Source organism: Aquarana catesbeiana, linkage group LG13 (genome assembly GCF_042186555.1).
Source record: "Aquarana catesbeiana isolate 2022-GZ linkage group LG13, ASM4218655v1, whole genome shotgun sequence".
NCBI lineage: Eukaryota > Metazoa > Chordata > Amphibia > Anura > Ranidae > Aquarana > Aquarana catesbeiana.
Window position 1 is genome coordinate 159,548,966 of NC_133336.1, and position 144,179 is coordinate 159,693,144.

The 144,179-nt window shown below is 43.6% G+C and overlaps 2 protein-coding genes across 2 annotated transcripts; one reads left to right on the forward strand and one right to left on the reverse strand.

The window, feature by feature from the left end:
• Positions 1-2,206: 2,206 nt before the first annotated feature.
• Positions 2,207-54,129, reverse strand: EIF2S1 (eukaryotic translation initiation factor 2 subunit alpha). Its single transcript, XM_073609354.1, has 8 exons — positions 53,994-54,129; positions 38,926-39,167; positions 33,962-34,041; positions 22,618-22,769; positions 22,372-22,478; positions 10,548-10,645; positions 3,595-3,738; positions 2,207-2,476 (listed from the first exon to the last, which is right to left on the reverse strand). The coding sequence occupies exons 2-8, from the start codon at positions 39,164-39,166 to the stop codon at positions 2,351-2,353; spliced, it is 948 nt and encodes a 315-aa protein (XP_073465455.1). The 5' UTR covers position 39,167; positions 53,994-54,129; the 3' UTR covers positions 2,207-2,350.
• A 322-nt stretch (positions 54,130-54,451) lies between these two features.
• On the forward strand, positions 54,452-110,531 carry ATP6V1D (ATPase H+ transporting V1 subunit D). Its single transcript, XM_073609355.1, has 9 exons — positions 54,452-54,618; positions 75,490-75,607; positions 77,027-77,106; positions 79,417-79,484; positions 81,842-81,886; positions 81,984-82,087; positions 95,037-95,103; positions 96,405-96,483; positions 110,138-110,531. The coding sequence occupies exons 1-9, from the start codon at positions 54,578-54,580 to the stop codon at positions 110,277-110,279; spliced, it is 744 nt and encodes a 247-aa protein (XP_073465456.1). The 5' UTR covers positions 54,452-54,577; the 3' UTR covers positions 110,280-110,531.
• Positions 110,532-144,179: the final 33,648 nt, after the last annotated feature.

Genomic DNA, 144,179 nt, shown 5'->3' on the forward strand with positions numbered 1-144,179 from the left:
TACAAAATATCTGATATGTATTCTAGATTGTAATAAATCATGTACTATACTTTCATTTTTATGCTGTCATTTTCTCTTAATATGGCGTACCCTCATTTAAAGTCCCACAAAACTCCTCCTTTCTATCTACCAGATTAGGGATGGAGGCCGCCATGTGTTTCATATAGTGTGTGTCAGGTCACGTCCATTCACTGCATCAGCCGATTGATAATGAAAGCCAATCCTATTCAGGATAACTATGAACCTGGTCTGGCAAAGAGCCATTTCTTCACAACAACAAAAAAGGTAGGAATCTGCAACAAAGTTTGTTAAAATTCTTGCAATGTTCATAGATCACCCAGGGATGATTTATTCCCCCCCCCCCCCCTAAACAAAAGAGGGGTTATTCTTCAAGTCCAACTGAAGTCTTGTACATTTTTTTCCTTTATAGTACCTGGAACACTGCTTTTCACATAGAAACTTTTTCCCCCTTTCAGGAAATGCAATTCCTGCTCTCTCACTCCAGTAGTCTATATTGGCAGAGATGAGAATTGGTTACAGCTCTCATCATGAGCATTCCCACCGATGAGGGTTACGAAAAGTCATTAAAAAGCAGGGAGTTTGTAGGGCTGGGTCAGTTAGGTAGCAGCATGGTCAAACTCTGGTGTCTTGGACAGCAGTTAAATTGAGACACATTACACAAATTATTTGACAGGAAAGTGAAGGCAAGACATTAAATATGGAAGCTATTAGCACGATATTTGACAGAGTATAGGTTTCTGTGACTTAAAGAGGAACTGCAGTCTGCTCAAATTTGTAATTAAAAACATCTTTACCATTCGGAAGCTTACCTCCAACCACTTTGCATATTTTATATATTCTATGATTCTGTACTTGCCAAATATGCTGCGGATATTCTCCCTCTACCGAGTTGGCTGCAGCCATTTTTCAGAATTCGACCCTTCCTGGCTAATGACACCACAAAGCAACTTATTCACTCCTTGATTATTTCCCACCTTGACTACTGCAACTCTCTCCTTAATGGCCTACCCTTAAGCAGGCTATCCCCCCTTCAGTCTATTATGAATTCTGCTGCTAGACTAATACACCTCACTAACCAATCCATGAATGCTGCTCCTCTCTGCCAATCCCTTCACTGGCTTCCCCTACCCCACCACGTAAAATTCAAAATGCTAACAATAACCTACAAGGCCATTCAAAACATCGCCCCCATCTACATCACCAACCTTATCTGCAGATATCGCCCAAATCGTCCCCTCGGCTCCTCCCAGGACCTCCTGCTCTCTAGCTCCCTTATTACCACCTCCCATGCTCGCCTTCAGGACTTCTCCAGAGCCTTTCCCATCCTCTGGAACTCCCTTGCCCCAGTATGTCCGGTCAGTTCCTACCCTGTCCACCTTTAGGAGATCCCTGAAAACTCATTTATTCAGGGAAGCCTATCCCACACCCACCTAACAACTATCCCCGAGCCACCCCCATGAAATCATTCTCTGCAGCTATTACCTTTTGTACCATCACCCCCCTCCCTTAGAATGTAAGCTCTACGAGCAGGGCCCTCCAGTACCTTTTGTATTGAACTGTACTGTAGTTGTGTAGTCCCCCCTATACATTGTAAAGCGCTGAGTAAGCTGTTGGCGCTATATAAGTCGTGAATAATAATAGTCATCATTTTAACTGTGGGCAGCTGAAGCTGCTGCTTGTTCACTTCCTGGATTTACACAGACACTACAGCTCTCATTGGTCCTCTTATGACTCACCCCCCTCCCTTTCTGGCAAACTCTCACGAGAGTGAGAGCTGTGCATGATGTCATAAGCCTAGGCTTTTTAACAGACAAGAAACAGGAAGTGGGCTGTATAAAAGGTATTTACTGGCAGAAAAAAAAAATCTTTTACTATTCAAAGTTAAAACAAGGGCAGAAGATTTAATAGATGGAAAGTTGGAAAGTTGAAAAAATGACTGAAGGTCTGCTTTAAGTGAAAGCTTTTAACAAGCAATCCTTACCCATTGCAAAAGGTTTTTGCAGTAAATAGCGTTTCCACTTGAGGAACTACATTTTGATTTCACACAAAACTCCAATGGAGATGCAAAAAATTGCACATGGGCTATGAGTTTATTAAGCAGCCTTCTCCTACCAGTTCCCAAAGCCCTCCAAGGCCAATAAAAATGTATCAAAATACAAAAATGGTTTTATGAGTCTACACAGGCTGTGTTCAATAGATATGTATTTTGCATACAGAAGGAAGTTACAACTGAAATTGTTTTGAATAAAATTTTGGGCAAAATATATATAAATGGTTAACGCCAGTATGCTTTTGATGTGTTCAGATTTTCTGTAGTTTAAGGTTTATGTTAATCTTCTGCTTTTGCTTCCATTTCATCTGCATCATCATCTCCATCCACTTCTGCATTTTCCTTTTCAAGCCGCTCCAACTGTCTAGCAAGCTCTGTTTCATCTGTGTCTGTGACAACCTTGGGCTGAAAATGAAAGCTTTGTTTCAGTATTACACACCACTATAAATGTACTAAATGTTTAGTTAATTAGCATTTTATTATACATTCATTAAAAGAGTACAAGGGAAACAATGCTAGCTCCCTGGGGCTGAAGCTTTGGCTTTAATGCTTTCTGGGCTGCTGATCCAGGACAAAACAGAAATAAAGCATTCTGAAAATAATTTACAACATATGTCTGTTTTTGGGTCTGTGAATCAAGTTACAGACAGGCATCTAGCATTTTCTTTAGGAGTGCAGCAATGGCAGCCTCCATACTTTCCTTGTGGGAGTGTTCACCGAAACTCACGAGTGCTATATAAAACACTTCATTTGAGAACCAGGGAAAAAAAAAAAATCAGTTTATTCTCATTCACTATTTTCAGCCAAAATCCACAATGCATTTTAAAGTTTCAAAGCTCTGTTTATGTCAAAGCACTTTTGTATGTTCTATGCGCAACACCTAGTGTAGAATTTCAAAAAGTCTGAAACTAGAGATAAGCGACTTGTTCAGCCAAATACGAATCAACATGAACTGAGATTACTTCAAGTCAATAGAGCGATGCGATTAAACCCTTATCTGAAATCTCTCTCAAATCACCAGCTGGCAAAAGAGCAAGAGTGTGATTACAACCTCTCAATGTGGAAAGTTTCAACAAGGTCTAAGGTTGGTAAGTACATTACACAAAGCCTGGTGGCCAACAAGTTCAATTTTGTCTCATTATACTAGCTAACCATCTTCCAGCTACCTTCAGAGTCTCCCAGGTGTCTTACAATTTGCAGGAGACATACACGTCTTTTGCCAATCGCACACAAAACTGCAACTGGTCAAATACTTAGGCAACAGCTGTTGTATACATAGTCTCTGCAATCTCTGTCATTGATGCCTGTAAACGCCATCAGAGTGGTCTCTTGAAAGCCTGTCTCCCTTGTCTCCTGCTTGCACGATCACATGAAAATGTCCAAGTGGGTGAATATTTTCTATTAAAAAACACTACATTTCTTTCTATATATTTTTAAACTGCTAGTATGGAAAAGTTTGGTATTAATCCAATGCTCCTATTTTTACAAAATGTATGCATCATTAAGTTTACAGCACATCATACCTCCATCTGGACATTAAATACACCCCTTTTCTCCTCGATTCTCTCTTTGATTACTGACATTGCTTGATTGAGCACAGAAAGACCTTCAGTCCTTTCCAAAGTTGTTGTAGTCATCACATACCGAGGAGGAGCAATCAAATTTATCTAAACAGGGCAAAAAAAAAAAAAAAAAAAAAAAAATTAAAACAAAAGTATAATTATATATGTATACACATACATACACACTATCACAGCATCGGAAGAGTCTGATTACCTTATTAGAATACACTACAGCTTAAAATTTAAAGTTAAAAAGGATTTCTGCCTGGCAGCACCAGAGTAAGTGGTTCAAACGGCAAGCCATGGCGCTACCTGCCTCAAGTTTGTATATTCTCCCCGTGCTTGTGTGGGTTTCCTCCCACACTCCAAAAGCAATCAGTGTGTGTTAAAAAAAAAAAAAAAAATTAAAATATATATATATATATATATATATATATATATATATATATATATATATATATATATATATATATATATATATATATATATATATATATATATATATATATATATATATATATATATATATATATATAAAAAATAAATAAATCCTGATCACCTCCGCAGAGTGTTACTATACTGTATTGCTCTGGTCACTAAGAAAAAAAAAATTCTCTCTATTTACATACTGTCACCAGTCAGTTTTCCCGATCAATGCTATACCAGTTCTATTACTATGCTGTACTGCATGTGGGATGGTATGTAAAAGAAATGAAAAAAATAAAAATAGGATTTTTTTCGTCATACTTACCTGTAAAGTCCTTTTCTTTTTCATACATCATGGGACACAGAGTTAGGCCAATATTCATTACCTGCTGGGTTATACTTCATCTCCAGGTGAATGGACACTGGTAGACCAAAGGTCTTTAGACAGGAAGTGATCCCTTATATAACCCCTTCCATACAGGAAGTACTACAGTTTTGTAGTAAGCACTGAATCTTCAAAAAGAGGGGAGGGACCCGTGTCCCATGATGTACTCAAAGAAAAAAAGTTTTACGGGTAAGTATGATGAAAAAAATCCTATTTTCTTTTTCATACATCATGGGACACAGAGTTAGGCTAATATTCATTACCTGCTGGGATGTCCCAGACCAGGCAGCAGCCTTACAAATCTGAGCCATAGATACCTGATGGAGAAAAGCCCAGGAGGTTCCTACACCCCTGGTAGAATGAGCTCTCACCCTAAAGGGAGGAACTTTACGTTTTAGACCATAGGCCTGAATCACCAATTGATGGCCCCAACTGGCAATGGAAGCTTTGGAAGCTGCCTGCCCCTTCTTGGGTCCATTTGGTAAAACAAAAAAAAGAGTCTGATCCTCGGATCTCCGCAGATCTAGACAAATACATCTTGACTGCCCAGACAACGTCCAAAGAATGCAGTCGTCTCTCTTCCACCGAACTAGGCTGAGAGGAAAAAAGGAAGGCAAAATAATGTCCTGATTTAAATGAGAGGCCGACACTACTTTTGGCAAAAAGGATGGAACAGATCATAACACAATCCTGTCATGGTGAAGGATTAAGTATGGTTCGCAGCACGAAAGGGCCGCCAACTCTGACACCCTTCTAGCCGAGGTGATGGCCATCAGGAAGGCTAGCTTGCGTTACAGCAAGTCTAATGGAATTGCCAGCACCAACTTCAAGTCCTAAGGAGACATAGGTGACCCAATGGGGGAAGCAAGCGAGTTGCCCCCTGCATAAAGGTTCGGACCAGTGAATGGGAGGCTAAAGGCCTTTATAAGAATACGGATAGGGCCGAAACTTGACCTCTGATTGTACACGAAGCCAATTTGATTTCCACAGCTGACTAGAAAAGAGAGAATTCTCCCAATCACATATTTCCAAGGATGCCATTTTCTGGCTTCACACCAAGCAATACAAGTCTTCCAGACCTTATGATAAATCTTCCTAGTGACAGCTTTTCTAGCATTCACAAAAGTGGACACCACTGGTCCCAAGATGTCACAGTCCTCTAACACCCTGGCTTCAATAGCCATGCCCTCAAATTTGGAGACTGTAAATTGGGGTGGAATATAGGACCTTGAGACAGTAGATCGGGGCGACGTGGAAGCGTCCATCGCCCGTTTATTGTCAGTCTCACAATCTCCAGAAACCAGGGCCTTCTGGGCCAAGCTGGTGCCACCAGAATGACTGGAACACCCCCTCTCCAAATCCTACACAATAAATGTGGAAGGAGAGGGATCGGAGGGAAAGCATAAACCAGGGAGTAATGACATCTGCTCCAATTGCCAGAAGATTTCTTGTTCGAGACACAAACTACTGTAGCTTGTTGTTGAACCTGCATGCCAGTAGGTCGACCTCTGATCATCCTCAACATTGGCAAATTTCCTGGAACATCCCTGGGTGTTGGGACCATTCCCCCGGGCAGATCTGCTGGCGGCTGAGATACTCTGCCTTCCAGTTCTATACTCTTGTGATCTGGACTGCCGATAGAATCGGCCCATGTCCCTCTTCCCAGGCTAGTATGTGGTTCACCTCCTTCAGAGCTGAACTCCTGGTATTGCCTTGGTGGTTTATATAGGCCTCTGCAGTGGCATTGTCGGACTGAATCCCGATAGGGCAGTCCTGAAACTCCACCGTCCAGGACCATAGGGCCAGTCGTACTGTCTGTAATTCCAGGACGTTGATGGGCAGGATTTGTTCTGTTTTTGACCATTTTCCCAGAGCTGTGAGCCCTTCTACGGTCGCTCCCCAGCCTGAAAGACTGGCATCTGTAGTCACCTGGCAGATACCATATGCTGCAACAGTTGGCTGAATAGTTGAACTGGCCAAAAAAAAAGGAAGCCTTTAAAAGTGACTCCAATTTCTTGTCAACAGGGTCTTTCAAGCCCTGTGCTTTATCTACCGGACAAGTCAAGTTCTTGTTTAAGGAAGAGACTGCTGCATCTATGGCTGGCATGCTACACTTCTTAAACTTTTCATCCATGGGATATAAAAGGGAAAAACCTCTTGGGAGGGACACAATTCCTGTCAGCATGTTCCCAATCAGCATACACCGCCTGTTCCAACAGAGGGTGTAAGGGGAAAGCCTGTGTGGCCTGAAGAGGCCTCAGGGATCCCAAAGAGGACCAGGGAGGTTCAGTAACCTCTGCAAGAGGCAACTTAGAGGCAGAGCGAACCATTCTGTGTCCAACAGCTGCCTTCTGGAAGCCCCGCATGCTTGGCATATACAGCTTAAATAAGCTGGCTGTGCGCCAAAACGTTCTGTGCGTGCACATGTGCGCGGTCCCAGGGAACAAGCGTGCTGTATTTGCATACAACGTGAAACGTTGTGCACCCAGATAAAGGCTACCGCACATGTGCAGTGAAGCCACGGGCACCATGGCTGCCAAAACAAACTGCTGAGCCCAGCAGCACTTTTGCGAATGGCCGAACACACGTGCGTCATAACGAACCAAGGCAAAATGGCGCAGCGTTGTGCGCCATCATACAGGTAAAAAACAGCCAGACACGTCAAAAAAAAAAAAAAGTGTACACTCTGCAAACACCCACAGCTAGCCCAAAAAAAAACCCATATGGTCTCCACACACAGGTGTCCAAGCCCCTAGATAGCTTGACTGATTGTTACAATCACTGGAACACCCCACAATATTAAATAAAAGGGGTTTTACTTACCTGTCCAGGCACAGGGCAGCTTAGAAACTAAAAGCTCAATCTTCACCCATCACGGCGGATTTCTGTCACTTGAGGACCTTCAAGGACTGGGTACCCTTTTCATGTTTAGGGTCCACTCCCTTGGACCTGTACAGCACCTTGCAGGAATGCCTTAGCACTGTGGTGTCCAGGATTCCACTTGGCAGGGTCCAGTGCTTGGAGGCTGCATTACAGGCAAAACCTTGCAGGATCTTGAGTCTTCTTTGCAAGGCTTGAGTACCATTTATTTAAGCATATAAAGCCTGTGTCAAATGGATCTGATCGATCAATCCCTTGATTCATTTAAGAACAGTTTGTGGTACTTGAGACCTGGAGCTCCGAGAGCTCAAACAACCGTGCCATCCACCTGGAAGACACTGGTAAAAAAAAAAAAGTGAAGTACTTCCTGTATGGGAGAGGTTATATAGGGGATCACTTCCTGTCTAAAGACCTTTGGTCTACCGGTGTCCATTCACCTGGAGATGAAGTATAACCCAGCAGGTAATGAATATTAGCCCAACTCTATGTCCCATGATGTATGAAAAAGAAAAACATTTTTTTTTTTTTTGGAAAACGAAATTAAAAAAACAAAAACACACACACAACTCGCCGTGCTCCTTACTAAACACATCGGACTGCCTACTTTCCAGAAATGGGTCATTTGGGGGATATCTGTGCTGTTCTTGCATTTTCAAGCCTCAAGAAATGACAGTACATCAGAACTGATCAATTTTCAGATCTACAGTATCTCACGAGTACATCTCTCACATTTTTTTTAAATTTTATATCTTTTCATTGACAACACTGAAGAAATTACACTTTGCTACAATGTAAAGTAGTGAGTGCTCAGCTTGTATAACAGTGTCAATTTGCTGTCCCCTCAAAATAACTCGGCCATTAATGTCTAAACCGCTGGCAACAAAAAGTGAGCACACCCCTAAGTGAAAATGTCCAAATTGGGCACAATTTGCCAGCACTGCCTTAACCCTCTTGGGCATGGAGTTCACCAGAGCTTCACAGGTTGCCACTGGAGTCCTCTTTCACTTCTTCATGACGACATCACTGAGCTGGTGGATGTTAAGAGACCTTGCGCTCCTCCACCTTTCGTTTGAGGATGCCCCACAAGATGCTCAATAGGGTTTAGGTCTGGAGACATGCTTGGCCAGTCTATCACCTTTACCCTCAGCTTTTTTAGCAAGGCACTGGTCGTCTTGGAGGTGTGTTTGGGGTCATTATGTTGGAATACTGCCTTGCGGCCCAGTCTCTGAAGGGAGAGCATCATGCTCTGCTTCAGTATGTCACAGTACATGTTGGCATTCATGGTCCCCTCAATGACCTGTAGCTCCCCAGTGGCTGCAGCACTCATGCAGCCCCAGACTATGACACTCCCACCACCTTGCTTGAGTGTAGGCAAGACACTTGTCTTTGTACTCCTCACCTGGTTGCCGCTACACACGCTTGACACCATCTGAACCAAATACGTTTATCTTGGTCACATCAGACTACAGGACATGGTTCCAATAATCCATGTCCTTAGTCTGCTTGTCTTCAGCAAACTGTTTGTGGGCTTTTTGCATCATCTTCAGAACAGGCTTCCTTCTGGGATGACAGCCATGCAGACCAATTTGATGCAGTGTGTGACGTATGGTCTGAGCACTGACAGGCTGACCCCCCCACCCCTTCAACCTCTGCAGCACTCATATGTCTATCTCCCAAAGACAACCTCTGGATATGACGCTGAGCACATGCACTCAACTTCTTTGGTTGACCATGGCGAGGCCTGTTCTGAATGGAACCTGTCCTGTTAAACTGCTGTATGGTCTTGGCCACCGTGCTGCAGCTCAGTTTCAGGGTCTTGGCAATCTTCTTATAGCCTAGGCCATCTTTATGTAGAGTAACAATTCTTTTGTTCAGATCCTCAGAGTTATTTGCCATGAGGTGCCATGTTGAACTACAAGTGTAAGAGTGTGAGAGCGGTAACACCAATTTTAACACACCTGCTCCCCATTCAGACCTTGTAACACTGAGTCACATGACAACGGGGGGAAAAATGGCTAATTGGGCCCAATGTGGACATTTTCACTTAGGGGTGTACTCACTTTTGTTGCCAGCGGTTTAGACATTATTGGCTGTGTGTGAAGTTTTTTTGAGGGGACAGCAAATTTACACTGTTATACAAGCTGTACACTCACTACTTTACATTGTAGCAAGTGTAGTTTCTAAAGTGTTGTCACATGAAAAGATATAATAAAAATACAAAAAATGTGAGCTCACTGTATCTCACTTTTGTGAGATACTGTATATAAACCAGTTTGTGGACTCTTAACTTTCCTAAAGAATGATTTGGGTTATTTTCACCAAAGAAATGTAGCAGTATACAGTTTGGCCCAAATTTATGATGGAAGATTCCATTCTACAAATAAAGAAAAAGACGTTTTTTTTTTAAATTTTCGGTCTTATATAGCAAAAAATAAAACAGCAGTGATTAAATACCATTCGAAGGAAAGTTTTAATTTGTGTGAAAAAAAAAAAAAAGATAAAAATTTCATATGGGTACAGTGCTGCAGGACCGCACAATTATTCTTCAAAATGTGACAGCGCTGCAAGCTAAAAATTGGCCTGGGCAGGAAGGTGGTAAAAGTGTCCAGTATTAAACTGGTTAAATTGGCCCTAGTATGTGTATGCATGAATGTGAGTTAGGGAGATTGTAAGATTCTTGAGGGCAGGGACTAACATGAAGGTAAAATATATATGTAAAGCTTGGCATAAATTGTCGGTGCTATAAAAATGGCAATAATAAAATAATGATAAAGAGAATATTGGTTCAGCACTATATGTAAACCAATCTATGAAGACAATGTGCTTCAGGTTTTGAGATTATGGGTAATTGCCAAGATGCTCGATTTCACCATTTAACCTGTTCAAAAAAACATGACAGCTGCAATTTTTTGACTGACTGTTGTGGGGGCGGGGGGGGGCAAAAAAAACAAAAATACAAAAAACAAAAACACAAGCATTATTCCTTTTGTAAAAATAGAAGATGAGCATCAGCTTGTTTCCAACAGTACCGGAAGAGGAGAAATTCTATGTAAAATAGCCAATTGTGTAAACAAAATGCAAAGTCGGTGTTTAAAACCACAAAGCATTCTACGAAAAAAAAACAACAGAACAAAGCCTTTTTTTTTTTTGATACAAGCTAAATAGTAAACATACAATTACATGACAACAGAAATATGTGACGAATTGCAATGAAACACCATACCTTTATTGGCATATTTTCTGTTGAACAGCTAAGTCCCGCTCTTAATGCATCTTTCACTGCATCAATGCCTTCATATCCATAACAAGCCACTTCAATATCTGAAACACAAAAAAAAAAAAATTAAGGCTCTGGCCCAGGTAAACCAAGATGGGCAGTTGTTGAGGAATGTGAATTGTCGCACTAGTTTTGTCAAACTATAATTTTGCAGTGCGTATAGTTTATCTGGCACATTGTAGACAAACCTATTTTGCACCATCATCCTCCTAAGTGTACTACTGCAGTCTATTGTTCCAAACATTGACAAACTTTTCAAATTTCTGTACCATTATTTATTTTGAGTTGATTGTGATTATTTTTGTGTGTGAAGTCTCACTATGATATTTTTTGTGAGCCCTTGTGCCAAGTCGTGTCTATATTCCTATCGCACACATTCCTGTATCACAGGTTCTTCTGTAGTGGGTGCAGTAGCGATTACCATCTGGGACACTGAATATACCACAGATCAATACACATTCGCCAGCACACCATGGATCTTCATGGATTGCAGTCAAAAAAAATTTTATTACAGAGAGATCAAATCACAAAAGAATAAGCGCAATGGTTTGGAGCCACGCAGGACCCCTTCATCAGGCATGTGACGCCACGCGACGACATACCACATGCCTGATGTAGGGGTCCTGCGTGGCTCCAAACCATTGCACTTATTCTTTTGTGATGTGATCTCTAGGCAATAAAAATTTTGGACTGCAATTGAAAATTCATGGTGTGCTGGCGAATGTGTATTGATTGACACGAGCCAAGTGGCACTTGGGATTTTTTGAGCGACTGTTGTGAGAAGAGTTGCACTTGGATGTTTTTTTTTTTTTTTTTACCACTGACACCTTTAAAAAAAAAAGCTGGTTTCTATGCACCAACAATAGTTTATCTGTCCCTTTCTATCAATATACCGTAATCTTTTCTAGTTATATTAAATAAAAATGTTGCGCTAGAAAATGTGACCACCTATCACCTAGACAGTGATAGAAAATAAAAAATTAAGTCCATAAAAATCAGAGTAATCAAATATCGATCCGTGATAGGAATCAAAAGTGCAATGACAGTTTCCAATGGAGAAAATGCTTTGTCCAGACCTCCACCCAGTGATCAAACACAAGGCTTAACAGACAAAACTGACCATCCACTACAGATAGGTCAATTATGCATAGTAACGAAATCTTTTAATCCTCAATGATGGTAGACCATCATGGGCAATACCACTGCACACCCCGGTAACTGGTTTCTGCGCAATGTATATAATTAGAGATAAACAAAGAGACCTCACATAGCGCAACTCTGCATATATGTAGTTTATTGAATAAAAACGAATAGCACCTCACATAGCCTTCAAGTAAAAAGCACTTTTCACATTTAAATTCCGTGGGTACACACCGTGCGATTTTAAATGTGAAAAGCACTTTTTACTTGGAGGATATGTGAGTGCTATTCCTTTTTATTCAATAAACTATGTATATACAGAGTTACGCTATGCGAGGTCTCTCTGTTCATCTGTTATATACACCTCGGAGCAACTAGTTACCGGGGTGTGCAGTGGTATTGCCCATGATGGTCTACCAGAGGATTAAAGGATATCGTTACAATGCATAATTGACCTATCTGTAGTAGATGGTCAATTTTGGCGATATGTGGTGATCTTAGACAGGGACCGTTAGTGTGTTGATAAAAGTCAAGTTCACTTTTTACATAGCTGTTCACCTTTTAAACCCATGCAGTCAAAGGGGGTTATTTACTACTCTGTCCTCCCCCGCTGTCTTCTGGGAGACAGAAGACAGCAGGGACCAGTGAGAACGCACAGCGCGATTCACACATGCACAGTGGGGAACCAGGAAGTGAAGCCACACGGCTTCAGTTCCCGATTACCCTACAGAGGATGGCGGCGGCAGCAGCCGAGAGCCGACGAACAGATCAGCTTCGGCTGCCGACATCGCGGGCTCCCTGGACAGGTAAGTGTCCATATATTAAAAGTCAGCAGCTGCAGTATTTGTAGCTGCTGGCTTTTAATATTTTTTGTTTCGGTGGACCTCCGCTTTAAGGAATACAGGGTTACGAAAAGCTGGCCACAGACTGATCTACATTCAGCAGGGACCAGACAAATTTTAATCCATCTATGGCTGTTCCGGTTTGGGAGGTATAGACCTTTTATTTTCCATAGCAAAAAAGGAATTATTGCCCTTCAAACCTTATATTAACTCATAATATACAGTGAGGGGAAAAAACTATTTGACCCCCTGCCGATTTTGTACGTCTGCCCACTGACAAAGAAATGATCAGTCTAATTTTAATGGTAGGTTTATTTTAACAGTGAGACAGAACAAAAATCCAGAAAAAAACGCATTTCAAAAAAGTTATAGATTTGCATTTTAATGAGTGAAATAAGTATTTGAGCCCTTCACAAAACATGACTTAGCACTTGGTGGCAAAACCTTTGTTGTCAATCACAGAGGTCAGACATTTCTTGTAGTTGGCCACCAGGTTTGCACACATCAGGAGGGATTTTGTTCCACTCCTCTTTGCAGATGCTCACGTTTGGTAACTCGAACCTTCAGCTCCCTTCACATATTTTCAATGGGATTAAGGTCTGGAGACGGGCTAGGCCACTAAAGGACCTTAATATGCTTCTTCTTGAGTCACTCCTTTGTTGCCTTGGCCGTGTGTTTTGGGTCATTGTCATGCAGAAATACCCATCCACGACCCATTTTCAATGCCCTGGCTGAGGGAAGGAGGTTCTCACGCAAGATTTGATGGTACATGGTCCCGTCCATCATCCCTTTGATGTGGTGAAGTTGTTCTGTCCCCTTAGCAGAAAAACAGCCCCAAGGCATAATGTTTCCACCTCCATGTTTGACGGTGAGGATGGTGTTCTTGGGGTCATAGGCAGCATTCTTCCTCCTCCAAAAACGGCGAGTTGTGTTGATGCCAAAGAGCTCGATTTTGGTCTCATCTGACCACAAGACTTTCACCCAGTTCTCCTCTGAATCATTCAGGTGCTCATTAGCAAACTTCAGACGGGCCTGTACATGTGCTTTCTTGAGCAAGTGGACCTTGTGGGCGCTGCAGGATTTCAGTCCTTCACAGTGTAGTGTGTTACCAATTGTTTTCTTAGTGACTATGGTCCCAGCTGCCTTGAGATCATTGACAAGATTCTCCCGTGTAGTTCTGGGCTAATTCCCCACCGTTCCCATGATCATTGAAACTCCACAAGGCGAGATCTTTTATGGAGGGCCAGATCGAGGGATAGTGTCAGTTTTTGTGTGTTCTTTTCAATTTGCGAATAATCGCACCAACTGTTGTCACCCTCTCATCAAGCCGTTTGGCAATGTTTTGTAGCCCATTTCATCCATGTGTAGGTCTACAATCTTGTCCCCGACAAACTTGCACAGCTCTTAGATCTTGGCCATGGTGGAGAGATTGGAATCTGAATGATTGCTTCTGTGGACAGGTGTCTTTTATACAGGCGACAAGCTGAGATTAGGAGCACTCCCTTTAAAAGAAATTAATCTCGGCTCGACACCTGTATAAAAAGACACCTGGGAGCCAGAAATCTTGCTGACAGATAGGGGATCAAATACTTATTTCACTCATTAAAATACAATTTCTCACTAATGATAGTGACCAGTGACATGGTCCTCGGGCAAAAATGTCATTCTAAGGACAGGAACACTTGCAAGAGGGTGAGGTTTACACTCCCTTCTGTGTCCTGAAAAAGCTATCCAACGTCTGGCAAGTTCTCACCAGTGAAAGTATTCACTAGTGTTACATGCGAAAAGGTTTTTTTAGGTGGAGACACTAGGTTTGAAGTACATTCAAATCCTACTAGCATGGGGGCGTGTCCGAATGGCGAGGTGAATGGACGCACTGCAGAGGAGCTCTGTCTAGCCCTCTGCAATCCACTGCCATCCGGCATCCACAAACATCAAAAACTGCCCCAAAGCCTATCTAATAACCACTGGGCACTAGGAGAGCCTTTTACTGAGGACATTGGAGCAGATTAGCCGGCGGACTACTTTGTTTTCAGGCCGCGGCCGGCCTTCTACAATCTACAGCCATCCGGCATCCACAAACATCAAAAACTGCCCCAAAGCCTATCTAATAACCACTGGGCACTAGGTGAGCCTTTTACTGAGGACATTGGAGCAGATTAGCCGGCGGACTACTTTGTTTTCAGGCCGCGGCCGGCCTTCTACAATCTACAGCCATCCGGCCTCCACAGACATCAAAAGCTGCCCCAAAGCCTATCTAATAACCACTGGGCACTAGGAGAGCCTTTTACTGAGGACATTGGAGCAGATTAGCCGGCGGACTACTTTGTTTTCAGGCCGCGGCCGGCCTTCTACAATCTACAGCCATCCGGCCTCCACAGACATCAAAAGCTGCCCCAAAGCCTACCTGGTAGCCACTGGGCACTGGAGGAGTCCTTCCCTGAGAATATTTAAGTAGATTGGCTGACGGATTGCTTGTTTTCGGGCCGCGGCCGGCCTCACTCCACAGACGCCGGCCGCCATCTTGCGGCCTACGAGACACACAGAATCCCCGGTCTCGGGTGCCGCGGAGGGCGATCGGGGGCCCTGGGGCCGGGAGGGCTGTATCCGGAGCGGAGGGGACACCAGACAAGGCAGAGAAAGCAGGCACTGGATGCTTGCGGCAGGCCCGAGGCCTGTGAGGCCCCCAGCATCACCGCATCTTGGCGCCACGACCGGAGGTAAGGGGGTCATATAATTCACCCTCACTTAAAGTGGCCCCCCCTGGGCATATCTGACAAGTTTATAGCCAGCTCAGACCCATCGCTGACCCCGGTAACACTAGAGACTTCCAGTGACGGCCGCCATCTTACCATCTTGCGGCCTAGCTTACAAGACGGGCCCGCACTATCAGAAACTGTGCCCTGGCTGGACGGTGCTCTCCCCCTTGAACCCATACGGTGTCCCAGCCTTGCGCCCATGTTAATAGGGTGACACCGCTGCTCCCGCAGGCCTGGTCACCCTCCCCAGTCCCCCTCATCTCCGTGGAAGATAGGTTTTGATGGAGAGAGACTAACTATGGATGGCTGAAGACCCGCACCCCTGAGTCCCGTGCTATCCCGACAGCTACAGGCTATTTACATAGCATAGCACACCCACATAATACATGGCGGCAGCTAGCTCACACTCCACGGAGCTTACCGACCCCCAACAAGGCACCATACAGAGGTATCTACTTAGAACTACGCCGATTGATCCCCGAACTCCCAAAGACAAGATGGCACCCGGCCGCAACCCGGGGAAGACCAAGCCTCCCGCCTCAGCAGCAGCTCACACGGCAGAGGACAATAATGAGAGACTTCAGAATTCTACGGGAGAGCCCTCAGCCTCCTCCACAAGGTCAGTCTCATCGTCCGACACAGGCACCGGGGAATCCCAGTCTGCTACGCATCCCCTATCAGGAGAACCCATTAGATCGGAAGCTGCTGCCCTCCTCTCTGCCTTCAGAATGGATTTCGAATCCTGGGCAAGCAAAATGGAAGATTCCCTCCACGTGGAGCTGAACGCCCTGAGGCAACAAGTCACAGCTAACGAGGAAGCAGTATCGGTCTTAACCACGGCTCAGGATGACCACGAGGCACGTATAACAGCCCTTGAATCCTCATCCGCGACACATCTTAGGCGCATACGTCACCAGCAACTCCGCATAGAAGACAGCGAAAATCGCAGTCGCAGAAATAACATTAGACTGCAAGGCATACCGGAGGCAACATCTGGAGCAGAATTGAAACCCACTGTCATAACTATCCTCAATAAAGCACTGGGAAGAGAGGCAACATCACCAATTGAACTGGATCGTGTTCACAGAGTAGGAGGACCAGGGGGGGCCCGAGATGGTCGCCCCCGCGATGTTCTATGTCGGGTCCACTATTACACTTTAAAAGAAGAGATCATGCGAAAGGCATGGAACTTGGGTCCTGTTGACTTCTTTGGTGCCCCTATTCACCTATACCCTGACTTATCTCGCAATACGCTGTATATGCGTAGAGTGGTGCGCCCTCTACTTGACCTTATACGGCAAGCTGGAGCTACCTATACATGGGGTCACCCCTTCAGCATCAAGGTGACACGGGGCGGCAACAGGTTTACGCTCTCTGATCCAGACCAACTGCCCGACTTTTTCTTCTTTATCGAACAAGATCCAGTGGAAGTTTTGAACTGGTTAGACCCTCCAGAGGATAGATCAGGCCAGGTGGGACTTGGTCCACTTCCACAGCGCCGCAGACGTCCTAGGTCCAGATCAGTTTCCTCTGGCCCAGGGATAAGAAGACCTACTTCCCCAGAAGATTAACTCAACAGTTAATTAGAGACTGATGGCTTGTTTTGTCTCCACTGGTTCTTTCCCTGCTCTTTGCCAATTTACAATTTGGCTGGGGTTCGGGTGAGAACATAGATTGGAGTCAATCTTATGCCTCTCATTATGAAGAGCGTCAGGTAATGCGAATGTCTACCAATGCTATGTTTTTGTGTTTTTCTTTTTTCCTTTTTATCTGACGTTTTTCTAAAGATGTTTTGCATTGTCTCAGATTGATTCCTCTCACCTTCCCATGATGATATATGCAGTGGGGGAGGTGTAGCGGGAGTGGGGGGATACCTTCCTCGGAGGGGGGTTTGGTACCCGGTTTTACTCGGTCTCTGCTACAGAAAATATAGGGTTTAAAGGACGTTACACATGGAGCAGAGGATTGCCCCATGGAGGGATCCCCCACTCTCCCTGCCCTCCATATACCCACCCAATTGTCTTGGCGCAATAACTTTCTTTATATACATGAGACAATGCAATAGTTTTATATATACCTCAGGGTTACTTATTTAAATCCAATGCACACACTTGGTTGATTGTTATCATTTGTTGTGGTTAAGCTGCCTTATGCCCCACACTCGTTTTAAATATCAAGTGTGCCACACATACTACTTGCATGCCTGATATGCTGTCGGGAACACGGCTCAGACCCATTCATCTCGACTTTTCCCCCACAATAGGACAGGCACGGTTTGTGCCTAAAACGTGAATTTTCACGCAGTGTTCTGCGTTCGCGGACACATTAGTTTTCCAGACACATCTTTTTAGGTGTCTTTTCATTTATATCGTATTTCTTCCATTATCCTCACGCTCCTTTCATTTTTCTTCCTCCCCTCCCTCTCTTCCCCTCCTTTGTCTGTTTATCTTTTTCTTCATCTCTTCTTTCTTTTTCTTTCCTGCTCCCTATACCTTTCCTCCATATCTTAATACTTTCTCCCTTTTACAGCTTTTGGCACTCCAGCATGGCTCACACGGTGACTTTGCGCCCACACCTGAAACTTTGTTCGTATAATGTAAACGGACTTAACATAGCGTCGAAACGTGGGCAAATTCTATATCAGATGCACAAAAGACAGGTCAGCATACTCTTGCTGCAGGAGACCCACTTCCATTCTGACTCCACTCCTTCCTGCTCCAATAGATATTTCAATAGATGGATACACAGTACCAACCCGACACAAAAATCTAAAGGAGTATCTATTGCGTTTCATAAAACACTCCCTATTGAGCTGCTTGATCAGGTGACGGACCCCCAAGGCAGGTATGTCTTTGTAAAAATTTTATTATGGGGGACTAAATTTACAATTGCCAACGTATACTTGCCTAACACACACCAAGTCCCATCAGCCTTGCAATACCTAAAGATTTTGGCGGGTTTCACGGAGGGCAAGCTCATACTCGGAGGGGACTTCAATACTCCCCTGGATCCACTTTTGGATTCATCGACATCCCGTTCGTCTATATCCTTTCCAAAAATACGGGCCCTAAAACGTACCATCTACAATATGCATCTCATAGACGTATGGCGAATACTGTACCCGGACTCACGAAACTACACACACTTCTCAACATCCACCAATCATACAGTCGTATAGATTATTTTTTAGTCGAGCACGGCTGCTTAGATTGGTCCCCCAATTGTGAAATAGACCCTATGGTTTGGTCCGACCACTCACCCATATTCCTGACGCTTACAATCCCCTCTACACCAATAAAAGAATGGACATGGAGGTTAAATGACTCTCTCTTGACTGAACCAGGGTTTGAAACACAGATAGCAGAGACGATATCAAACTTTTTCACAGATCACACATCTGATGACACCTCACCACCCATGAAATGGGAAGCATTGAAGGCGGTATTACGGGGTAGGTTTATTCAGATGGGTGCTCGCATGAAAAAAGAACGTTCAACTGCGATAGTTACGGCAGTACATAAGCTAAGGACACTAGAAACTACTCATAAACGCTCCCCGACGGTTGAACTGCTTACGGAGGTTTCTTCTGCTCGCACCCAGCTTAGAGAGAGTTATATGAGGCATCAGCCCGCACGTTTGCGAACAAACTAGCTTTTCATCAATATAAATTTAGAGATAAATGTGGTAGATCCCTGGCTCGCACCCTCCACACCAAACAACCTAACTCCTTTATACCTCATATACGGGACAGCTCTGGGAAAACTGTCTCATCACCTTCCGAGATGGGACAGGTGTTCCGGGACTTTTATCAATCCCTATATAATATACCTGCAGCGAGCTCCACTGATCCTCCCCTCACTACAGCGGAAACACAAGCCTTATACATCGAGCAAACTGCATTACCCACTCTAGATGGCGAGACGATAGAGGACCTTGAGGCCCCGATTTCGGAAGACGAGGTTGCCCGCGCCATTACTTCTACCCCATCTGGTAAAAGCCCGGGTCCTGATGGCTTTACTCCGAAATTCTATAAACAATTTGCTACCCTTCTTACTCCCTTCTTGACAAAAGTATTTAACTCCATCTCTGAACGATCAGTGTTCCCACCACAAACCTTAGAGGCACATATTACCCTCATCCCCAAACCAGACAAAGACCTGAATGTTTGCGCTAATTACCGACCTATTTCGCTAATAGGAGTAGATCTAAAGGTGTACGCAAAAATTTTAGCTAATAGGTTGCAACCATTGTTACCCCGTTTAATACACCTAGATCAGGTTGGCTTTGTGAGTGGAAGGGAGGCGCGTGACAACACCCTAAAAACACTCCTCATTGCTGATTATGCTCGGGCCCACAATATCCCATTGTGCCTTCTCACAGTCGATGCGGAAAAAGCCTTCGACCGTGTCGACTGGCAATTTCTCCGCTTATCATTACAACAACTAGGTCTAGGCCAAAACATGATCTCCAGAATAATGTCCCTCTACACATCTCCTTCCGCTAGGATTAGACTAAACGGCTCCCTATCCCCTAAGTTTACTATACACAACGGAACGCGGCAGGGGTGCCCCTTGTCCCCCATTCTTTATGTAATTGTCATGGAACACCTAGCCATTGCCCTTAGAAACAATCCGGCCATACATGGCGTTAGAGTAGGCCCACTACACACTAAAATTGCCCTATTTGCTGATGATCTACTCATATTTGTAACCCAACCACAAATTTCTCTACCCTCCATTATGCAGGAGTTTCAGAGGTATGGAGAGGTTAGTAATTTTAAAGTTAATCTAAATAAGTCAGAAATCCTCAACATTTCACTCCCAACAGCGGTTCTACAACAGCTTACGACTTCCTTCCCTTTTAAGACAAGCTCCACATCTATCCGCTATCTAGGAATCCATATTCCAACAGTCTCATCCCAACTATTCTCCAGCAACTTCACCCCTTTACTTACCAGAACTCAAGCGGATCTGACCACATATGCCTCTAAACAGCTCTCCTGGCTGGGTAGGGTGAATGTCTTGAAGATGGATGTTCTCCCTCGATTCTTATACCTTTTCCAGACCATTCCTATCTATATCCCCACCTCGTTCTTCAAAAGGCTCCGTCAGATCTTCTCTAAATTTATATGGCAGGGACGTCGCCCCAGGATAAAACATGACACAATGATTCTCCCGAAAGTCAGGGGGGGTGCGGGGGTCCCAGATGCCTCTATATACCATAAGGCAGCGGTACTCGTGCGTATAGTGGATTGGTTCCACCACTCTTCCTCCAAACTTTGGGTTCAACTAGAGAAATATCTTAATGAGGCTGATCTTTGCGCCCTGCCATGGACCCCTATGGCTGGGCGTGGGGACGGCTTATTCTCCACTGCTCTTACTCGCCAAACTCTCCAGATTTGGGACCGCATGATCTCAGCGAGTAAATTGTCTAAAATCCAGGGCCCAATGACCCCTCTCTTCGGGACTCCGGCTTTCCCCCCAGCAGCGAACAAGTTAAGATTTGGACCCTGGAGTAGGGATAGCCATAGACGTTTAGCACAGGTCTTACGCGCTGACCCATCCTTGAGAACGGACATACCCTCTCGGACGGAATTAGGGACCTCAACAATGTGGTTACAAAGGGGTCAAATAACGTCATACATACGCACTTTCTCATCCATCTCAGAGATACTGGCCGACCCATCAGACTTTGACGAACTGCTTTTACAACCAGACCCACCAATACATGTAGTATCACTGTTGTATTCCCTACTACTGAACGAATATGCCCCTGACCTTCCAACATATACACAGAAATGGGAAGCGGAGCTGCAACACTCCATCTCCCCCACTGATTGGCAAAAAAGCTTTATCCTAACGCATAGGATTTCCCTGGCAACCAAGAACCAAGAAAAAGGGTTTAAATTATTAACGAGGTGGTACAGATGCCCAGTAGATATTAAAAAGTTTAACCCCTCTTTGACAGACGTGTGTTGGAGATGCCTGTCCTCTAGCGGGACAATGCTTCACATCTGGTGGGCTTGCCCTCCAATCTGGAAACTATGGCAAAAGGTCTTTGATCTTTACAGCAGGCTGATGGCGACATCAATCAAACCCACACCAGAGATAGCCCTATTATCTATACTCCCAGGCCCCCTCAAGTCGATTAAAAAAGATGTACTGCGCCACTTTCTGGCAGCAGTTAGGACAGTGATCCCCCGACATTGGAAAACGACAGATGTGCCTTCCTTGGGAGAATGGGTGGTTGAAGTGGACCAGATAAGAGATCTGGAGCGCCTGTTGGCGGAGGAAGTGGGAAAGGAGGAGCAGTTTACCGCCACCTGGACCTCATGGTCCATGTTTCGCTATTCTGATGAGTTTTCCCTTTGGGTCAGAGATACCCCACCCTTACCCGCCGATTAGCCATGCTGGAGTGCCTGGTGCCTCAGGTACCATCCCACACTTCTACTCACGTTCTTATTTCTGACTTTTTCTGTCTCCTCTTTGTTAAGTACTGAACCGACCACTCACATATATAGTTAAAGATCATATCTTTGGACTAGCTAAATGACTTGATTATCTATAATAGGTGAATAAAAGACTTCTACAGCAGTCTAATTCGTTGAGAGGGAACCCTCAGATAACACCAACCCGCGAAACTACAAGGTTCATTATATGTTGGCCCCCACCCGTATATTATTCCTCTCTTAGAATAAAGATTTCAATATACAATATGATATACCAGTAGTTCACCGAAAGCTGTATGTTAAAATGATCACTCCTGTTTATACATGGGTAAAGTACACCTCACTATTCTATGTATACTATATGTGTTGCCAAACTGTAAAGAATGGTATTTTTCTGTTATATTCTTTGTGTTCTTACTTTTGAAAATAAACTAAGATTGAAAACAAATCCTACTAGCATACAGAAAATCTCTTTAGCTCTTGTGAAACTGGCAACGGAAGAAATAAAAACGCATTAAGCTGAAAGAAACATTCTCTCAGATGTGCAAATTTAGCCGTTATAAGCTTATTACTGTAGTTACCTGCTCTGATTTTCACAGCTTGCGGCGTAAGACGTCGGTTAATATTATCAATGAGGACTCTTCTTTCCTCCTCTATTAAATCTAGTCCATCCAGAACCGATGTATCTCTAAAGAGAGAAAACATGGCATTTTAGAATCAAAGTTGCTTTCAGAAAGTTCTCTCATTTTCAAAGTTTTAAACAATGTAACAATTGTAATAAAAAAAACAAAGTCAGGGTTATTAGGATTCCAAAAAATTGTGCTTACGAGACTGCAAGTTTGAAGGCATCGTAGGCTCCATATCCTGGTCTTTTGTATTTTTCATCAAATACCCAGGCGGTTCTTTGATATAAACTTTCTAGCTGCTCATCCTTTGTGTATTCCAAAACTTCAGCTACATGACGCAGAATACTGTATACCTGTAGTAAAATTCAAACAAACAGTAAATGTATGAGCTGCATAATGCATGCATCTAAAACCCTTGAAATGTCCTGCCCCTTGGTACCATAAAAGGAGGAATTTTGATTCTATTGGAGTACAGTACAGAACACAGGCTGGATATTCATAGAATCTGGGTTAAAGGCTGGTGACTTCAGACGACAGGACATCCTCTTTTAGTGTGATCTGGCCGGCTCTCCTCCAGATTCCTCCCTGTGATCTCTGGGCACTGATGATCAGTGCCCTGATCAGTGTAAATGTCCCGTTACAGGAAAGCCCGATTATTCCTCACACAGTGACAGCGCTGAGGAAAGGAAATGCCGATAACCAGCATTTGTGATCAGCTGTGACTGGAAACAGTTGATCACATGGTAAAGAGCCAACATCATTGTTGACACCATCATTGACTGACAGACACCATCTACTTTTAAGGTAGGCCAAGTTTGTATTTCTACAGTGACATTTTGTTTTCACTCTGCATAGGTATCCCACCCACAGCCCCATTCTTTCCCCCACTCCCCTCCACATTCTGCTGTAATTCAGTGCTACTTTATCAATCAACACCACAATTGTGGGACCCTCCAATGTATGGAAATCTCAAACTTCAATATTACCAGAGTACCACATTTCTGTGATATGCAATGTCACAAATAAACAAACTGAAAATTAGACAAAAAAAAAAAAAACACTTTGCTGGAATGGTGGAAATCCCTCCTATAGATATTTGCCAAACAGATGATTTCGCTTCAACTGCAATAATTCACATTTTAATAGAAACTAAATCATAAAAAAAAAAAAAAAAAAAATCAGTGCAACAGCTGCGTGTCCTCTTCCTGGATTTATACAGACACATAGATCTCCAGCTCTGATTGGCCCTATTATGACTCGTCCCCCCTCCCTTCCTGGCAAACTGACGAGAGTGAGAGCGCTGTGCATGTCCTCATAAGCCTAGGCTTTTTTTACCAGTCAAGAAACAGGAAGTGGGCTGTATAAGGTATTTACTGGCAGAAAAAAAAAAAAAAAAAGTTTTACTATCCAAAGTTAAAACAAGGGCAGAAGATTTAATAGATGGAAAGTTAAAAAAAAAAAAATTACTGAATGTCCACTTTAATCTGTATTTCAAATAAATGTAGGAGGGGTTTCCACCATCAAAGGAGTCTCATTTAGGTCTTATTTTTTGTTAGATGTGTATTGTATGCAACGTTGCATATCACAGAGACCAGTATTGTGGTAATATTGAAGTTTGAGATTTCCATAAATTAGAGGGTTCCACCATTATTGATAAGTTATTGAATTAGTAAGATAGTGCTGCACTTTTCTTTTTTTTTTTTTTAAACATGCCAATGTTTACTTGTGCCACATGCCGATGTAAAGCAGCATGCCCCGGCTCTCGCTTTCTGTGCTGTGGTTAGGGATGTGCTCTCATCAAAGCTGCAGGAGGAGGAATATTTATAATACCGATTTGCAGCAGAATACAGTATGTAAAATATATCCAGCCATGGCCAAAAGTTTTGAGAATTACACAAATTTAAAATTTTCACAGACTGCTGCCTCAGATTTTATGATGGCAATTTGCATATACTTCAGAAGGTTATGAAGAGTGTTCAGATGAATTGCAATTAACTGAAAAGTCCCTCTTTGCCATGAAAATTAACTTTAATTAAAAAAAAAAAAAAAAAAAAAAAAAAAAATTCCACTGCATTTCAGCCCTGCCAGAAAAGGACCAGCTGACATGTCAATGATTCTCTCGTTAACACAGGTGTCAGTGTTGACGAGGACAAGGCTGGAAATTACAAGGCTGGTAATGCTGAAAGAGTTAGAATAACAGACTGGCAGTGTTAAAAGGAGGGTGGTGCTTAAATCATTGTTCTTCCTCTTAACCATGGCTGCCTGCAAGTAAACACATGCAGTAATCATTGATTTGCACAAAAAATGATGATTCACAGGCAAGGATATTGCTGCTACTAAGATTGCACCTAAATCAACCATTTATCCAATCAAGAACTTCAAGATTTAATTGTTGTGAAGAAGGCTTCAGGGGACCGAAGAAAATCCAGCACCAGGACCGCGTCCCCTACAGTTGATTTAGCTGCTGGATTGGAGAACCTGATCAGAGCTTGATCAGGAATGGCAGCAGGCTGGGGAGCGTGCATCGGCGCACACAGTGAGAGGAAGACTTTTGGAGGATGGGCTGGCGTCAAGAAGGACAGCAAAGAAGCCACTTCTCCCCATGAAGAACATCAGGGACAGACGGATATTCTGAAAAAGGTACAGGGATTGGACTGCTGAGGACTGGGGTAAAGTCTTTTTCTCTGATGAATACCCTTTCCGATTGCACCCGGAGGAAAAAAAAAAACAGAGTTAGGTACCTGGTAACTCTTTTTATAAGAAGTCTTCCAGGGCAGCATCCGAGAGATAGGCTCCTCCTCCCTAAAACAGGAAACACATTAGTCCACCATTATAAATTTCACACTCTTACCTGTGTGCCTCAGTTATGTTAAAGCACCGAAGGAATTCCCTGTAAGCTGCAAGCTCCCCCTCTGTACCTGGTTTTTGTTGTTTCAAGGGTGGGAACTAGTGCTGCCCTGGAAGACTTCTTAGAAAAAGAGTTACCAGGTACCTAACTCTGTTTTCTCGAATCGTCTTCCAGGGCAGCATCCGAGAGGATATGTCAAGCAATACTTACTAGGGTGGGGTTAGAGACTGGAGCACTTTACGACCAAATGCTTGGTCTTGGTCAGACAGCTGGTCTATGCGGTAGTGCTTAGCGAAAGTACTGAAGCTCGACCATGTCGCTGCCCTGCAGATCTGCTCCGGAGTTGCCCCTGCTTTCTCTGCGGCCGAGGTTGCCCAGGCTCTAGTTGAGTGCGCTCTGATTTCACTAGGTGGAGTGAGATTCTGTGCCTTATAGGTAATCTGTATGGCCATCCTTATCCATCTGCTGATGGTGCTTTTTGAAGCTTGTTTCCCTCTGTTGATTCCTGCATAGAGGATGAAGAGGGAGGTCGTTCTACGCCATTCTTTTGTTCTTTCGAGATACGCTATGAGCGTGTTCCTTACATCAAGTTTGCTGTAAATGTTTCTTTTCCTACTATCCATGGTTGTTGGAAGTGAGGGTATGACGATGTTTTGGGTTCTGTGAAATGTAGAAGAGACCTTGGGTAGAAAGGCCGGATCTGGAGAGAGAATTATCTTGTCCAGATGTATTAGACAGTATGGTTCTATTGAGGATAGAGCTTGGATCTCACTCACTCTTCTGGCGGATACTAAGGCCAGAAGGAGCGCAGTTTTTAACGTGAGGTTTTTGTCTGAGCTGTCCTTGATAGGTTCAAACGGAGGGGAAAGAAAGCCCTTAAGTACTGTGCCCATGTCCCAGGTGGGAGTTTTGTACAATTTGGCTGGTTTGGATCTTTTAAGAGCTATGAGGAATCGTCTTATCAGCGGGTCTTCCGCTAGTCTAGTATCCATGACCGAGGAAAGTGCTGCAACTTGTACTTTCAGGGTACTTGGTGATATGTTTTTGTCTGCACCATCTTGTAGGAAGTCCAAAACTATTGGAATTATCCCACCGTTGGAGATTGGTCTGTCTTCGTACCAAGAAACAAATTTTTTCCTTATTTTCTCATAGATGGCTCTCGTTACCGGCTTTCTGCTGTTTAAGATGGTGTTGATTACTCTGTCTGACAGGCCTTTGTTCTGGAGTTTTACCCTCTCAGTAACCAAGCCGAGAGCTTCAAGATTTTGTGGTTCGGATGGTTGACTGGGCCTTGTGACAGTAGATCCGGGCGGTCCGTCAGTGTCAGCTGAGGTTGTATGCTGAGATTTTTTAAATGACTGAACCATGCTCTCTGGGGCCAGTGTGGTGCTATTAGTATCACTGTTGTTTTCTCTGCCTTGATTTTTTGGATTACTTTTGGGATTATGGCAGTTGGAGGGAATGCATAGCACAGATGCCATTTCCAGTTTTGGTTGAAAGCATCCACCCCGCTGTTGCCATCTGTAGGGTCCAGGGAGAAAAATATCGGAGATTTTGCGTTCGCCCTGGAAGCAAATAGGTCTACTTCGGGTATTCCCCACTTCTGGGTGATTTGAGTGAAGGTTGTTTGGTTTAGCGACCATTCCGTGTGTTTTATCGTTTTCCGGCTCAGGAAATCTGCCACTGTATTGTCTGTTCCTTTTAGATGAATACAGGATATCGATCTTATGTTCACTTCTGTCCACAGTAGGATAGATTGTGTCAGTCTCATCAGTTTTTGGGATTTTGTGCCCCCTTGTCTGTTTAGGTATGCGACTGTCGTTGCGTTGTCTGATTGTATCTTTACATCCTTCCCCTGTAATGCTGGCTTGAAGGTTTTTAGCGCTTCCCCCACAGCTTTCAGCTCTCTCAAGTTTGAGGAGGCTCGTGCCCATTTGGGTGTCCATTTCCCTTGCGAGAACCGCCCTTCCATGTGGGCTCCCCATCCTAGGGCGCTTGCATCGGTGGTGATGCTGACTGGATTGACTTGAGCCCATCTGCGCCCCTCGATGACCCGAAGTGGGTTGAGCCACCAGTAGAGTGTTTGTTTGACTGTGGCGGGGACGGGAATGGATTTTTCTAGGGATGCTTGCCTGCCATCCCATTGGGACAGAATGTAGTTCTGTAAGGGTCGCATGTGAATTTGTGCCCAGGTGATGGCTGGAATGGAAGACGTCATCAGTCCTAGTACGGACATTCCGTGCCTGATCGTTGTGGAATGGTTCCTTAGCAGGGACGTAATTGCTTGTGTCATTTTTACGTCTTTTTCCTTTGTTAGGAAAATTTTTGACAGTCTGGAGTCCAGCACGTATCCCAGGTACACTACTCTCTGGCTTGGGATCATTTGCGATTTCTCTGCGTTTATTAACCATCCCAGGTTTTGCAGATAGATCATACTCTTGCGCAGGTTGTTTTCTAGGATTGCTGCTGAGTCCGCAAAGAACAGGAGGTCGTCTAAGTATGGTATTATTCCAATACCCTCCTGTCTTAGACCTTTTAGCGCTTCCGCCATTATTTTTGAGAATATTCTTGGAGCTGAGGAGATTCCGAAGGGGAGAGCTGTGTACTGTAGGTGCAGCGTAGCTGCTGGCCCCTGGATTGCGAACCTTAGAAACCTTTGGTGATCCTTCCTTATGGGGACATGTAGGTAGGCATCCTGTAAGTCTAGTGTTGCCATGAATGTCTCCTGCGGTAGGATGTTCCTGATTGAATAGATAGATTCCATTCTGAATCTCTTGTATCTTATTCCTCGGTTGAGTGGTTTGAGGTTTAGTATCAGCCTTAGTTTGCCTGATGGTTTTCTTTTTGCGAAGATGTGTGAGTAGAAGCCCTTCTGTTCCTCCTCTTGGGGAACGTGACAAATCACCTTCTGATCTAATAGTTTCTGTAGGGATTCTAGAAACATCTTTGCTTGATTGCTGTCCTTGGGTAGCATGGTCGCTAAGTATTTGGTTGGGGGGCGGTTGGAGAATTCTATTGCGTTCTGTTATCTCCTCCCATTGGTGGGAGAAAGCCGCCAATCTGCCCCCCACCTGAAGGCAGTCATTGTTTTTTGTTCTTTTGGGTATTAGGCTTGAGGATGAATTCACCTTTGCCTTTCTTGTTTTGTTGACCCCAGTGCTTTTTTGCCCCTGGCTTATTGAATTTCTTGAAATGCCGAAAGGGCGCCTTCCCTTGTCTCTTCTTGGTTTGAGGGAACCCCTTATTTTTTGCTGCAGTCCTATCCAGGACTGTTTCTAGTTCGGGACCAAACAGTAGGTCTCCAGTGAATGGTATGCCACATAAACGGTTCTTGGAAGGTGCATCCCCCCCCCCAGGATTTTAACCACAGGGCTCTGCGGGCCGAGTTTAGTAGTGCCGTGGTCCTAGAGGATATTCTGACAGTTTCTGCTGAAGCATCTGCCAAGAAAGCTGCCGCTCTAGTTAGTGTGGGGATGGTTTTAATTAGTTCCTCCCTGGGTGTGTCGTTCTCCAATAGATCTTGCAGCTGGGTTAGCCAGATTAGCAAGGTTCGGGCTGTGCAGGTGGAAGCAATAGCCGGATTTAGGTTTGCCGCCCCTGCTTCCCATGCCCTTTTCAGGAGAGCTTCTATTTTCTTGTCCATGGGGTCGCTGAGGGTACCTGCGTCATCAAAAGCCAAGTCCGATTTGTTCGTGATTTTTGCCAGAGAGGCATCCACCTTGGGGCATTTAGCCCAGGTTTTGGTGTCTGCTTCCGCAAACGGGTATCTGCGTTTGATTGTGGCGGGGATGAAAAGCTTTTTCTCTGGGTCTTCCCATTCCTTTTTGACTATGTCTTTAAGTGTTTGGTGTACCGGGAACGTTCTTGGCTTCTTGGGCTGGAGCCCTTTGTACATTCTGTCATGCATAGTGAGTTCTGCGGTTTTCTGTTCTTTAATGCCTAGAGTGTCAGTGATGGCTTTGAGAAGACTGTCTGTGTCCTCAGAAGGAAACAGGTTGCAGTCTGTCGTGTCATCTTCCTCCTCTGAGTCTGAACAGATACCGTCTTCTGATTCAGATTGTTCAGATTCATCTGAATCCACCTCTTGTTCTGCCTGTACCTTGTTCTCCCTTGGAATGTGTGTTCCGCTGGTAGATGGGATACTGGCCTGAGCGACACTTGCTGGCGTTTCTAATTTCTCTATAGCTGAGCGTAGTGGTGCCATGGTGCTCTGAATTTCTTTCTTAAAAGAATTGAGCAGGTCTTTCAAAAATCCCTGTGATTCTTTTGCCACCATTTTGTCTAAGCATTTCTGACACAGGGGCTTTTTCCAATCTGGGGAAAGCCTGTGGCTGCATGAGGCACATGTTTTGCCTTTAGCCTTCCTTTCCTCAGGGGTCTTTGCCTGCAAGCGAGCATAGAGAACAAAAAAACCCCGTGAGTTCAGGTGGTCAAAGGAACTGCCTGTAGATAGGCAGTAAAGAGGTTAAGACAGAGATAATTCAAGAATATTCTGGCTTACCTTGGAGCTGTCCTGATTTGCAGGATCTGCAGGGCAGGGTGGGGAAGCGTCAGACATGATCAGCCACCAGGATCCTCTGCTTAGAGGCCTTTTTATCTGCTTCCTGCATAAGCTCCGGCCCCGCCCCCGGCTGACCCCGTGCAGGTTGGTGGACACACCTGCACATGCCGCTGTATTGTAGAGTAACTGTGCTGGTAGTGAAGGGTAGCATTGAACAAATTTGCTATTTGTATTCTGTTTTCTTTCTCTTTTTTTTTTTTTTTTTTTAAACTTCCCGCCCCTAGGTGTCCCTGCTCTATCTCCGTAGTAGATAGACTACGGGAAAATGGCCGCCAACCCGGAAGCGGAACTTCCTCGGCGCCATCTTGGTACACCCCCGACTTCCTGTAGCGGCCTGTGGCGGTGAGGACGCTGCTGCGCCGCCCGGAGAGCGGTGGATTCGTTTGGCGGGACAGCCGCAGCCACCAGGGACCTAATTTAGAAGGTGCAAAACCCTCCCTGCTAGACCCTCTGCTGCTGAGGTTTTCGGCAGCGGCGGCGGGGGGGGGGCGCCCATCTATGCATGTATCCATCCCCCCTGGCGGGCTCCAGATTCTGCGGAAAGCCAGAGGGGGGTGCTTGCGGAAGCATACACAGGCCTAACAGCGGCATGGGGTGGGGATGACAGAGTCCTCCTGCAGCCTGGGGGGATGATTGCAGACCCCTCAGTAGGGGCGAAATCTCAGGCTTTGAGCAATGTTGCCCAGTGCTGCGCCTGCTCGCCCTCCCAAAGCCCCTTGGGCTGTATGGGATGCTGGCAGGGGGTCTCCTGCAACAAGCACAGAGACAGGTGAAAATAAAATAACAAACGTTCTTGCAGCTCCTGTGGGTCCGGAGGAAACACAAACAACTGAGGCACACAGGTAAGAGTGTGAAATTTATAATGGTGGACTAATGTGTTTCCTGTTTTAGGGAGGAGGAGCCTATCTCTCGGATGCTGCCCTGGAAGACGATTCGAGAAAAAAAGAAAAAAAAAAGAGAAAAAAAAAAAAAAAAGGCGAGTGCGACCATCAGTCCTGTGCCATGCCAACGGTAAAGCATCCTGAGACCATTCATGGATGAAGTTGATTCTCAGATAAGGGAGTGGGCTCACTCACAATTTTGTCTAAGAACACAGTCATGAATAACGAATGGTACAACAAACAAAGCAACTTCTCCCAACCATCCAAGAACAGTTTGGTGACAAACAATGCCTTTTCCAGCATTAAGGAGCACCTTGCCATAAGGCAAAAGTGATAAGTGGCTTGGGGAACAAAAACATTGAAATGTTGGGTTCATGGCCAGGAAACTCCTCAGACCTTAATCCCATTGAGAACATGTGGTCTATTCTCAAGAGGCAGGTGAACAAAAGAAACCCCACAAAATTCTGACAAACGCCAAGCATTGATTATGCAAGAATGGGCTGCCATCAGTCAGGATGTGGCCCAGAACTTGATTGACAGCATGCCAGGGCAAATTGCAGAGCTCTTGAAAAAGAAGGGTCAACACTGCAAATATTGACTCTTTGCATAAACTTAATGTAATTGTCAATAAAAGCCTTTGACACTTATGAAATGCTTGTAATTATACTTCAGTATACCACAGTACCATCTTACAAAAAGATCTAAAAAACACTAAATGCAGCAGACTGTGAAAAATATTTTTGTCACTCAAAACTTTTGGCCAGGGCTGTAATTTTGGGCATGTGTTTACAGTATGGTAATGATTAAAGAAAATAAGGGCAACATGTCTAGCTCCGGTTGTGGTTGGATGGGGAGAGATGGCATGTGAAGGTAGCAGCCACATTTAGTAACAGAAAACCTAGGGGAGGGAGAATTCAATATTTAATGTAGACATAAAATGAACTAAACATTTTGCTCTTGCATGCTTTACTTTTCTAAAAAATTGTCACCAATTTGTTCAGGCTTTGAGCTGCAAGATTCTGCACATATACATGAGAACTATTCTGGAGAACTGAGCCATGACCTGGTCTAGGGCAGGGGTCTTAATTTGGTGACCCTCCAACTGTTGCGAACTACAAGTCCCATGAGGCAATGCAAGGCTGACAGTTACAAGCATGACTCCCACAGGCAGAGTTATGCCGGGACTTGTAGTTTCGCAACAGCTGGAGGGCCGCCAGTTTAAGACCCCTGGTCTAGGGCATCAACACAAAAGAGTAAGGCAGAAGGCGGTGTCTGCAAGTGCTCAGTCAAGGCTCGATCCTGGAAGACCAGATCCTGCTGGTTGTTCGTTGTCCCTGTTCCAAATAAGTTGCAGTCTGCCACACAGAATTTGGAGCAGAAGCCGGTTGCAGAGCTGGGTCTGCGAGGTTAAAGAGCCTTTAAAAAGGGTCTCAAATTTTCTGTTAGCAGAATCTTTAAATAAAGGAACGTCTTCTATAGGCACAGCAAGGGGTTTGAGACAAATGGCAGGGTTTACTACCAGAGCAGACCACTTTTTAGTGAACTTTATTTCCACTGAATAGAGTTCGGCAATGACTCTTGGGGTGATGGTGAAAATCTTTTACCCAGTGGTCATAAGTCACCCAGTCTATATGCCCATTCATGGGCAATGTCTTTTTTAACTTAGCAGTGGTACCAAGTTGGGCATCACAAGGCAGAGGAGAATCGAGTGTGATAATGTAAAGGCTTTTGTGCCTAGCACAAGTAAACATATCGACTCTGGCATGCAGGGGGAATAAAAATCTTCTGAAGGCTTCCTCTAACACTGTCTCTGGGTCCTCTTAATTCCCCTCAGTGTACACATCCGTTAAAAAGAGGAGTTTCATTCTACAACTCTAGCAAAGATGATGGGGGTGGAGAAAGAGCTTGGATGTTTTGTGCCCAGAAAAGTGATGGCTATATTAATGCCATAGTTGTCCAAGAAGGTCTGACATAGTTGCAGAAAGCCTGATGATGGAATGCCCAAAAAACATCCACCGATCTGGTGAAGTGAGCACTTAAGATTACTGGAGATGTTATATTCTTTGGAATGGAAGCTCATGAAATTAGTTATTCTATCCACCTGGAAAATAGTGCATTTTGAAGTAGAATATCTGCCTTGGTCAGGTACAGTCCTGCTCCAAATGCAAGGGAAGAGTCATCATTCTGAGCGATTGGAGGAGTATTTCTCAGGCCCTTGTACCTGGTTTACACCATTGCGATCGGTGATGGTATTCCCCTGTGGGACATTCATGAAGCGGCTCTGGATGGTAGAATTTTACTGGCAAGTGTGAAAAGTTTAACAATGCACAAATGAATTAAATTTCACAACTCCTGATTTCCTGATAGTTTTAGATGTAGAACCAATAATATTTAGGAAACCTGTAATAAGACTGGTTACAGGAGCACACCCAGCTTACTTGTCCATTTCACCGATTCATAATCAGAACCCACTCTTCGCCTGTCACGGTGGGCAGACCCCTCAAGGGGTCTTCAGGGTTTCAGTTCATTTGGATGGACTATGGCCTGAGACTTGCACAGCACCCTGCGGCTAAATACACGTCGCATTCAGTACTGCCAAGGTTATTGCCCAAGCAGGATTCAGGTCACCCAAAGCAACATTTCAGGCCGCCTCCACAGCGTGCAGTCAAGCGCTCAATATACCGATCAGAATGTATTTCTTCTATTGTTCAACTAGAAGACAGTAAGGCGTTGGCTAAAGAGTGAATTGAAAAAAAAAAATCAGTGGTAAAATATTACATTAGCGAAGCAAACTATTTCTCCGTAAAGGAGAAGATGGCCATCATCTTAGGAAACTATCAAAAATCTGGGAGGTCTCACAGAGTGGGGTGGGGTTATAGGGAGTATGTCAAGAAGGCATGTCCGGCTATTGAGCCCAAAAAAGAGTAATACTGATAGAAAGAAAAGAGAAAAGAAAGAAAAAAAGAGACAAGAGAAAGAAGAAGAAAAAGAGAAAGAAGAAGAAGAGACAAGAGACAAGAGAGATTACATTCACATTGTATAAAAATAAAATTGCCTGTATGTTTCCTTAAGGGTGCGACCTCTGTGTACCTCCTACAAAATGGCGTTCCGCACACTTCCGGTTGCGGCACGACGTCACCAGCTCTTCCTCCCTGACTTGCATCAAAATCTAACTGCATACATACATATATTTCAGCTTCTATGTATTTACAGGATCACTCATTTAGTGGTTGTAGATTAGGAGTATAGACTTACAGTTTTAGACTTGGTGAATTTATCTTCACATTTTAATGCCTCTTCTGGGGACACTCTTCTTTTGGACAAATCTATATATCCTGCAATTTCAAGCACATTATAAAACAAAACACATTTGTATCACTAAACTCAGGAAGAATATTAGAGTTTTACAAGCATAACAGCTTTCATTCCTAATATTGCCAACAATTAAATATTGCAAGTAAAATGTTATACTTTACAAACTCCATGGTAAAGGTTAGGAGTTGTATCATCTCTTACCAGTCAGAACAGTAAACCATAACATGTATGCAGTTTTTATTAAAAGTATACTAAAAGCCAAAGCCCTGTCTGGAGGTTATTTGTTGGCGTCTGTCACTTCTGAGACAGGCATTTCCCTTCATTTCCTGCTCTGCTTTACGTAGTGGGACCTTTCTACTTCCTGTTTCAGAACCAGCCAAAGTCATGATCCAAATGAATAGTCCCATTTAAAAAGACAAAATAATAAAACAATATTTTGCTGCAAGAGTAGTTATTTTCTATTGGCAGGGGTCCCCACTCAGATGGGCAACAAAATTCAAGGCACTTTCTCTGAGCCTGGGTCATCCTGGACAATTCCCAGCCTGTGATTGGACAGTAAAAAAAGCTCAAGCTTCTCACACAGATCAAAGAATTTTTTCTCAGCTCTAGCAGCAAAAATGTGGGGATCTGACATCACATACACTGTAGAGCAGGGGTAGGCAAACTTGGCCCACCAGCTGTTTTGAAACTAGTCCCATGAGACACTGCAAGACCCTGATAATCAAAGGCATGGCTCCTAGAGGCATGATGGTATTTGTAGTTTCACCACAGCTGGAGAGCCATGGTTGCCTACCTCTGCTGTAGAGCATAGAGTACAGTGTTCCTTGATATCGGACAGCTGATTGGAGGAAAGGGACGAACCCCCCTCTACCCAGGCTTACAGGCTCATAGAAAAATACACAGAGCTAAGGCTATGAATCACATGCTATGTGCTGGAGGTAGGTGGGCATCCCCCAGTAGGCTGTTGTATTGGGAAAAACAGTCAGAAGTGACTCATGCAGAGAGGAGAGATCAGTGTGGAGTCAGACTTGGTGCTTTGGATTTAGGCTAGCACACACTTTTGTGGGATGTGCTTTGTTCATTTTTCATTTCTGGAGGTTTACAACCATTTTAAATGCAAAATGAAAGGGCAAATAAGAGGCTAAACCGCCCTAGCAAAGACCCAGACAGCAATAAAATTCTTTAAAAATGCTCTACATTTCTCTGCTCTATGCCAAAACACATCCGAGGGAGAGGAAGGCTGCCAGAGAGTGCAGAGGAAGTGTCAGATGCGGAAGATTCTAGCAATTTTAACTTTGGACTAGAGTCAACAGATGCTAATGGTATTATCAATTTTCACAAAGCAGTACTTAAAGTGGAGTTCCAGCCACCCATAGAAGAAAATAAAAGTCAGCAACTACAAAAATGGTAGCTGCTGACTTTTAAGAAACAGCCACTCACCTGTCCCATGATCCAGCAGTGTGCTCACCCTAGTCGCTCCCACCCGCTGTCCTCGTTGCCGGCATCTTCACTATGTGCACCTGGCTGTGACAGCTTGCGGCTTCACAGCCAGTTGCCCACTGCACATGCGCGAGCAGCGCTGCGCATCATGAATGGTGGATGCAGCAGGACAGTCGGAAGTGGGTACCTGTCAAAAATAGGGTACCCACTCCTTTGAAGTGCCAATTCTTCAACAGGAACGGGGGAGGAGTCCTTAAAGCGAAACTTCACCTTTTGGGTGGAGCTCCGCTTTAAAATAAATGCTCATTGTCACGATACTGTTTATGGAACCCTGCAGAGTGAGTTAAAAGACACACACCTCCAGCTCTGCAGCTCTCATTCCTCTTATGACTCATTTCCTCTCCCTTCCTGGCAAACTCTCACGAGAGTTAAAGAGAGCTGTGCATGATGTCATAAGCCTAGGCTTTTTAACCAGACAAGAAACAGGAATTATTTACTGGCAGAAAAAAAATAACTATCGAAAGTTAAAACAAGGGCAGAAGATTTAATAGATGAAAAGTTGAAAAAAATTACTGAAGGTCCGCTTTAATCTAGCATTTCCAGGATTCATGTAAAAAGTGCAGAACAGTTCCCTGTAAAAATAATAATAAAAAGCAGCCGGCAATGTTTATCAACATTGCTCAACCTGAATGAAATAAAAAGAAACATTGTATCTTTTTGTACATTTACTGAATTGGTGCGCTGGCAGGAGAAGAAAAGAACTCCTGCAAGCCGCATCTTTGGAGCGGTGTATTCACCGCTCCTAAACCGCTCCTGCCCATTGAAATCAATGGGGCAGCGCGGCTAAACCGCGCTATGCGAGCGGTTTTAACCCTTTTTCGGCCGCCAGCGGGGGTTAAAACCGCACCACTAGCGGCCGAATACAGCCGCAAAAACGACGGTAAAACAGCGCTAAAAATAGCGCTGTTTTACCGCTGACGCCCTCACCGCCCCAGTGTGAAAGGGGCCTTAGAGAATAAAAGGGCAGTCGTTACAATATTTTATGTCACACAGTATTTGTACAGTGGTCTTTCAAGCGCAATGTTTTGGGAAAAATACACTTCGATTAATTTAAAAAGAAAACCTATACAGTAAAGTTAGCCCAATTTTTTTTTTGCATAATGTGAAAGAAGTTACGCAGAGAATCCTGAAATTTATTCTAAGCAAAAAAAAAAGTGATTCTCATTTCATCCAGAATTATGCAGCTCTACTACAGTGCTGCAATAATTTGTGCCTTTCAAATCTGTCAGGAGCTCAAGGTTAGGTTTATATAGGACGATCTTTACAAAACATAGTCAGGTCCATAAATATTGGGACATCGACACAGTTCGAATCTTTTTGGCTCTATACACCACCAAAATGGGTTTGAAATAAAACGAACAAGAAGTGCTTTAACTGCAGACTTTCAGCTTTAATTTGAGGGTATTTACATCCAAATCAGGTGAACGGTGTAGGAATTACAACAGTTTGTATATGTGGCTCCCACTTTTTAAGGGACCAAAAGTAATGGGACAATTGGCTGCTCAGCTGTTCCATGGCCAGGTGTGTGTTATTCCCTCATTATCCCATTTACAAGGAGCAAATAAAAAGGTCCTGAGTTCATTTTAAGTGTGCTATTTGCATTTGGAATCTGTTGCTGTCAACTCTCAATATGAGATCCAAAGAGCTGTCCCTATCAGTGAAGCAAGCCATCATTAGGCTGAAAAAACAAAACAAACCCATCAGAGAGATAGAAAAAACATTAGGTGTGGCCATTAGGTGTGGCCAAATCAACTGTTTGGAACATCCTTAAAAAGAAAAAAACGCACCGGTGAGCACCAAAATACCCAGAAGACCACGGAAAACAACTGTGGTGGATGACCGAAGAATTCTTTTCCTGGTGAAGAAAACACCCTTCACAACAGTTGGCCAGATCAAGAACACTCTCCAGGAGGTAGGTGTATGTGTGTCAAAGTCAACAAACAAGAGAAGACTTCACCAGAGTGAATACAGAGGGTTCACCACAAGATGTAAACCATTGGTGAGCCTCAAAAACAGGAAGGCCAGATTAGAATTTGCCAAACAACATCTAAAAAAGCCTTCACAGTTTTGGAACAACATCCTATGGACAGATGAGACCAAGATCAACTTGTACCAGAGTGATGGGAAGAGAAGAGTATGGAGAAGGAAAGGAACTGCTCATGATCCAAAGCATACCACCTCATCAGTGAAGCATGGTGGTGGTAGTATCAAGGCGTGGACATGTATGGCTGCCAATGGAACTGGTTCTCTTGTATTTATTGATGATGTGACTGCTGACAAAAGCAGCAGGATGAATTCTGAAGTGTTTTGGGCAATATTATCTGCTCATATTCAGAAAAATGCTTCAGAACTCATTGGACGGCTCTTCACAGTGCAGATGGACAATGACCCAAAGTATACTGCGAAAACAACCAAAGAGTTTTTTAAAGGGAAAGAAGTGGAATGGTATGCAATGGCCAAGTCAATCACCTGACCTGAATCCGATTGAGCATGCATTTCACTTGCTGAAGACAAAACTGAAGGTAAAATGCCCCAAGAACAAGCAGGAAATGAAGATAGTTGCAGTAGAGGCCTGGCAGAGCATCACCAGGGATGAAACCCAGCGTCTGGTGATGTCTATGCGTTCCAGACTTTAGGCTGTAATTGACTGCAAAGGATATGCAACCAAGTATTAAAAAGTGAAAGTTTGATGGATGATTGTTAATCTGTCCCATTACTTTTGGCCCCTTAAAAAGTGGGAGCCACATATACAAACTGTTGTAATTCCTACACCGTTCACCTGATTTGGATTTAAATACCCTCAAATTAAAGCTGAAAGTCTGCAGTTATGTTTGTTTCATTTCAAATCCATTGTGGTGGTGTATAGAGCCAAAAAGATTAAAATTGTGTCGATGTCCCAATAGTTATGGGCCTGACTGTACATAAACATTTGCTATTGGGTGCACACCTAAGGATTTTCAGGGCATTTTCGGGTTTAAAAAAAAAAAATTGAAATATAATATATGCAGAAGCTGTTCCTTTTCAGGCACTAGTCACTTCACTTGAAGGGATTGGGAATGAGAGGGATGGGTTTACGGTTTTGACTTATTTATCCTTATTGTGTAAACCCCTTTCCATATACAATCTAGAGATTAACATTTCCTTGCACAATGCTCTGCGACTATTCTAAATAGACAGATCTCCATTAGAAACTATGGAAAAATGTGCTTAGGCAAAAGTGCCTTAATACTGAGTAATGGATTTAGATCACCAAGTTAAAAAATAAACATTTTAATTTAAAATCACTTCCAGGTCTAACAAGCACTTCCATTATAAAGTCACACAATCCAGGTCCAGATTGCCTTTTAGGGGCAGAAATCACCACTAGCTTGCCAAAAGACAAATGCAAAAATCAGTAGACATACCTTTGTCTTTATCCACTCTTATTACTACAACACACTCATTCCTGCCAATGCGGATTAGTTTGTTTATGGATCGGATACGCCTTCTTGAGAGTTCACTAAGGAGGATCATGCCCTCTATGTTGTTATATTCCAAGAGGCTGACATATGCCCCCATCTCTGCAATAGACCGAACATTAACCATGACCACATCATCCACTTCTGGGAACTTGTGCTGGTAAAATCGGCAACTTAAACCAGGCATCCTGCAAAATAAAACAAACATATTGTTATATACAGGTTTGTGTGTTTCGGAAAGGTATGTAATACAGAGCTGATGGTAGAGAATTTAGCACAAAAGATAGTTCGACCAATAGGCAAACCATTAAGATGTGTTAAAACTAGGTATTCAACTGTTATTGAGGGATTTCTAGAGTGCTGTGACTTGAGAGAGGGTGCAATAAAGATCTTTGAACGGTACATACACTTTAGATGGGATAGCAAGTGGAACTGCATATTTTGCTCTAAGAGAAATTAAAGCTTAATTTTGTAAACAAGCAATAGATGCTGGCACCTGGAATATTAGGAGGTTGTATCAAAAAGTTATGTAACATGCCAGTAGATGGCAGCACACCAAGTCACAGGGAGCACCGACCTTCATATGTCAGTGTGCCAAAAAGACATTGTGCTGTGTGCAGAGCTGTGCAACTGGTGCTATTCCGAATTTCCGACCACGTGCGTTATCAAGAGATCCCCAAATTTTTCACTTCATACTAAGTGATTGAACAGTACTGACTGGCATATTCAAGGCTTTGGATATCTTTTTATATCCTTTTCCATCTTTGTAAAGTTCCATTACCTTGTAATGCAGGTCTTTTGACTGTTCTTTTCTACCGCCTCATGGCTCAGTGTCTAGCCTGCTTAGTGTAACCATGTGAGCGCTAAAACTCATTGGACTATACAGACACTAATTTTTTTTTTTTTTTTAAATCACAGACACAAAATGTGGGAAATTAACCTTTGTCATTTTAATCTGTGTGTGCCACCTTCTGGGTCTGTACCAAGACCAGGATAAACTTTTTATCAGGGCTATTTGAGTGGTTTCTGTTATGATTTAAAAAGGATCCAAAAAACTACGCGATAATAAATGGCTTCATGCGATTGCTATTCTTAAATAAAAAGACAGTTTTTTGGCATGATCAGTCATATTTTCAATATTAATACCAACATTTCACAATTTCTGCCAGGGTAATTTTCTAGCAATAAATATTGATTTTAACTTGTAAGCAGCAAGTGTCAGAAAAAAAAGTGGTTAAACTTCCCTCATCTACAGACAGAAGTTCATCCCTTTGATCTAAGAAGGAAATGTTACTTGGTTTATAATTATCCCCAATGTTGTGATAAAACTTGGCAGGCTGCCTGGATTTTATTTTTTTTCAGCCATCAGAGAACTCTCTGCACTTGTCGGAAATGCTGTTTTAAGATGGGGAAGGTAAAAGAATTGCGATTTCAATACTTAACTATTAATCGTGAAGCTCTAGTCAGCAGTATCAAAGGCTAAAGAGAGGTTGAGTAGTATGTGTATGGAGTAGTGGCCATTGGTTTTAGCAGTTAGGTTATTAGCAAGTTTCAGTAGGGCAGTTTCAGTGGAGTGTAGCAAGCGAAAGCCAGACTGTAAGGGGTCAAGAAGGTTGTCAGTGAGGTAGGAGCCAAGAATTTGTAGACTAAGGAGTTGATTTGCTAAAGGCAAATCCACTCTGCACTGCAAGTGCACGTGGAAGTGCAGTCGCTGTAGATCTGAAATGAGAGGAGCTCTGCTGATTTTATCATCCAATCATGTACAAGCAAAAATGTTTTTTTTTAATTTCCTTGCATGCTCCCCTCAGATCTACAGTGACTGCACTTCCAAGTGCACTTACAGTGCACAGTGGATTTGCCTCTAATATATAAACCCCTAAGCGTTCTAAAAGTTGATACACAAACGGGCGCAAGGAGATGAGTCTTAAGTTGTTCAGGTTGGTGGGGTCCAGTGAGGGTTTTTTAAGTATGGGGGTGATCAGAGCATGTTTTAGAGGGGAGGGGGGAAGGAGCCAGTAGAGAGGGAGAGATTGAAGATGTGAGTGAGGGAGCATAAGTAAGAAGAGGGTGACCATAGTAGATGTAAGGGAACAGGATCCAGGGGACAGATGGTAAGGCTTCTTTAGAGACCTCGTCAGTAGTAGCAAGGTCAAAAGAGGAGTGTTGAGAGTGGATTTGTACAGGGCAAGTTAAGTGGGTTAGATGTCTGTGCAGTCTTTTTTTTTTTTGTTTTGTTTTTTTGCAATTCCTTTATTTTTCACAGAAAGCACATTTTACAGTCAAAGTAACAGAGAAGTACAATAAAATCTGGTAGCATAACGGTCACACAATGAGATCCACATATAAACTGGCCCGGCAATACACAGTATAGATGGCGCAAAGAAATAGCACTGTGTTGAAAACATTTGTCGGTGCATTGAGCCGGAAAGGCATACAACCAACTACATGGAAAGACCCAAAACATATGTTCATAGATGCAAAACTAGACTCTTATGGTATATCGGGAGGCAAGGCATCCCAATGGCCAGCTGAGCTCAGAAATGGGACATTGAGGTAGTGATAATGCAGGGGATATACACTGTATCTGAAAAATACGGCCCATAACTGAACTAGGTATGTGAGGGAGATGGGCAGTCAGAAGGGAAGAGGTTAGGGAGTCAGGTATCTCTAGTGCGAGAGAAGAAACGAGATCAAGAGCAGAGCAAGAAAGGGAGTAGACAGGTAGTGCCTCTCACCCAGGGAGTAAAACTAATCCAGGAGGTCAGCTAGACTGCGAAACCTTCCGGAGGTAGGCATCGGTGTACATAAAGTGGTGCCAGGGTCTCCAGGTCTCACAAAAGGTCTCCTCTTGGTTGTGCAAGGTGGCAGTGAGATCCTCCATATCTCCCAGTTCATTCACTTAAGAAAACCACAGGGATGTTGATGGCGGTTTCTCCAATCTCCAACAGAGAGGGATGCATGCCTTGGCCGCATTCAATAACTGGATTGTGAGGGAGGCCTTGTATTTCTTGACCAGATGCTCTGAAAGATGAAGCAAACAAGCCATGGGGTTCCCCTCCAGGGTAACATTTGTCAGATTTGTTTGATTGTGCAGGTCACCTCGCGCCAAAAAGGCCTGAGTTTGGGACAGTCCCAGATGTGTAGAATCGTTCCCTCTGCATTGCCACACCGCCAACACAGACTTGAGACTTGTGAAAAGAAACGGTGCAGAGTAGTGGGTACCCTATACCATCGGGTCAGGATCTTGTAACAAGAGATTATATATATATATATATATATATATATATATATATTATATACACATACATATACACACACACACATACACACACACATAGTAGGCGAGGTTGGGAAAAAAAAAAAAAAAAAGGAGAGGAGACATCCATCAAGTCCAACCTATGTGTGTGATTATATGTCAGTATTACATTGTATATCCCTATATGTTGCGGTCGTTCAGGTGCTTATCTAATAGTTTTTTGAAACCATCGATGCCCCTCGCTGAGACCACCGCCTGTGGAAGGGAATTCCACATCCTCGGCGCTCTTATGCTAGGTTAGGACAGGATTTTCCCACAACAAACCCGTGGATTTCTTTCCGACGTATGTTGGCTGAAACTTGTCTTGCATACACACAGTCGCACAAATGTTGTCGGAAATTCCGAACATCAAGAACGCGGTGACGTACAACGAGCCGAGAAAGATGAAGTTTAATAGCCAGTGCGGCTCTTCTGCTTGATTCCGAGCATGCGTGGAATTTTTTGCGTCGGAATTGTGTACACACGATGGGAATTTCCGACAACAGTTTTTGTTGTCGGAAAATTTGAGAACCAGCTCTCGAATTTTTGTTGTCGAAGCTTCCAACAACAAATGTCCGATGGAGCCTACACACGGTCGAAATTTCCGACAACAAGCTCACATCGAACATTTGTTGTCGGAAATTCCGATTGTCTGTACGCGGCATTACAGTAAAGAACCCTCTACGTAATATAAGGTTTAACCTCTTTTCTTCTAATTTTAGTGAGTGGCCACGAGTCTTGTTAAACTCCCTTCCGCGAAAAAGTTTTATCCCTTTGTGGGGTCACCAGTATGGTATTTGTAAATTGAAATCATATCCCCTCTCAAGCGCCTCTTCTCCAGAGAGAATAAGTTCAGTGCTCGCAACCTTTCTTCATTTGCCCTTCTTTGTACTCGCTCCATTTCCAGTACATCCTTCCTGGGGACTGGTGCCCAGAACTGGACAGCATACTTCAGGTGCGGCCGGAACAGAGTCTTGTAGAGTGGGAGAAATATCGCTTTATCCCTGGAGTTAATCCTTTTTTAATGCATGATTCGAATCACGAACAGAGTTTTTTTTTTTTTTAAGAAAATCTCCCAGCCCTACATGCCAATATTCTGTTTGCTTTGTTAACAGCAGCTTGGCACTGCATGCCATTGCTGAGCCTATCATCTACTAGGACCCCCAGGTCCTTTTCCATCCTAGATTCCCCAGAGGTTCTCCCCCTAGTGTATAGATTGCATTCATATTTTTGCCACCCAAATGCATTATTTTACATTTTTCTACATTGAGATTGAACTGTTTACCCCAGCCTCCAGGTCGTTTATGAACAAATTAGATGGGACTGGTCCCAGCACAGAACCCTATGGGACCCCACCACCCACCCCTGACCATTCAGAGTATTCCCCATTTATCACCACCCTCTGAACTCGCCTTGTAGCCAGTTTTCAATCCATGTACTCCCCCTATGGTCCATGCCAACGGACCTTTTCTACAGTAAACATTTATGGGGAACTGTGTTAGATGCTTTTGCAAAAAACAGATACACCACGTCTACGGCCCTTCCTTTATCTAGATGGCAACTCACCTCCTCATGGAAGATTAATAGATTGGTTTGGCAAGAACGATTCTACATGAATCCATGCTGATTACTGCTAACGATACCATTTTCATTACTAAAATCTTGTATATAGTCCCTTATCCCCTCCGAGAGCTTGCATACTATCGATGTTAGGCTAAATGATCTGTAATTCCCAGGGATGTATTTTGGGCCCTTTTTGAATATTGGTGCTACATTGGCTTTTCTCCAATCCGCTGGTACCATTCCAGTCAGTAAAAATTAGGAACAATGGTCTGGCAATTACTTGACTGAGTTCCCCAAGTACCCTCGGGCGCAAACCATGCGGTCCTGGTGATTAATGATAAATTTCCCCAAGTCCAATTCGAATTCTGTCCTCTGTTAGCCATGAGGGTGCTTCCTGTGATGTGTTACAAGGATAAAAACTGCAGTTTTGGTTACTGAAGCCCCCAGATTCCCTCGTGAAGATTGAGAATAATAAATTCAATACCTTCACCATCTCCCCATCCTTTGTAACCAGATGTCCTTCCTCATGCTTTATGGGGCCCAATATGGTCTGTCCTCCCTTTTTTTACTATACATAACAAAACAGTGTTGCGCTTCCTAAATAACTACCAATAAATCCTTAAAGAGAATAGATGATTAACTTGCAATAAAGCAAGATATTGAGTGCTCAAATATTTGTGTTCCCTGACTGGGAATAGTGAACAATACACAATAATGAAATATACATGTTCCCTATATGGGAATAATGAACATTAGACAATAAAGATAAAGTCCACACACAAAAAAAAAAAAAAAAAAAAAAATTGAATAAATATAAGAGTACAAATGCACAAAAATAATCCTCAGTCTTCTGCACAAAAATGCACAACACACCACTAGTGCATAAACGTTGAAAATGCAAGTGCTCTCCTCCACCTCAATATCCTAGCCGCTCACCTCACGTTCTGACCCGTTTTATCAGAAAAAGCAGGATCCCTCTCAGGGATATAAACAAATCAGCTGGTCATGGAGCTCCTATTCCATACGTGCTGCCTCCGGCTGATTAGATGGATACCAGCCAGTACAGATTCCCTCAATGGGGTCCGGTGCACATAGGAACAGAAAAGGCAAAATCTAGTGCTCTCTGTATATCAAAACTGTTTATTTCCTCATAATAACATAAAATGTTACTCACAAACGCAGCACTTGAGCAGTGCGGGCTCAGAATGCATAAAAACATCAAGATGCTCGCGGGATGACGTTGCCACTGCGACTTCTTCCCCCTATACGCGTTAAGTCAAATGGGCTACTACACCACCGTGACTTCTCCAGTAAGGGTTCCCTTTTTTTACTGTTTACATACGTAAAGAATTTCTTGGGATTTTTTTTGCTCTCCTCCTTTCGTATTCTATCTTAGCCACCCTAATTGCACCTTTACATTTCTTGATGCATTCTTTCTAAAGTTTGAATGCTAATGATCCCTCAACCTTGTATTTTTTGAAGGCCTTCTCTTTTGCTTTTATATACATTTTTACATTGGCCTTAAGCCATCCGGGACTTTTGTTTGCCTTTTTAAATTTACTACCCAATGGGATGCACTGGCTAATGCCCTTATTTAAAATGCTCTTAAAGCAAACCCATCTCTCCTCCATGTTCTTTGTTCCTAAGATTTTATCCCAATTTATATCTTCTAGCAAAGTTTGTAGTTTAGGGAAGTTGGCTCTTTTGAAATTCAGTGTCTTTGTATTTCCCTTATGTTATCTGTGAGTTTTATACTGAAGCCAATTGAGCTGTGATCGCAAGACATTTAGGAACTGGCGAGCCTTAGACGAATGCATGGTTCCCTCCGCCCAGTCTGTCTGGATAATTAAAACCCCCCATTATAACTCTTCCCATCTTGCTGCTAATCCAAATTGTGATAGGAGGTCTACCTCCCCCTCCTCCCTATGCCTACAGCATACTCCCAGTATTATTTTCCCCTTAGCTTCATCCCTTTGGAGCTCTACCCATAAGGATTCCAACTCCTCCCTAGCTCCCTTGGTTATGTCATCTCCCATATTCACTTGTACATTATTCTTGATATATAGGCATGCTCCTCCCCCTTTTTTACCCTCTCTATCCCTGCGATAAAGGGTATACCCTTGAATGGTTGCAAACCAATCATGAAAGCTGTTGAACCAGGTCTCTGAAATTCCCACAAAATCTAAATCCTCCTCGTTCAACAGTATCTCTAGTTCACCCATCTTATCCGCCTGGTGAACATGCCACGTAGTTTAGAGCGGTCGCATACGGTCCTCTTATTGGGTGTTCCGAGATTGCAACTAGGACTTGTTACTATACTTACCTTGGGTTTATGTGCTTTAGTCAACCTACCACTAATGCCCCCAATACTACCCTCTGGACTATGTTCCGCGCTGACCATTTCTACCTCTGGATCCCCCCCCCCCCCGTCGCCTAGTTTAAAAACCCCCTCTAATGTTTTGGCCATCTTTACTCCCAGCAGATCTGCACTCATTTAGGTGGAGTCCATCCCTTCTATAGAACTCAACCCCCCTCCTTACTACACCAGCTCCTCAGCCACTTGTTTACTTCCCTAATCTCCCTAGGTCTCTTGAACTTTGGTAGCTATGTAGGACTTGAGCAAAATAAAAGGATCTTCTCCTTCTGAGAGTCAGTGAACTGGGTGCCTAGATCCGATTCCCACTTAGAGAGGAACGGGGGAACAAACCCATTCACCGGTCGAGTCAAAGAGGCATAGATTAGATTATCGAGAGACCATGACAAACCGGCTCTCCATGGTGACAAATGTGTTCCAGTTCCGCGAGCTGACATGATATGCCCAGGATCCGCGAACACCTGCAAAGGAAATTGCGCAAATGAAGACCACTCCAGAAGTCTAAGGGGGGATCTGTAGTGGACATCCCGGCATCAGAGGAAAGTTGTAGCTGGCCGCCCTCAGCCAATCGCTGGAGGTGAGGTTTCTGAAGGCCAGGCGCGAATTCTGGAATGCCCAGAACCAGCACCATAAGAGAGGGTAGTGGTGACACTGTGGAATTGCGAAGGGTGTCTCTAGCCACCAAAAGTGTGCTGCCCAAGGTAGGGTGATTAATGAGGTTTTTCGGTAGGGGCAAGGTGATCCATGGCCAGGTCTTAGCCATGTCGTTAGTCTTCCATTTCCATGGACACCCAGTGTTTCACCCGACACAGCAGTGCCAATCCACCAGATTGGTGAGATGAGCCGCTCTGTAGCGGGCTCTCACATCTGGGAGGCCCACCTCTCCCCTATGTTTTGCGAGATAAGGAAGTCGAAGCCTATTGCGTGGCCTGCGATGGGACCAAACAAAATTGCAGAACATGGAGGCCACTGACTTGAAGAAAACTAGGGGAAGGTGGATATGAAGTGCCTGCAGCAGGTACAAAACCCTCAGAAGCATGGTCATCTTGAGGGCGTTGCAGCAACCAAACCACATTAATGTGAGTGAATGCCAATGGAGGAGATCCGCTCTAAAACGGGTGAGTAATGGGGCAAAGTTCGCTGAATACAGGTTAGAAAGATGAGAAGTAATGTCAACTCCCAAGTAATGAATAGAGTCAGTCGCCCAGTGAAGGGGGAACGCTGAATGCAGAAATTTGACCGTGTCCTTGCCCACTGAAATGTTAAGGATGGAAGATTTGGATAGATTGATTTGAAAAAGTGAGAGTGCCATACTCCTGCAGAGACTGGAGAAATTTAGGGAGAGGAGGTAAGTGGTTCCATCAATCTTGTTTTTGAACTGATTGCCAATATCGTGAGCGAGTTACTAGGTGGAGAAAGTAGAGACGACGAGGACTGGATGACAGAGTATTAATGAGGGTGACAAAGTAGGCTTGTTTAGCAGCGTGGAGGGAGGAACTGTATTTTAAGAAGGCAGATTTATATAGGGTGAACACATGCTGGGATTTGGTTTTATGCCACACTCACTCCAGTGCACAGCTATGTCTCTTAGGCTACTTTCACACTGGGGCGGGGCATTAGTGGTAAAGTGCCGCTATAACAATGGTAAAGCACCGCTAATATTAGCAGCGCTTTTTACCAACCGAATAAACTGTTAAAAGTGCGCGCAAAGCGCTGCTGCCAAAGAGCTTTGCAGGCAATTCAGCAGCGGTGCCCATTGATTTTAATGGCATGGGTCGTGTATACACCGCTCCTGCAACGCCCGAAAGATGCTGCTTGCAGAACTTTTTCTAACGTACTGCAAGCGCACTGCCCCAGTGTGAAAGCACTCACACTGGGGCTGCAGGGGAGGCGTTTTTCAGGCCCTATATTTAGCACAAAAGCGGCTGAAAAACACCCCAGTGTGAAAGGGGTACTAAGGTTTCTGGTGTCGGTGGTCTGCCAAAGTTGTAATGGTCGGGGCCTGATATTTTGTTTAATGGAGAGGAGCAAGAGAGCCCAGTGAGGATAAATGTGAACTGTTGCAGATAGAGGTGGCCAGGTCGGGGCAAGAAAGGGGCGAGATTTTGTCATGGGAGGTGGTCAGTTGCAGAGTAGAAGAGAAGGAATAAAGTGGCAAAGGTTTCTGCGGGTAATTGTTTTCTGCTTGGTGGGACAGGTGGTTGGAGACAATCACATTCTGAAAGTGATGAGGTTGTGGTCAGAGAGAGGAAAGGGAGTGTTGGTTAGGTTGTAGGGCAGTGGTTCTCAACTCCTGTCCTCAAGACCCACTAACAGGCCAGACTCTAAGTATTACCCTGGGGAGATGCAGACTAGAATACTTCAATCACTGAGCAGCAAATTATAGCGCCTGTAATGTATTTCAGTTATCTTGCAAACCTGGCCTGTTAGTGGGTCCTGAGAACAGGAGTTGATAACCACTGTTGTAGGGGGTGCAAAGATAGGAAAAAACAAGGTTGAGGTTGAAATAAAAATAAAAGCACTTTCTTGTAAATAGAGCTTGTCTCAAAACCACCTTGTATATTAATCAATGAAAAGTCCATATCAAACAATTCCCTATAAAAACAAATTTGTATCTTTAACAAGAAAGCAATTAGGGGCCGTGTACACAAGGAAACAGATAAAACGCTGGAACCCTTGGCAGAAAAAGGCAGTACAAAAAACGCTCCTATAGAGCATATTGTACATGAGGTTAGGCATAGCTATAAGCTTTTTTTTTTTGCCCCAAAACACTGCACTTACACTGTACACTTAAAAGGGGTTGTAAACCCTCAAGGTTTTTCATCTTATCGCATTCTTTGCATTAAGGTGAAAAACCTCCTGTGATACAGCAGCCCCCCAGAGCCCCCCCTTTTACTTACCTGAACCCGGTCTTTCCAGCGACGGGGACGAGCACATCAGCTCCTACTGGTTTCTCGGATCCTGATTGGATAGATTGATAGCAGTGTAGCCATTGGCTCCCGCTGCCGTCAATCAAATCCAATGACGCGGGAGCCAGGGCCAAGTCCTGCAGTCTGTGTCAATGGATGCAGCAGTGCCCCGAGGGAGAGCAGCTCTCCAACAGGGCACTCGAGAAGAGGAGGAGCCAAAAGCGTCACTGAAGGACCCCAGAAGAGGAGGATCGGGGCCACTCTGTGGAAAACCAACTGCACAGAAGAGGCAAGTATGACATGTTTTAAAAAAAAAAAAAAAAAAAACCTTTACATATCCATTAAATATGCTTGATGCATCCAAACACCATGTTTAGGTGCGTCAAGTGTTCTTTTTTTTTTCTGCCCAAAAGCTCTTCTCAAAAAAATACTTGCGACTGAATTTTTTCTCAGCCTGTATATGCCCAAATGTGCATGAACACATAAAATAACAGAGTTGCTTCTAAGGGCTGAAAGAAAAACACATGTATAATCAGCATATTTTTATGCCTAATGTGCATGAGGCCTTACAGCGAAGTGAATAAGTGATTTTTCACATCAGAAAAAGCCTTGCAAAAACAAATCTAGGGCTATAACTAACGATTATTTTCATAATCTATTAGTTGGCCTATTATCGTTTTGATTAATCGGTTAATAACCTTAAAAAAAAAAAAGTGTGTGGTGTATAATTTAGTTAATATGCAAAGTAAAAAAAAGGTAATGCAGTGGTAAATATAAATAACCAACTATATTGTTAGGGAGCAAAGTATCTAATCCACTCTGAGAATAACTGACAGAAGAGATATACTGTATATACTATTAGAGGAGATATACTATTAGAAGAGATATAGTATATACTATTAGGAGAGATATACTGTACATACTATTAAAGAGTGAATCTGGTAAATATCAGACTCATATCAATTTTTTTTTTTTTTTTTAATTTAAAAAACAATCAAGGTCTTCTTCTTCAAAAAAAATGTCTTTTTAAGAACGTTCGTTTGATTTTCTGATGGTTAGTGGGGTCAAATCGACGTTCATTTTCAACCACAGTGACAGGAAAATTTGAAAATAGAAAACTTCGTGGTCAAAGGAATTTTCAGACAGTATATGTGGTTTTCGTTCAGATATTACATTCATTTTAAAAACAAGTGAAAATTTCAAACAACATTCTTTCATTCAGCGAATGTACAAAGATTTTTCGTCTGAATATTCTCGTCTGAAAATTGATCAGTTAGGCCAGCATAAGGCTCGGTACACATCTATGCAGTTTGCTTTTGATCTGTTTCTGCAGTGCGTTTTGATTTTTGCACACGTGATTTTGCTGCGAGTTGTGTTTTTGCATTTTTTTTGGCCAATTTGTTGTTGAGTAGATTAAAAAAACAAATTGATGCAAAAAACGCATTACATGCTTTTCTGCAGCTTCATCATTGAAATATATTGAACCAAAAAAGCACTGTTTTGCGTTAAAAAAAGTCCCCGACTCTTTCCAAATATGCAGCGACTGAAAAAAAGCACAGATGTGAACGTGTCCCATAGGAAACCATGTAAATGAACTGTAGTGCGTTTCTGCAAAAAGCACCAAAAACACATAGATGTGAACCAAGTCTAAGACGTTTAGTAACATAATGGGGTTAAAAAAAAAAAAAAAAAATTAACCCTTTATAAAACAAAAAAAAGCAGATAATCACTACTGTAAGGGGTCAGTCGTAGCTCTCCGCTTTGCACCCTCCTCACTTATTGGGGCGCTGGGCTGTGGAGGAGGCGGCCGGCCCAGTGGCTTGCTGAGAGGCTGAGCCCGTTGTCAGTCCAGGCACCTGGCGGATCCACTTTATTGTCGTGATGACGCGGAGTATGGACTGACATCCATGACGTCGGCAGAGGGTGGACTTCAGCCCGCTTTCTACTAAAGACGGGTCACAGATGAACCGCATTCCTACAAAACAAGCTTAAGCTGGACTTCTCCTTTAAAGTTTCATGGAAATGGCATTAAAAACACTGCTTTTACAGGAGTCCAGCATATTTTTGTTATGCCTCTAAAGGTCCATTAACACCAGCCAGTGCTCTACAACACCGTGACTGGTGTGAGGTCCAGGCCACTGGGGATCACTGCTCTGTACAGCACTGCGCCCCCCCCCCCCCCCTCTTTTTTTTTTTTCTTAAGAAGTTTACTGAAATGTTACACAGATATTTCATAGAGTTCAATTGGCTGATACATAGTGCCCTCACACTGCGCTGAAAAAGGCTGGTGCATGCACTACTCTTTTTCAGCACACTGTGCCTGCATACCACCACAACACAGTGGTGTGAATCAGACACACAGGAGACAAAGCATCTTACCTTGTCATTTGGTAGAATTGCGCTTGAATAACCGCCCAGCACAGCAGCATTTAGAGACATAAAAAACAGTTCCAATGGCCAAAATAATTGAATCTGGCTAATTGAATGCATTTACGCTCAACGCCATATGTTCATAAACGTGTATACTTGCGCAACATTAGAGGCATTTTTTAATCTAATTTTTGGCAGAAAAAAAATCCAGTATATTTGAAGCATACCTTCCCATACCCATGAAAAATGCGTGGAAAGAAGTTCCTGACCCTTAATTTTAAAATTGTGCCACATGGAACGACATGGTGACATGGCATCTTGTGGCTTAGTATGTACATAAATATGGGCCTTTTGCTGATGTGTAGGGGTGTCATCTTGGCAGCGTGTTTCTCTCACATTCCTGCATTGCAATAATCTGAATCCAGCCTTAGTCTAGGTCCACATTACTGCAGGTCTGGATCACACGTGATTTTTCAGCTGAATGCGCTATTCTTTAGTAGATGTGTGGGGAGGTGCTATAAATTCATAATGGCATTCCCACACATCGGCAAACGGGGGGCATTTTTGCATGCGCCAAACCACGTGACGCTGCCTAACAATGCGGTTCAATGTGGCACGATTTAAAGTTGATCTCCAACACTAGTTTGAGTGCAAACGATTTCCCTTACTAACAGCTGCTGGATGTGCTGTAAAAACTAAATGTAGCAGAGGCTTCATACAGTATATAGCACCGCGTTTCGGGTGTGAGAGGAGACCTTCCTGTCTCATACCCAGAACACAATAGGGTAGGTCTGAGTGGTGCTCAGCCATTTACAGAAAGCTTTGTATTTTATCAATGAATAAAAGCTTCCTCTTATTGGCCGAGTAGGAATGTTGGGCGGAGGATATAACAATCTCTGACTCAGCCTGCACGGCATGAACAATCTAAAGCTGGAGATCAGAGAGAGATAGAGAGAGAGAGATATCTCTCTCTCTCTCATCAATCTCTTTCTGTGCATTTCTTATTGGTAAGGCAGGCCATTGAAATGAATGGGCTCTTCTAACTGCAATGTGCACACGCACAGATGCGAACCAGGCCTTAGGCCTCATGCACACAGGCATATTAGAATACTGCTATGTACATTGGATCTTTCTGCCAGGGGCTCGCACAAAAATCCAGCTGAGAAAATACTTGTGTTGACATGTAATTATGTGCGTTTATGGATGTTTGCAGGCGAGTGGCATTTAGACGTGCATACATGTAAACCTTTGCTGTTGGCTGAAATATTCATTGTATGAACTTCTCATTTTCTATGCCCCTGTTTGCAGCACACAAATACACATATAAATGCCTAGGCACATAAGCTAATATGCAGCTGTGTTTAGCCAGAATCTGGAACAGCTGTGCATGACAACCGATCAGCTTCTAGCCTTTTTTTTTTTTAAAGCTTAAAAGGAGAAGTTCAGCTTGAGCTCATTTGGCTGGGCTTCTCCTACGGGTCACAGGAGTGCAATTTGTTTTGCACTCCTGTGACCCGTTTTCAGCAGAGAGTGGGCTGAAGCCCACTCTCTGCTGATGTCACAGGACAGGAATCAGTCCAGGCACCGCGTCATCACGAAAATAAAGTCTGGATCCGCCGGGTGCCTGGACTGTGACCTGAGACGGCCCATCCACAGCTCAATGCTCCAGTGAGTGCGGGGGGAGCAGAGAGGAGAACTACTGATAGGCAGCAGCTCTCTGCTCGGGGAGCTGTGAGAACCGAGCCATCGGCAATGTTTGATCGCTCGGTTCTCAGTGCAGAGGCACCGGGGGACAGATGTAGCATCGGACCTAGGCAAGTATAAATGTGGGAAAAAAAACAACACAACACACTTCTCTTTTAAATGACCAGAATTATTTTAACCAATGAAATTAGTTAATGCCCAGGCGCTTGACACACCTAAACACATTACACGTGTTTACAAGCATCAATTGTTTTTTTTTTTCTGCCAAAACACCGGTGCCAGGAGGAAAGATGGCTAGGAGAGATTGTGCATGGGGCCTAGAATTAATGGCACCCCCCATGCATCTGCTGAAGTGCAGTGCGTTTCCCTGCGGGTGGGAAGATGTGCACTCTTGCACACTTTCCCCAGCCACACAGATGAAATCTAGCCTAAAAAGGATGTGCACCTACAAAATAGGATGTGCAGGAACAGACACCATTTAGCTGGAGTTCCTGCATCGCACAAGTGTGAATAGAGTCACTTATACAGATCCATGTGAACCTGGCCTACAATGTGCAAACATGCCCAGTCCTCTCAGATTGTTGATATCCAGAGAACATGGGATGTGCAGTCCTCACATTCCCCAGTGTGATCACTGAATGGAACATCACATCCAGCATAAGGCAATGTAGGAGGTCCCACCACAGGCCGAATGCACACCTCTCCTAGGGTGGCTGAGCTCACACACGAGCCTATAGACTGAGGAAACAAACAAGACAAGGACCAGTCCGCTTGCCCTCATAAGAAAACCCATACTCACTTGTTTCCGCTCCCGTGGCTGCTAGGATAAAGTAACCGGGCCGCACGACACTTCCTTCGGCACACGCCGCACTATTTCATCAGCATGCGTTCCGGCAGGAAATCACCGCGCATGCGTCTTCACAAAGCGGAACCATAGAGAATACAGAGAGATAGCGCGCCCACCTCCCATACGACCTAGTTGGCCATCTTTGTCTCTGGCATATAGATTGCCCAATCAAGGTTAGCGGGTGGGGCCATTCAAATAACTGTAGCTAGAAACCGCAGGTGTATAGTACAGGCAAAGCCCCAATTATCCAGAGTAATGTATTCCTCTAGTCAGAAATGTAGTGAAAAAACCAAAGTGAGGAACTCGTCGAAATCTCCAATTACAACCAGTAACCGGAAGTGACGTGTTGGAGATCTCGACGAATTGGCTGGAAAAGAGTTCTCACGAATCGCTGCTTGCGAGGGATTGGGCGACATCATGTGACTGGTCACGAAGCCCCGCCCTTGCCGCTAATGTCACATGACCGCAGTGCTTCTTTCTCCCTGATCGCAGAAATTGGTGACAGTGGAAAGGAAGAACGGAGACTGTGAGGAAAGATGTCGGGCAAGGACAGGATCGAGGTGTTCCCTTCTCGGATGTATGTATGATCTTATCGGGGGGGGGGGGGAGAGAGGACGTGTGTGTTATGTGTATACAGGACCATCTGGTTTATCTTAGTGCAGCCTTCAGGAGCCAAGGCTCCTCACAAATTACTAGAGGCGGCCCCTCTCCTACTGACCTCCATTATAGGGGAGCATTTCACTGACCACTGTGTGCAATCTTAATGCATTTGGCTTTTTGTTATTGTTATTGAAGATCATTATTGTATAATACACAAATCATTGCACATGTCTTATTCTTTTATTTATTCTCTATTTCAACAGATTTGTACAATTATTATTACCTTATTTACATTGTAATGATATTATATATATATATATATACACACACACACACACACACACTTTGGGGAAAAAACAAACATTCACAGCGATGGCTGCAGCTGTTCTCCACCACTCGTGTTCTATCGAGAAATGCCTCCGATGATTCTGCGCATGCGCAGTAACGAACGTCACTCCAGCCAATATGGTGATCAGCTGGGGTGACATCAATACAGCGCATGTGCACATCGTCGGAGGCAGGGCTGGTGCAAGGATTTTTGACACCCTAGGCGAAACTTCATTTTGCCACACCCCCTTGACTCCACCCCCTTTGTCCTGCCCATGCATACCTCACATTTTTAATGAAGCGCCCATCAAATGCAGCCTCACCATCGCCCATCAATATAGCCCACTAGTGCCCATCAATAAATGTTTGCTTGCTTCCATTCATTCGGTAATCGGGACACAGACCCAGTCTCCAGCTGCCACTGCACCTCTGACACTATGTGCGAACCGAGCGGTGGCTGATGCTGAGACTTAGTTGATTGTTGAAGAGAGTAGGAACACCAGTGGCCAGGCGCCCCTAGGCAGCTTCCTAGTGGTAGCACCGGCCCTGATCGGAGGTGTTGTCTGACACTATGCAAACAGCGGAGGGAGAACGTACTTAAGCCTCGCTGGGGCTGGCAGGTTTTGGCTGTATTGAACGGCATGTTTTCTATCTGTTGTACATTCGGGTTTAACGTGATAAACGGCATGTTTTGGCTGTGTCTGAGGGTGGGTTAAAACACGCACACAAAACCCACCCTTCAAGATGCAAACATCCCGTCCCACAATAGCGAGGCAGAATATGACAATTACATTCTCCCTCAGCCTTTAGATCATGGTATACTGTCTCCGATGATCTGCGCATTCGTTATGTTGACGTCACTCCAGCTGATCAACATATCAGCTGGAGTGACCTTGGTTACCACACATGCGCATACCCATTGGAGGCATTTCTCGATAGAATACTGGGCTGTGGAGGAGGGGGAGGGAACGGCTGTCTCAGGCTCTTAGCTAAGCCAGTGGCTGGTCAGGAATCTGGGTTCACAGACACACAAATGCCAGGATTGGACACACAGACTAATGAACTGTGTGCATGAGGTTGATTACACTTACCAGGTAACTTTTATGTTTAATGAAAATGGCCTGTGTGCATGAGACCTCCATCAAACAAACTTGTGGTTATATAGGCTCCTGCAAAGGGGCACCATAAATATCATATTTTTTAGACATTCAGGCATTTAATTATTTATTTTTAAAGATCCGAATGCAGCCCATTGCATTTAATGGGCCTGTATACCCAAACACGCATCGGATTTTGATCAGTAAAAACATGGTAATACAAACACAAATCACATGTCCCCCTATATTATTTAGCATTGTTGGATTTAGAAGCATTTTTACCTGCATAAGCGTGCACACTATGCAGATCATACTCCTCATTTTTTGGCAAACAACCTACTGCCAAGAAGTTCTGACATTCATACATCAGTATCACGTGAATGACATACTCAGCCTCCACCTCGCCCCCTCTTTTTTTTTTTTTTTTTCTCCACAATCTGTTTAATGTATACAGAACATCGTTTATAGTGACAACACGCAGACTGCCAAAGTACAGTTCACTAACTGCTCCGCATTTTGTACCGTTCACATCGCTTTGTCCTGCAAACAACTAAAGAGAGGGGGCTTCTGTTTTTTTTACGTTCCCTTAGAATTCAAAGAGTGGAAATTAACTGGTATTAATGGCATGTTCAAAAAAAAAAAAAAAAAAGTCTGGGCATTGCACTTCAACTTCCTGGAATAGTTTAATGTTTCTTCCCTTTTTTTTGTGACAAAAGGCTGTGCAAATTGTCAGCTGCGGAAGATTCAGATGGTATTAGAAATACTAATGTTAAAAAAAAAAAAAAAAAATTGAACTCCTGTAATTCTTACAAAAGATGAACGTAAGCAATGTTTATTGGCTTTTGTAATCTTATTGAAATAACAATAAGTCTGTATTTCATATTTGAATTAATTATATTTCAATAGCCAGTGAAGCCAACCTATCACTTTTGAGTGGATTTGGCCATTTGAATTGCTCACAGGTTTGTTGTAGCTCCCATACGCTCTGATGGTGGGCTCTCCATACCAAAAATGTGTTTTGAATCCCTAATTATTAATATTTTTTTTTTACAAGATTTATATAGCGCCAACAGTTTGCACAGCACTTTACAACATGGGGGCAAACAGAACAGTTACAATACAGGAGGGATCAGAGGGCCTTGCTCGTTAGAGCTTACAATCTAGAAGGACTTAATGAAGATTAATCCCATCACTTCAAGTTCCTGTGACACTTAACAGGACAGCAAGTTAGGGGAAATCTCCCCAGGTTTTGAGTGGAAGCTGTACTTTCAGTTCTGTCATTCTTTAAAATATCAGATAGTGCAGCGCTAAAATCCAAATAAAACATTAAAAAAATCAGTCCATAGAAGAGATCAATACAACATCTTCAAGTGCGAGCGGACACCCGTAAGCAGAGAAGTGATTCAGGCAGCCCTCCACCAAAGGATAAGATGGCCTCTCACCTGAGGGAATGGACCCTTTAATTACAGAGGGTCAAATATCGCCTTTTAAAAGTGATCACGCAAGGTGCAGCATCTATAGGCATCCGTCAGGGTACAAGTTTCAACACTCCAATGGGACCATAAGGCTCCGGAAACAAACACTTAAGTGCAGCCATGAGAAGTCAAGAGGAAAAGAAGAGATGCAGCTTTCAGACAAACATTGGAAGGTGGAACGACCAGTAAGTTTACCTCCTGACCAGTCGGGCTACATTTTTTATTTTTTTTTTTTATTATTTTTTTTTTTTTTTTACCAAAAATATGTAGAAGAATATATATCGGCCTAAACTGAGGAAAAAATTAGTTTTTTTATATAAATCAATATAAAATAGGTTGGTGCGCTTATCAAACTATCCCCATCTGTTTGGGGTTGATCCTTGAGAAAGTCACGTGATGTGATGATACGCGTGGGGAGAAGGAGTCAGTGACGTCTTCGCATAGTGTTCGTTCGGCAAACACAGCGATAGCTGTATGAGCGGTGAAGCTGTCTGACCATTAGACACTATTTATTGCTTTTTTTTTTTTCCATCTACGTATATCTAGGGATGTGTGTTCCCTTATATGTTTTTTGATGCATTTATTCACTTTATTGATTGATTATTTATTTGCACTTATTCACTTTACTAATTATGATAATAGGGTATTTTTATGGTTTAGGATTTTATATATAAGCACCACTCCAACACATGGGGATAGTTTGACAAGCGCACCAACATATTTTATATTGATTTATAGCAACAGGTGTCACAGCACCTGTTATTTTATAGAGAATCCACATCAGTATTTTAGCTTTCTTTTTTCATAGTTTTTTTTTTTTTTATATATTTTTGGGGGATATTTATTATAGCAAAAAGTTAAAAATGTTGCTTTTTTTTTCAAAATTGTCGCTCTTTTTTTGTTTATAGCGCAAAAAATAAAAACTGCAGAGTGCAGAGGTGATTAAATACCACCAAAAGAAAGCGCTATTTGTGGGAAAAAAAAGAACATCAATTTTGTTTGGGTACAACGTTGCACAACTGCTCAATTGTCAGTTAAAGCGACGCAGTGCCGAATCACAAAAAAATGGCCCAGTCATTCAGCAGCCAAATCTTCTGGGGCTGAAGTGGTTAACCACTTGACGACCGCCTCACGCCGATTTACGTCGGCAAGGTGGCACGGACAGGCAAAATCACGTACATATACGTGATTTGCCTTCCGCAGGTGGGGGGTCCGATCGGAACCCCCCCCCCCCCCCGGTGCCCGAGGCGGTCGTCTTTTGTCCCCCGGCGATCGGAGGTGAGGGGGAGGCCATCCGTTCGTGGCCCCCCCCTCGCGATCGCCGCCGGCCAATGAGAACATTCCTTTGCTGCTGTATGCTAAACAGCAGCAAAGGAAATGATGTCATCTCTCCTCGGCTCGGTAATTTCCGTTCCGGCCCGAGGAGAGAAGACAGGTATGTGAGTGCACCAACACTACACAACACAGTAGAACATGCCAGGCACACTAAACACCCCGATCCCCCCCCCGTCACAAACTGACACCAGCAGTTTTTTTTTTTTTTTTTTTCTGATTACTGCATTGGTGTCAGTTTGTGACAGTTACAGTGTTGGGACAGTTAGTATTACCCCCCTGTAGGTCTAGGATACCCCCCTAACCCCCCCTAATAAAGTTTTAACCCCTTGATCACCCCCCGTCACCAGTGTCGCTAAGCGATCATTTTTCTGATCGCTGTATTAGTGTCGCTGGTGACGCTAGTTAGTGAGGTAAATATTTAGGTTCGCCGTCAGCGTTTTATAGCGTCAGGGACCCCCATATACTATCTAATAAATGTTTTAACCCCTTGATTGCCCCCTAGTTAACCCTTTCACCACTGATCACCGTAACTGTTACGGGTGACGCTGGTTAGTTTTTTTATTTTTTATAGTGTCAGGGCACCCGCCGTTTATTACCGAATAAAGGTTTAGCCCCCTGATCGCCCGGCGATGATATGCGTCGCCCCAGGCAGCGTCAGATTAGCGCCAGTACCGCTAACACCCACGCACGCAGCATACGCCTCCCTTAGTGGTATAGTATCTGATCGGATCAATATCTGATCCGATCAGATCTATACTAGCGTCCCCAGCAGTTTAGAGTTCCCAAAAACACAGTGTTAGCGGGATCAGCCCAGATACCTGCTAGCACCTGCGTTTTGCCCCTCCGCCCGGCCCAGCCCAAGTGCAGTATCAATCGATCGCTGTCACTTACAAAACACTAAACGCATAACTGCAGCTTTCGCAGAGTCAGGCCTGATCCCTGCGATCGCTAACAGTTTTTTTGGTAGCATTTTGGTGAACTGGCAAGCACCAGCCCCAGGCAGCGTCAGGTTAGTGCCAGTACCGCTAACACCCACGCACGCACCGTACACCTCCCTTAGTGGTATAGTATCTGAACGGATCAATATCTGATCCGATCAGATCTATACTGGCGTCCCCAGCAGTTTAGGGTTCCCAAAAACGCAGTGTTAGCGGGATCAGCCCAGATACCTGCTAGCACCTGCATTTTGCCCCTCCGCCCGGCCCAGCCCACCCAAGTGCAGTATCGATCGATCACTGTCACTTACAAAACACTTAACGCATAACTGCAGCGTTCGCAGAGTCAGGCCTGATCCCTGCGATCGCTAACAGTTTTTTTGGTAGCTTTTTATTGAACTGTCAAGCACCAGCAGCCTAGTACACCCCGGTCGTAGTCAAACCAGCACTGCAGTAACACTTGGTGACGTGGCGAGTCCCATAAGTGCAGTTCAAGCTGGCGAGGTGGCAAGCACAAGTAGTGTCCCGCTGCCACCAAGAAGACAAACACAGGCCCGTCGTGCCCATAGTGCCCTTCCTGCTGCATTCGCCAATCCTAATTGGGAACCCACCACTTCTGCAGCGCCCGTACTTCCCCCATTCACATCCCCAACCAAATGCAGTCGGCTGCATGAGAGGCATTTTCTTTATGTCCTCCCGAGTACCCCTACCCAACGAACCCCCAAAAAAGATGTCGTGTCTGCAGCAAGCGCGAATATAGGCGTGACACCCGCTATTATTGTCCCTCCTGTCCTGACAATCCTGGTCTTTGCATTGGTGAATGTTTTGAACGCTACCATTCATTAGTTGAGTATTAGCGTAGGGTACAGCATTGCACAGACTAGGCACACTTTCACAGGGTCTCCCAAGATGCCATCGCATTTTGAGAGACCCAAACCTGGAACCGGTTACCGTTATAAAAGTTAGTTACAAAAAAAGTGTAAAAAAAAAAATATATATATATAAAATAAAAAAAAATAGTTGTCGTTTTATTGTTCTCTCTCTCTCTCTATTCTCTCTCTCTTGTTCTGCTCTTTTTTACTGTATTCTATTCTGCAATGTTTTATTGTTATTATGTTTTATCATGTTTGCTTTTCAGGTATGCAATTTTTTATACTTTACCGTTTACTGTGCTTTATTGTTAACCATTTTTTTGTCTTCAGGTATGCCATTCACGACTTTGAATGGTTATACCAGAATGATGCCTGCAGGTTTAGGTATCATCTTGGTATCATTCTTTTCAGCCAGCGGTCGGCTTTCATGTAAAAGCAATCCTAGTGGCTAATTAGCCTCTAGACTGCTTTTACAAGCCGTGGGAGGGAATGCCCCCCCCCCCCCACCGTCTTCCGTGTTTTTCTCTGGCTCTCCTGTCTCAACAGGGAACCTGAGAATGCAGCCGGTGATTCAGCCAGCTGACCATAGAGCTGATCAGAGACCAGAGTGGCTCCAAACATCTCTATGGCCTAAGAAACCGGAAGCTACGAGCATTTTATGACTTAGATTTCGCCGGATGGAAATAGCGCCATTGGGAAATTGGGGAAGCATTTTATCACACCGATCTTGGTGTCATCAGATGCTTTGAGGGCAGAGGAGAGATCTAGGGTCTAATAGACCCCAATTTTTTCAAAAAAGAGTACCTGTCACTACCTATTGCTATCATAGGGGATATTTACATTCCCCGAGATAACAATAAAAATGATTAAAAAAAAAAAAAAAAATGAAAGGAACAGTTTAAAAATAAGATAAAAAAGCAAAAAAATAATAAAGAAAAAAAAAAATAAAAAAAAAAAGCACCCCTGTCGCCCCCTGCTCTCGCGCTAAGGCGAACGCAAACGGCGGTCTGTCGTCAAACGTAAACAGCAATTGCACCATGCATGTGAGGTATCACCGCGAAGGTCAGATCGAGGGCAGTAATTTTTTGCAGTAGACCTCTGTAAATCTAAAGTGGTAACCTGTAAAGGCTTTTAAAAATGCATTTATTTTGTTGCCACTGCACGTTTGTGCACAATTTTAAAGCATGTCATGTTTGGTATCCATGTACTCGACCTAAGATCATCTTTTTTATTTCATCAAACATTTGGGCAATATAGTGTGTTTTAGTGCATTAAAATTTAAAAAAGTGTGTTTTTTCCCCAAAAAATGCGTTTGAAAAATCGCTGCGCAAATACTGTGTGAAAAAAAAAAAAATGAAACACCCACCATTTTAATCTGTAGGGCATTTGCTTTAAAAAAATATATAATGTTTGGGGGTTCAAAGTCATTTTTTTGCAAAAAAAAAAAATAACTTTTTCATGTAAACAATGAGTGTCAGAAAGGGCTTTGTCTTCAAGTGGTTAGAAGAGTTGGTGATGTGTGACATAAGCTTCTAAATGTTGTGCATAAAATGCCAGGACAGTTCAAAACCCCCCCAAATGACCCCATTTTGGAAAGTAGACACCCCAAGCTATTTGCTGAGAGGCATGTCGAGTCCATGGAATATTTTATATTGTGACACAAGTTGCGGGAAAGAGACAAATTTTTTTTTTTTTTTTTTTTTGCACAAAGTTGTCACTAAATGATATATTGCTCAAACATGCCATGGGAATATGTGAAATTACACCCCAAAATACATTCTGCTGCTTCTCCTGAGTACGGAGATACCACATGTGTGAGACTTTTTGGGAGCCTAGCCGCGTACGGGACCCCGAAAACCAAGCACCGCCTTCAGGCATTCTAAGGGCGTGAATTTTTGATTTCACTCTTCACTGCCTATCACAGTTTCGGAGGCCATGGAAAGCCCAGGTGGCACAAAACCCCCCCAAATGACCCCATTTTGGAAAGTAGACACCCAAAGCTATTTGCTGAGAGGTATAGTGAGTATTTTGCAGACCTCACTTTTTGTCGCAAAGTTTTGAAAATTGAAAAAAGAAAAAAAAAAAAGTTTTTTCTTGTCTTTCTTCATTTTCAAAAACAAATGAGAGCGCAAACCAATAAATATATGCTTATTGACATTTTTTTTACCAAAGACATGTGGCCGAATACATTTTGGCCTAAATGTATGACTAAAATTTAGTTTATTGGATTTGTTTTTATAACAAAAAGTAGAAAATATCATTTTTTTTCAAAATTTTCGGTCTTTTTCCGTTTATAGCGCAAAAAATAAAAACTGCAGAGGTGATCAAATACCATCAAAAGAAAGCTCTATTTGTGGGAAGAAAAGGACGCAAATTTCGTTTGGGTACAGCATTGCATGACCGCGCAATTAGCAGTTAAAGCGACGCAGTGCCAAATTGGAAAAAGACCTCTGGTCCTTAGGCAGCATAATGGTCCGGGGCTCAAGTGGTTAAAGGAAGCTGAAATACAATAGACATACTGGCAGGACCACTAGGTAATAAAACTATGTTACGGGGCACTCAGAAAATCAAAAAATGCTGTGTTAATGCTACTCAGACTGTATCTTATGTAATTATTGCTTTTGGCCATAGTTGCACTTTAGGCATTTGTTATGCTGTTGGACAATTAGGTTTCCGTTCTCATCTCTGGCAAGAACATCTTGCCATTGGGAGTATCCTATTGATATAACAAACCAGTGAGTGATTCTGCACATCTGCATCTACTCAGAATTGAAATATCAGTTGACTTGACTGAATTCCAGGAAGAAAATGCACACAACGTAACCACTTGTGACCGCCCTATAGCAGTTGTACTGCTACAGGGTGGTGGCTGTGCGCAGGATCAGGTATATATATATATGTAATCTGGCACTTACAGGTAGCGGGTGCGAATGCCTGCCACCGGTGGCTTGCCCCTGCTGTGATTATGCACAGCAGCAGCCAATGTCCGCCGGAATCCGCTGATCGTTTGTTACACAGGCAGAACGGCAGCCTGCCTATGTAAATAAGGCAGATTGTCGTTCTGTCAATACAAAAGGCATGGATCCTGTGTTCCTGCAAAGTAGGAACATGGATCCATGCCTTCCCTTAGTAAAAGCACCTCCCACACAGTACACAAACACTGGCTAAGCACACAGTCAACCCTTTGATCGCCCCTGATGTTAACCCCTTCCCAGCTAGTGTCAGTACAGTGGCAGTGCATATTTTTAGCACTGGTTCCCAACAAAGTGTCAGTGTCCAATTTGACCACTGCAATATTGCAGTCCTGCTAGATGTCACTGTTCGCTGCCATTGCCATCAACTTCTTGCCAACCGCCCCACAAATATTCAAGTGCATGATTCTGCACTTTTGGGTCTGGGGGCAACCCACTCCCGCTGTGATTGGACACAGCAGGAGCCAATCAGCGGGATCCGCCGATCGTTCCCGAGAGAGGCGGAATGACGGTCTGCCTATGTAAACAAGGGAGATCGCTGTTCTGTTAGTAGGGAAGATAGATATCCTGTGTTTCTGCTAAGCAGAAACACGGATCTCTGTCTTCACACAGTTAAAGCACCCCCCACACAGTTAGTAAGCACTCCCTAGGGACACATTTAATCCTTTGATCGCTACTGATGTTAACCCCTTCCCTGCCAGTATCATTAGTACAGTGACCATGCATATTTTTTTATCACTGATTAGTGTCACTGGTCCCCAAAAGAGTGTCACTTGGTGTCCAATTTGTCCGCTGTAATGTTGCAGTCCTGCTATAAGTCGCTGATTGCCGCCATACGCTAACCGCGTAAACGCTATAACTTTTGTGCAAACCAAACAATATATGCTTACTGGGATTTTTTTTACCAAAAATATGTAGCAGAATTTAAATTAAAGAAATTTGATTTTTTTACATGTTTATTTTTTGGATGTGTTTTTATAGAAGAAAATAAAAAATAGGGTTGTCCCGATACCACTTTTTTAGGACCGAGTACAAGTACCGATACTTTTTTTCAAGTACTCGCCGATACCGATTACCGATGCAGTTTTTTTTTTGCTATTTTTTGGGGGGCGTTGTATGTGTGTGTGTTTTTTTTTTTTTTGTTTTTTTTTTACAATTTTTATTTTTTACAATAATATTTTTTTATTCTTTATTGTTGTTTTTTTTTTTTTTTTTTTTTTTTTTTTTAATCAGCCCTTTTGGGGGGCTTTGGTGAGATATCAGGGGTCTTAACAGACCTCTGATATCTCCCCCTTGAGACAGAGAAAGAGACAGAGGATAGAGATTCCCCAGTCCCTTTCTCTGCAGCGTCAGCTGCACTGAGAATGAATGGAGAGAAGACAGCGGCTTCTCTCCATTCATAAACTGAGACATCGTAATCACAGGAGATTACAATGTTTCAGTTATGTGAATGGACAGAGTCAGCTGACTCTCTCCATACACAAAGGAAGGAGGGGGAGGACGGAGGAACTGAGGGGGAGAACGGAGGGGACAGATAAGGAGAGAGGAACTGAGGAGCAACAGATAAGGAGAGAGGAATGGAGGGGGAGAACGGAGGGGGACAGATAAGGAGAGAGGAACGAAGGGGGAGTACAGAGGGGGACAGATAAGAAGAGAGGAATGCAGGGGACAGCGGAGGGGGACAGAGGAACGGAGGGGGCACGGAGGATGCATTGACAGTCAGCTGTGAGCGATCACCGCTGTATGTCACTAAAGCTGGTGAAAGCCGCTGGGGGAGAATCTTGTAACTCCCCCACGCGCCGATCACAGCTGTCCTCTAGGTATCGGGGGAAGCATCGGGAGCATTTGCCCAAGTACAAGTACTTGGGCAAATGCTCGGTATCGGTGCCGATACCGATACTAGTATCGGTATCGGGACAACCCTAGTAAAAAATGTTTGATTTATTTATTTATTTTTCCAACTTGTCATTTTTTTTTTTTGTTTATCGCACACACACAAAAAAAAAAAAAAAAACGCAGAGGTGATCAAATACCACCAAAAGAAATCTCTATCTGTGAGAAAAAAAGGACATAAAAATTATTTGGTACAGTGTCGCACGACCACGCGATTGTCAATTAAAGAAACACAGTGCCATATCGCAAATCTTATGGAGCTGAAGTGGTTAATGCAGTTTTGTAGTACTAATAAATCATTAAGTTTGTTTTTCAATTCAAATGCAATTTGAGTTTAAATACCTAAATTTGATATCCACTACTTTCAATCTCCAATACAATGCTGATAGAGGGAGGGGCAGCCATTGGAGCCACTCAGTTGTACTGCATATGTGCTGACACATGCTGATGGGTGGAGAGATGAGTGAGCAGAGGGGTGACCTTATCTTTCTACCAATGCTCTTTTCTGTTCAGCTGGCTGAAGGCAGAGTGAGAATACCACTGTATTCCTTAACCCAGATATAGATAGATAGAGATATATATATATATATATAGAGAGAGAGAGAGAGAGAGAGCTTGGGCAGCAAGCAGTTATACCAGGATCATAGCTGTAGCTGCAACCATGATCATAATATATTTTTATTTTTTGAGCCAGCGATCAGCTTTCCAGTAAAAGTGGTCTGGGCATCTTTACAGCCGCTCAGTTATCTTTAAGGCGCTTAAAATGGGCAACTCACTGCCATTGCCACCCTGATGTCTCAATCAAGAGTACCTGTCACTGTCTAAAGCTATCACAAAGGGTTTGTTCACACCTTGAAATAGCAATAAAGTTGAATGAAGAAAAAAAGTTAAAACAAATAAAAAATCTATAAATTTAAAAGCACCCCTGTCTAAGCTACCCGTGCTTTAAGCAAATGCAAACACTTACGGAGGTCCGGCATGCATGTGTAAACAGGGATTGCCCCACACTTGTGAGGTATCGACACAAACGTTGGAATGAGAGCAATAATAATAATAAGACCCCTTTCACACTGAGGCGTTTTTAAGGCGCTACAGCGCTAAATGTAGCGCCTGAAAAAAGCCTTAGCTGCAAACCCAGTGTGAAAGCCCGAGTGCTTTCACACTGGGGCGCTGCGCTGGCAGGGCGTCACAAAAAGTCCTGCCAGCAGCTCCTTTGCAGAGGTGTAGGAGCGGTGAATGTACCGCTCCTCCCCATTGAAAACAATGGAGCAGCGCTGCTATACCGCCGGCAAAGTGCCGCTGCAGTGGCATTTTACGGGCGGATTTAACGCCTTTTCGGCCGCTAGCGGGGGGTTAAAACCGCCCCAATAGCGGCCGAATAGCGCTGCTAAAACGACGGTAAAGCAATGCTAAAAATAGTGCCGCTTTACCGCTGATGCCCGAGGGGGGTCAGTGTGAAAGGGGTCTAATACTGAGAGCGCTCACATTTTATCTCTAAACTGATCCCCTGTAAAGGCTTTTATAGCATAGCCTATGGACAATTTCAGGTACTGTAGTTTGTCCCCATTTCACAGGCATATGTAATTTTAAATCTTGATGTGTTTGATATCTATTTACTGGAAGCAACATCATATTTTGTATTTTACCGTAAAAATTTTATTCTATTAGGGGAGATTTACTAAAACTGGAGCACACAGAATCTGGTGCAGAATAGGATGAACAGCAACCTAAATCCCTTGGCAAGTTAAACAGCAGCCTTATATGTGCAGTACCTAGCTTTTTGTTTGCGCACCAAATGATATGATATACTCATTGTGGCTCAATCCTATATATTGTACACTATATTTCACTTTTTTTTTTCTGGAGTTCAGCTATTTCAGTAAAATAAAAACACATTTGTTTATTTTCCCATATATTTTAACTTACATATTACATATATATTATATACAGGCAGTCCCCAAGTTACGAACACAGTAGGGACTGTAGGTTTGTTCGTAAGTCGAAGTTGTTCGTAAGTCGCAACACTGCATTTGTTAGTGTAACTTCCGGTTGGAACACTGCGTGTAACTGCCGCCTGTGCATGGATGTGGGATGTTCCGGGCGCTTGTTATGTTATCTGGGGCGTAGTACGGCAGTGTGGGATGTGTTCAGAAGTGCTTGCAAGGTATCCAGGACCCGAAGTGGCCGGCATTTGAGGCCGTTCGTAAGTAGGAGTCGTTCATAACTCGGGTGTTCGTAACTCGAGGACTGCCTGTATTCTGTATATATGTTCATCCCTGGAATTCTTTGTTTGGCAGGCGGTATGCCTTTTTACTCTGTAAATACAAGCAGTGTTTAGCCACAAACAAAGAGGAGGAATTTCCTGACTTAACTGGATCCAGTTCACTGCCAGTGTTGGCAAGCTAATTATGGTAGAAACCAGTAGGGTGGGTTTACTGTTACATTTATAAACAGTATATAAAAAAACTTGCATGACAATATGACTTAATTCTACCTCCCCTATACAAGGTTGTCAGATAGTAAAAATGTTATGTATACATTTTGTTTGCCCCTCACTGTAACAGTAAATTGGATTAGAAAATGACATGAGCTGCAGTAAACCGTGGAACTGGGTTGCATGTACCAGGGCTTTAATGTTTTAGTTTTCTCTTTTAAATAGTTTATTGAGAATAAATCATTACATATTAATCATACAATATTTAACATTGTTTAAAAATAACAAATACGTTTAGTAAAAAAAAAAAAAAAAAAAAAGCAGATAATATAATATTGCAGTAGCGTAGATACAATATAAAAGGAATGTGGGAATTTTAACAATCAATGTTTTAGTTTTATGTGATAGACCAACACAAAGTGGCTCGTGAAGTAGAAGGAAAATGATAAATGGTTTTCAAAAGTTTTTACAAATAAATATGTGAAATGTGTGGTGTGCATTTGTATTCAGCCCACCCTCAGTCAATACTTTGTAGAACCACCTTTCGCTGCAATTACAGCTGCAAGTCTTTTTGAGGATGTCTCTACCAGCTTTACACATCTACAAAGTTACATATTTGCCCATTATTCTTTGCAAAATAGCTCAAGCTCTGTCAGATTGGATGGAGAGTGCCTGTGAACAGCAATTTTCAATCTTGCCACAGATTCTCAATATGATTTAGGTCTGGACTTTGACTGGGCCGTTCTAAAACACAAATATTAGGGATACACTGAAATTTTGCCCGCCGAAACATATCAGTCGAAAATATTTTGCCGAAAAGGAAATCGCGCCGAAAATGGAGGCGGGGCCCCATCCCTGGTGCCGCCCATTACGGGGGTGTCCTGGCACGGCGCGCCGCTGTCCTCTCCTCTCTTCTCCTTCTCCTCCACCCCTCCCTCCCTCCTTGCCGCGATCTCCGTGTGTCAAGGAGCTTAACACTGGTGGGACATTGAATTAGTGTGACGTGATTACAGGAGGCGGGACATCGTTACTGCGACTGGGGCAATTCAAATGCAGCTCCGTGACACACGGAGATTGCCGCTCTGATTCGGGAGCTGGCAGGCTGCATGACGGGAGCTGGCAGGCTGCATGACGGGAGCTGGCAGGCTGCATGACGGGAGCTGGCAGGCTGCATGACGGGAGCTGGCAGGCTGCATGACGGGAGCTGGCAGGCTGCATGACGGGAGCTGGCAGGCTGCATGACGGGCGCTGGCAGGCTGCATGACGGGCGCTGGCAGGCTGCATGACGGGCGCTGGCAGGCTGCATGACGGGCGCTGGCAGGCTGCATGACGGGCACTGGCAAGCTGCATGATGGGCACACGTGAGGCTGCATCTTATGGGCACAGGCAGGCTGCATCTGACAGGCACTGGTGAGGCTGCATTGATCTCTTGTATCATGTCCGCCGTCTCTGACCGTCTCCTCTACCATGTCCGCAGTCTCTGACCGTCTCCTCTACCATGTCCGCAGTCTCTGACCGTCTCCTCTACCAGGTCCGAAGTCTCTGACCGTCTCCTCTACCAGGTCCGCAGTCTGTGACCGTCTCCTCTACCATGTCCGCAGTCTGTGACCGTCTCCTCTACCATGTCCGCAGTCTGTGACCGTCTCCTCTACCATGTCCGCAGTCTCTGACCGTCTCCTCTACCATGTCCGCAGTCTCTGACCGTCTCCTCTACCATGTCCGCAGTCTCTGACCGTCTCCTCTACCATGTCCGCAGTCTCTGACCGTCTCCTCTACCATGTCCGCAGTCTCTGACCGTCTCCTCTACCATGTCCGCAGTCTCTGACCGTCTCCTCTACCATGTCCGCAGTCTCTGACCGTCTCCTCTACCATGTCCGCAGTCTCTGACCGTCTCCTCTACCATGTCCGCAGTCTCTGACCGTCTCCTCTACCATGTCCGCAGTCTCTGACCGTCTCCTCTACCATGTCCGCAGTCTCTGACCGTCTCCTCTACCATGTCCGCAGTCTCTGACCGTCTCCTCTACCATGTCCGCAGTCTCTGACCGTCTCCTCTACCATGTCCGCAGTCTCTGACCGTCTCCTCTACCATGTCCGCAGTCTCTGACCGTCTCCTCTAATATGTCCGCAGTCTCTGACCGTCTCCTCTACCATGTCCGCAGTCTCTGACCGTCTCCTCTACCATATCTGCTAGAGGTGCACCGCATGGAAATTTTGCTAATACTATTAGCAATGTGTTACATTTTATATTTTTTTTTTTTTTTTTCTTTAAAACAATCATTTTCGGTATCGGTTTCGGCACCAAAAAACCCATTCGGTGCACCCCTAAATGCTTTGGTCTAAACCATTCCATTGTAGCTCTGGCTGTATGTTTAGGGTTGTTGTCCTCCTCGCAGATGAACCTCCGCCCCAGTCTCTAATCTTTGTAGACTCTAACAGGTTTTCTACTAAGATTGCTTGTATTTGGCTTTATCAACTCTGACTATCTTCCCTGTCCCTGCTGAAGAAAAGAATCCCCACTACATGATGCTGCCACCACCATGTTTCACGGTGGGGTTGGTGTGTTCAGGGTGATGTGCAGTGTTAGTGTCCCGCTACATATAGTCCTTTTGCTTTTAGGCCAAAAAGTAAAATTTTGTTCTCATCTGAACAGAGCACCTTCTTCCACATGTTTTATTTGTCCCTCACATGGCTTCTCGCAAATGGGACTTCTTATGGCTTTCTTTAAACAATGGCTTTCTTCTTGCCACTCTTCCATAAAGGCCAGATTTGTGGCGTGCAGGACTAATAGTTGTCCTTTGGACAGATTCTCACACCTGAGCTGTCCATCTCTGTAGCTCCTCCAGAGTTACCATGGGCCTCTTGTAGAGGTCGACCGATATGGGTTTTTCTCTGGCCGATGCCAAAGCCGATATTTAGAAATCTCGGTGGCCGATGGCCGATATGTGATGCCGATTTTTTTTGGGCCGATATATTAGGCCGATTTTTTTTTTTTTCCCTTCATCTCATAAAATCTAACAGTTAGACCCCTTTCACAATGGGGCGTTTTTCAGGCGCTTTTGGGCTAAAAATAGCACCTGTAAAACGGCTCCCCTGCAGTCTCAGTGTGATATCCCGAGTGCTTTCACACTGAGGCGATGCGCTGGCAAGATGTTAAAAAAAGTCCTGCAAGCAGCATCTTTGGAGCGGTGTATACCCCTCCTCCACCACTCCTGCCCATTGAAATGAATGCGCACCGCTGCCGAAGCGCCTGCAAAGCGCTTCGGCAGCAGCGCTTCAGGGGCGCATTTAACCCCTTCTTCGGCCACTAGCTGGGTTATAAGCTTCCCGCTAGCAGCCGAATAGCGCCGCTAAAATGACGGTAAAGCGCCGCTAAAATTAACAGCGTTTTACCGTCAACGCATGCCCGCTCCAGTGTGAAAGCAGCCTTAAGTAATACAGAAATTTTTTTTATATTTAAACATTTATTAAACAAAACAAACCTCCAATCAGTTCACTGATTGGAAAAATAACTATATCTTAAATATTAAATACACAAAAACAGGTAATCAAAACTTTTGGACGAAAAAAAATGGGCTAACTTTACTGCTTATTTTTTTTTTTTTTTTAATTTCATTAGTGTATTTTTTTTTAAAAAAATGCGTTTGAAAGACCGCTGTGCAAATACCGTGTGACATAAAATATTGCAACAACCGCTATTTTATTCCCTAGGGTCTCTGCTAAAAAAATATATATATATATATATATATAATGTTTGGGGGTTCTAAGTGATTTTATAGCAGAAAATACAGGATTTTTACTTGTAAGCAACAAGTGTCAGAAAAGATTTAGTCTTTAAATGGTTAAACTGAAAACTTCTCCATGGAGTTCAGTCTATTGATAAAAGAACCTGAAAGAGATACAATGTGTCTTCTTATCAGACTTGGCAGGCTGCCCAGAGGAGGAGAGAAGAAAACATCAGACAACTTGCAATTGACTTCTATTACAGAAGTCATTTGCAAGTCCCGCTGAATCGGCTTTTTTTTATCAGCACAATCGGCCGATGCCGATTAAGTAAAAAAAAGCCAAATATCGGCCGATATATCGGCCGGCCGATATATCGGTCGACCTCTAGCCTCTTGGCTGCTTCTCTAATTAATGCTCTCCTTGCTTGCCCTGTCAGTTTAGGTGGACGGCCATGTCTTGGTAGGTTTGCAGTTGTGCCAAACTCTTTCCATTTTTGGATGATGGATTGAACAGTGCTCGGTGAGATGTGCAAAGCTTGGGATATTATTTTTTTTTATAACCTAACCCTGCTTTAAACTTCTCCACAACTTTATCCCTGACCTGTCTGGTGTGTTCCTTGGACTTCATGATGCTGTTTGTTCAAGAGGGTTCTCTAACAAACCTCTGAGGGCTTCACAGGACAACTGTATTAGTGCTGAGATTAAATTACACACAGGAGGACTCTATTTACTAATTAGGTGACTTTTGAAGGCAATTGGTTCCACTAGATTTTAGTTAGGGGTAGCGGAGTAAAGGGGGCTGAATACAAATGCACCCCATACTTTTCTGAAATTTATTTGTAAAAAAAATTTGAAAACCATTTATCATTTTTCTTCCACTTCACATTTATGTGCCACTTTGTGTTGGTCTATCACATAAAATCCCAATAAAATACATTTACGTTTTTGGTTGTAACATGACAAAATGTGAACATTTCAAGGGGTAGGAATACTTTTTTCAACACGGAAGGTGCCAAATCCCAAGGCGAGACAACAGACTTCTCACAGGTCTGTAGTGTCCCTTCCTGCACACTGCACATCTATGAGATGTCGTTTGGTCCATTACTGAATATCAAGGGAGTTTGGTGAAAACGTTTTCTTCTTTACTTTACTGCCTCTGAGAGCCCATGATTTTTACCACAATTTGTGGGTTTGTTTGTTGTTTTGACTTGGGATATGGCACCTGCCCTGTGTTGCTCGCCCTCTTACTCCTCAGGTGTCTGGCTATGGTCATTGCCTAGACCAGCCTTCTTCAACCTGGGGTGCCGTAATACCCCAGGGTTCTGCCTGAGGTCACCAGGGGTGCCGTTGCAGCCTGGCAGAGAGCCTGTCACATGAGACCCTTTAGGAATTAATGACACCCCTGCGTGTCTGGTAAAGAGCAGTGTGTTTGTCTGTGTGTCAGCACGTGCGGTCTTGCGCGCATTCCGTGACCCGTAGTAATGTAAACCAAGCTTTAGACTGGGGTGCCTCAAGACTGAAAATACTTTTCAAGGGTGCCCTGGTTGGAAAAAGATTGAGAAACACTGGCCTAGACATTATAAGCAAGACCTGCTTTGACAACTCCTCTCTTCGAAAGACGCATGTCTGCCGAAACGCGTTGAGGAATTGTAACCCCTCCACGGCTTACATTTGTGCCCATGATATAACACTTTATGCATTATGATTAATTGGTATACATCCGGTGGGCTGATATTGTAGCCTCTTCCAGAGCAGCCAAATGCAATGTGCATGTATATGAGGTGGATGGGGATATGAACATATAGGGGGTTTTGTTCATTTTAACAATAGGCAGATGTTTTTAAACTTTTTTGTTTTTAGATTTTAGTATCATTCAACCTGGGATGTTGGGTTGAATTGGCATTACTGAAATGTTGCCTTTTAATTCATGCATATTTGTATGTTTTTGAAAGATAATGCCCCTATAAAGTCCCTTAGTACATTCTGGCAGCTTGGGCAGACTGTTGCCATTTGTTCATGAGTTATGGGATGTGATGCTTGATATCTGTAGCAGATTTTCACCTAATATTTACCGCAGGTGAATCTTCCTGGTGCATTTGATTTAAATGGACAGTGATTCACCACCAGTGAATGTTTTTTGTAAAGGTCACATTCAAGGCTTTATTGTGTCACGCTCAGTTGTGAATGGAGCCTATCGATTTACTGGCGTTTTTGCGGCTTTTTACAAGCTTTTTTTAAAAGCGTTTTAGAAGTGTATTACAAGCGTTTTACATATTCAGGCTTTTTTGTTTAGCCAATAGAAAGCACTAGGGGGAGCAGAGGGAGAGGAAATTAGGGGTGGAGAGAAAACGCTTGTAAAACACTCAAGTCCAGCATTTCTATTGACGTGAAAGAAGTGAGAAAAAGCTGCTATTACATAATTATAAATATACGGATCAAGCAGCAGTTCTCTTGTATGACATAATCACAGTTCACCAATAATGTATAAATATAAATTAACAGCTCCTGTGGACCCCTCATTACAAGGAGTCACTCCGCGCTTATGGCTTAGGCCTAGGCTGGGTTACCTCCACATCTCCAAATTGCAAGGCCCCTCTGTACTCATGGCGTCACTTAGTGGGATGGATGTGAAGTTCACCAAGAAAACAGAAAGTTCCACATAGTATAAAATCCTTTACACGTTTATTAAGATAATAAAAATGTTGCACTTACAACAGGAATAAAATAATAGCGCCTTGCGTTTGGTGCGCGGCCGGCATACAAACATCCTTCTGGGACACGAGGGTGATGGGTGACATCAGTGTTTCGTCACAAATGACATCGTCCAGGTGCCCCTAGACGACGTAATTTGTGACAAAACGCGTAGGGAAGAGCAACACACTGACGTCACCATTACCCTCGTGTCCCGGAAGAATGGCTCTGTTTGGTTGTGTGCTGGCTGGCGCACCAAACTCAAGGTGCCATTTTATTGCTGTTGTAAGTGCAACATTTTATTATCTTAATAAACGTAAAAAGGATTTTATTCTGTGTGGAGCTTTCTTTTTTCTTGGTGAACTTCACATCCTTCCCACTAAGTGACGCCATGAGTACAGAGGGGCCTTGCGATTTGGAGAAAGGCCCAGGCTGGGTTATAAGCCATAAGCGCAGAGTGACCCCTTGTAATGAGGGGTCCACAGGAGCTGGTAAGCAGTTTTTTCAGCTTTTGATGGAGGCATTGTTGCACAAGGTGGTGGATGGTGGAAACCAACAAAAGCATTCAAGATTTAAAAGCTCATGTACTTTTTTAAGATTCAGGCAATTTGCTTCAGGCAACAGAACGCTCATATGTGAACAGGGGCCATTGAAATGAATGGGATTTGGCTTGTTGAGCGTTTTAGAGCTACAAACTTCAAGCAGAAAATCGCTCAGGTGTGAACGAGGCCTTAGGCTTCATGTACACTTAATATACTTTGACCGCTGCCACAGGAAAATGCAGCAAAATTGCGTTTCTTCCATGTTAAGGATAATGAGGTTGAACCTCCCCTAACCGAGGCAGCTTCTAAATGGCTATGTGTACATGGACACACAGGCTTTTATGGAGCTGAGTTTAGGAGCTGCTAGTGTACATAGAGCCTGTTTGTATTTCATGATGATAAAGGGAACCACAAAAAAAGCCTTATTTAAACTATCTGAATAATTGTTTTTCCCAATAATATTGACCCTGTTATTCATCTGCAATGTTGGTCTCACTAACACAGCCTTGTTTATTAACTACCAGTAATACCCTTATTTGTATTTTATCTTAAGGGCCCAGACCATCATGAAAGCTCGTCTGAAAGGTGCCCAGACAGGACGCAATCTTCTTAAGAAAAAGTCAGATGCCTTAACCCTACGTTTCCGACAGATCCTAAAAAAAATTATTGAGGTACAGTTTGAAAATAAATGTAATTAATGTTTTTTTTTGCCACAGTGTGTGAACTAACCATCCCTATAAAAATGTAATACAACATTTTTGTAGTAGCATAGGTTCTAGGTTAAAGCATATATCAAGCCTAATATTTTATATTTTACTTTTTTGGATGTCGCATAGAAATGTCAGAATCCCTTTAATGTGATTGTAAACGATCACTTTTGTAACACAAACCCTTTCAGTTTGAAAATGAAATGAAAGTCAAAACATTTGTGCATAGATATATAAAAGGTATCTATAATGTTTTTTTTTTTTTTATAAGTGATAATCTCTGTTCTCGGCTGCATAAGAGCTGGGGGAGGAGAAGCAGCAGCACACTCAACTCTCCAGTGAAGGGCTGTGCAGGGGGGGTACAAGTCTGATCATTGAAAGAGAGTAGGCTGAGTTCCCAGCATAGCTAGAGAACTGACCATGGTGTGCTCTCCTGCTTAGTGTGGTCAGTTTCTAATAGGAAAGCAGAGTGAATGGCAGGAACACCAGGGATTTCACACAAAGGAAGCAATATAAATAGAACAGGATAATTTTCCATACAAGTACAATGGTACAGCAGGCACATATCAGGAATATGAAAAGCTGGGGGAACATAACTTTAAGGTTTTCACAGCTATCCCAGGCTCTGTTATAAATATTTCCTACCGCTTCCTGTCTTGCTGACAACATTTTACCAGACATATGCCTTCACTTCCTGTCCCATAGACACCGCAGAAAGTAAAAGACATTCTCTCCAAAGTGAGGTAAAGGCTTTCTTTGGCAGTTGTCATTAGAACAAACGTCTCAGTTAGAAGATTTTTTTTTCCTCTATTCATGTTCAGGTGGTTAATTTTAGGGCACTTTCACACAGCTGCTCCAGTCCTTTTAGCAGGAGCTGAAAGGTTTGGATGTCTGTGTTTTGGCCTAGTGCCAGTTCAGCCTGTGTCCACATTTGCACAGCAGATACGGGCAGACCCGTGATGGCTCTATGGGCAGTCGGATGTAAATAGAATTGTGTCGGTTTACATTAGGCTACCTCTGATTCGTCACATTTAGGATACAGTCCTCTTCTGTTGTTTTTTTGTTTTTTGGGTTTTTTTTTTTTTTTTTAAGGACTTTAATAAACTCGGCAGTAGATGGGTATAAATGGACAAAGGTCTGTTTAAATCAGCCTGCTCATAGACCCACATAGAGTCTTTGTTCAAGTCCACCTAAAAAATGGACAGGTTGACCTGATCGGAAAGCCTGCATGAAATGGTCCTTATTCTGCTTTTCAGTTTAGGTGACAGTGGTCACCAGGACAGACGGAGAGAGCAAGGATCCCTACCATCGCCACACCAGTGTATCCAATAATAAGCAAAATATTTTGTGTGTAACTTGTAATCACCGATATTTATGTTGTAGACCAAGATGCTAATGGGAGAGGTTATGAGAGAAGCTGCTTTCTCACTAGCTGAAGCCAAATTTACAGCAGGGGATTTCAGGTAAGCGATGCAATGAATAAAGATATAACAATATAAAGTTAAAGTGCTACTAAACCCAGGACTCTGCATTCACTAAAACTGGTTTCTCACAGTACATGGAAATGCAATTACTTTAGTAAATATAAACTGCTAAATACCTTTTCTCATCAGCAGTATATAGCAGTCTTATGACTTCTATCAGTGTCTGCTTAAAGCTTGTAGGAGGAGTTTTCATTCTACTCTGATTGACCCTTATGCTGATCACATGCACTCTCCAAAGGAAAAAAAAACTCTAGCAATACACACCAAACTGAGAATGTGCAGAGTGCCCCCAAGGCTCAGTTCTATCAGCAGATGGATTGGGGAATGTGAAAGAAGGGAAGGATGAGAGAACACAGGATCAAACAGACTTTTTACACAATGCAAAGGATTATTTCCTTAGGTTTCACAGTGAGTATAACACGCATGCTTTACTGCATATACAGACTGAGTTTACTGTTGTGGGTTTAGTAACACTTTAAACTGGCGTTGCACTAATATATTTTCAATCAAAAAATGTGTACATTACATTCAACAGCTTGATGAATGTCATTTGAAAATTGAATGCTGAAAGCAAACAACATTTTGAACAACTTTCGATCTAATAGACTTTACTGAACAAAACCACATACTCTGTTTAGAAATTCATCTTGTTTGAAAGAAAATTTCCATCCTGCTCCTTTTTTAATTTTCTTGCCAGTGAGGTCAAAAACAATCAAAAAAACTAAATTCTCCTAGTGTATAGCCAGCTTTAGGCTTTCTAGTATCATTGTGCCAAGCTGTATAAATGGTATTTAGGGAATGGCTTGAAATGGTAATCCCCAATATGTCACTTTTTGTTGTACAGAATTTATTTTATTGCAGGTATTAGATTAGATATTTAATTTGCAGCAGAAAAGGAGCTGTGGGAAAATCTTGTCTTGAAAGGTCAGACAAATGAATAATTAGTTTACAGTTTCTTGTATAAATTATCCTTACTGTTGGTGTTGGAGCAAGATTCAGTTATGATGTACAGCATTGTACATATTTATGTGATGGAAAATGTATCCTGTACATTGACCTGTCTAGTAAATTCAGTAGTAAACCACGGCATTTAAAAAAAAAAAAAAAAAAAAAAAACCCCTGCAAGGCAACGGCATAATGTGCTAGTATATTTTGCATACTAGCACATTATGAAATACTTACCTTAAAACTTAGCCCTCCAGTGGTGCGCTGTCACCGCTGACACGGCTTTCATCTTCACCCGGTCTTCCTTCTGGATTTTGCGGGCACTGGCAGCTTGAATGGCCGAGCCGCAATGACGTCATGCTTGGGAGCCATGGCACAGTGCTCTGAAGGAACGGGTATGATGACGTCTCCAGCTGCCAAAAGGGCAGTGCACGTTTAGGAGATATTCATTTTACCAACAGGTAAACTTTATTATGCGCCTTCCCATTTGTTGCAACTGTATGCAAATATCTTTAAAGGATACGTTCAAATAAAAAATAAATGCACATTTTTATTTATTTTTTTTGTAGGTAGAAAATTGTTTTTATTTATTTATTTTTGGAGCCTCTAAAGCATTGCACCAGCAATCAACAGATCGCTGATGCCATGCAGGTCTGCTGCAGACCTGTCCGTGTATCTGTGTGCTCGTACATCCCGTACAGGCTAGCAGATACACTGACAGGAAGAATCAATGAACTACCACGGCGCTCCACAGCGCCGTGGTAGTTCATTAAGAACTACAAGCCAACAGCCGCAAAGGATGTGATGTCGGGCTTGTAGTTCATTCACACACAGAACTCTGTGTATGAATGATGCGGCTGTGTGGGCCCTGATTTAAAAAACTGACAGCTAGTACGGGGAACTTCTCCATATATTTCTGTCATAGGGAGGGGGGATCAGGCAGTGGCTGCAGCATTGGGAACATGTTACATGTTCTACCCTAAAAATGGGTGTTACGTACACATGTTCCCAAAGGTGAACTTATCCTTTAAAGGTTATTATGGTGTGAATAACATGTGACGTTATAAACTTTTTTGATAATATGTTGTCAATATATAAAACACTACAAATTGTATTAAATCAGCCAGTAGTTGTTTTTTTTATTTTCCAGTGATGTATTCTTCAAAAAATGTTTGTATCAATAAAATAACGAATGAATGAATTTTAAAGAAATATGATAATGTACCTTAAAGTCGCATGGGTAATGTTTTTGTGATGCGTATTTCTATATTCGGGATATTGGTACATCAACATGCGTTTCAGATCATTATAATTATAATGCAAATTATTTCTCCCAAATAACAGTACAACTATTATTCAGAATGTGAACAAAGCACAAGTGAAGGTTAGAGCTAAGAGAGACAATGTTGCAGGTAAACCGTTTTCTTCATTTTTGTAAAATCTTTGGTAAAATTATTCCAGTGATAGTGTGCCTCAAATACTCTATTACTTTGCATATTTTATACTTTCAAATTATTTTGGTGATCCACATTAATTAATGGGTGAATCAGAAGATACTGTATCTCAGGATCAACACTTTCTTGCTTAGCTGAAGGAGTAAATTAGAATGTATTAAATGGAGTACAACATTTCAAAATTAAAGTTTGCAGGACTGTTAAAGAAGAACTACAGGCAAAATTTTTATTTTACCATGCAGTGGGGCTGGGTCTGCAAGGATCAGCTAAGTATAGCCTTTCAATGTACAGATACCAATGTAAAGATGGCGCTCACATGCAGAAATGAAATATAAAAAACGCCTTACAATAAACAAATATTTCTGTGCAGTGCTCACATACATGCCATATACACTCATGAATACCATAAACAAAGAGGCAACAAGGTAAAACAATATACAAAACAATATCCAACATCAATAATTGCTTCAGTGGTTAGATGCTCTTCATCTTCACCGCTAGTGCTCAAAGGGTGTTAAAAACATGACTAAAAGAATTGCACTCACTGGCACTAGTGTATACAGCTTGTGCAGATATCAAATGGCTTCTCAAGGGCTGGCGTGCGGTCAAAGCCTCGTTCTGACTATCCGGCCCGGAAATGACGTCACACAGGACCTGGAAGTGACGGAACCCTGCTCCGTTGCACTTATCGCCTCCCTTGGCATGGGAGAACTAATTTGCTGATGTTAATCCTTTTATATTTAAATCAATGTGCCAACGGTATGTTCCCACAAAGATTTGGAATCTTCAATTACAATCACTAAGGCTACGTTCATACTGAGTCCGTTTTTAGGCGCTTTAGCGCTAGAAATAGCCTCTGAAAAGCACCTCCCATTCATTGCAGTGTGTCTTTTTTCACACTGGGGTGGTGCGCTTGCGGGACGTCATGAAAAGTCCTGCAAGCAGTATCTTTGGGGTGGGTTGGGAGTGCTGTATTTAGCGCTCCCAAAACGCCCTGCCCATTGCAATGAATAAAGCACCTGAGAAGCGCTTTGAAAGTGCCGTAAAACTGGACTGTTTACTGTTTTTTTTTTTTGGGGGGGGGGGGGTAAAAAGCACCCCGCTAGCTGCTGAAAAGCGCTGCTAAAATTAGTGGCTGGGTGTCCAGTGTAAAGTAGCCTTAAATCCCTGCGAGAATTAAATCCATGTGTTCATTAAAAGGTTAATACCCCGCCCCTTTTAATAAGTTTGTCCTTGTATTGTGCAATTCTGTTCCCATCACCCCACTCCTTACTACTGAGATGCAACTAGAATCAACTTTCTGCCCCAAAAACAGTCAATCTGCAGGGCTTTGCATGAGTGCCCACCTTCCTTTTGAGCATTTCGGATCTTGTAATGTTGCCATCTAAAATTAAAATGGATTAGGGATTTTATGCTGCCGATCTTTACAGAATAGTTCATAATGTAAAAGTGAAACACACATCTATATAGTTTTTCAGATTACTTACGAATAAAACAATCTCTAAAGGCTTTAGATGGGCGTTAGGCAGACTTCACTGGCAGTATGTGTAAGTATTTTTGGGGACGTTGCAGCTGAACGAAGAAAAAGCTGTAAGTGCAGATACACTTATAATTATTGCAGAAAATTTGATTTTTTTTTTTTTTGTGAACATATTGAACAGTTTACTGATGCCCATATTTAAACCTTTTGTCAGCTTCATTGTTAGAGGGCCTATATAGAGTACTATGGCATTTAAGTGGAACTATGCTGTATCTGAGCACCACAAACCCAGAATGCTATTTAATTCTATTTTTAATATTCAAAGCAAACGCCCTCATCCATCCATGTCTCCATGGTTTATTTTCCTGAGAAATCACTGAAAAACACCCCCTAGCGTTTCTGGCCATGGTCATCTTGAGTAAGGACGGATGATTCATGTAGCATTTGCTTCCTGGAATCCATCTGCCCTTAGCTCAGGCATGAGGGTGTGGGTAGCTGAGGAAGCCCCTCCTCCCATCCTGAAGACTCCTGTATGACATAATTTGCATGGGTCTGGAAACCAGGAAGTAACTGAAGAACTGAATAAATAACTGAATAAATTGAATAAGTTTAAAACAGGTAAATATTGTATACCTTCCTATCTATTTACTAATGCTAGCAGCATAAGGAATAAAAATAGTTACTGTTGATTGAAAGAGAGAGAGAGGTTCCACTTTAAGATACAAAATCTAAAACCCTTTACTTCATTAAAGTTGACGTATTTCCGCTTATTGAAACTAGTCATGCACATTGTGAATGTGACAGTGATAAATTAAAATACTGTTTAATCTTGTAGGAGTAACACTACCAGTGTTTGAACATTATCAGGAAGGAGGGGACAGTGAGTATTCATTTTAATGCATGTACATGTGTTAATTACTCTTGTGTCTTCTAACTTGTCGCTCATCCTTTGCATCATTTCTTTTTTTGTTTGCCAGGTTATGAGTTGACAGGTCTAGCAAGAGGTGGTGAACAGCTTGCTAAACTAAAGAGAAACTATGCAAAAGCTGTAGAGCTGCTTGTAGAACTGGCCTCCTTGCAGGTATAATACATGAATGCACGTATGTGTGCTTTGAAACAATAAGAGCATTCATTGGGCTGGGATCACAGAGGTTTTGATTATAATCCTTTATTTTGCTTACCATTTGGCTTGTTTTTTTTTCCGAGTACCAAGAACTTCCTAAAAAAATGTATATAAAGCATATACAACATATAATGTATGTGTATGCAATTCTTTTGATTACAGGCTTATTAAGAGAATTTCATGTCATGAAATCCTTAAAGTGATACTAAACACACGGTTTAATTTACATTGTCTCTTCTATTACTGTATATGGATGATGGCACTGTAATTATTAAAAGCATCTTTCTAATCAATATACAGCTATCGCATGACCCAGATCTTTCTCAGCCCGTCTGCAGGGAAACAGCAGGAGGAGCTTCTAGTCCAGTGCTGCTGGTCACATGTTCAAAATTATATAAAAAAAAAAAACAGCCTTTGGAATACAGAGTAAAAATAAATAATTAATATCAAACTGTTTTAAATTTGTCATACAGATATACACTGTATTGTCAAAAGTATGGACACCTGCTTTTACACGCCCATGCACTTTAATGGCATCCCAGTCTTAGTCCGTAGGGTTCAATATTGAGTTGGCGTACCCTTTGCAGCTATAACATCTTCAACTCTTCTGGGAAGGCTGTCCACAAGGGTTAGAAGTGTGTCTATGGGAATATTTGACCATTCTTCCAGAAGTGCATTTGCTTTGTACACTGGTCCAAATCATTTGGTGGAGGGGAGATTATGTGGGGTTGTTTTTCAGGGGTTGGGTTTGGCCCCTTAGTTCCAGTGAAGTGAACTCTTTAGGCATCAGCATACCAAGACATGTTGGACAATTTCATGCTCCCAACTTTGTGGGAACAGTTTTGGGATGGCCCCTTCCTATTCCAACATGACTGTACACCAGTGCACAAAGCAAGGTCCATAAAGACACAGATGAGCGAGTTTGGGGTGGAGGAACTTGACTGGCCTGACCTCAACGCGATAGAATTCCTTTGGGATGAATTAGAGTGAAGACTGCGAGCCAGGCCTTGTTGTTCAACATCAGTGCCTGACCTCACAAATGCGCTTTTGGAAGAATGGTCAAACATTCCCATAGACACACTCCTAAACCTTGTGGAGAACCTTCCCAGGAAAGTTGAAGCTGTTACAGCTGCAAGGGTGGGCTAACTCAATATTGAACCCTACGACCAACCTAGGACTGGGTTGTCATTAAAGTTAATGTGTGTGTAAAGGCAGGTGTTCTGATACTTTTGACAATATAGTGTACATTTGAAGATAAATCTTTATTATTTTTTTGGAATAACACGGTGTGGGCGGACTTCTGCCAGTCATGCCCCTCCAGCTTGTGTCTTAGAATAAGAGGGAGATGAAGCCTCTATTAATCTACATATAATATTCAACCCCATTGTGTTTAGCTGGTTAGTGGGCATAGAGGAGGAGGAAGGAGGGAGTGGGCTGTTATTTACCACTGTGTATACGCCCACATGTGTGACTCTATAGTTGGGAGGAAATGCTCAACATAGAAACTCACTGAAAATTGAGCATGTACTAGTAACCCCAAATTTGGTGTGCTAACACAGTGGTAGCACTACAGAATATCCAAATTTGGGGTTCCTAGCACCAAGTGGCCCCGAGATATGGGGCCCCAAAGTCGGGTCGCAAAATGTCAAACACTTCTGCAGCAGAGAATGACATTTTGTGACCCGAATTTGGGGCCCCATATCTCAAGGCCACTTAGTGCTAGGAACCCCAAATTTGGATATGTTGTAGTGCTAGTTCTGATATGGGTCCCCAAAGTCGGGTCGTAAAATGTTCCTTTAAAAACACTTATAAACGCAAACACGGCTAAACGCGGTACCGGCGTTTAGCCGCGTTATGGCGTCTGAAACGTGGAAAACTTTTGCGTCTGAACCCATTTTTTTTTTTTTGCTTCTGGAAAAAAGAGGTTAAACGCAACTGCCTAAAAATACAAAAAAATGAGACTGTACATGGACACATAAGATAACATTGAATGGGTTCAGGGACAGTTGAAAAAAGTGTCCAACTGCCTCTGAACGCGAGTTTAACAGCGTCTCGTGTGCATGAGGCCTAACAAGTGCAGAGAATTCTCACAACTGAAAAAATAAATAAAATCCAGGCAGCCTGCCAAGTTTTAGCACAACATCATGGATAAGTATACACAAAGTAACATTTCTTCTTAGATCAAAGGAATGAACTTCTGCCTGCAGATGAGAGAAGTTTAACCACTTAAAGACTCAGCCCCCTTTCACCCCTTAAGTGAATTAGATGCGGCTTACACCGCATCTAATTCGCAGGACATTTTAAAATACATTCATATGAATGCATCTGGTTCACATATGTGCGTTGCATTCGCACTGCGCATTGCACAAAAAAAGTGTGCATTTTCTGGGCATTGCGGTGCGAATTACGAGCCCCTTATCTTCTATGGGAACGCATCTGCTTAGCAGATGCATTGCGTTCTGAACAAGGATTTTCTCCTTCTCACTACACCTCCCCCTCCCCCTCTCCCCCCCCCCCCTCCCCCTCTCCCTGCTCACTGATCCTGAGCTAAAACGCAGATGAGCCTTTAAACAGGAAATTTTTATCTTCCCAGTGAAACCTGAGCTTCGATTCGCACCGCACATGTGTGAACCCAGGCTAAACCTTTTTCTGGCACTTGCTGCTTACAAGTTAAAATCAATATCTATTGCTAGAAAATTACTCGGAACCCCTGAACATTATATATATTTTTTTAGCAGAGACCCTAGAGAAAAAAATGGTTGTTGCAATATTTTATGTCACACTGTATTTGCGCAGAGGTCTTTCAAACACAATTTAAAAAAAAAAAATACACTTTAATGAATTAAAAAAAAAACTAAACAGTAAAGTTAGCCCAATTTTTCTTGTATAATGTGAAAGATGATGTTACGTCGCAAGAATCGTGAGAGAATCATTATCTTAATTCTGAGCAAAAAAAATCGTGATTCTCATTTTAGCCAAATCGCGTGGCTCTATGATGTGGGTTTAAAGAAGTAAATTCATTATTTTGTTAATTTATGTTGAGTACCTACTGTCCATTGAAACTAACTCTGCAAAGACGAATAGAGGATGGCGCAGCGACCCAAGTCCCAGTCCACAAATGATTTGTTTCCAGCATTCATTGAGAGACAGGAAATAATTTCTTTACTGATGAAGTATAGCTTAGGGCTCAGTTTCCTCTAGTGGCTATGCATGTGTAGCACAAACTTAGTTTAGTGTCCTGAGGATATAGCATATCTATCTCCAGTTCTGGTGGATCAAGAACTTCTCCTGGTGCTTTGCATAACGGCCTAACAGTCCATGACATCAACTTGGTGACCTTACATGACTAACATTGGAATTTCTTCTATGTCAAGTGAATGCCCATTTGGGAAGAAAACTATTTTACCTCATCACTGTTTGTTGCACCGGCTCAATTGAAAATGATAAAAATGGCTGCTATTAGATACACAATTTGTATCTAAATCTTACAGTGAGGGCATACATTCCATGAAACCTTATATTCTGGATTGAAATAAGTTATTTTAGGTAGTTTGGACAGTCATCCCTTTCCTTAGTTTTACAGTACAGAACACAGGATCTTTAGTCCTTAACCATGGGTTAATACAGCTACCTTCATGTAATTGGATATTGACAAAAAGCCCCTCCCATTCCCAGCTAGCAACAGTTTTTTTGCTAGTGTCCTTAGGTGATGGACCTCAAATTTCTGCTGAGAGTAGTCTCTTTTATGTAGAGGTCTTTGCTTTCAAAGATTCTATCAACATTTCATTTACATTGCCACTGTGACTTCCTTCTGCAGATTGAGGATCAGCTGAGCCTTTGGGGAACTATACCCAGACACTGCCTAGAGATGATGTAGGGTTAGCCTGTAATGTCACTTCAGGCACTGGAACATGTATGGACACTCACCATTGCATGTGCTTTATTACACTGAGTTAGCTGCAGGGTGCTATACACATTAAGGGCTTTGATCTGCCAGTGGCAGAGCCCTTTTTCTTAAGATCCCTTTAGTGGTATGTTCACCCTAGAGGGCAAAGCCAAGATGGGGTCCTGTCTTTTAAATCCTGCTAAGAGTGCAAAGACATCTACTTCGGTAAGTACAGATCTTGTGCCATTAAACTCTGTCCTGGGATGCTGGCACTCCTTTGCCTAAGCTACACAGAAGCTGGAGCCACCAGCCAGCCATGTTAAAACTGACACCTTTTCTTTCTCGAACATCACGGGACACAGAGCCACAGTAATTACTGATGGGTTATATAGGTATCACTGGTGATTGGACACTGGCACACCCTATCAGGAAGTTCAACCCCCTATATAATCCCTCCCCCTTGCAGGGATACCTCAGTTTTTACGCCAGTGTCTTAGGTGATGGACGTGTAAGGATGTCCTGTGCTGAGCTCCAAAGGGAATATCCTGATATCCTATACTGGGGCAAGCCAGGCGAACCGGATCCATTCAAAGTATCTTTTCATGGCCGAATTGAATGGTACCCGGGCCTCGTGTCCGAAGAAACGAGGTTTTACCCGTAACGCTTCTCTTTTTAGAGAGCTGGACCCCGCAGATCAGAAAATGGCTTTAAACATCCTAATTTCTGGCGAGGTGCTTTACGGTCCCAGAACTGTTGGATCCCCCTACTGATGGGGGCCCCAGTCTCTGACGGTTTTTTCAAACGGAGCCCACCGTGAGAGGTGAAGATTGGGTCTGTGTAAACTGCACCCTGCGGCTGGATAAGGTAAGAGGAGATTCCACAGAATTTTTGAGTTCTAGTGGCTTTTCTCCTTTAAGGTAAATGCATGTTATGCCTATTGTGACCACCGGGGGCTGCCAAGAGCACAAACCTGCACATGCTGACTGTCTGTCTCAGTGTTCATCGTTGGTGTTTTTTCCTCACAGCGTCTCAAGCCGGCTGCAAAGAAGGTAAGATGGAGGAGGGATTTCTCATGTTTGAATGTTCCCCCCAGGCTAGAGGGACCACAGGGGTCTAGACAGTGGTTATACCACCCGGACTCTGCGGCCTAATGGCCACCATCTCTGAAGATAGCCGTTCAGGCAGATCTTGTACCAGCCTCTTATTCAACCCCCCCCACTCCCAGCCTTCCTCCAGAAGCATGACAGGAGAGTCGGCCAGCGTGGGAAGCGCTTGTTTTTTTCAAAACTCGAAGGGGGGGCGGTAGAGGGGGAGGGGCAGGACATCAGCACTGAGTGCTTAGACTCCCCACTCAGGCCAGCTGCAGGCTATTAGAGGCACTCTGTACAGGTGCACTCAGCCTTCTGAGAGACGCAGAGCTGACGGTCGCATGTAAGGTGGGACACAGGCATTCTCCTAGGCAGCATTTACTGAAGTAACACCAGACTGAGCATTGGGTAGCAAGGCTTTTAGCCAGACTACATCACTCAGCGGGCAGTGTTCATTTGTATACCTCACACCTTGTTGCTTTGCACTATGGGTAGAAGAGGTTCAAGCACCCCAGGAACCAGAGACACTAGGGGATCTCGTTCAGGTTCTGAGGGCCCTCTGTCGGCAGCATCCTCCCCCCCCTAAAGATGGGCCAGGGACGGCTAGCCAGGGAGAGCCATCGGGGTCAGGGGCTACACTTGCTTCTGGCACTTCAGCCCCTGTATATATTACACAAGAGGTTTTTTCCTCAACCATTAATGGTCTAGAGGAAAGATTAATGGCCGTGATTACGTCTTCACTCAGTGGAAGAAAACGCACTAGGCTTTCCTCTGTTCCCCAAGACCCTCAGACAGAGAAGCTCTGGGATAAAGGAGATGAATCCCTTTCAGAGGATCTGGATGGGACGGATGATTCCTCTTCAGAGGACTCAGGTGGAGAGGGACCCTCTGCGACTTCCCAAGAGGAGAAAGTCTTAGTGCAGATCCTCACTGGATTGGTCCGATCCACATTTAAGTTGCCCATACCGGAAACTGCTAAAGAATCCTCTTCTGCTTTGGGGTCACTGAAACCTTTCCAAGCAGCACATGCTTTTCCTGTTCATACTTTACTTGAAAAGCTCATTTATTCTGAGTGGGATCACCCAGACAAACGTTTTTTTTCCGCCGAGAAAGTTTTCAACACTTTATCCGATGGAAGAAAAGTTTATTAAAATGTGGGGAATACCGGTTATTGATGCCGCCATTTCCTCCGTAAATAATAGCCTGACTTGTCCTGTAGACAATGCTCAGATGCTCAGGGATCCTGTAGATAAAAGGATGGAATCCCTATTGAAGGATGTTTTCTCCTTAGCAGGATCAGTGGCCCAACCTGCAGTAGCAGCGATTGGAGTCTGTCAATACTTAAGAGACCATGTTAAGCAGGTCATCAAAGTATTACCTGAACAGCAGGCCCAGGGGTTTGCTAACCTTCCAGCGGCCTTATGCTTTGTGGTTGACGCCATTAGAGATTCTATCGTGCAAACCTCCCGTCTTTCACTGGGGTTGGTGCATATACGTAGAATCCTATGGTTGAAAAATTGGTCAGCCGAAGCACCATGTAAGAAGCTACTGGCTGGGTTTCCATTTCGTGGTGCAAGGTTGTTTGGAGAGGACTTGGATAACTATATCAAGAGAATCTCTTGTGGGAAAAGCACTCTCTTACCTGTCAAGAAGAAGAGTAAGCGTCCCTCTTTCAAACGGACTCTTTCCCCAGCGCCGGGGGCTTCAGCCTCCAGGCAGTCTCGACAGCCGCCTCCATCAGGGTCCAGAGACAAGAGTCAACCCCAGGGACAAAAGAGGTCCTGGAGAAAGAAGCCTACTAGGCAAAACACTAAGACCTCTGCATGAGGGGGCGCCCCCACTCACTCGAGTGGGGGAAGACTGCAACAGTTCTCAGAGCTCTGGCAGGAGGACTTCCAGGACAGATGGGTAATCTCCACGGTAACCTTGGGGTACAAGCTGGAGTTTCAGGAATTCCCCTCTCCTCGGTTCCTCAGATCAGGTGTTCCCAGAGACCCAGAGAAGTACCAGTCGCTCCTTCTAGCGTTAGGGCGACTTTTGTCGCAGGAGGTCATTATGATAGTTCCCGCAAAGGACCAGGGATTGGGCTTCTATTCCAACCCTTTTACGGTCCAAAAGCCAAATGGGGATGTCAGGCCCATTCTGGACTTAAGGGATCTGAACCGATTCCTAAGGATTCAATCCTTCCGCATGGAATCAATTTGAACAGTAGTTCCCACCCTGCAGGGAGGAGAATTTCTGGCATCAATAGACATCAGAGATGCATATCTGCATTTGCCCATTTTTCCTGCTCATCAGAAGTTTCTGCGCTTCGAGGTAGGAGGGCGCCATTTCCAGTTTGTGGCTCTGCCTTTCGGGATAGCCACTGCATCTCGAGTGTTCACAAGAATCTTGGCTTCTCCTCTGGCCAGATTAAGGGCTCAGGGTATAGCTGTCATAGCATACCTAGACGACCTGCTCTTGATAGACCGGTCGGTAGCCTCTTTGAATGGAAACTTGAGGACCACAGTCAGGTATCTAGAACACCTGGGTTGGATCCTCAACTTAGAAAAGTCTTTCCTAAAACCAGTAAGAAGACTGGAGTATTTAGGTCTGATTATAGATACAAGCCAGGAGAAAATATTTCTACCCCAGGCAAAGATCACTGCTTTGAGAGAGCTGATTCTGACAGTAAGGACCAAGAAGGGTCCCTCAGTCCGCCTTTGTATGAGGCTACTAGGGAAGATGGTGTCTTCATTCAAAGCAGTTCCCTATGCTCAGTTTCACTCAAGAATGCTGCAACACAGTATTCTGTTGACCTGGAACAAGAAGGTTCAGGCATTAGACTTTCCGATGCACCTGTCGCATGCGGTGCGTCAGAGCCTCAATTGGTGACTCATACCCGAGAACCTGCAGAAGGAGAAATCCTTTCTACCGGTTACCTGGACGGTGGTAACAACAGATGCCAGTCTGTCAGGTTGGGGAGCAGTTCTGGAACAGGCTGCGGTCCAAGGGATATGGTTCAAGACAGAGAGGACCTTACCCATCAACATTCTGGAGATGCGGGCGATACATTTAGCTCTAAAAGCCTGGACTATCAGGCTACAGGGTTGTCCGGTCAGGATCCAGTCCGACAATGCCACAGCAGTGGCTTATGTCAATCATCAGGGAGGCACCCAGAGCCGAGCTGCTCAAAAGGAGGTGAACCAGATCTTAGTCTGGGCAGAGATGCATGTGCCATGCATATCGGCAGTTTTCATCCCGGGAATAGAGAATTGGCAGGCGGACTATCTAAGCCGCCAGCAGTTACTTCCAGGGGAATGGTCTCTGCATCCCGACGTCTTTTGGGCCATATGCCAAAGATGGGGGGTTCCAGATGTAGATCTCTTTGCCTCCCGATTCTACACAAAGATAGACAGATTTGTGGCAAGGACAAAAGATCCTCTTGCATGCGGGACGGATGCGTTGGTGATTCCGTGGCATCGGTTCTCACTGATTTACGCATTCCCGCCTATTCTGCTATTACCACGACTCCTTCGCAGGATCAGGCAGGAAAGGAAGTCGGTACTTCTGGTGGCCCCCGCTTGGCCCAGAAGGACTTGGTATGCAGAAATAGTAAGGATGACGGTGGGTTCCCCGTGGACCCTACCGGTACGCCCAGACCTGTTATCTCAAGGTCCAGTGTTCCATCCTGCCTTACAAATGCTAAATTTGACGGTTTGGCTATTGAGACCCACGTTCTGAAGAGTCGTGGGCTCTCAGGTCCTGTCATATCTACCTTGATTAATGCAAGGAAGCCAGCTTCCAGGATAATTTATCATAGAGTCTGGAAAGCTTATATAACCTGGTGTGAATCCAGAGGTTGGCATCCCAGGAAATATGTCATAGGTAGAATTCTTGATTTTCTACAATTAGGATTAGAGATGAAGCTGGCCTTGAGTACCATCAAGGGCCAGGTCTCTGCTTTATCAGTATTATTTCAGCGGCCACTTGCTTCGCATTCTTTGGTCCGAAATTTTATGCAGGGGGTGATGCGTCTTAATCCTCCGGTTAAAGCGCCCCTAAACCCCTGGGACTTGAACTTGGTCCTGGCTGTGTTACAAAGACAGCCTTTTGAACCAATAAGTCAGATTCCTTTGGTCTTGTTGACAAGGAAGTTAATTTTTCTGGTGGCCATCTCTTCTGCTAGAAGAGTATCAGAATTAGCAGCTCTTTTCTGTAAGGAGCCTTATTTGATTATACACAAGGATAGAGTGGTACTACGCCCTCATCCTAGTTTTTTACCGAAGGTGGTTTCTGATTTTCATTTAAACCAAGACATTGTTCTGCCTTCCTTTTTTCCAGATCCCTGTTCTCCGGAAGAGAGATCTCTACATTCGTTGGATGTAGTAAGAGCAGTTAAGGCCTATCTAGGGACAACTGCTCAGATCCGCAAGACGGATGTTTTGTTTGTGCTGCCAGAGGGTCCCAATAGAGGACAGGCAGCGTCAAAAGCTACCATTTCTAAATGGATTCGACAGTTGATCATTCAAGCTTACGGTTTGAAACAGAAGATTCCTCCGTTTCAGATCAAGGCACATTCCACAAGGGCTATTGGTGCTTCTTGGGCAGTGCATCACTGGGCCTCTATGGCTCAAATCTGCAAGGCCGCAACCTGGTCTTCAGTTCATACATTCACCAGATTCTATCAGGTGGATGTGAGAAGGCATGAGGATATCGCCTTTGGGCGTAGTGTGCTGCAGGCAACGGTACAGGGTCCTCAGGTCTGATTGCACCCTACTTGGTCGTGGTTCCCCCCCCCCCTCAGGTAGCATTGCTCTGGGACATCCCTTCAGTAATTACTGTGGCTCTGTGTCCCGTGATGTTCGAGAAAGAAAATAGGATTTTTTAAAACGGCTTACCTGTAAAATCCTTTTCTTTCGAAGGACATCACGTGACACAGAGGTCCCGCCCCTCTTCTAATACACTATATTGCTTGGCTACAAAACTGAGGTATCCCTGCAAGGGGGAGGGATTATATAGGGGGTTGAACGTCCTGATAGGGTGTGCCAGTGTCCAATCACCAGTGATACCTATATAACCCATCAGTAATTACTGTGGCTCTGTGTCCCGTGATGTCCTTCGAAAGAAAAGGATTTTACAGGTAAGCTGTTTTTAAAAATCCTATTTTTTTTCCCCCTGGTCTGGTGCAAGTCTGCTGCTACTGTGTCTGTGCGACCCTTATGGAGTGCAGCTTTGTTTATTGACATTGCTACTAATGTTGAGTGGAATGAGCTCTTAAAAGCCGGCACCAAGGCAATGGCGGACCTGAAATTCATACCTAGGACTTGGAGCGGTGCAGTTATTTTCTGCTTCTCTACAATGAATTCAGTCTCAGTATTCGATGATGATGCAGGGCAATAGCTTCACAACAGAATGTCACAGCTTTAAAAGAAGACCTAGTTAGAGGATCACTTTTTGGAGCATGTTGCACCCATGCCCAACCCCCCCTCCCCCTCACATGCCCAGATTCCCAAACACGGGGATATGTAAAATGGTAGAGACATAAACACACATACACTCAGGTTTACCTGGATGGAACAATGTCTTTATTCAGTTTCTCCAACTATGTAATATATCCTTCTATAGTGTGCCTCAACCCAAAGCACATAGTGTGATTTCTGTCGGCCCCCCTCCAGCACACAGTAAGTGATTGACAGCCTCAGTTGTGCATATTTCCCTATGAGATTGTGTAGAGGGGGTGTGCCTTTCCCCCCACTTAGGTCTCATATTACACTTAGCTCCCTGCTGTTTATTGTGCAATATCATATCCCTGATCCCTGCCTTCTGGAGCTGAGAAATGCTGTGTAAATTCTGAACAGCTGTAGAGGGGAGAAGGCTACAGATAAACAGATACACAGATGAAACAAATCCTACATAAGTTGTATCTCCTGTGGCCAGTCACTTCACTGGGTATATGTAAGGGTTTACAACCACTTTAACAATATAAAAACATGTTGTCTTTCCATACGTACTGCAGCCCTCAAAAATTATGCTAGTGAAATTTAGTGTTGGGCAAGTGAGGAGCAGGGTCAGACCAGGCTGACAGGTTCCTGGGCACAGAGAGGCTGCATTCACGGGCACAGAGAGGCTGCATTCACGGGCACACAGTAAGTGATTGACAGCCTCAGTTGTGCATATTTCCCTATGAGATTGTGTAGAGGGGGTGTGCCTTTCCCCCCACTTAGGTCTCATATTACACTTAGCTCCCTGCTGTTTATTGTGCGATATCATATCCCTGATCCCTGCCTTCTGGAGCTGAGAAATGCTGTGTAAATTCTGAACAGCTGTAGAGGGGAGAAGGCTACAGATAAACAGATACAACTTATGTAGGATTTGTTTCATCTGTGTATCTCCTGTGGCCAGTCACTTCACTGGGTATATGTAAGGGTTTACAACCACTTTAACAATATAAAAACATGTTGTCTTTCCATACGTACTGCAGCCCTCAAAAATTATGCTCGCATTTTGCTAGTGAAATTTAGTGTGGGGCAAGTGAGGAGCAGGGTCAGACCAGGCTGACAGGTTCCTGGGCACAGAGAGGCTGCATTCACGGGCACAGAGAGGCTGCATTCACGGGCACAGAGAGGCTGCATTCACAGGCACAGAGAGGCTGCATTCACGGGCACAGAGAGGCTGCACTGATGGGCACAGTGTAAGTGCATTGATGGGCACAGTGAGGCTGCAATGATGGGCAGAGTGAGGCTAAATTCATGGGCACAGTAAAACTGCATTTGATGGGCACTGATATGCTTTATGTTAATATTGTTAAAGTTGTTAATATTTATTTTTGGAACATCATTCTGCATACAATATTTGACAGTGTAATTTCATGTGATAATTTACGAGGGCGTACTTAGGGGCAGGGGAGGGTTGGGTGGGGCAACTGGTGGCCAGTAACTCTTAAGGCCTGGCTTTGAGCCCTGCATACTGTATATTGAGTAAACTAATGAAGTTTTCATTGTTAGCCTAGTTATAAGTTTTGAATTGAATTCAGTATAACATGTAGAATATTACGTCTTATTATTCATAGAAAAAGCAGGGGCATAATCTTCTTCCTTTTTTTTTTTTTTTATTTTAAGCCAGAACTGTTTTGTTTAATAGGGTTGGAATTGTGATTTTATTTTTGATTGTTAGGCCCCTTTCACACTGGGGAGGGGTCGGCGGTAAAGCGCCGCTATTGTTAGCGGCGCTTTACTGTCGGTATTCGGCCGCTAGCGGAGCGGTTTTACCCCGCTCCGAAGATGCTGCTAGCAGGACTTTTTTTCCCGTCCTGCTAGTGCACCGCTCCAGTGTGAAAGCCCTCGGGACTTTCACACTGGAGACACAGCAGCGGCTGTTTTGGGTCGGTTTGAAGGCGCTATTTTTAGCACAATAGCGCCTGCAAACCACCCCAGTGTGAAAGGTGCCTTAAAGGGAAGTTTTGAATTTTATTCTGTGGCATGAATGTACAGCAAAGATTTACATTTAGTCAGTTTTAGAGCTTTTTCACATCAGAATGCGGTGCAGGAAAGGCACTGCCTTTGCGATCTGCTGTAGGTGCCAATACATTGGTAAAGACATTGCAAATGCAATGCATTAGTGGGCGAGAGATCGCAGTACCATGCAATTTTGGCACGTTTTTTAAAATTGGTGCATGCACTACTTTTTGTGTGTTTGGTACAGTTTGCTGCCCATTCAAATGAAAAAGCTGCAAAATCTCACTGCAGCAGAATGTACAGGAGCACAGCCTGTATTCCTGTGCAATTCTAGGGTGAATTTGGGCCAATAGCACCACAAGTGAAAATAATAACAATTAAAAGCTGCAATGACAAATTGAGGAAGCTGCAATGGCAAATTTGCATTGTATATACATATATTAAGTGTGTTCAGGAAAGACTATGCAACTGACATTTTATTTTTCTCTCTAATTCAGACCTCATTTGTGACTCTAGATGAAGCCATAAAAATTACCAACAGGCGTGTAAATGCCATAGAACATGGTAAGTTAACCAACTCCATACTGCAAACCCAACCTGAGCCTAATGCTCTATTCTAAACTACTAAAATATTCCCTTTCTAGGGGTCACATAGAATTTTTAAGCTTTTACAAATCTGACTGTCCAAAGCTGTTGAAAATGAGGATCTACCTAATCAATCAATCAATCAATCAATCAATCTGTATCCAATCGGGCAGGCCCTTGCACTGCATAATTGTTGGTTGATCTAAAGCAGGGATATGCAATTAGCGGACCTCCAGCTGTTGCAAAACTACAAGTCCCATCATGCCTCTGCCTCTGGGTGTCATGCTTGTGGTTGTCAAAGTCTTGCTATGCCTCATGGGACTTGTAGTTCTGCAACAGCTGGAGGTCTGCTAATTGCATGACCCTGATCTAAAGGAAATTGTACATCCGCTCCTGCCCGCATGTCAGTGCTGGTGCTGCTTGTGCATCCACTTCTATGGGCTGCCTGCATGTAGCTCCGACTTGGATGCACAAGCATCTGCCAGCAGCTCTGCATGAAGGATGACACTAATCTGCCATCTGAATGAGCCCTTTAAAGCATTCTTTCGCAAACTTTGTTCTATGATACTAGAGTTGGCAAGAACGCAGTACTGCAGGGGTATATATATGTGCAACTATTAACCCTCAGACCCCTTTCACACCGAGGGTGTTTTGCAGGCGCTATAGCGTTAAAAATAGCGCCTGCAATCCGCCCTCAAACAGCTGCAGCATTGTCTCCAGTGTGAAAGCCCGAGGGCTTTCACACCGGAGTGCTGCGCTGGCAGGACGTCAGGAAAAGTCCTGCCAGCAGCTTCTTTGGAGCGGTGAAGTAGCGGTGTGTTTACCGCTCCTCCACCGCTGCTCCCCATTGAAATCAATGGGGCAGCGCTGGGATACCACCGGCAAAACGCCGCTACTGCAGCGCATTGCGGATGGTTTTAACCCTTTCTCAGCCGCTAGCGGGGGGTAAAAGCGCCCCGCTAGCGGCCGAAATGCGCTGCTAATCCGACGGTAAAAATAGCGGCGTTTTACCGCCGACGCTATGGGCAGCCCGGTGTGAAAGGGCTCTAATAAAAGCACAGCATTATCTACGCTGTTACTAGAAAGAGAGGTCCCAGCTTTTGTATAGATTTAAGTCCTTCAAGAAAAGATCCTGTGGTCATTTCAGATCACCGCTCTATTTGCAGGATGGGCATGGTTTATTCTACTTTATTTAACTGTAACTTATGTTGAATGCTGTTAACATAATTGTATAGATATGGGTTGTGATCACCCCCCCCCCCTTTGTTTTTTGTCTTCAGTCATTATTCCTAGAATTGAGCGAACTCTGTCATACATTATTACTGAGCTGGATGAACGTGAACGAGAGGAGTTCTACCGGTAAACAAAGATTTTATTTATAAACCACATTCTAATCTGACTGTAGGCATATGCATGTTATTTTCATGAAAATCTGGGTGTCAGTGGGGAAAGTAAAAAGGATGTTGGTTATCCTTGATAAAGCACCATATGAAAAGTTTGTCAGACTGGGTTTAACCACTTCAGCCCCGGAAGATTTGGCTGCTTAATGACCAGGCCGTTTTTTGCGATACGGCACTGCGTCGCTTTAACTGACAATTGCGCGGTCGTGTGATGCTGTACCCAAACAACACTGACGTCCTTTTTTTTTTTCCCACAAATAGAGCTTTCTTTTGGTGTCATTTGATCACCTCTGCAGTTTTTATTTTTTGCGCTATAAACAAAAGAGCAACAATTTTGAAAAAAAACATATCTTTTACTTTTTGCTATAATAAATATCCCACATTTTTTTTTTCAAAAAAAACAAACAAATGTTTTCCTCAGTTTAGGCCGATATACATAGTTACATAGTAGGTGAGGTTGAAAAAAGACACAAGTCCATCAAGTCCAACCTATGTGTGATTAAAATGTATTCTTCTGCATATTTTTGGTAAAAAAAAAAAACGCAATAAGCGTATATTGATTGGTTTGTGCAAAAGTTATAGCGTCTACAAAACAGGGGATAGATTTATGGCATTTTTATTATTATATTTTATTTTTTTTTTTTTTACTAGTAATGGTGGCGATCTGCGATTTTTATCGGGACTGCGATATTGCGGTGGACAAATTGGACACTTTTGACACATTTTTGAAACCATTGACAATTATACAGAGATAAGTGCTACAAAGATGCACTGATTACTGTATAAATGTCACTGGCAGGGAAGGGGTTAACACTAGGGCCCGATCAAGGGGTTAACTGTGTTCCCTAGATGTGTTCTAACTGTAGGTGGGATGGGAATGACTAGGGGAAGAGAGAAATCGGTGTTCATACTTAGTATGAACACATGATCTGTCTCCTCTCCCCTGAGAGAACCGGGATCTGTGTGTTTACACACACAGATCCCAGTTCTTGCTCTGTCACGAGCGATCGCAGGTGCATCGGGTACTTTCACTGGTTCCGGGCACACGCTGCGTGCACGCGTCCTTAGTTTCCCAAAGGCGAAGCGCCATAAGGTAACGTTGATTTGCCCAGCCGAGCCAACCTGCCGCAGTAAAACTGCGGCGGCTGGTCCGGAAGTGCTTAAAATGTTCATGCAGTAGCAAGTGTTCTCCTGTGTGAGTTCATAGCTAATTCAGTGTTGTGAATTACAGCCCATTTAGGATTGTATAATATACCGTACATATCTTTTTTTATATTGAATTAAAATATTCTGTAAATTGGGTTAGTAAAAAAACTTTTCTGGAATTACCTTGAGAATAGTAATAAGGTACACCATAGAAAGCCATGGCAGTTATACTAATATGCTTGTGTAGATGTTCATGTAGACACCCCTTATTTACAGACCCCTCTACCCCTTCCCAAAAAAATGAATATAGTGTAAAAATATTAAAGAACTCGGCACTGGGCATAAACTAGTTTTACTGAAAAACTTTATTTGGTGTTCTGTGCATTCTTGTTCTTAAAAATAGCATATACTGTACATTCGTCATTTAAAATGGTAAGTTTACAGTTTTGGCTTTGACAAAAGAAAAAAAATAACTATGACCACTAACACTGATGTGAAAGTTTTTTTTTGTTTTTTTTTAACATGATATGAAAAAAAATTGTATAATAGGTGGTAATGATAATGAATCACTGGTATCCTCCTCTTCATTACTCATGCTTGTGGTATGTAATGAGCAACTGCCAAAATGTTCTCTAAACTGTCAGCTTCTTTCAACTGTCCCCCCACTTCACTATCACAGATGAAGTGATGAGCAGAAACCCTGTGTATGTTGCTCTGGTATAAACTCACAGGGTTATCTTCCCATGTGACAGCACTATTCTTCATTGCTCTCCAGAACTGGCTATAACTCTTAGCATCTGGTGGCTAACAGGGGAAGGGAAGGCAAGTATAAGCAGCTTTGGGTAAAGCTTTGCTTTAAAGGAGAACTTCACCCCCATTTTGTAATTTTGTTTTACCTTCCCCTCTTACCTGGTTTACTGGGTTATTCTCAAACCGCATACTCCTATGACCAGATAATTCAATGTTGTCCTGCTGTAATCCACTGAAGGTCTGTAAAACTGAAAGAGCACCTTGGGGTCCTGTCCTGTCCGCTCTGCTCCATTCTAGTTTTCCTCAACTGGTTTCTTTTAGATATGGGAGAGCAAGCCACACACTAAAGGTGCCTTCTAGACCCTGTGTTGCAGATGGCATTCTTTAAAGGAGGGGAACTCTTTGGGCCACATCTGCATGTTGAGCATGCTGGAATCCTGATGCAGAAACAACCAATCCTTTGTGATTTTGCAGACGCAAGAGGAAGACCTTTTTGGTGATCTTCCGTGCATTACTTTTACCCAAGTGAATGGTCTTTGCCCTCCTATTAAGACTCCTAAACACGGCCTCGCAGTCTCGTATGTATCAAGGGAATTGGGGGCATGTGTAGCGCCTGTGACTCTTTGAGGCTCCAGGAGAGGAAGGATTTCTCAGCAAGTTATCTCTTTACCAAGGGATATCTGCTACTTACAGACAGTGGCTGTCGAGCATGTTCTTCATCAGCTCCACCAGATCTGTTACACCCCCCCCCCCCTTGCCGCCACCAGTGGGGGGGGAGCACTGTGCTCTGACCTGTCCCTGGCTGACAGTGGGGACGATCAGCGCGGGCAGTTACAGGCACCGATCTCCCTGTATACCTTTCAATGAAGCAGCTGCCAGCTGCGGGAGGGAGAGGAGGAGAAGCTCCTCCGTCTTCTCTTCTCCCTCCCTCAGCTGTCGGCTGCTTCATTGAAAGGTATACAGGGAGATCGGTGCCTGCACCGACTGTTCCCCTGTGTCCTTCTTCTCCGGCCCCCCCTCTTCCCCCTTAGAAAGCTGTCAGGATGGAGAGTCCGAGGAACAGGCTGGTAAACATGTAATTTACCGGCACCTTCCTTTTCTGAATGAACAGAATGTTCACTGACTCTGTCCATCCATAACTGAAGCAACGTGAACTGTGTTTATGAAGTTTCAGTTTATGAATGAACAGGAGCCTCTGAGTGTACAGCTTGTATAACAGTGTAAATTTGCTGTCCCCTCAAAATAACAACACACAGCCATTAATGTCTAAACTGCTCGCAACAAAAATGAGTACACCCCTAAGTGAAAATGTCCAAATTGGGCCCAAAGTGTCAATATTTTGTGTGACCACCATTATTTCCCAGCACTGCCTTAACCCTCTTGGGCATGGAGTTCACCAGAGCTTCACAGGTTGCCACTGGAGTCCTCTTCCACTCCTCCATGACGACATCACGGAGCTGGTGGATGTAAGAGACCTTGTGCTCCTCCACCGTCCGTTTGAAGATGCCCCACAGACGCTCAATAGGGTTTAGGTCTGGAGACATGCTTGGCTAGTCCATCACCTTTACCCTCAGCTTCTTTAGCTGGGCAGTGGTCATCTTGGAGGTGTGTTTGGGGGTCATTATGTTGGAATACTGCCCTGCGGCCCAGTCTCAGAAGTGAGAGCGTCATGCTCTGCTTCAGTATGTCACAGTACATGTTGGCATTCATGGTTCCCTCAATGAACTGTAGCTCCCCAGTGTCGGCAGCACTCATGGAGCCCCAGACCATGACACTCCCACCACCATGCTTGACTGTAGGCAAGACACACTTGTCTTTGTACTCCTCACCTGGTTGCTGCCACACACGCTTGACACCAACTGAACCAAATAATTTAATCTTGGTCTCATCACACCACAGGACATGGTTCCAGTAATCCATGTCCTTAGTCTGCTTGTCTTCAGCAAACTGTTTGCAGGCTTTCTTGTGCATCATCTTTAGAAGAGGCTTCCTTCTGGCATGACAGCCATGCAGACCAATTTGATACAATGTGCGGCGTATGGTCTGAGCACTGACCGGCTGACCCCCCACCCCTTTAACCTCTGCAGCAATGCTGGCAGCACTCATACGTTTATTTCCCAAAGACAACCTCTGGATATGACGCTGAGCACGTGCACTCAACTTCATTGGTCGACCATGGCGAGGCCTGTTCTTAGTGGAACCTGTCCTGTTACACCGCTGTATGTTCTTGGCCACCATGCTGCAGCTTAGTGTCAGGGTCTTGGCAATCTTCTTATAGCCTAGGCCATCTTTATGTAGAGCAACAATTCTTTTTTTCAGATCCTCAGAGAGTTCTTTGCCATGAGGTGCCATGTTGAACTTCCAGTGACCAGTATAAGAGAGTGAGAGCAAAAACACCAAATTTAACACACCTGCTCTCCATTCACACCTGAGACCGTGTAACACTAACGAGTCACATGACACCGGGAAGGGAAAATGGCAAATTGGACCCAATTTGGACATTTTCACTTAGGGGTGTACTCACTTTTGTTGCCAGCGGTTTGGACATTAATGGCTGTGTGTTGAGTTATTTTGGGGGGACAGCCAATTTACACTGTTATACAAGCTGTACACTCACTACTTTACATTGTAGCAAAGTGTCATTTCTTCAGTGTTGTCACATGAAAAGATATAATAAAATATTTACAAAAATGTGAGGGGTGTACTCACTTTTGTGAGATACTGTACTTCCATCCCCTGCATTTCTTTGTATGGGAAGCTTCCATGTACTTTTCACTATTGGCTTGTGCCGACTTCATTTTTTATTATTATTATTATACAGGATTTATATAGTGCCAACAGTTTGTGCAATGCTTTACAACATAAGGGCACACAGTACAGTTACAATACAATTCAATACAGGAGCAATCGGAGGGTCCTGCTCATTAGAGCTTACAACCTCTAGGAGGGAGGTTCAAGTGATACAAAAAGTAATAACTGTGGGGGATGAGCTCATGGAGAAAATACAAGTAGTTAGGTGTGGGCAGGATAGCTTTCTCTGAAGAAAAGGGTTTTCAGGGATCGTCTAAAAGCAAACAGAGTAGGATATCAGACAGATTGGGGTAGGGAGTTCCATAGGATGGAAGAGGCTCGGGAGAGTTCCTGGAGGCGAGCATAGGAAGTGGTGACGAGGGAGCTAGAGAGTAGGAGGTCTTGGGAAGAACGAAGAGAATGTTTTGGTTGGTATTTTGAGACTAGGTTTGTGATGCAGCTGAGGCCTCAGTGGTGTGTGGCTTTGTAAGTTGTTAGTATTTTTAATTTAATTCATTGGGTGAGTGGAAGCCAGTGGGGGGGGGGGGGGGGGGGATTGACAGAGAGACGAGTAGCAGACACTGAGCAGTTGGTAAGGTGGATGAGCCTGGCAGCAGCATTCGTGATGGACTGAAGGGGGGATAGCCTATGTAAAGGTAAGTCAATGAGAGGAGCATTGCAGTAGTTGAGGTGAGAGATGAACTAGGAGCTTTGTGGTGTCATTGGTTAGAAAAGGACGTAGAGGTTGCGGAGGTTGAGGCAGCAAGATATGGACAAAGATTGGACGTAGGGCCTAAAGGATAGATCAGAGTCCAGAATTAGACCTAGAACCTTGGCATGCGGAGATGGGCTGATAGTTGTGCCATTGATCTTGACAAAGAGATCAGGGGAAGGGGCATGTGGGGAGGAAAAATTATGAGCTCAGTTTTGGATAGATTGAGTTTGAGAAAGTGGTGTGACATCTAGACTGATATGTCTGTTAGTAAATAAATGATATGTGAGGAGACTGAAGGAGTGAGCTGAGGGGTAGAGAGATACATTTTGGTGTTGTCAGGGTAGAGATGGTATTGAAAGCCATGGGAGGCTATCAGCTGACCCAGGGAGAAGGTGTAGGAGGCCATCGAGAATAGGAGAGGTCCAAGAACAGAACCTTGTGAGACCCCAACAGAGACCAAAGGCATGGAGGTTTTTTTTTTTTTTTTTTTTTTTGAGGAGCAGGGGGTGGTCAACTGTATCAAAAGCAGCAGAAAGGTCCAGAAGTAGGAGTACAGAACAGTGTCTATTGGTTTTGGCCATTAGTAGATCGTTTGTTAGTTTTAAGAGGGCAATTTCTGTGGTTTTGAGGGCAAAATCCAGACTGCAGGGGATAAAGATGGGTATTGTCGGCAAGGTAGTCGGTTGTAGACCAGGCGTTCAAGGAGTTTCGATAAAAAGGGGTCCAAGGAGATGGAGCGTAGATTATCAAGATTGGTGGGGTGCAGTGAGGGCTTTTTAAGTATAGGGGTGACTAGTGCATGTTTTAGAGAGTTGGGGAAGATGCCAGAAGAGAGGGAGAGCTTGAAGATGTGAATTAGAGAGTGTAGAATAAAGGCAGAGGGTGAACGTAGCATTTGAGAGGGAATAGGGTCCAGAGAGCAGGTGGTTAGCTGAACGTTAGAAAGAAGTTTAGCAACCTCATCTAAAGTGGATGGGTTAAATGAAGGAAGTAATGTTTGTACCTGTAGGCATGGAGTGTTAAGTGGAGAAGGTATCTGTACATCGGAAATCTCATGAATTGTATCCATCTTATGTTTGAAGTGATTTGCGATCTCCTAGGCAGTGAGTGCGTTAGAGCCCTTTCACACTGGCTGTCAGCCGCGTTAACGGTAAAGTGGCGCTAGTCTTAGTGGCGCTTTATCTGTGTTTTAGCTGCCCTTTTCAGCTGCTAGCAGGACGCTCTTAACCCCCGCTAGCGGCCAAAGAAAGGGTTAATAGCACTGCTGCTGAAGCGCTTTGGCAGCACTGCCCATTCATTTCAATGGGCAGGAGCAGTGGAGGAGCGGTGTGTACACCGCCCCTCCACCTCCCCAAAGATGCTGCTTGCAGGACTTTTTCTAACGTCCTGCAAGCGCACCAGCCCAGTGTGAAAACACTCGGGTTCTCACAATGGGGCTGCAGGGGAGGCCTTTTTCAGGTGCTTTAAAGGAGCTATTTTTAGCCCAAAAGCGCCTGTGTGAAAGGGGTCTTATTGAAGTAGTAGTGAGAACTAATTAGCACAATCAATATAAAGTGCAAAATTACTTTCATCCAATGCCTTTTAACCCAGGCCGATATTGCCACTAACACTGCGCAAGTGTTCACTGAAAACACCTCTAAATATTAAACCCAAAAATCAGTGGAGCGCAAATGGGAAAAATTAAAATAAACCAAATGAAAATAACTCAAACAGTATTAAAAGTGTCACTTAATTTACAGTGCAAATAAACGGGACTCTCTAATTGAACTTTTTCTATGTCATGTTATGCTGATGACTGAGGAACGTGGATGGATAAGCAGTTATACCCAGAGACGAGAGGAAGAGAAATATCTGCTGCCCCTTCCCTAGGGGGAATTCATCAGAGGCGTATAAGACTTTGTAATAGGGTCTGATATCTGAGCTGAGCAGGTATTCCATCTAAAGGTGATGGGTCACCAGAAGCATTAGAGGCACGGTGAAGATATAGGAACTGTCACTATTCCACTAAATAGTGGTTTCACGCTTATATAATACCGGATTGTCACTGTTTTATTGCATAAAGATTCTCACTGTGTATGGGACAATATAAGTTGAACTTTGATGTACGCCTTAGGACCACTAGTCCAGCCAAGGGTTCGATTAGTTAGTCCTGATGAAATCTTTCTGAGGCGTTCAAAGTGGGTCACTAGGGGCACTTTTTTTTTTTCAGCCTGCAAAAATGATTTGGTGTATGTGTGCAGTGTAGCTGTACAGTGAGCAAAGCTTAAAGGGACATCGTTAAATGGAACCTGAGCCTGCTTGCTTCATACACTGCACATCCTTGTATCCACAAAACATGGCTTTTTTTTTTAATGTGCAAAAAGCAAGAGTCTCTTAAACATACACATACCTCAAGACAAAGGATCCTTTTTAAATTATTATGAAACCCTTCCATTAAATATGCTTTTCATCTAACAAAATCTTGAGTAAACACTTTGGATGGAATTAATAATAAGTAAGACCAGTTCTGCTTCAACTAGTGCCTTTGCCCACAGCAACTTATCTTTTAGCTTTCATTTTTTCCACACTGTTTGGAAAGCGATAAATTAAATGCTTTAGCCAACTGCTCCAATTGAAAGAACGTTTGGCTCCTTCTTCCTTTTTTTTTTTTTTTTTTCTTTTTTTTTTTTAACGTCACCCTTTTAAATTCCTAATAATATTTTCACTAAATGATTTTCTCCCAAGTACAGTTTTCATTGACTATGCTGACATATGTATTAACAGCTGCATATATTTTAAAATATCAGCCATTGGGACAATGTTTTTATACATTGTCATTTAAATAAAAAAAGATGGAAGTATGTAGATTTCTGGGCCGAAAATAACACACCCTGGTGAAACTGCAAATAATGAAGATATCCAAAATCATAAATAGATGACTCAGTACAAGCTATTCATTTGATTGGGATTTTTTAGAACAAAAAGAACAACCTCTTCATCTACCCTTCTACCCAAAATTTGACCCAGAAATTTTGGCTTCTACTTTTATTTCTGTAAGACTGTATAGGTATGGCCAGTGTAAAGCTGAGCTAGGGAATATGTTTGCATAACATACTCATTCATTACGTTGGTGCATGTGCAGAATACTGCTGCTCATGCTGTCATTGGACAGCGGAGAGAATAGGTAAAAGGCACAGAGCCAATTGGAATGACTCTGTGCCTTGTGAACGCTGTGATGAGAGGTCACAGCCATCACAAATGTTTAAACACAGTAGTACTGTTTACATTAGAGAGCCCACCCCTTTAACTCAAAACACAGGAAGGATTTACTAAATTAAAACAGTTATAATTTTACCTACAGGTAAGTTGCCTTATAGGCTTACCTGTAGGTAAAAGTTTAAAAAAGGGTATATATCTCCTAAACCTGTACGGTTTAGGAGATATTTTCTTTGCATGCAGCCGCTGACGTCAGCAGCGTATGCGCTGTGAAGGCCCGGCTGAAGGCTGCCGGACCTTGCCTGGAAGAAACGCAGAGGGAACATGTCAGCTCATCAGCATGGACCGGGATCAGATGTTGAGGCCTTGTTCTAAGGTGAGTATTTCATAATGCACTAGTATGCTCTGCATACTAGCTCATTATGCCTTTGCCTTGCAGGTTTTTTTGTTTAAAAAAAAAATAAAATCTGTGCAGGTATACAACCGCTTTAATCTATTCATATAGGACGGTGCACAACAGGTTCACATATGCTTCAGTGTGGCGCGATTTGAACCTATTCATTTTGAATGGGCTGAATCGCACTGGACCACAACAAAAAAGTGCTTTTGTACCATGCGATCCAGTGCAGGCAAACGCACTGCGTTTGACTTGTATTCGGGGTGTCATTAAAGTAGAAGTCCACCCCAACACTCAAATTCTCCCCTGCAATCATTAATGTGAGCCAAGTTCAGCCTTATGTCTCATGTCTTTATTTTGCAGAATGCAGTGCCGTCACATGACTTTGAATCTACTTCCTTCTGATAATAAAATCAGCCAGTGGGTGTGGTTACTGAAAGCTAGTGACATCACTTCTTGGGAGGGACACTGTTCCTGTGTAGCCAGTGGATGTAGACTGGAAGGGAGGAGCCAATCGTAGGTTCCTGCCCAGTGTTCTCTCATTGTACAGTTGTGTTCATAAGTTTACATACCCTGGCAGAATTTATGATTTCTTGGCCATTTTTCAGAGAATATAAATGATAACACAAAAACTTTTCTTTCACTCATGGTTAGTGTTTGGCTGAAGCCATTTATTATCAATGACTTTGTTTACTCTTTTTAATCATAATGACAACAGAAACTACTCAAATGACCCTGATGAAAAGTTTACATACCCCAGTTCTTAATACCGTGTATTACCCCCTTTAACATCAATGACAGCTTGAAGTCTTTTGTGGTATTTGTGGATGGGGCTCTTTTATCTACTGGTGGTAAAGCTGCCCATTCCTCTTGGCAAAAAGCCTCTAGTTCCTGTAAATTATTGGGTTGTCTTGCATGAACTGCACATTCAAGATCTCCCCAGAGTGGTTCAATAATATTGAGGTCGGGAGACTGAGATGGCCACTCCAGAACCTTCACTTTATTCTGATGTAGCCAATGACAGGTCGACTTAGCCTTGTGTTTTGGATCATTGGCATGTTGGAATGTCCAAGTACGTCCCATGAGCAGCTTCCTGGCTGATGAATGCAAATGTTCCTCCAGTATTTTTTGATAATATACTGCATTCATCTTGCCATCAACTGTGACCAAATTTCCTGTGCCTTTTGTAGCTCACACATCACCAAAACATCAGTGATCCACCTCCATGTTTCACAGTGGGAATAGTGTACCTTTCATCATAGGCCTTGTTGACTCCTCTCCAAATATAGCATTTATGGTTGTGGCCAAAAAGCTCCATTTTGGTCTCATTACTCCAAATGACTGTGCCAGAAGGTTTGAGGCTTGGCTCTGTGCTGTTTGGCGTATTGTAAGTGGGATATTTTGTGGCATTTGCGTAGTAATGTCTTTCTTCTGGCGACTATGCAGCGCCTCTTTATTGTGCATCTTGAAACAGCCACACCACATGTTTTCAGAGTCCTGTATTTCACCTGAAGTTATTTGTGGGTTTTTCTTTGCATTCCGAACAATTTTCCTGGCGGTTGTGGCTGAAATTTTAGTTGGTCTACTTGACCGTGGCTTGGTTTCAACAGAACCCCTCATTTGCCACTTCTTGATCAGAGTTTGAACACTGCCAATTGGCATTTTTCAATTCTTTGGGTATCTTTTTTTATATCCCTTTCCTATTTTATACAGTTCAACTACCTTCTCCCGCAGATCCTTTGACAGTTCGTTTGCTTTCCCCATGACTCAGAATCCAGAAATGTCAGTGCAGCACTGGATGAAAGATGCAAGGGTCAGTCAGGAGTCCAGAACTAATTGACATATATAATATAATATTATATATATATATATATATATATATATATATATATATATATATATATATATATATATATATATATATATATATTATACATACACACACACACCAAGCAAACAGATCACAGGTGAGGATGGTTACCTTTAATAGCCGTTACATAGTAGGCGAGGTTGAAAAAAGACACAAGTCCATCAAGTCCAACCTATGTGTGATTATGTGTCAGTATTACATTGTATATCCCTGTACGTTGCGTTCATTTAGGTGCTTATCTAATAGTTTCTTGAAACTATTAATGCCGCTCTTACAGTAAAGAACCCTCTACGTAGTTTAAGGTTAAACCTCTTTTCTTCTAATTTTAATGAGTGGCCACGAGTCTTGTTAAACTCTCTTCTGCAAAAAAGTTTTATTTCTATTGTAGGGTCACCAGTACGGTATTTGTATATTGAAATCATATCCCCTCTCAAGCGTCTCTTCTCAAGAGAGAATAAGTTCAGTGCTCGCAACCTTTCCTCATAACTAAGATCCTCCAGACCCTTTTATTAGCTTTGTTGCCCTTCTTTGTACTCGCTCCATTTCCAGTACATCCTGAGGACTGGTGCCCAGAACTGGACAGCATACTCTAGGTGCAGCCGGACCAGAGTCTTGTAGAGTGGGAGAATTATCGTTTTATCTCTGGAGTTGATCCATTGAGCCATTCAAACCCCTTTGTGTCAACTTGTGTGCATGTTATCAGGCCAAAATCACCAGGGTATGTAAACTTTTGATCAGGGTCATTTGGGTAGTTTCTGTTGCCATTATGATTTAAAAAGAGTAAACACAGTTGATTGATAATAAATGGCTTCAGCCAAACACTAACCATGATTGAAAAAAAATGTTTGTGTTATCATTCATATTCTCTGAAAAATGGCCAATAAATCATAAATTCTGCCAGGGTATATAAACTTATGAGCACAACTGTACATCCTGATTTATGGCAAAATGAAGAAATAAAAAGCCCCATCCACGCAGGGGATCACTTCTGGACACGGGGGGGGGTGGAGACTGTCAGTGTAGCTGGAAGTGCTCTGGGGTATTGGCGCACAGTCTACAATGATCCTAGTACAGGCAACCACACTCTGTTTCCACTAGTGCGACTTGACACAAAGTCGCATGACAAGACACAGCCCATTGATTTCAATGGCACACGTTCCCATCTATGCGACTTTGAAAAGGTACTTGCAATCTTTTAATGCAACTTTGATCCAGAGAGTGTAAAGTTGGATCAAAGCTGCACTCCAAGTTGCATCAAAGTCACACTTTAAAGTCGCACTCTAGCCTTAGGCTATGTTTTCACTAGTGCAGCTCCAAAGCTGTGTGAGAGTGCGACTCTGAGTTGCAGCTTTGATCCAACTTTACTCTCTGGATCAAAGTCGCATCAAAAGTTGCATCAAAGTAGTGCATGCACCTTTTCAAAGTCGCATAGTTCGGAATGTTTGCCATTGAAATCAATTACAACTTTGTGTCCAAAGTCGCACTAGTGGAAACTGAGCCTTAAACTCATTACTCACATGTAGCTCCCTCTGCTGGGCGTGTGCCACACCATGCACATAGTGCCCATCACAGTGCCATGCAGAAACAACCACGTGGTTGTACACTGTAGAAAATCTGCAGCATGTTGCATTTTAATCCATCTTACAGTTTCTAAAAAACAGAACATACTTCCAAAGCCTGCCCTGCACCCCCCCCCCCCCCCCAATCTCTCTCTCTCTCTCCTTCAGGAGAAACTGCTATCTAAAACGAGGCTATAAAGACAGGAGGAGATCTGAGAAGGGATGGGGGTGAATAATGTGAAAGATAAAGATATTTTACATATAATTAAAATAATTTTTTTTTTTATAGTTGACTGGACTTCCACTTTAACTAACAGTGACACACCTGCTGTAGATCACAACTGCAATGCATTTTCGAATGCAGAACAGGAAACGCACACAGAAAGCAGGTTTCCTGCACCACGTTCTGGTGTGAACGGGCACTAAGGCTGGGTTCACACTTTAGAACACAGCAGCTCACGGCAGGAGTCTGATGCATCTCCATTTACAGTTTCGGGTACGATTTCAGCCGGTTCGGAGATGTGTGACCTGGCTCCATAGAGAGCTGGTCACAATCTCCTACTATGCAAATTGGATGCGGGGAATTCGCAGTAGTGTGAACCCAGCCCTAATCTTTCAGGCTGTAGCAGAGGAAGGCTATGATTCAATTTTGGGGAGGGGGGTTTAAAGGGTCACAGCCCAACAATAATAACAACAACTAATATAAGTACCAATGACAAATCAGTGATGGAGTGTTATGCAATTGTTGGTGCTAAATGCACCCTAAACACCTCAATATCAACAGGTTTCTTTTTCTAAATACTTATGGCAAAAAACATCACCTTGGGATGCCCACTTTCCAAAAAGTTATCAGTATTTTGGTGTTTGTAGTGTCCTAGTATTTTTATTTGAAATGTTTTATGAATGGAAAGAAAGGGAATAATTGTATTATTCATTTTAAACCTTTTCCCTTATATATTTTTTGACTATAAAAAAAAAAAAAATTTTGGATACATGGTCAAACTATCGCAGCTCTAAAAACTAGCCTGGAAAAGAAGGGCTTGATATTGAGGGGGTAAAAAAAAAAAAAGAAAAAGTAAACTTTTTAAAAGTGCGTATGCATATTAGCCTTAAGTGCACACTCGACTGAATAACGTTTTGGTGTGTCAATAAAAAAATTGCACCTCTCTGATAACATATGATTTTCTCTAGGTTAAAAAAGATTCAAGAGAAGAAAAAAATTATCAAAGATAAGGCAGAGAAGGAACGTGAAGCGTGGGCTAAAAGAGGAGGTGGTTCGGAACCAGTCAATCTTCTCGCTGAAGACCGTGACGAAGACCTGCTGTTTGACTAACTAGTCATTTGTGCATTATAGTACAAAACAGTTGTATTTTCTGTGCCCTGTGCAATGACCCCTGGCTGTATGCAGCACATTGGCAAATATATAATTCCCATAGTGTCCCATCATGCCATCTGCACCACCTTGTACAGAGCGGTGTCCTAACTTACAGAAAATAATAGCACCTACTCTGAAAATGCCTGTTTGAATGGTTTAAGTTATTTGTGTATTGTGACTGTTTAAAATTAAACAAGAGAAAAAAAAATACAGCAGTGTATTTCAATTGATGAAATGTGTAACTTCTTAATTGTATGCTACATAGTATTCATTAACCCTGGCTTAAATGCTGCCACCTTCAGGTGATTGAATATTAGCAAAAAAGAAAAGACTGTCTTGGAGGGAAAGGATTGCAGCTTTTTTTCTTTTTTGCCAGTGTCCTCAACACACAAAATATTGCCAAACGTGCCCATTTTTTAATTGAGGAAAGATTGTCCAACACAGTGATATGAATGTATCCACTTATTAAACAATCTGCGAAAAGGTTGCACTGTAACTTCTATAACCCCAATCCATAGGAGATAAGAATACAACACCCACTTCCCGTAAGCAAGTATTGGGCTTACTGAGATTTATAGCCCCAATCAGAGGCAAACAGCATGTGTAAATCATCCAGGGCTGGCTGAATCTCACTCTGTACACAGCTCACTCCCCCGCAGTCTGCTTCCAAAGGACATCGAGCACCGCCAATATAAAATGCAGTGCCATGCCACAACAAACAGGACAGGGAAAGAAGCTATTATAGTGTAAAATGTAAAAGCTTTTTATTAAAACTGCATCCATAAAAAATACAAAAGTAGCAGTACACTTACAGAAATGCTGCTGCCCATCTCGGCTGCAAGGTGTGATGTCCATAGGCACCTATTCTGCCCTACACGTGTTTCCTCTGATGGGCCATCCTCAGGGGATAGTTGACAGACCACTGCACAATATAAAGGCTCAATCTGAAAGGTTCCAACCCCCCACCTGCAGTGTATTCGATAACCTGCCCAGGATTGCTCTCATTCCTAATCTTTAAGGGGTCAATCCTGGGAGGGTTTTCTAACCAATACCATGTTCAATCTTTTTTCAACTGCAAAGTTCTTACAGCAGCCCTCTGAACTTTGGGGTTTTTATCCCTGTTGTTTTTTTGGGCCTGTTGGCACAGTTCTGTTGCCTACCTGTGCGTTAATTCCTTTGGGGTGTTCCATGGTGTATGCATAAGCTGCCTGTCAGTACTGTATGAATAAGGTAAGAAGAATTTTGACTTACCTGTAACTTCCATATCTCAGAGCACAGGACACATGCCACCCTCTCTCCTCCTTACTCTGCATTGCTTGCTACAAAACTGGACACTCAAGGAGTGGGGTAGGGCTTTTGGGTGAGGCTCCACAGGAGGGCGTGTCCTCAAATCACCCGCAGGTATGAAGCTATAACCCATGGTGTATGAATAAGTTATGTGTCCTGAACTGTTAAATTGTAATAAGTGCAGCGCAAAATATATCAAGGCTAAAATGTATGCAGAGTCCAATAATCATGGAACAGTATTAGAATTATTTAAAATGATAAACTGAAGTCCATAAAAACTGCAAACAAAATTCTTCTGGGAACAGACAGATGGCTCTTTCCACCCGATGGATAGGGAGAAGTAAATCAATGTATATGATTGTGCTTACCAGCTCCGGTGGACCCCTTAATTACAGGGGGTCAGAAACAGCATGAATGAACCCAAGGAGAAACAGCTGGGCTAGTGGTCATCAGCCAGGAGATATCCATCCAGAAAGCGGGGAATCCCGTCAGGCAAAAGGTGGATCCGTATGTGAACTGGCAGAGTGCTCAGCGGTGATTTCACATGGAGAAAGTGAAAGTAAAAAGGAATCTAAGAGTGATCCGTCATTGAATACTTTCAGACTTTATTAAAAGTTAATGCATGAGTATATAAAAAGTGGCAAAGACATCTAACTGTGCCAAGTGATGGATCACAAATCAGGCCGGCTATGGCAGGAGACAGGCTGTTCGCGTCCGACGCTGTGACCAATCACAGCTAATCACAACAAAAGACACGGAATGAACCAATTTCATTGGTATATGTAATCATAACAAAAAAAAAAAATCCTGATCACTTCCCCAGAGTAGTATAGTTTTACATACTAAAGGAAAAGGTGAAAAGAGAGCCTCATCTGCAGTAATTACTAGGGACCATGCAGCTAATAGATGAGGGAACTTTATTACAAAAAAAAATATCAAATGGTAATACAAAAAAAACACCGGATAAAAATCCCATCACCAACACCTCAGTAAAAGATTAAAATCGACAACGTTGTCTAATCAAGATAATGCTGTGTCATTGAAACACACACACACACACACACACACACACACGTCAACATAACACCCCTGGGGTAATAAAGCACCTGACACTATAATGAAGTGAAATCACTGTTGAAACACGATAGATAAAAAATATTCCCAGTGTATGGGATGGTTGAGCAAAAATGGGGGCTCTGCGAGTGCAGCGGGGGGGGGCAAGTATTTCCTATGACCACCGTGGATAGCAACTCCAGGCACTAATGTGCCGTATGTATCCCAAGTCCAGGGTTTTCCACAGGAGGGTGAAGCTGGGAAATAGTAATGCAGTAAGGTCATTTATAATTAACACTGTGACAGTGGTTTGGATATCAGTCCAGAATATAGCATGGGATATTGTTCTCAGTGTAACCAGTGTTCACTGCAGTACAAAAAGACACAGCATAAGAGTATAGTGCATGGACCAACAGGTCCGCTTACCCAACCTGGAAGCAGTGTGGACTTGCGTGGATACTGGCTGTAGCTTTTCTGCCTGCACATCCATTGGATTTGGATCAGGGATGTGGCTGTGTTGCCGGTCAGGCACTAGGTCAGCAGGGGGTGCAGTTTGATATGGTCCGGTCCCGCAGCGGTATCAGCGTCCCTTAGTTAAAATGGATGCCGTGGTACTCGCAGATTCCCGTGAGCATGTGCAGGCTAGCAAGCTGACATCGATGGTGACGTCAGTGCGTCATTTACGTGGTGTGACAACCAACTAGTTTTGCCCAATCAGCTTCAGCTTCTTCTGGGATGGGAGGGGCTAGTGGTGAACTTTTATTTATACTCTCCAAAAAGCATAGAAGGAAGTGCAGTTATTTTGCTTTTGCCACTAGAGGCCACCTTAACCATCAACACCACATACAATTCATCTGCAGCTGGCTTTCATCTATCAAGTTTAACCTCATATTAGGGAAGCCTAGAGTAAAAATGGAAAGGGGGCACATAGGTAGCAGGAGAGAAGCAGGGAAGCATTTTTCTTATATGACAAGACATTAAATTGAATCCTTATTAGGGAGGGAGGGGGGGGTAGTCGTGTAGCAGAGAGAGGAACAAAAAAAAAAAAAAAAGGTGGGAAATGAGGAAATTAAATAAAGATAAACTTAAATAAAAGTAAAAATCAAGTAGAAACAAAAGAAGACAAATAGGCAATATGCCTGCTAGAGGGAGAGTATTCATAATTATATGCATCTATTGGATCGAGTTTTCAGATTTTCAGCCAAGTATGGCGTCTTAGCGATTTAAGAAATGCCCCAGTTGCATTCTGTGTTTAAACCAGTGGGAGTGAGTGTATTGAGGTGATAGAGCCACATCTCCTTTTGTAGGAGAATAGTGTAGTCTCCCCTCTGTGGTGCCAGGTTGAGGGTATATATACCCTTCACCTTCATTCCCTCTGATTTACCACCATGGAAATCAAAGAAGTGTGCAGCCACTAGGGACAGGTCCTTTTTCTCCTTGTAAGCACCATTGGTGATCACTGATACGTACTCTAAGTTGGCACTTAGTTTTACCTATGTAATATCTGACTACCCTTGAGGTGGCACAGTTAATGAAATGTTTAATCTGGTACTCTACAGTGTGGCCAGCATGCGTCAACAAAGCAGTCCTATCAACATGTCTACACATTTGGCAGTGGCTGCATGCATACATTCCCGTAGCCTCCCTGGCGGATTTCCCGAGTGTGGCTCGGGGTTAAAATTCAGGACCATTAGCGGTAACCCCGAGCCACACTTGGGATTACATCGCAGGATCCTGGTGTGGCTTTACTTACCTTGTCCCCAGGATCCTGCGATGTCCCCCGCTGTGTCTGCGGGCTCCGTCCTCCTCCGAAGCCTCTCCGTGCCAAGCTCCGTTCCCTGCGAGCGGCGCGATGCACGGGGGCGGAGCCTAGCGGCAAATTCAAAAAAGTGTAAAATCATAACACATACAGTACTGTAATCTTACAGATTACAGTACTGTATGAAATTATTTCACATCCCTTTTGTCCCCAGTGCTTTGTCCTATGCCCTGCATGCAGTTTTATGTGATATATACTGTTCTTTCTGCCTGGAAACTGGAGATTGTCCATAGCAACCAAAAAGTGTCCCTTTACATCAAAAGTGGCTTTAGACCAGCTAGAAAACAGCGATAGTAAATTAGAACACTTGCAGAATTGAGCGATAGTGATTTGTGGGGAAGTTTATTTTATTATTAATTTTTTTTTTTTTTTTTTTAATTATTTATTTTTATTTATTATATTATAATTTATGTTTTTGTGTTTCAAACTTTATCATACCCGGGATGTCTACTAGACTCTTGTTTGGACAGATTTAAGTGTGTTATTGTTAAGAATTACAGACCTACAATATAAAACGCCAAATTTCCATGCAAAACAATTGTACCGCTTTCAGCACCTAAAATCCAAAATAATCATACCGCCAGGGAGGTTAAGGGGGGGGGGGGTAAATCTGTTAGCCAGTTGCTTCTCGCTTGTACTCTGAGTGAACCAAGGCATCCTGGAGATTGCGAGCTCTACGTGCCACCAGTTGTGGGCATGGGTCAACAATCCCTGCCAGCACTGGAGATTTAGTCAGAATGTTCCAATGTTTGGTGAGAACATTACTGTCCTGTTTCCATTGCGCTCCATAGGTGTGATTATCCTTAGGGGTACATCACTGCCTAAATTTGTAGTTGGCTTGGGCTGAACCTGAAGTAGGGTCCTCCTGTCTCGCAGCCAGGCTTTTTTATGTGCTTTCTTGAGGGCTCAAGTAACCCCGTTCCTTGAATCTCAGAAACATTCGGTCGCCTCCACCTTGAAATCCTGATCCCGTGAGCAGTTCCTGCGAATTCGCAGGAACTGTCCCACTGGGATCCCATTGATTAGATTAGAGGTGCTGGATGGTGGCTTGAAGCCTGCAGCAAAGTATTTGCTGCAGTAGGTTTGCTGTATGTACAGATATTGATTTTTTTTCTCCTATTATGGATATTTGTAGATCCCAGAAGGGATAGTGTCCCGATCCGCTGTGTATGTTAGTTTTATATTTCTATCATTTCTGTTCAGGGTAGGGATTAATTCATCAAGCTGTTCCTCATCCTCATTCCACAGCATCGGGACATCGTCGATGTACCTCAGCCAGGTGGCCGCATGGCTGAGGTACACCGGTGAGTCATACACTATCTCAGTCTCCCATAGGCCCAGGTGTAGGCATGTGTATGCCGGGGGCCCAAGGGGCCCCCATAAATGTGCCCCTGATCTTCTGGTAGTAGCCACTGAGAAATTGAAAAACATTGTTATTCAAAGCAAACTCCAGGAGCTCAATGATGGACTCGTTTTGAGCTCTGAATTAAGGATGTTTAAATTCTTGGAAGTGAGAGACTGCCCGAGACCCCACTCATGGGGAATCGACGTGTAAAGGGATTCCACGTCTATCCCCACCAGGAGGGCCCCAGGGGGAACCTCAAGGCTCTGTTGTCCCATAAGCACATCGCGGATGTCTTGGGCGTATGATGAAAGTGTGACAACCAGTGTTTTAATGAACTCATCCACATATCTGCCTACCCTTTCCAAAGGGCCCTTTATGGCCAATACAATTGGTCTCCCTGGTGGATCAATAAGAGATTTGTGAAGCTTTGGGATAATATAGAAAGTGGGATTATTGAATTCCGCCACCTTCAAATATCCTCCTTCCCTTTTATTCAACAGGTTTGTCTCAAGGGCAAGAAACAATTTCCGATTTAAAGTGTCAACCAAGGCTGGAAAGGGATTGCCCAACAGTTTGGTATATGTGGATGAGTCAGTCAACTGTCTAAATACCTCCTTTTCATCCATCTCATTAGACATCAAAATGACATTCCCCCCTTTATCGCTTTTCTTTATGGTTAAATACTTTGCCTGCTCTAATTCACTTAGAGCCTGTCTTTCCACAGGGCATAATTTACCCCCTGACAAAGTCAAGAAAGATTTGGATCCAGCGATATTTATGTAGGGGGGGCATCTTGGTGGATTTGATATACAAATTTTTTGATCTTCTGAAGTTGGAGGGCTCTTCCTCTTCCTCAGGGTCTAGTTGCTCATCAAGGAGTGCTATCAAATTATCCTATGCTACTTTTTCTTCCCTATCCTCAGAGGACAAAGACACAAATTCAACCCCGTCACTCCGCTCACTGTTAGGATTGTGGGCGGTGTGCCAGAGTCAGAAGAGAACCTTCCATAAAAATAAATTGATGTCTTTGAAAACAATAAATTTATCCATTGACTCAGCTGGAGAAAAAGACAGACCTCTGCTCAAGAGGTTAACATGCCTATCACTGAGTGGAAAACTAGACAAATTGATAACTTTCAAATCCTTGTCTAGACGTTGAGTGGCTAGTATGGGCTTGTCTGTGTTTTTATTGTTTCCTGCTTTGTCCTCATTTGTTTTTGATTCCTGGGCATTACACCCCTGGTATTTACGCCTCCTCTTTTCCTCATCCTCTTCCCCTTCCCCTCCACTGCTCCCCCTCCCCATAGTGACTTCTCGAATCGATCTGTTCTGTAGCCTTGGTCTCTGCTTCTAAAAAAGTTCACCTGTTCCTTTTGTATGCTTGTTTGATTACCAGGATCACACCTTATTGAGGTGAGTCAGCTATTTGAGGGACGCTGTGTTTACTCTCATACAGAACCATCCCAGCCCATACACCCCAGTGAGCTACTGGCAATCCCCTGGTTTTGTTTACTGTTTTACAAACTGTCACCAGTCATGTACTGCACTGGTGACCGTATGTAAAAAAAAAAAAGAAAATGATATTCCAAATAATTGTGACAAAAAAATTACAATGTCAAAAACTCGCCATGCCTCTTCCTAAATACCTTGGACTGTCTACTTGCCAAAAAGGGGTAATTTGGAGGTATTTATACTGTCCTAGCATTTTCATGCCTCAAGAAATCCTGAGAGGCCGTCAGTACATCAGGACTGATCAATTTTCAGATATATTGTACTGTATATACCATAGTTTGTGGACACTAACTTTCCTACAGGCTATATAATAAACACTGATTTTCATCAAAGAAATGTAGCAGAATACATTTTGACCTAAATTTATGAAGAAAGATTATTTATTTGCAAAATTGTATAACAGAAACCAAGAAAAACCTTAGACTTACCGGTAACGGTATTTCTACGAGCCTTTTAGGACAGCACCTTGGAGAGAGCGCAGCTCCACCCTTCACAGGAAATACTGCCACTTCAACGCCTCTTTAAATGCAGTTACTTCCACAATGCCATCAGTCGTTCCCGAGAATTCCTCTGACATGCTGGAAGATATAAGCAGAAAAACACCAACCACAAGAGATAATACATCAATACACATAATACTCAAGGGAGGGAAGTAGCTGCTGTCCTGAAAGGCTTGTAGAAATAGTTACCGGTAAATCTAAATAAGGTTTTCTCACCTCGCCTTTCAGGACAGCACCTTTGAAGATGATAACTGAGAACTTACTTCAGGGTTGGAACACAGCTTTTAGGACCTTCCTGCCAAAGGATTGATCCGAGGTCAACAGCAGATCTAATCTGTAGTGCCTTATAAACGTGGAGAAGCTGGACCAAGTGGCTGCTTTACAGATCTGTTCTGGTGCTGCACCAGCCCTTTCTGCCCAGGAAGCCACCACCGTCCATGTGGAATGGGGCATTATCCCCTCCTGAGGTTCTTTACCTACTGCCACAAACAAAAACAGCAGAAAGAGGGCGCCTGGGTCAGTGTGATAGTAAAAGCAAAAAACACTTTATTCAGATACACTTACATAAAAGTATCTTGCAAGCTGCACACAGGGAGGATATAGATCACCAATCAAGCAGTCAGCCGTCACAAGGGATGAGAAGACCGCTGTGGAGATAAGCTCAGACCCGCCCTATGACTCCAGCTCTCACACCTGCTCTCACAGAGCTAGCAAGAGACCAAATTAGGATGGGGGCAGGCCACAACACGTTTCCGAGGCACCGCCTGCCTTCAGGCAAACCCGCCCCCCTCTAGAGTGGAACATTTTTACGGTCTGGACGGAATAAAACAAAAAAACACCCAATCAGTACAGAGCCTGGGCGTGGCTAGTCGTTCGATTAACAGGGCATTACTGGCCAGCTTTTTTTAGCTGTAATTCAATCTCCAACATGTATAAGTGTCCCTACGGCATAACCTCTGGAACCTTTCAGCCCGGGAGTCACAAGGAGCGATAGATTACAACACCCAGACTAATAACCCTTCAGTGGATTTATTATGGACATGAAGGAAGTGCCTAGGGACGTTACGTTCATCTGATCCCTTTTTAATAAGTCTCCATTCTTGCCTGAATCTGGCCCTTGCTGTCCGAATAGTGCGGCCTACATATAGGAGGCCACAGGGGCAAGTCAAACAATACCAGAAAAGGCCTCACTAGACCCCACCAATCTCAACAACCTAAGACCCATCTTTTTACTCCCTCTTCCTCCAAACTCCTTGAACGTTTAGTCTACAACCGACTGAGCAACCACCTCATTGAGAATAACCTTCTTGATCCCGTTTAGTCCTCCTAAAACTCACAAACGACTTGCTAACAGCCAAAACCAACAGTCATTATTCCGTACTCTTACTCATGGACCCTTCCGCTGCCTTTGATACAGTTGACCACCCCCTCCTCAAAAAAAAAAACTCAATTTGCTTGGTCTCCATGGCTGCGCTCTCCATTGGTTTGAATCTTACCTATCTCATCGCACCTTCAGTGTCACTTACAACTCCACTTCCTCCTCTCCAACTCCTCTTACCGTTAGGGTCCCCCAAGGTTCTGTCCTTGGACCTCTACAATTCTCGATCTACACGTCCTCTCTGGGTTGTGTAGATCCTATGGCTTCCACTACCATTTATATGCTGATGACACCCAAATCTATCTCTCTGCCCCTCAGCTCACTCCATCAGTCTCCTCACGCATCACTGATTTACAGACATATCAGCCTGGATGTCTAACCACTTCCTCAAACTGAATCTATCTAAAACCGAGCTCTTAATATTTCCTCCTCCACATGCCCCTTCCCCTGACTTCTCTGTCAAGATCAATCCGTCCCCACATGCCAGGGTGCTGGGGGTAACCTTGGACTCTGAACTGTCCTTTCAGGCCCACATCCAATCTCTTTCCAAATCATGCCGCCTTAGCCTCCGCAACATTTCCAGAATACGCCCCTTTTTAATGACACCACCAAGCTTGTCATTCACTCCCTGGTTATCTCTTGCCTCGACTACCGCAACTCCCTCCTTATTGGATTACTTTTACATAGACTATCCCCCCTTCAGTCCATAATGAATGCCGCTGCAAGACTCATCCACCTTACCAACCATTCAGTGTCCTCCACCCCTCTCTGCCAATTCCTCCACTGGCTTCCACTCACCCAACGAATAAAATTAAGTTCTAAAATAAAACTAATTCTAAGTTCTAACAATAATTTACAAAGCCACCCATAACTCTGCCCCCAGCTACATCACTAACCTAGTCCCAAAATACCAACCAAGCCGCTCTCTTCGATCCTCCCAAGACCTCCTGCTCTCTAGCTCCCTTGTCACCTTCTCCCATGCTCACTTCCAGGATTTCTCCAGAGCTTCTCCCATCCTTTGGAACTCCTTACCCCAATCTGTCCGCCTGTCCCCTAATCTATCCATCTTTAGACGATCCCTGAAAACCCTTCTCTTTAAAGAAGCCTATCCTGCTATTAACTAATACACTCCATCAGCTCATCCCCCACAGCTATTGCCTTTTGTATCAATTGACCCTCCCTTTTTAGATTGTAGACTCTAATGAGCAGGGCCCTCTGATTTCTCTCCTAGCAAATTGTAATGCAACTGTAATGTCTGCTTTTATTTTGTTAAGCGCTGAGCAAACTGTTGGCGCTATAAAAATCCTGTATAATAATGTATAATAATATATAACAAATTCTGCTAAGCAACTGTAGAATTGCTTGATATGATAGCTTTTACCTGAATTATCTTTTATAACTTCTGGCGGTGCTGGACGAACCGGCACATTTTACATCTGATTTTTTTACACTGAAACATACCCATCAGATTGCAAAAGGTGGTTAATGTTCTGACTGAAGTAGTACAGTGAGGAATCCTACTTGGGCCATCATATTTTTCACACTTCTAGCTTTGCGATAGATGACCCTTGGTCTCTCAGGCAAAACTGGAGCTAACTTCGGGTCCTGTAAAAGAATACCCCAGTGGCGTCTAATGATGTGTTCCATCTTTTTGTGTTCATTGTGATACTGAATAATGAACTTGACCTCTGACTTAGTAACAGAAGTTGTCGGCTTGTCCTGATTGGTGATGGGGGCTTGGCACTCCCTTGTCCGTAAATGTATGAGGAGTTGCCCTTGTGCCTTGTAGTCACTGTCTAGTGTGCAGTTCTTTCTCAGTCTACAAAATTGGCCCTTTGGGATATTCTGCTTCCATTTTGGGGTGGTGGCAGCTCACGAGATGGAGAAATGAATTTCCCGCTAAAGGCTTGAAATGTGTCTTAGACACAATCTGGCCCTCCGCACGAGATAATTTGAGGGCCAAAAACACATATAGCTGCCAGTGAGCACTGACTCACACACTACCTTCCAGTTCTGTGTGATATATTGTTTACCTACTGCCAGGTAAGCTTCTTTGATAACCAGCTTTAGCCATCTTCCCAAGGTACTCTTGGATGCTTTCTCTCCTTTGTGTGCTCCCGCTGACAGAACGAACAAGGAAGTTGATCTTTTGAGGTCTTTTGTTACTTCCAGATTCCTCAAAAGACACCTGACAACTAAGGTGTGAAAGACCTCCTCTCCCGGGCTGGAGGGAATGGACAGAATGCAGGCAGTATATCCTCTTGCGTGCGCTGGAACACGGAAGACACTTTTGGAAGAAAACCAGGATCTGTCCTTGAAATTATTCTGTCTGGAAAGCACCTCAGAAAAGGTTCAGCAGTTGATAGGGCATAAATCTCGCTATACCTGCGGGCTAAAGTTACCGCTACCAGGAAGATCGTCTTTAACGTAAGAAACTTTAGAGAGGTATTTTCCAAGGGTTCAAAGGGCGCTTTTGTGAGACCCTGAAGAACTAAAGAATGTAATTACCAATGGCTCTCGAGATAAGGTTTTCTCTAGAAACACTGACAGTGCTGCCACCGGCGACTTGAGGCTGCTAGGCCTTTCTCCATTCCATCATGGAGAAACTCTAGAAATTATACTACTGAAATCAAAGTTTTTGCTCGAACACAGTTCTAACATTTCCAGACTTTGAAATAAATTGACCTGGTTACCTCCTTTCTGCTTGATGAAAGGGTGTTAAGTTTTTCTGACAGGCCTCTGCGTTTTAGTAGATCCTCTTCAGAAACCAGGCCGTCAGGTTGAGATATGTTAGGTCCGGATGATGGAGGGATCCCTGACTCAGTAGGTATTCTCTGACCGGTAATCTCCAGGGGGGGTTTCGCTGATAAGTTCAGAAGAGTTGAGAACCAAGGTCTTTTTGGCCAAAAGGGCACGATTAGAATCAGATCCGTGGATTCTAGTCTGAACTTTGCTAGAACCCGTGGGATCAGCTGAAACAAGGGGGAGGAGGGGGGGAACACATAAGACGGGGGAAGTCCCATTTGTTGGCCAAAGCGTCCAACCCCAATGCTTGATCCTCTTTGTGGAGCGAAAAGAAGGCAGGTGTCTGCGTTTTTCCAATCCGCAAATAAATCTTCTTGAGGTAGGCCCCACTTCTCGGTGATCTTTAAAAAGATCTCCTGATTCAATGGCCATTCAGACTCCCTTACCCTCTTTCTGCTTAGAAAGTCCACTAGAATATTTTGCGTGCCTTTCAAGTGAACCCCTGACTGTTATTCTGCCCAGGATAGGATCTGATGTGTTAGCTCCATAAGGGCTTTGCTCCTTGTGCCACCCTGCTTTGTCAGGTATAAAACTACTGACATGTTTTCTGACAGACCCTGTACATGTTGGTTTCTAAGGATCGCCAGAAGAAAAGACCCAGATGTATCGCTCTTAGTTCTCTCCAGTCGGAGGATCTTCTGGCCTCCACTTTGGACCCCTCGCCTTGCGCCGTTTGTTCTCCGAGGTGGGATCCCCACCCCCAAGCGCTTGTGTCCGTTGTCAGAAGCTTGGTCGCTGTAAAGGCCCAAGGGAGACCCCTTACAAGATTCCTTGTGATCCTTCCACCACAAGGACCTTCTTGCTCTTGTACCAATCTTGATCTTCTTTTCCAGTGACTCCTGATGCGATCACTTCCAGAGTATATTCCACTGAAGCTGACGGGCATGGCCCACTGTACCGCTGGAATTGCTGCAGTGAATAGCCCCAGCACTGACATAGCCCTTCATACAGACACTTCCAGGTTGGATTGTACTAGCTTTGTGGCCATCTGAATTTTCTCATTTATTTTCTCCCGGAAGGAAAATTCTCTGTTGCGTTGATTCTATATTGTAACCTAGGAATCCCATTTGCTGTGCTAGGATTAGATTTGATTTTTGTTGGTTTAGGAGCCAACCCAAATTGTTTAGGTGACTTATTTGCAGATTGTATGCAAACTGATCCTTGGACTCTGCAAATAGTAGAAGATCATCCAGAAAGGGCTCTATGGTGACCCGGTGACCCCCTCAGTCTCAGGGGAAGGCCAAAAGGCAGAGCTCTGAACTGTAGATGCCATGAAACTATTGGGGATAAGCAGACGCCTTACAAAAAAGATTGTGTCCATCTGAAATTTCTTGTATCTGATGGATCTGTTTAGGATTTTCAAATTTAGAACCAGACGGAATTTCCCTGAAGTTCTTGACTAAAAATATGTGTAAATAGAAACCCTCCCCTCCTGCTCCCTGGTGAGCTAAATGATAATTTCCTGTTGAATCAGTTCCCTCAGAAGAGACGTCGTGGCCAGGGCTTTTCCTTGATCCTTTGGGAGACTGGTTTTATAAAACATGTTTGGGGGAGTCTGTGAAAATTCTAGCTTGTAAGCTTGACTGATGATGTCTCATACAAACGGGCTTGCCATCGCTTCCTCTCACTGAGGTAGGAAAGCTTGAAGCCTTCCCCCCACTGGAAGGTGAGCTTCATTGCTTTTTTACCATCTGTTCTGGAGGCCTAAAGAGCATGCCTCCTCTACCTCTTCCCCTCTGGGGGTACCACGGTCTCTTTTGATTTTGTTCTTTTTCCTTTTGGGACTGTAAAAAAGGACAAAAATTCTTTTTTTGGCAGAACGCTCTTTTTTTTGGGCTGGAAAGCCCGCCTTCTTATCTGCTGTCCTGTCCAGTTCTGGGCCAAACAGTAAGTCTCCTGTAAAAGGAATTCCGCATAGTTTCACTTTTGACGCCAAGTCTCCTGACCAAGTCTTGAGCCATAAGGCCCGTCGGGGTGAATTGATAAGAGCTGATGATCTCGCTGACATCCTAATGGACTCTGCTGAGGCGTCTGCCATGTATCTTACCACTTTCAACAGCATAGGGAAAGACTATAGCAGGTCTTTTCTAGAGGTTTCTACATGTCCATGGCGTCCTTGAGCATCCCTATGTCTCTCGAACGCAAGGTCTGTGTGCCTTGACTGTCTCTGACAGTACCTTATGGACCGGGAATACCCTGTGTTTAGTCTCCTCGAGACCCTGGTACAGCTTATCGTGTATCGATAATTGCGCTTTCTCCTCTTGAATTTCAAGAGTGGTATAAATTGCAACAAGCAAAAGGATTGAGCTGGCAACTCTCAAGTCCATATAGCGATTTTAATGGTTAAAAAAAGTGACAAGCGAAACAGCTGACGGGTTTCAGCAACAGCCTTAGTTGTAGCATGTTGAATAAAAAAATGGCAATACATCTATACTCATATAAGCTCCACCCCAAAATCTATTTGCATGGTAAATTGAAGTAATTAACTAAGCAATTAAGAGGTTAATATCAAAGTGCCAAAATACAGGAAAAGGATTGAGACAAAAGATATACATCACATGACACAAAAGCTATAAAAGCACGGTGGAGTACTATACATGATCATCCTACACACACATGGGTAACAAAAACAAATCAATAATGATAAATCATAAAAGAAAAAAGAATCAGCATGCTGGCGCATGTAGTCCATATGGCATCATGTTAAACCACTGTGTATAAGACAGGAGAGACAAAGGACCTCATACAACATATTTCAACAATAGTAAAAAAATACTAGGTAGTTAGTGAAGACTAGAAATGTAGGAACCGAGACAGAGAAGCATAATGTCAGAGGAATGAAGGGAGTGGATTGCATTATTTAAGGAACAAGTCCATATCTCATCGGTAATTCATTCCAGCGGGGATCTGTCCCCAGGGAAAGGATCCATCTCACTTCCTTTTCTATGTGTATCCCCTCCACGTGCCGCCTGTTTAATTTTCTGCACTGCACAGAAGGAAAATTAGGTCATATTGCCATCATGCATTGTTTTAAAATCTTTTTTTATATTGCTTGAGGCAGTACCATGGTAATGCTTACTTATCCTAGTGCACAGAGACCTTGTAGTTCACATCTTGGTATAAATTGCATTGAGGAGATCATCCACTTCCTCTAAGGACAATTTGTAATGGGAGGCCCTCACCTCCTCTTCTTCCTCATCTTCCTCTGAATCCAGTGTATAAGGAGGGATGCTCTCTCTCTCTCTTCCTCTGACTCACTCTCAATCGCCCTTGAGGTAGATGGCAGAGGATTTGAGCGGGAGCTCTGTTGCCGACCTGACTCCTGACATGGGCCTTTCTTCAACAGAGAGGGAACTGACCCCAAGGTTTCCGCAAGCTCCTTCCTTACTGAGGAGAAGATTTCCTTGCATTGCTGTGCAGATTCCTCCTTCACTAGACCTGCAATACATGTCCTACAGAGTGGTTTAGGCCAGGAATCTCTCAGTTGATTCTTACAGAAGGGGCAGAAACTCGCACTTGCACTTTGGACTTGCAAAACACAACCAAACCCCCCTCTTTTACTAAGGGCAGGAGATGCCAAAAAAACACAGTGTGCAAGATTTAACCATGTGCCACCGCAGACCATTAGAGAAGAGAGAGAGCTGTACATAGGAATACACACAGCCTCCTGCAACACAGAGCTACCCCATCCTGTTTGTCTGCTAAGGGACATCACCCTAGCAGACAGCCATGGGCTTACCAGGGGAAGGACATTATACAGCAAAGCAAAAAACACCCAGTAAGAGAGCAGAGGCACATCTGTATCTCTGTTACCTGGGTCTGGCTGGTGCACTGGGCGCCTGTATCTGCCCCACCCGCTGTGAATTCTGTCTTCTCCATCGCAGAGTGTCGAGCAGCTGCTGCTGCCATTCCAGGTCTTTAAAAGGGGAACCTCCCGGCGTCCCCTCCTTGAGGGCCAGAAGGACACAACAACTGATGACCCGTCTCTTTCTCCTGCGTTCCAGTGGCCGGAACCACTTGCCACATGCCCGCGCTGGAAGTCCCGCCCACAGGAATGATGTCACCCGATTTCCGGGACTCGGATCCGGAATTCCAAAAGCTCTGGGCTCTCTCGGCCTGCATGCCCGCGGCCTCTGAGCACACAGGCGGGTTCCTCCTGGCTGGCCATCACTCTTATGAGTGGGAGAAGAAAGAAGGCACCGGAGCACACTCCTCCCGTGCACTGGGGTTCTGGCTGGTCACAGAAATTCCCTGGAGATACTGCTAACCCCTCTCCCTAAGAGAATCCCCTGGAGAGAGCCCAGCCCCCACATCAGTTCTCCAGCAGCGCTTCCACCATGGTGGAGGAAGCACTAAGTCTGATGACAGGGTGGAAGCAGCTTAACTTAAGGACCGGAAGATTTTCCCTCTTAATGACCAGGCCATTTTTTGCGATACGGCACTGTGTCGCTTTAACTTACAATTGTGTGGTGGTGATGCTACGCTGTACCCAAACAAAATTGACATCCTTTTTTTCCCATAAATAGAGCTTTCTTTTGGTGGTATTTGATCACCTCTGCGTTTTTTATTTTTTATGCTATAAACAAAAAAAGAGCGCCAATTTTGAATAAAAAGCAATATTTTTTTTACTTTTTGCTATAATAAATATCCCCCCAAAAAACATAAAAAACTAAATTTCTTTCTCAGTTTAGGCCGATATATATTCTTCTATATATTTTTGGTAACAAAATCATAATAAAAAAAAATTGCAATAAGCGTATATTGATTGGTTTGTGCAAAAGTTATAGCATCTACAAAATTGGGAATAGATTTATGGCATTTTCATAATTTTTTTTTATTACTACTAATGGCGGTGATCTGCGATTTTTAGCAGGACTGTGACATTGCGCCAACAGATCGGACACCTAAAACTGACATTTTTGACACTTTTTTGGGAACCAGTGACATTATTACAGTAATCGGTGCTAAAAATATGCACTGGTATTGTACTAATGACACTGGTAGGGAAGGGGGTTAACATCAGGGGCGATCAAGGGGTTAAATTTGTTTCCTGCAGGTGTGTTCTAACTGTATGGAGGATGGGCTGCCTGGGGAAACACACAGATCTGTCTTCCTGCATAGCAGACGGGATCTGTGTGATCTCCCCTGTCAGAACTGAGATTTGCCTTGTTTACACAGCCAGATCCCCATTCTGTCACTGCGGGGAACAATCGTGGGTGGCCGGCGGACATCGAGTCCGCCCCACCCGCTGATTGGCTCTCCCATTGGCCTGTGGGAGCACGCGCCCACAAACTACAATTCCCGAGCCGACATACAATGACGCCGATTCACGGGAATTTGCCGACCTGCCGCAGTACAATGACAGTGGCTGGTCGATAAGTAGGTAAAGGGGCATTGACACGGCAGTATTTCCTGTGAAGGGTGGAGCTGCACTCTCTCCAAGGTGCTGTCCTGAAAGGCGAGGTGAGAAAACACGTTTTTTTCTAAATTTTCTCTTTTTTTTTTTGCTAAATAAACAGACAGTTTTGAATAAATACCACCAAAAGAAAGCTCTTCTTGTGTGAAAAAAATGATAGTTTCCTATGCTGCATGACCACGCAATTGTCATTTAAAGTGTGATGGCACTGAAATCTGCAAATTGGCCTGGGAAGGCGGGGGGTAAAAGTGCCTGGTACTGAAGTGGTTAAAGTGATTGTAAAGTCTCGTTTTTTTTTTTTTTTTTCAACCATGTTATACTTGCACAGTTGGTTTTGCACAGAGCAGCCTGGATCTCTTCTCGGGTCCCTCTTTGCTGCTCCTGGCCCCTCCCTTCCTTAAGCACCCCCTCAGCCAGCAGCTTTCTATGGGGGTACCCGAGCCATGTCACAGCGCTGTGTGTCCATTCATAGACCCTCGACCAGGCCCCACCCATCTCCCTAATTGGCTGACTGACTTTGACTGACAGCTGCAGGAGCCAATGGTGCCAATGCTGTGTCTCAGCCAATCAGGAGGAGTGTCCTGGATGGCTTAGACATTCGTGGACATTGCTTGAGAGAGATGGCGCTCAGGTAAGTAATTAGGGGGTGCTGGGGTGGCTGCTACACACAAGTTTTTTTTATCTTAATGAAATGCATTAAGATAAAAAACCTTCTGCCTTTACAACTCCTTTACAGGTCCCCTTTATGGCCATTATCAAAATAAATAGTGTAGCGCTGCAAAAAAAAAAAAGTGTCATCGCATACAATAGCTAGTGCACATTTCAATTAATGTGCGCTAGTTGTATGCAGTGACACTTTTGCAGCGCTACACTATTTATTTTGATATACAAATTTGCAAATCTTTTTCTTTTTTTAGCAGACAAATGAGAATTCACACTGAGGGGGGCATAGATTAGCCTGAACTGAAACCAGGAGATTATGATGGCATCCGATGCCAGTGGTGGAGTATTCTTGGTCTTGGATACAGAGGTAGTTTGTTGTTAAACATGAAGGCCAGGATATCTACATCCGGGGATCCCCATCTCTGACGTATCAGGTTTAAGAAGTCAGGGCGAAGGGCCCATAACCCTTTATAAAAGCGGTAATGGCTGAGGTGGTCTGTTTTCCAGTTGTCCAGTCTCGGGATGTGGATCCTAGAGGAACCAAAATAACTACTCCCTGGGACAAAAGATGGTTCAGGGCAGTCTACAGATCTGACTGCCCTTATAAAGGCTTCAGTTAGTTTGAGTTAAAACGATGAGGGAGTTGAGTTTTCAACTGAACCCACAGGTGTAGGATGTCTGAACAAGAGAAAGGTAAAGTGTAACAGATGTCCCCATACTCTTAGGAGTGAGGGTGATCCTTCATTATGAAGAAGGTTTTGGGCTGGACTTGGAAGGTCTTGTGTTCCAAGTCTTTAAAACATGCAAACACATTTAGTGGGGCTTTTTAGGTAGATGTTTAAATTAAGACATCCAAAAACAAACATAGTAAGGCTGATTATTTGGAAGCTGATTACATTGCACTACATAAAAACAGAAAAATATGACAAAGAAGACCCCGCACTGTTGGACAGTTAAAATCCTGTAACAGGCAAAAATAGGACAACATTCCCCTCCCAAAACTCCAGCAACTGTTCTCCTCAGTTCCCAGACGTTTACAGAGTGTTGTTTAACCACTTGGCGATTACCAGCCCACAATGTACAGCGGGCTGTAGGCAAAGTGTCATACTGGTAAGTCGCTGCCACTTTTGGGTTTAGGGCATGCAAATGCGAGCCCCCGCCGATCACCTGCTGTGATTGAACACAGCTGGAGCCTGTCAGGAAGTCCCGGCCCATAATTCACAGCTGGGATCAGCTGATCAGCTGTGTGCAATCACATCCCAGAGCAAATATTCCAAGGATGAGGGCTGCTCTCCAGGACTGAAGCCTCGTACACACGATCGGATTTTCCAATGGGAATTGTGTGATGACAGGCTGTTGGCAGAAAATCCGACTGTACGCTCCCATCAGACAATTGTTGTCGGATTTTCCGCGGACAAATGTTGGATGGCAGGCAGAGTGTGTGTACACAAGTCCGTCGGACAAAAGTCCAAAGTAAAAACACGCATGCTCAGAAGCAAGGACGAGCTGAAAGCGTAATGGAGAATTAACATTCGTGACGCGGCAAATTATGAAATCTCGAAATGGAGCACACATTCTCTTCTTCTTTAATGGGATAATAATGAAGCTGCTTTGCAGGTGATACTGATGGAGTTATGGCAAACAAATTTTCAAAGGCTTTTTTTTCTAGTGATATCAAAAATAATATTATATACTTGTTATATTTTTTTTTTGGTGCAAGTTACCACAACACCATTATCCCGTAGTTTTTAAGATCAAAAATACAACTATGTTGGTGTCCCTTGGTAATTTTACATTGTATTTTTAAAAATGTAACTGCCTACTCCCAAACTGTCATTTGAAGTAAAACACATAGTCAAGTATTATTCTCCACAATTTTTTTATTGTGCATTAAAAAAAGAAAACAAATACAATTAGACATGCTATCTGCCAATAGAACTTAACCAAAAAGTGCATTCTATGCATCCAAAAATATACCAAATCAAATCATTATTCAACCAAAAATTAAAATAAAAAGCCTCATGCATGTGTCCTGCTTCTTAATATAGTGGGTCAACAATGTCAAGAGTTGGTGAAAGCAGGGGTCCGTCATCCGAAGATAATTTCCGAAAATCATCTGGATTATTCTCCTGAAGCTCCCGCAGCAAAGGCATATGACATAATTGGTCACGATTAATAAAGCAATCAATTTTTGGTCCAAGAAATCCTCCTCCTCCTGTTCCTGGACTGGACTTGGGTCAATGCAATAACTCCTAGGCCAATAATAAATAACACGTTATCTCCTCCGATTCCGCAACATGGCTGGTTAACAAATGGAAAAGCGTGAAATGAAAAGCGCGAATCAACACTCACCAAACTTATACTAACACAAAATTAGCAGAAGGAGCCCAAAGGGTGGCGCTAAAGAGCTGAAAAACCACATACCAGCATGAAAAACCAAACCAGTACGTCACTACGTTTCTGTTTGTTGGCCGACAATTCCTTGCCGTTTGTATGCAAGACAAGTTCCTGGCCAACGCCCTCCAGACAAAAGTCAGAGGTTTTGTCTGCGGAAAATCCGATCATGTGTACGAGGCTTTAGACTGGGAGGCAATATTGGTATCAATGGACACAAAACAGAAATGGGAATTCTTCAAACTGACTGTATGTAAACTCACTGCAAAGTATATTCCCATGGGCAATAAGTTTAAAAGGCCAAATATAAAACCTATGTGGCTCACGGCCAAAGTTAAAATGGCTATAAATAATAAAAAAAGAGCTATTAAAAAATATAAAAATGAAGGAACGGCCCTGACATCTCATCCTATAATAGGCAACACCCTTTGCATAGGATCGAAAATCATACACACAGCAACCCTCTCATCTAGTGACTCCACCCTCTTTTCAATTCTGGGGAACCCAGCGTTCCCCCCAGGACTGGAACAATCCAAATACAAGACATTGCTGCTGACAGGGAAGGACCGCGCGTCACATTTTACAGAAGACAACAAGTGGCCCTCTATACAAGCATTGACAGTAGGGATGAGCTTCGTGTTCGAGTCGAACCCATGTTCGACTCGAACATCGGCTGTTCGATCGTTCGCCGAATTGCGAACGTTATGGGCCGTTCGCGCTAAATTCGTGTGGCGCGTCACGGCCCATAATTCACTGCGGCATCGCAGTGCATTGCTGGCTGATGATTGGCCAAGCATGCACTATGACCCGCATGCTTGGCCAATCACAGCGCTGTCAGTAGAGAGAGCTGTAATTGGCCAAAGCCAGGGTGGCTTTGGCCAATTACGGCTCAGGGCATTTAGTACACACCCCACACTATATAAGGCCGCCTGCACGGCGGCCCTGTGTAGTGTGTGTTCCGGTGTGCTGAGAGATAGAGAGAGAGAGAGACAGTGTCATTTGATTTGAGTTAGATAGATTAGGCAGAACAGTCAGTCAGTTAGCTGCACTTACAGTGTATTGTGTATATATATGCATCCCAGGTGTTGCATATATATATATACACTGTATTCAGTTTAGCTAGATCCGTTCCTGTTATCTTCTATCTAGACTATTTACATTTAATGCAGTGCGTCCTGCTCACAGTGTTCAGCTAGATCCGTTCCTGTTATCTTCTAGACTATTTACATTTAGTGCAGTGCGTCCTGCTCACAGTGTTCAGCTAGATCCGTTCCTGCTATTTACATTTAGTGCAGTGCGTCCTGCTCACAGTGTTCAGCTAGATCCGTTCCTGTTAAATTCCTACTGACCGGCAGGCTTGTCTGGTTACAGTATATAAAGCTACCTGAAGAAAATTACAGGTGTTCTATTTGATCCTATTAGTACCACGGTCAGGCAGCTAGACTATTTACATTTAGTACAGTGCGTCCTGCTCACAGTGTTCAGCTAGATCCGTTCCTGTTATCTTCCTACTGACAGGCAGGCTTGTCTGGTTACAGTATATAAAGCTACCTGAAGAAAATTACAGGTGTTCTATTTGATCCTATTAGTACCACGGTCAGGCAGCTAGACTATTTACATTTAGTACAGTGCGTCCTGCTCACAGTGTACAGCTAGATCCGTTCCTGTTATCTTCCTACTGACAGGCAGGCTTGTCTGGTTACAGTATATAAAGCTACCTGAAGAAAATTACAGGTGTTCTATTTGATCCTATTAGTACCACGGTCAGGCAGCTAGACTATTTACATTTAGTACAGTGCGTCCTGCTCACAGTGTACAGCTAGATCCGTTCCTGTTATCTTCCTACTGACAGGCAGGCTTGTCTGGTTACAGTATATAAAGCTACCTGAAGAAAATTACAGGTGTTCTATTTGATCCTATTAGTACCACGGTCAGGCAGCTAGACTATTTACATTTAGTACAGTGCGTCCTGCTCACAGTGTTCAGCTAGATCCGTTCCTGTTATCTTCCTACTGACAGGCAGGCTTGTCTGGTTACAGTATATAAAGCTACTTGAAGAAAATTACAGGTGTTCTATCCCAGCTTAGTGCAGCTACAGGCCATTAGTATGTCTGGAAGGCCAAGAAGGAGAGGCAGACAGTCACAAGCCAATAAGAGAGGGCAAGCAGGCTCTGTGTCTAGTGCTGGTCGTGGAGACGGTGCATCCTCATCAGCACGTGGCCATGGGACACGCTTGGCCTTTTTTTCGGCAGCTGGCCATGTTGAGCCGCAACATGCGGAAGACTTGGTCGAGTGGATGACCAAGCCGTCCTCATCCTCCTCATCCTCTCTCACCCATGCCCAGGGTGCTTTGTCTGGCAAAGCAGCGGCCTCTTCCCTCAGCTCAATGTCATCAGTGACTCCTTCCCTAGCTCCACCATGTCCTCATGAGGATTCCCTCGAACTGTTTGACCACAGTGTTGGGTACATGCTCCAGGAGGATGCCCAGCGTTTGGAAGGCTCTGATGACGATACTGAGCTCGATGAAGGCAGTAACATGAGCGCGGACAGAGGGGGTGCCCAAGAAGGACAGCAATCTGGCAGTCATGCTCCCCCTGCTGCAGCATACTGCCAGGTTTGCTCCAGTGATGAGGAGGGAGGGGATGATGAGGTCACTGACTCAACGTGGGTGCCTGATAGGAGAGAGGAGGAGGAGGAGGAGGAGGAGGAGGAGGAGGAGGAGGAGGCGGCAGCACATCACCAACGAGGCAGGATGCCCTCCAGGGGCCAGCCTAAGGGCAACACATTGACTGCATCACACCCCAAAGCTCCACATGTGCAGGGCGCTGCAGTCTCTGCGCGTTATTCAAAAAGTTCTTTGGTGTGGGCCTTTTTTGAGACGAGTGCATCAGATCGCACCGCTGCTATTTGCAACATATGTCTCAAGCGTATCTCGCGTGGCCAAAATATCTCCCGCTTGGGTACCACATGCTTGACCAGACATATGTTGACCTGCCATGCAGTTCGTTGGCAAGCGTATCTAAAAGACCCACACCAAAGAACAAAGAGGATCTCTCCTTGCTCCTCATCAGCTGAGATTTCCAACCCCACTAGACCTTCAGTCCTCTCTGAGACCTGCAGTGAGAGGAATGAAGGTGTAGAATTAGGTGTGTCACAGCCAAGTACTTGTGGGCAATCTGCTTTTGGTACACCGACGTCAGATTGTACCAGGCAAATTTCCCTGCCCCAGCTGCTGCACCGCCGAAAGAAGTTTGCTCCCAGCCATCCACATGCCCAGCGGTTGAATGCTAGCTTGGCAAAATTGCTAGCACTTCAACTGCTGCCTTTTCAGTTGGTAGACTCTGCCCCCTTCCGTGAGTTTGTGGAATGTGCGGTTCCTCAGTGGCAGGTACCCAAACGCCACTTTTTCTCACGGAAGGCGATTCCGGCTCTCTACCGGCATGTGGAAGGCAATGTCCATGCCTCGCTGGACAGGGCGGTCAGCGGTAAGGTGCATATTACCGCTGACTCATGGTCCAGCAGGCATGGACAGGGACGTTACCTAAGTTTCACGGCGCATTGGGTGACTCTGCTGGCAGCTGGGAAGGATGCAGGACAAGGTGCAGTAGTGTTGGAGGTTGTTCTGCCACCACGCCTCCAAAATGCTGATTGTGACACACCTCTCTCCTCCACCCCCTCCTCTTCTTCTTCCTCCATGGCCTCTTCCTCGGAACCAGCGGTGCTCCGTAGGCGTTCAAGGGGCTACGCAAGTACGCAGGCCAAAAGATGCCATGCGGTGCTTGAGCTGGTGTGCTTGGGGGACAGGAGCCACACTGGGGCAGAGGTTCTGTCAGCTCTGCAGGGGCAGGTTCAGAGGTGGTTGACGCCACGCCAACTTAAGGCAGGAATGGTGGTTTGCGACAATGGCACCAACCTCCTCTCTGCCCTCCGACAGGGACAAATGACCCATGTGCCCTGTTTGGCTCACGTCCTTAACTTGGTGGTGCAGCGGTTCTTGGGCAGGTACCTGGGCTTACAGGATGTCCTGAGGCAGGCCAGGAAAGTCTGTGTGCATTTCCGCCGGTCATATAATGCCAGTGCTCGGCTGACGGACCTCCAAAAGGAGTTTAACCTGCCCAAGAACCGCCTAATCTGTGACATGCCCACCAGGTGGAACTCAACGTTGGCCATGCTGCAGCGGCTGCACACGCAGCAGAGGGCCATCAATGAGTACCTGTGCGACTATGGCACCAGGACAGGGTCAGGGGAGCTTGGTTTTTTTTCCCCACGCCAGTGGGCCATGATCAGGGATGCATGCACTGTCCTGTCACCATTCGAGGAGGCCACGAGGATGGTGAGCAGTGACAGTGCATGCATCAGTGACACTGTCCCCCTTGTCCACCTGTTGGAGCACACGCTGCGTGGAATAATGGACAGGGCACTTGAGGCAGAACAGAGGCAGGAAGAGGAGGACTTCCTTAGCTCTCAAGGCCCCCTTTATCCAGACAGTGTTCCTGCGTGCCCGCCGATCACACAGGAAGAGGACGAGGAGGAAGAGGAGGAGGAGGAAGATTGTGTCAGTATGGAGGTGGAGCCTGGCACTCAGCATCAGCAGCAGTCTTTAAGGGATCAGTCCCAAGAAACACATGGACTTGTACGTGGCTGGGAGGAGGTGGCTGCGGACCATGTCGTTCTTAGTGACCCAGAGGACTCCGGACCGAATGCCTCAGCAAACCTACGCTGCATGGCCTCCCTGATCCTGCAAAGCCTGCGTAAGGATCCTCGTATTCGTGGTATCAAGGAGAAGGACCAATACTGGCTGGCAACCCTCCTTGATCCACGTTACAAGGGTAAGGTTGCGGACCTTATCTTGCCATCGCAGAGGGAGCAGAGGATGAAACATCTTCGGGAGGCCTTGCAGAAAGGTCTGTGCAACGCGTTCCCAGAGACTGGGAGGTTACAAACTCCTGTTTCTGGACAACGTGTTGCTGAGGCTTCGGTCAGTCAAAGAAGGAGCGGTGGAGAAGGTGGCCGTCTGACCGATGCGTTCAGACAATTTTTTGGTCCGCAGCCCCAAGGTATGATCGGTTCCAGCAACCATCGCCAGCGTCTGTTTTACATGGTGCAGGAATACCTAGGGGCAAGATCAGACTTGGACACCTTTCCCACCGAAAATCCTCTGGGTTACTGGGTCTTGAGGATGGATCACTGGCCAGAGCTTGCACAGTATGCAATTGAGCTACTGGCCTGTCCTGCATCCAGCGTTCTTTCGGAACGCACATTCAGTGCTGCTGGAGGCGTGGTAACCGATCACAGGGTGCGTCTGTCCACCGACTCGGTCGATCGGCTGACCTTCATAAAAATGAATGAGTCTTGGATCACCACCAGCTACCAAGCACCTGATGCTGATGTAACCGAATAATTTTTTTTGAAATCTCAGATCCCTTCAAAGACTGCCTATGCTGATGCTGAGTGACTATCCCTGAGTAATTATCCTCTTCCTCCTCAATCATCACGCTGATAGCTTGTAAGAACATTTTTGGTTCTGGGCGCCACCACCAGTGCCTAAGGCACAATTTTTCAGCCCCTGTTTAACAGGGGCGTGTAATTACAATTTTTGATGTAATACTTTGCAGCAGGGCTCGTTCCTGCATTCCAACTAGAGTGTCTGTGAGGGGTTGCAGTGTTGTGGCACCAGCACCAGTGCCTAGGGCCCAATTTTTCTGCCCCTGTCTAACAGGGGCGTGTAATTACAATTTTTGATGCAATACTTTGCAGCAGGGCTCGTTCCTGCGTTCCAACTAGAGTGTCTGTGAGGGGTTGCAGTGTTGTGGCACCAGCACCAGTGCCTAAGGCCCAATTTTTCTGCCCCTGTCTAACAGGGGCGTGTAATTACAATTTTTGATGCAATACTTTGCAGCAGGGCTCGTTCCTGCGTTCCAACTAGAGTGTCTGTGAGGGGTTGCAGTGTTGTGGCACCAGCACCAGTGCCTAAGGCCCAATTTTTCTGCCCCTGTCTAACAGGGGCGTGTAATTACAATTTTTGAAGCAATAATTTGCAGCAGGGCTCGTTCCTGCGTTCCAACTAGAGTGTCTGTGAGGGGTTGCAGTGTTGTGGCACCAGCACCAGTGCCTAAGGCCTAATTTTTCAGCTCCTGTTCAACAGGGGCATGTAATTACAATTCTTGATCTAATATTTCACAGCAGGGCCCTGTGAGGGCTTACAGTGTTGTGGCCACAGCAACACCTAAGGCCCAAATTTCTGCTGAGTATATAGGGCAGGACCCTACTTTCAAACATCTAACTTACAAACGACTCCTACTTGCAAACGGAAGGAGACAACAGGAAGTGAGATGAAATCTACCCCTAGGAAGGGAAATTCTCTCCTGTAAGAGTTAATATGGGAAAACAATTTCTCCTTTCCACTGATGCTTTCCAATCCTTGTTCCACAAAAAAACCCAAATTTTCAAAAAACATTTTTCATTGGGACAAAAAAGTGAGGTGAAATCTTCTGAAGAGGAGGAAAGACAGCAAAACAAATGTCACAGGGGTGATAACCCTTCCCTATGTTTTCCAAAAAGCTTAGAAAAGATTTTTTGGCTGGAGCTAAACACGTTAAAAATGTTCAAAATTACAAACAGATTCTACTTAACAACAAACCTACAGTCCCTGTCTTGTTTGCACCGCCTGTATACTGCTGTTCAGAGTATATAGGGCCTGGTGGCCCCACACCTTTCCTTATTTTAATTTGGGTGCGGGGTTCCCCTTAATATCCATACAAGACCCAAAGGGCCTGGTAATGGACTGGGGGGTACCCATGCCGTTTGTCTCACTGATTTTCATCCATATTGCCATGACCCGACATGACATTAAACCCGCAAGCAGTTTTAAATGAGATTTTTTCCTTTAAAAATGACATTTGGTGCAGGGACTGTTCTAAACATGGGAAACACGCGTCACTTTACAGGCATACTATAGACACCCCCCAGGTACGATATTTAAAGGAATATTTCACTTTTTTTTTTTTACTTTAAGCATCATTAAAATCACTGCTCCCGAAAAAACGGCCGTTTTTAAAAGTTTTTTTTGCATTGATACATGTCCCCTGGGGTAGGACCCGGGTCCCCAAACCCTTTTTAGGACAATACCATGCAAATTAGCCTTTAAAATGAGCACTTTTGATTTCGAACGTTCGAGTCCCATAGACGTCAATGGGGTTCTAACGTTCGTGCGAACTTTCGGTCCGTTCGCGGGTTCTGGTGCGAACCGAACCGGGGGGTGTTCGGCTCATCCCTAATTGACAGATAGTACCCGTCAATTTCAACTCCCATTCTGGCAGGCACTAAGGTTACACCATTTCCTACACTTGCTTGCCAAACGGACCCAATTCAACCGTCCATTAACATCCTTTGAGGACTATTGTGGGGAAGAAGGGACGCTGATGCATGTTCTCTCGAAAACATACACTCTGCTTAACTCTCCAACAGACCAATCAAACTTGCCCTTTATTCAGAAACGGGAAACTGACCTACAGCACACCTTTATGGATGCCCAGAAACAATCCATCATTAGATTTTCTTTAAAATCATCTATGTGTACGAAAATACAAGAATGTAATTATAAGATCGTGACTAAGTGGTACCACACACCACAGCTAATAAACAAGTATTTCCCAAACACTATCGAAAGATGTTGGAGATGCCAGACAGATGTAGGAACATTGCTCCACGTCTTCACGTCAACATTTCTGGACGACAGTTAGAATAATAATAACGCAGAAATTTACAGACCATCCGATTCACAACGATCCAGCCCTCCTCCTGCTGCATGCTACCATGATCCTGGTACGGAGTTATAAAAAATCGATAGTGAGACATTTATTGAATGCCGCTAAATCATGCATCCCCCTCTTAGAAAAAAAGCACACCCCCATCTGCCGAGATGTGGTTGCCTAAAGTAGAGGAAACCAAAAAATTGGAAGACCTAGTCCTCACTGCACAAGTGAAACAAGAAAAGCATTCCAAGACGTGGAGGCTATGAAATACATTTATCTTATCGGATGAAGGATTACTCCTACTTAACTCCTAACATACATGATCTGAAACGGTGAATATCCGAAGTGACAGCACCCGCATCGCCTCCGAGTCTACTGGGACCCCCCCCCCCCACTCTTTTCTTTCCCCCCATCCTCTCATCCCTTATCCCTTTCCATCCGACAGATCCCCTCTTCGACCTTTTCTGCCTCCTTCTTACTCCCCTAATACATAGGGACAGAGCGACCCCACCAAATTATTGTGATTAAAGGGGATGATACTATTGCTCACCAGATAGGCTAAGATATGAAAACCAGGGGAAATGAAGTTATGGTGTAGGTTGCTGCAATGTGCTTGTTTTTGTTTTTTGTCACCCTGTCATTTCTGACAGGTATTGCATATACCTGACATTTAACCTGCTGTTTCTAGTTGTAATTACCTATTTACCATATTTATGATGTTATGATGGTCTCGCTCTGTATTTTCCCTGACTCCTTCTTAAAACAATAAAATTTATATTTGGAAAAAAAATGAAAGAACGTTATCATTTAAATGTTACAAAGAATATAACAGAATATGTACTTGAGGTGATTGTAGCCGTATTAGTGCAATTGTGACAGAGAAAATTGAGTACTGTCCGTGATACTTTTTTTATTATTATTCTCCTTTTACCATCCAAGCAGGAACATCTGCCAAGTTTGAGAACCGATTACCCAGCTCATCGATCGAACTCTGATCAACCCTTGGACATTAATTGCAAGTATTCTTCCTTCCCAATTCTACCTTATTTCTTTGTGGCTGTATATTGTCATCTCCTTGAAACATCTTTTTTCTGTAAATGTTTATTTGCATCAACTTTGATCTTTTCATAACAAACCCTTATGTTGAAAAGTGTTAACTTTGTCTCTAAAGCTCTTAATGCAAGCTATAAATGAACCTACCTCTTAAAAGAGCGCTGCTCTTGTAGAGTGAGACCTCTGAGCAGACCTGTCTGTGGTGGCAGGGTGTGTTGCAGATGCTTATTCTAAAATTATAATTGGTATTGCTAAAATTACGAGTCTCCCCTGGCTCGGTCGTTTAAAACGGGGGTGGTGGCAGTTAAAGGGTTAATTGCATAATTAGCCCAGTGACAATCGCTCTCAGGCTGCTTGCACCTAGATTGTGGTCCTGCAAGCTGGAAAATCTTTGTGCTCGGTGCAGCTGAGAGGGGCATTGTTACGTAAGTGACAGCGTGGTGTGAGGTTGGCTGGAGGGCAGGGATCTAACACCCGCGTTCGTCACATATTGATATATTACCACTGGATTGGCGCAGGGCCAATGTGGTGACCATATTTAAAAAGGGATCAAAGTCTTTACCAAGTAACTATAGACCTGTTAGTTTAACTTCTATAGTCAGGAAGATACTGGAGAGTTTAATAAAAGACCACATAGAGGAGTTCTTGCTGGAAAAAAATATTTTAAGCAACAGACAGCATGAATTCATGAAAGACAGAAGTTGTCAAACAAACGTGGTATACCTGGATTATGCAAAAGCGTTTGACACAGTTCCCCACACACGGCTAATATGTAAGGTAAAGTATACAGGCTTGGAAAGATCAGTTTGTAAATGGATAGAAAACTGGCTAAAAGACAGACTTCAGAGAGTAGTGGTTAATGATTCTTACACTGAATGGTCTACGGTTATCAGTGGTGTACCCCAAGGTTCAGTGTTAGGACCCTTACTTTTTAATATCTTTAATATTATAAATGATATAGGGTCTGGGATTAAAAGTAACATTTCTGTCTTTGCAGATGACACTAAGCTATGCAGTGGAATAATGTCCTTACAGGATGTCTCCAATTTACAAGCCAATCTCAATGCACTGTCAAATTGGGCAACTAATTGGCAAATGAGGTTTAATGTTGATAAATGTAAAGTTATGCACTTGGGGGCTAAGAATATGCATGCATCATACATACTAAGGGGAGTGCAACTGGGGGAATCAATGGTGGAGAAGGATCTGGGGATTTTGGTAGATCATAAGCTCAATAATAGCCAAGCTGCGGTTTCCAAAGCGAGCCAAGTCCTTTCTTGTATTAAGCACAGGACCATTTGGCTGGCCAAAGACCAGAGCGTTTTTTCGATTCGGCACTGTGTCGCTTTAACTGACAATTGCACGGTTGTGCTACGTGGCTCCCAAACAAAGTTGACATCCTTTTTTCCCCACAAATAGAGCTTTCTTTTGGTGGTATTTGATCACCTCTGCTCTTTTTTTTTGTGCTATAAACAAAAAAAGAGCGACAATTTTGAAAAAAACGCAATATTTTTACTTTTTGCTATAATAAATATCCCCAAAAAATATATAACAACAACTTTTTTTCCTCAGTTTAGGCCGATACGTATTCTTCTACATATTTTTGGTAAAAAAAAAAAAAAAAAAATTGCAATAAGCGTTTATTGATTGGTTTGCGCAAAAGTTATAGCGTCTACAAAATAAGGGATAGTTTTATGCCAATTTTATTCATCTTTTTTTTTACTAGTAATGGCGGCGATCTGCGATTTTTGGAAATTAAACGAGATGATGTGGGATCCTCAAAGAGGGGCTTAAACCAGAGTGCTTGTGTCTCATTACCTCCAGGAAGAGAAGAGCCCCAGGTGCTGGCTAAATGCTGATGCAAGTAGAAGAGAACAAGAAGACCTGGACAGCTGCACACCGGAATGGATAAATCCGTCTTTTTATTCAAAATACAGGGGTACACAACACGATTGCGGGGTGGTACAAAAATAGCTGACGCATTTTGCACTTACACCAAGTGCTTACTCATAGCTGCGATTTTTATCGTGACTGCGACATTATGGCGGACAAATCGGACACCTTTGGCGCTATTTTGGGACCATTCACATTTATACAGTGATCCGTTGCGATTAAAAATGCACTGATTACTGTGTAAATGTGACTGGCAGTGAAGGGGTTAACCACTAGGGGGTGCTGCAGGGGTTAAGTGTGTCTTAGGGAGTGATTCTAACTGTGGGGGGGGGGGGGCTACGTGTGCGGTGATCAGTGTCCTGTCACTAGGAAGAATGGGGAAATGCTTGTTTACATCAGCATTTCCCCATTCTTCCTCTCCATGAGACGATCGCAGGTAACCCCGCAATCACACTCACGGAGCTTGCGGCACGTGCGCCCACAATGCCGCATCTCAAAGGGCAACGTACAGGTACGTTAATATATAATATAATTTAAAAGAATACAGCGCTGTCTGAAAAGTATTTCCAGGAAAAACAAGGTTATGATCACCCGTCTATTCTAGAAGATATAAGTACTGGGGTCCTGCTGCAGTTTGAAATGTGAGATACCCACAATTAGCAAAATGTTAAAAGAAGAAAATTGCGCTATATGAGACCAAATCTAAGATGTAATTGCACAATTGGTGCTACATACCTGAAATAAAGAAATACAATTATCTAAATAAAATCACTGTACTTCACAATACTTTCTCTCTACAATAATTGGATGGTGGGTGGTGTGTCCTACCAGATACGGCACCTCATCCCGAGTCGAAGATCTCAAAAAATGGGGGAAAAGGGGATGATGGGATTATTGCAGTGCCACCAAAATTCAAAATTACTAGAATGATATTTTATATAAAATCATTTATTTTATTGATATCAAAAACATCTAAAATGTTTACATGAAAGAGTACTTTTTTTTTACTTTTTTTTGTACTCTTTCATGTAAACATTTTAGATGTTTTTGATATCAATAAAATAAATGATTTTATATAAAATATCATTCTAGTAATTTTGAATTTTGGTGGCACCGCAATAATCCCATCATCCCCTTTTCCCCCATTTCTCTCTACAATGTTGCAAATAGTCGCATCATAAAAAGAAATCGCATCCTGATGTATAAAAGTACATATGGGAGTTGTTGTTTTCTAAGAGAAGTGAGCTGGTATTGCTTTTGATTGATCCCTGATCACGATATAAAAAAGTCTCTCCTTCATATAAAAAGTGACATCAAACTTGAAAAACACCATAGAAAATAGTGATGTGAGATAGGAAAGTCCTTCCACCTGGAAAATCACAGCCCCTTACCAGCTGCCCAGATCTCTTATCAGGAGATCAATTCAGCTTTTTGGCTTATGACCCAGCCACAGTCTCTTATTAAACCGATTAGAAACCACTTTTCCTTCTCTCCAATCTTTCTCAAGTATCTCTCAGTCAGCCTGCCGCTGCCAGGTGCACCTGCTGTTATTACAGATCTTCACCAGGATCCTGTACGTGCCCTTCTGCCGACATATATCGACGTGAGCCGGTCGGCAAGGGGTTAAGAGATGTATGGACTCCAGAGAGAGATATATAATTTTGCCCCTGTACAAATCATTAGTAAGACCTCATCTGGAATATGCGGTTCAGTTTTGGGCACCAGTTCTCAAAAAGGATATCGGGGAACTGGAGAAAGTGCAGAGAAGGACAACCAAACTGATAAGAGGCATGAAGGAGCTAAAATATGAGGAAAGATTAGAGCAACTGAATCTATTCCCTCTTGAGAAGAGGAGATTAAGGGGGATATGATCAACATACAGGGATATACAATGTAATACTGACATATAATCACACACATAGGTTGGACTTGATGGACTTTTTTCGACCTCATCTATGTAACTATGTAACATGTACAAATACATAAGTGTTCCATATAGTGAACTTGGTGTTGAGTTATTTGCTTTAAGGTCATCACTGAGGACAAAGGGGCAGTCTTTACATCTAGAGGAAAAAAGATTTCATCTCAACATACGGAAAGGTTATTTCACAGTAAGAGCTGTAAAAATGTGGAATAGATTCCCTCTAGAGGTGTTTCTGGTAAGTTCAGTAGCTTGCTTTAAAAAAGGCCTAGATTCTTTACTAAATGTACAGAATATAACTGGGTACTAACATATATAGGTAAAGTTGATCCAAGGAAAATCTGATTGCCTCTCGGGGGATCAGGAGGGAATTTCCCCTGCTGTAGCAAATTGGAGAATGCTTTGCTGGGGTTTTTTGCCTTCCTCTGGATCAACTGTGGGTGAAGTATTGTGTATAAGGGATTGCATTATTATTAATATTTTGGTTAAACTAGATGGACTTGTGTTTTTTTTCAACCTGACTAACTAGGTAACTATTGAGCATCTGTGGGGCATCCTTAAACGGAAGGTGGAGGAGCGCAAGGTCTCTAACATCCACCAGCTCTGTGATGTTGTCATGGAGGAGTGGAAGAGGACTCCAATCCCAACCTGTGAAGCTCTGGTGAACTCCATGCCCAAATGGGTTAGGGCAGTGCTGCAAAATAATGGTGGCCACACAAAATATTGACACTCTGTCCCCAATTTGGACATTTTCATTTAGGGGTTTACTCTTTTGTTGCCAGTGGCTTAGACATTAATGGCTATGTGTTGAGTTATTTTGAGGGGACAGCAAATTTACACTGTTATACAAGCTGTACACTCACTACTTTACATTGTAGCGAAGTGTCATTTCTTCAATGCTGTCACATGTCACATGAAAAGATATAATAAAATATTTACAAATATGTGGGGGGTGCACTCACTTTTGTGAGATGCTGTATTTAACCCCTTGATCACACTAGATGTTAACCCGCGTCAGTATCAGATTGCTCGCCGCACTCGCAGTCCCATTATAAGTCGCTGATT

Coding starts and splice junctions, on each gene's coding strand:
- EIF2S1 (XM_073609354.1), bottom strand. CDS start 39,166: ATGCCTGGTTTAAGTTGCCGATTTTACCAGCACAAGTTCCCAGAAGTG. Junction 34,042..38,925: donor AAGAGTGGATAAAGACAAAG/GTATGTCTACTG, acceptor TTGAAATTGCAG/GATATATAGATTTGTCCAAA. Junction 10,646..22,371: donor AGCTGTGAAAATCAGAGCAG/GTAACTACAGTA, acceptor TTTGTGTTTCAG/ATATTGAAGTGGCTTGTTAT.
- ATP6V1D (XM_073609355.1), top strand. CDS start 54,578: ATGTCGGGCAAGGACAGGATCGAGGTGTTCCCTTCTCGGAT. Junction 54,619..75,489: donor GAGGTGTTCCCTTCTCGGAT/GTATGTATGATC, acceptor TTTTATCTTAAG/GGCCCAGACCATCATGAAAG. Junction 95,104..96,404: donor TGTAAATGCCATAGAACATG/GTAAGTTAACCA, acceptor TTTTGTCTTCAG/TCATTATTCCTAGAATTGAG.